The sequence below is a fragment of the Conger conger genome, chromosome 1 (genome assembly GCF_963514075.1).
Source record: "Conger conger chromosome 1, fConCon1.1, whole genome shotgun sequence".
NCBI lineage: Eukaryota > Metazoa > Chordata > Actinopteri > Anguilliformes > Congridae > Conger > Conger conger.
This window is the reverse complement of record NC_083760.1, coordinates 83166350-83308648: the sequence shown is the minus strand read 5'-3', so window position 1 is coordinate 83308648 and position 142299 is coordinate 83166350. Positions and strand designations below refer to the sequence as shown.

Below are 142299 nucleotides of genomic sequence, written 5' to 3'. Positions count from 1 at the left end.
TTCATATCAACCAATAGTGAACCAATATTGTACTAAACAAGAAACAAGAAAAAACAGAACAATAAGTATATGTATTTACTGTACATTCATATAATTTAAGGTAACATGGGTGTAAATATTGTATAATATAATAATTGTGGAAACTGCTCTATTATTTAAGTACTTAGCTGGGCAACTACATAATATGGGCAAGTTAACAACAACAACAACAACAACAACAACAACAATAATAATAATATATTAATGGAAAATAAAGGAACATATACCAAGATGTCTGAATGACAGTAAGTTAGGCCTATGTCAATAAACAATTGGCAATGAAATAAGAGCAACAATAATACATTTTATGTCTAAACCTTCACGAATCAAACGTGTATACGAATTGTCAATACTATTAATGACGGTGATATTTTAAAACCGTAATGTGATAGCATGTTAATGTAGCTGGCTACGACGTTGAGAAACAGACATGCAGAGACATTATCCCGTTTACCTGTAATTTTCCCACATAAAAAAACGAACAATTGGAACATTCAAAATAACAATAATACATCGGGAATACCTCAACAACATAAATATCATCCGAGGACCCGTTAATAGTGAAATAATTATCTAGATAGACTTACCAAAAGGAGCCCATGGAAATGATTCGCGCCAGGCGATTTCGAATAGTTAAGGAATCCGGGCTGTAAGGACGTCATTCGTTTATCTCGGAACAGCGCCGCGATATCAACGTGCGGCCAAGAATATATCGCATCCGAAGTGATAAGAACTTCCGTTGAAAATGAATGGGAAAAGTTAAGGAATCCGCGCTGTAAGGACGTCATTCGTTTATCTCGGAACAGCGCCGCGATATCAACGTGCGGCCAAGAATATATCGCATCCGAAGTGATAAGAACTTCCGTTGAGAATGAATGGGAAAAGTTAAGGAAAGTTAAGCTTAACTATCCGCGGCTTCCGCGCGGGGAGGTCCTGGGTTCGAATCCCCGTCGGCTGGGGCCTCTCTGTGCGGCGTTTGCATGTTCTCCCCGTGTCTGCGTGGGTTTCCTCCGGGTACTCCGGTTTCCTCCCACAGTCCAAAGACATGCAGGTTAGGCTGATTGGAGAGTCTAAATTGCCCAGAGGTATGAGTGTGTGAGTGAATGGTGTGTGTGCCCTGCGATGGACTGGCGACCTATCCAGGGTGTATTCCTGCCTTTTGCCCAATGTATGCTGGGATAGGCTCCAGCCCCCCTGCGACCCTGTTGAGGATAAGCAGGTTCAGATAATGGATGGATGGATGGATTTCATGGAATAAAGATAGTTAGCCTAAGCACTTCTAAGATAACCATATAGCTTGTGAACTGATGATTGCTGCTTTGATAGATAGCCATTACGATCGCAATGAGTCCTAAGTCCTTACCTAACTATTTCGTTCACGACGCGTCTTTCTTCCCGATTCGATCCTTGTAGGCTACTGAATTCCAGCAAAACCATCTAGAATCATAATTTCAAGATTCCAGAAGTCGGACGGCAGAAGAATTGTGGAAAGTTCTCCAATACGTTTGGTACCTAGCTGATTTTCTTACAAAACTACAGGACAGTATAGGCTAATTAAGATAATTGATGCCTTTTTAAAGGTGAAGGGTCATTTTTAACTAGGCATATTCACTGCTCTTTATACTAAATGTTTCGAAATGTACAAACTTCATTATTTTTGAAATAATTTTCGCTTAACAATTTTTTTTAACGTGCTTGAGACTTTGCCGACGTCTACAGTCAACGCAATAAAGCGTGTATTTAACCTACCAGATTTAGGATAAGTGACTGCAAAGATATCATCATCTTGAACTTCAAATGACATACTGAACTGGATACTCTCTTCAGAATGTGCCACTTTTGGTAACAGTAATCCATGATGACAAAAGTACTTTTTGCGATGGTCAGTAGTCGCCATTGTAAGCTTTTCTCCGGAATTCCCACTGCGCAATTTTTCCTGGATGTGTGGTCGTCCTGAATCTGCTTACAGCTGAGACGTGCTTTTTGTTTTAGAGGTGTAGCCGACAGAAAGAACCGTGATGCAGGAACATGGAAGGAGAGGCAATTTGATGATTGTGCGTACCGATTAGGCTGGCGGCCCGCTGGCCTATGGTAGAAGAGCTTTTTGTGTACAGAGTACAGATGAGGACACTGCTTCATCACTGATAAAATGTTCAATAGATTATCACTGCCTCATCACTGATAAAATGTTCAATAGATTATCACTGCCTCATCACTGATAAAATGTTCAATAGATTATCACTGCTTCATCACTGATAACATGTTTAATAGATTATCACTGCTTCATCACTTATAAACTGTTCAATAGATTTGCTATGATCCTGATTTCTGACTGTTAGTTTATTCTGTGTTTTGGTAAATTTATTATTTTTCATATTCATGTCTGGATTTCTGTTTACATTCATTAGTCTTTGCACTCGTCTTCCCCTGTGATGTCCGTGTCTTTATGTTGTTCTGAGCCCGAGTCACTTCCCTGTCTTCGTGATTCACTATTTGGGTGTTTTCTGGTTTCTGGTTTCCCACGATTCCTTCTCAGTCTTGCTTTTTCTTATCCTGCTTTTCGAGTCCTGAGCCTTTATATTCCTTTACCCCAGTTCTAGCTTCCTTGCTCCCGAGCCCTTGCCCTTGTGACATTCTGTCCTGTTTGTTTTTGTTTTCTGGATTCTCATTTTTGACACCTGCTTGCTTCTCTTGTTTTGTGGATCTCTGTACTGCATTTGGATTAACCTCCCAGTTTTTGAACTCTGGCTGTTTTTTATTGCGCTTTGTCTGCACCTTATCCTCCTGCTATTAAACCTGCCACTTTTCAACATCCCAGTGTCTGCTATAGGTTCCTCTGTCTCCCCCGGTGTGATACGGTTATCACTGCTTCATCACTGATAAACTGTTCAATAGATTATCACTGCTTCCTCACTTATAAACTGTTCAATAGATTATCACTGCTGCATCACTGATAAACTATGGGAGTTATCTTTGTGAGTACCTGCATATGTTTCACTATAGTGTTGTTTATTCTTTGCTGAACTACAGGTTTTTATTTTTGTTACATGGGGATGTGGGAAACAGACTTGAGGTTAGACTTCACAACAGATATCCCACCAATGTTCAAGTCATTTCCGGGAGATCACCTACAAGATGGGAATAATACATTTCATAAGACACATTTACAATTCTTGATTTTGGGCTACAAACTGTGACATAACCATGACCTTTTTTGACCCAGTGTGTCAGTCAGCCTACAAGAGGGCAATTGATTTTGGATCGGTTGTAGGTCATGATTCAGACAGAATTAGCAGGATAGAGGTAATGGAACCACTCGGGACAAGTAACCATTCCACAATACGTTTTGATGTATTTTGTATGCCATCAAATTTTTTTTTTTAAAGATATTTTTTAGGCCTTTTTCAGCTTTATTGGACAGTATATAGTATAGAGAGACAGGAAGAATGGGAGCGAGAGAGAGGGGAAGACATGGGACAAATGTCGTACGGTCAGATTCAAACCGCAGACGTCGCGGCTCGCAATGAGCATGCGGTCAGCGCTCTACAGGCTGCGCCACCGAGACACCCTAAGGTGCCATCAAATTTAAGTAATTTAGACTGTGTACAAATTATTGATTGCAGGACTGTGAATGAAAAGTGGAGCAGGTTCAACAGGGTTATGCTTGATGCACAGTGTAAATTCATTCCTAAGGAGCAGAAAAGTGAGTTGAAAAATCTCCACAGTGGATGAATACAGCTATACATAAGAGTTTGTGAAAAAGTAATAAACTGTTTAAGATATATAAAAAGGACAGCACTGAGAGTAATAAAGATGAATATTGTAATATGCATGCTAAGGTTAAAAAAGAACTAAGGTTAGCCAAAAGGCTATTTGAAAAGCAAATTTTAGATTATGCAAAAGAGATAGGGGATAAAGAGTTACTGGATTAATTAATACGTAAACTAAAGACAAATAAGGCAGCAGGCCCCGGTGGCATATTGCCAAGGCTACTCAGGATAATTTTTAAACCACTAGCAAGTATATTTAGACAGCAGTGCAATGCATGCAATCATGTAGATACAGGTCAGGAGCTTCAATTCAGTCAGGACCACTCTCATCTGGTACAGTCAGTGTTGTGCTGATAGGTGACCTGTTACCCCAGTCTGAGGTTGCGTGCACTCTGGAGCAAAGGCCTCTCAGTATTTGGCTGCATTCATTTTTCCCTCTTATGTAAATGAGAGATTTCAGTTTTTGATTTTTAATACATTTACATTTAATCAAATGCATTTAATTTGCACATTAGCAATGTTGTATAAAATCACCATTACATCCTCTCAAGAACATTGTCTACTTGTTACTTTTAGAATGGTTTTAAATGTCCTCCTCAAAGGATCTAAGGGAGCAGAATCTGATGCAAGTCTAAAAAAGAAACATACTTTATTGAAAAACGACTATAATGTATGAACTATTCAACGAAATAACTTGTGGCAGGCTAATTAATTCGGTATTGGTGTAATTGTCTGATATGCCAAGAGTGCTGCTGGGAAATATGTTTTCTGTTTTCCAATGTGAACTCAATTGCACAAAAGTGGGTCGCAGAAAAGAAAGGATAAAAAAGGACCAGGAGGAAAATGTAGCAAAACTACCTAACTGGACGGCTTTTTGGGAAAACAATCGCTGAACTGCTACCCTGTTCCCAGTAGCAGTTTCCCATCGCAATCATTGAACCCGACGGCGGCGAGAAGACAACATATTGATAAATGTTAGTGGCCAGCTTCATGTCTCTTTGTTTTGGTAAAGCCCCCCCCCCCCTTCTGGAAAAGTGTGCATAAGAGTCTTACTATGTCTGAAATCAGAAAGCCGGAAAGCTTTCTCTCTTTCTGTTATTTCTTTGCAAATAAATACGAAAGTTAAACTCACGTATAGCTATCGTTGTTTTTACTGGGAAGTTTCATCAGACGATGCTCACCTGTGAAATGTTAAAAATGGCATTTTTCCCTAACAGTGGCAAAACAAGCGTGGGGGGATTTCACCTTCTCTGCATTTTGTAAATACACATACTACAAGAAATGAGGTAACGTCAGAGTACTTTTCATGTCAAGGGTCCAGTGAACGAAATGCCTAATGGTTTGTAATAACGTGATAACTCTGAGAAACATCGATAGAATATCCATTGTTTACTTAGAATTTCTCTGGAGGAATTATTTTTGTGCTGTAGCATACTTCTACAAAAGTAGTGGTGTAATCGCTGTTTTGTATCGGCTCTCTGGAATACAGTGTGCTCACATACAAGGTTATCTGACCAGTAACCGTAATGCAGTTCCCAAGTATAGGTGTACCCGCCATTCCTGATCAAAAGACTAAGGAATAAGTTCTGTCACCATGCAGCCGGCTAGGTTTATGGTATATTGAGCTGATGACTGAGACACCTTGAGCTAATGACATTATGTTTCCAACGGTGTAGTTTGTTAGGGGTTAAAAAAAAAACATGAATAGGAACAAGCAAGAATAAAGAGCAAGCTTGCTTTTGAATAATATATAGTATGTGAAATTGTGGAATGTGTTTGAATTATTGATGGGGGTTGGGCCTTTTGAAGTCTCCAAATGTCCTTTTTGGAAAGCTGTCTAGGCATAGCTTAGAGACAACAATGTATAATGCTTATTTTTTGGTCCATAGTTTGAAAGGGGATTTGAAAGGGGATTTTTTTCCAGTGTTGTGACTTGGCTCCATTGTGTTTCTAAGCACACCAAACCTGTAGTCAAAAGGGTTCAATAATAGTAACCATTTGTCATTTTAAAGTTTGTGTTAAGAAATGGGGTAATACTTAAGGGGTTAAGTGACTATTGGACTTTAATTTTTCCTTCCATTCTTCCACAAATTTTAAATCACAGTGACCGCTGAGTTTGTGGATTGTATATTCCACTAATTCACACTTTTTTCAAGAACCTTAGAACATTTCTCAGGGTCCCGAGTTTTATGATGAATGAGGATGTCACACCAGAATGAAGATCGTTCACTATTGAACTGCAGGCTTTATTTCTGGTACAGTGAGGGAAATATAAAACACTTTAAAAGTTTGTAAGGAATTAAACAGCTAAGAAAATCAGCCGCAGCTCAGGACAGTTTTAACTGTGGTGCCATGACAAGTGTCTGACAGACCTCAGCAGCAGCCAGGCCAGAGGGCTTAAAATGAGAGTTCAATAGAACTGAATGAGTAATTTGCAATATGCAACTGTGGATATAATTATAGTGATTTCTACATGTACCTTTGATTGTGGGAGTGAAAACATATGAATCAACATTTGAACTAGGAAACCTAGAGAACTAAAATTCTTTTTTTTTTTTTTTTTCATTACCAAACACAAGGCGAATGATTGCCATATACTTCATTCGCGAGCACTGGTGTTTTAATAATGTTTTCTAACTTCTTTGTTTCCAAAATCTCAGCTGTGTGAGATGAGGAGCTCCTAAAGTTTTATTATACTCTGTCACTCGTCATCCCATGGAAATGTAAAACTGGTTCCTTCCATCTCTTTTTTTATAACAGCAGAGAACCTGGCTTCCTGTTCAGCATTGAAATGGTTTCTCCAGTCTCCTGTGGTTCCTGCAAGACCAACAAAAGAGAAACACTAACACTGGTATATGGGGAAAGACAAGTGGCATGTTATTTTATTCAGTTTGTAATTATGACTCTGTTTGTGTCAGTCATATGGCTCTGTGTGAGCTGATGGTCTGTGTCCACCTCCCTTTTATAAATGTAAAACCCAACGCTAACCCAACGACGGAATTTAGTGAGGGCTGAAGGTATCAGCCTGCTCGTCCTTCTGGTGTTGCTGAAAGAATACTAATAGGGTTAAAAATTACTGGCCCCTATGCAGACAGTCTAGATCAGCCAATAAACAAACCACGATACAAAGGCAGTAGTACCACTCTGCCTTCCGCTCTTTACTGGTCCGGGCTGACCCAGAATCTCCACAATAGGGCCAATAGATTCACCTTCGTTTATCTGACTCCATTTTAGAATAATAATTTAGATTAGTTATCCACATTTAGTGGATGTCGTATTCATAATTTTGACTTGATCGCTATAGGAATCCTGTACTGAGAAGAACTCGCTGAACAATCCTCTGCTGGTACCACCGCATGTCACATCGCGCGTTACGTGTACGTCTCACGAACTGACTAGCTATCTGTAGTCATTACAGAGGTCGCAGGAATAGCTACTCTCGGGTATATCTGTTTACAGCCTAGGGACCCAAGCAGACCAACATAGCTACGGCTGTGCTCGACATGAATGAACTACCATGCGGAGGCGAGGGATTTACCAACATAGGTCTACGGGTGCTATACGCCGTGATACAGTAAGTGGAAATAATCATCCTCCCTAGACCAGTTTGAGGGGGCAAACCACGCATTCCCTGTGTAACATTAAGTGTCAGTAAGGAAAACCAAACAGATCAGGTTTTAACAATTTTATTTTACCAGGCAGGTTACATACGTAATTACACACTAGTTTCGAATAAAAAAACATTACAATGGAAACCAAATTACGGAGTCTTAAAAGTCATACCTGGTAATAAAAGCTACATACGGGAGTCTGGCTACAGACACCCTGTACGTAGAAATGACGTGCACAGAGTGCACGGGAGGCTGATTGCATTCTCCCAGATTGCTTAGTTTGCTGTCCTTAAATCCAAAATCTGGCCTTTGATGTTAACCCTAAAAATGGGTCACCCATCTGTAATTTGGAGCCACGCCTCCCCAGGAAGCGCAGGGGGGTTGAGGCACATGGCTTTCACTGGGGCAGAGCTCCACACAACTTCTCCTGGTTGGTTATGATGTACAGGGTTTGCTGTTGCAGAAATAAAACCATTGCACCAGTCACACTGAAACAATCAGAATAATACCAAACATGAATATTATCTAAACTGACTTTGTCATGAAACATCCAATGCTGTACACATCATTTAGTGACTGAGTAAAAGAGGGAGAGAGCAATAAAGGGGGGTTCAGGAGAAGGTCAGGGCCTAACAGGCCGTGCCCTCTGAAACCTTCCCGTGCTGTAAAGGATGTTGCCCCGTCGTAACGAGTTTTACGGCTGGAGGCCTGAGTCTTCCCCCACAGGCTCCTGCCCGTATGGGTGTGGAGATAGTGGGGGTTAATGATGCATGCTCCTAAATTACTTTACAGCCACATATTCCACAATACCAGAGGAAGCCAGCAAGCTGACCAGCCCTGAGTGATAATGCCAGATTTCCAGCCTTACATAAAACTAATACTAAGCTCTCCCTCAGTTCCCATGTCTGTCTTCCATACATCCGATGCCTTTCACAATTTGCGTACCAACCCTGTCTCTCATACCATCTACAGCTGAACAAGCCTTACATGCACAGCTTATACATCATGACTATACCTGGTCCCTCTATTGGCCCTCTGTCCATTACTGCTTGTCTGTACCTTTCCGCAAGAACGGAGACTTGCTGCTGTCCATGATGTCCTGTGGCACCAGGGAGTAGTTGGACATTATGTTGGTCTTCATGTTGTTAAACTGGCAGTGATTGGCCACCTTCTCCAGGACGTCAGGACTCAGCTCTCGGCCCAGGAACTGAGCCATCCTAAGCACGGCTGCCCTCAGGTCCTGGAGGAAAAGTGCTGTGGTCAGTCCTGGTCGAGCAGTCATAGTTCCTAAGTTGATTAATAATATTTACAGTACTGTGCAAAAGTCTTAGGCACCTGTATAACATTCTGTACAGACAAGATTCTTCCAAAAATAATTCAATGAAAGGTCCTCAATAAATGTACTATACATTTTACATTACACTTTAGTAATGGCTCCTTGCTTCTGATCTCAGACAGCCTTGATCAAGTTTTTACGTAAAATGTAGTAAAAATGTTACTTTTTTTAATTAAATACAAAAATGTCTCTGTAAAATTAAATCTTTTGGAAAATGAATATTTAAAAAAAATATTCTAGTTTACATATAGTAATATTAATAATCACGTACTAAATATTTTTCTGTTACAATGTTTTTCTGAAAATATTGATTTCAACAGTAGACTGTTGCTTCTCTCTGCACTCACTAACCTGCCGCTGATCTGAGCTGTAGAGTGATAGCAAGTGCAGGGAAGACTGCAGACCCACTGAGCAGTGTTGGTGACTTTCCCAAGGAAGCTGATGTCTGCTCATAAGTTGGTAAGTTTGTCCCAAGGCTCCTTTTTGAAATAAAATCACTAAAGGGGGCCTGAAAACTCTCTGAATCCAGCAACAATGGGTGCGTCACAATGCTCTGAAAAATGTCTCCTCCTTTCCTCCACTCATCTTCTTCCCCCATCTCGAAGTTTGGGACACACCCAAATTCTCCAATATGGCAACAATGCACAAAAAAGACAGCTGATGTTGCCAAGAGGGTGTAGCTCACCTGCACCATTTCTTCATAGGTCATATAGAGGATTCTGCCTTCAATATCTGTGTTTCTCCAGCTTTTCACATGATCTGTCCACTTGCCAAACATTACTGCACAAACACAAACAGAGGAACCTTACTATGTTAACCAGAAGAATAGCAAGCATCACCACAAATCTATGCATCCACCTGCCAACACCTATTCTCTGCCCACCACGGGTCCCTTCCCTCACCCTGTCCGGAGAGAAATTTGTCCAGGAACTGGTCAAAGGTTCCAGGATCATCAAGGAAGCTGGCCATCCCGTGGAAATGAAAGGATGAAACGGCAACGTCTTTGGGGTTCCGGGTGACGTAGATCACCTAGAGAGTGTAACAGAAAAATCAGATGATGAGTGAGCTACAATCATTAAACCACATGTAGCAGTCGCGTGTCTCGGTGGCGCAGCCTGCAGAGCACTGACCGCATGCTCATTGTGAGCCACGACGTCAACGGTTTGAATCTGACCGTCTGACAATTTGTCACATGTCTTTCCCTCTCTCTCGCCCCCATTCTTCCTGTCTCTATATACTGTCCAATAAAGCTGAAAAAGGCCTAAAAAATATCTTTAAAATAAATAAAAAAACACATGTAGCAACAATCCCCCCCCCCCCGCCGGGATTTTGGGGCCCATAAAAATGTCTCACATTACCCCCCCCCCAACCGTAGGTCACACCATTATTACGCAATTATTGAGTTTTGAGGGCTTCTATGACACAGGGCCCTTAATTTTCCAGCAAGGCTATCACACTTCACATCCAGGCATGCTGAGGCGGATTAGATCAACCAAACTTCCTTCCACCTAACAGAATGACACAAACTAAATAGTAATAGCAAAGAGGTCCTACCTTGGCCTTGGAGGTATAGAAAGAGGGGGGCATGAGGTGGTAGGGCCAGTGGGAGACCATAGCCCGAGGAGGGGGGCGGTCGCCCAGAACCAGGGCAGCGCGAGTCTCCTCCAGCCAGGGAACTCGATCCCAGTTTGGGATGGTCTGTACTGGTGTCAGGTCCCCGCCATTTAGAATCAGGGGCAGAATCTCTTGCATCCATGTTGTGCCTGAGCAGGGAGACAGTTGTGATTATGGCTCATTGCCATGGAGCTCTCATTATATCATGCTAGCAAGCATTTTGTAATATCATGTTTACTTTTTCAAAACTCTTCACACAGTTAGCACAACAGCAGTCTCTGTGTACTAAACTGTGGATCCTTTTTTCATTGATTTAACACAAAATGCATTCAATAATTCAAAATACATTAATTATTTTCTCACTCAAAGACAACCACCAGCAAAATGTACAACACTTTTTGTACATCTTAAAATACTGTTACATACTGTTACAAAACATAGCATGCTTTGTAACCTCCTCGGACCATTAGAGTGCAGCACAAAAGGATATTACTCTGTATTAGTCCTAGTAGACTATGTGACCTGGTATCTGGAGGTGGTCCCCCTCCACAATATATCTGCCAAGACTATTATTTTCCTCATGGAGCTGGACGATATATGACCACGGTCCACACGGCCCCCCTGAATGCAATGAATGCTGCATGCCAGGACATATCTGTGGAAGATCGTCTGGGATCAGGCATTCAAAGAGGTTTTTTCCCAGGTGGATGGCAAGAGAGGAGATAAGATGTGACATAGATGAGAACTTGGCCAAAATGTGGTTTACTAGCATTTATCAATGTGTACATATTCTACACATATATACAGTATGTGTGTGCTTTTTCCTACTATGGTATTAGAATTGCTAATAGTTATATTTCATTTTGTGTATTTTGTTTTTCCATTTTGTGTTGGCATTTTGGAATTAGACTACTACTGGATATGCAAACATGGTAAAAATAAAGCATATTGAGGAATTGCTGCATTATTCATTCATTCCTTTAAAGTATAATTTATTACATTCCATACAAAGTACCGTTCTTATTTTGTATTGGAATCTTGGGTGTAAAAAAAAAAGATGCATCTCGGAATGTCATTTCTTTTTAGTGTTTTTGGGTCATTCTGTTATGAATGACAAAGTGATCTTGTTGGGCGACACCTTAAGCCAATGTTATGGTAGAATTGAGACTGATTTTGTATAAAGTGCATTCATGTCGCGAGAATTTTATTTTGTGGAAAAAAACGGCCAAACGTCGGAAATCCGCCACTGTGCCTGAGAACTTTAAGCTCTAGGCTACAGTGTAATCACGTGGATACGTGCTTTTCATTCATCTTTGAAATGATTTTCTTCAAGATGGACCCAGGAAGAAATACAAAAGTGGGTGAAAGAAGAAGACAAATGGCTGGATGATGGAGGGGGAGAGGGAGATGAGTATGAATGTTTGGTGCCATTCAACATGTCGTCTGGTGTAACGTAAACTAGCAAGATAGCTAACGTTAATGCAGTCGGGATACATTTTTGCAATAGCGTTGCTTAGCTAAGGTTAGTGGAGCGGGGATACATTATTGCTAGCAAACGTTCACAATACCGTTGCTTAGCAACCAATAAACTACTGTTCAGCGGAAGAATATATCTACATAGTTCCATTAAAAATACATTAATTTAAAATTGGCCTTGTCTTTCTTTAAATGTGGAATTTTGAAAGATAAATGTGGTAGCCGTTGTTTAAAAGCGTTATGGAACTCGAACCTGTGGAAAATCGTGGATATTGGCAGAGCTAGGGGGTGTAACGACTTCGCGTCGTGCCTAACCACCCCGCTAGCTTTGCCAATATCCACCACATACCACGGGTTCTCGTTCTATGACGCTTAAGCAAACCAGCTGACGGTTGCCTGGGATGTATAAGGCTCAGACGTTATTTCCCCAGTGTCTACCCAGAGAGGACAAATGGAGTGATGTTGACAAGAACATGTGGCCAAATAAATTAGACCAAGGAGACAAAAACCAGCATTACTGTACCTGTGACTTCCAACATTGTTTTTCTTAACAAAATGTTTTAAGCTGACGCCTACAGTCAGCGCAATAAAGCGTATATTTAACCTAACAGATTTAGGATAAGTCGCTGCGAAGAAATCCTCATCTTGAACTTCAAACGCCATACTGAAGTTGATCTTCAGAATGTGACACTTTTGGGAGCATTAATCAATGACGACGAAAGCACTTGTCAGTAGTCGCCATCGTAAGCCTTGCTTTCTTTATGTGTGGCCAGGAAACTTGCGCAAAGAAGGCGCAGATCAGTAGGCTACGTCAGTATTGCCCACGATTTCCACCAAAGTTTTAATAAAGAATAAAGATAGTTAGCCCAAGCACTTCTAAGCTAACTATATAGCTTGTGAACTGATGATTGCAGCTTTGATAGATAGCCATTACGATCGTAATGAGTCCTTACCTAACTATTTCGTTTACGGTGCGTCTTTCCTCCCGATGCAATCCTTGTAGGCTACTGAATTCTTGCAAAACCGCCTAGAATCATAATTTCACTTGTTGACGTTGCGTCGTCCGGACGGGATTAGTGACTGAAGAGCTTTCCGTTACTGTCGTTGGCTACTGTTACTACAACAGTTTGCTGACCAAGCCCGATCTCGGGTTCACAAAATGCAATGCATGTATTTTACCCAAATATGATGTCCCAGTGTGTGATCGTTCGTGGTCGGAAGAAATGAAAGCCTGAGCCAATACGTCAGATGTCAATCAACAAGTATGCGATTAAGCGGCGAGGTTTCATGCGTCAGAAGATAGACGCATTCAAATAACAGGTAGTCAAGAAGAGTATTCTGTTAAATAAAGTAATAAGTAGTAGGCCACCCCCTCCCCCCCAAAAAAAGATCGATGCTGTCTGGGATTACCTGGAGAGCCAGAAGCAAGATTCCAGAAGTCTGACTGCAGAAGAATTGCAGCAAGTTCTCCAATACGTTTGGGACAACCCAACTGCTTATTTTCTTATAAAACTACAGGACAGTGTAGGCTACCTAAGCGAATTGATGCCGTTTTAAAATTGATTTTTTTTTTAACATATGCTTAAAACTTCTGCACAGTAGCTTACGTCAAAAGTCAGCGCAATAAAGCGTGTAGTTCACCTACCAGACTTAGGATAAGTGACTGCAAAGATATCCTCATCTTGAACTTCAAATGCCATACTGAACTGGATACTCTCTTCAGAATGTGCCACTTTTGGTAACAGTAATCCATGATGACAAAAGTAATTTTTGCTATGGTCAGTAGTCGCCATTGTAAGCTTTTCTCCGGAATGCCCACAGCGCAATTTTCCTGGATGTGTGGCCGTCCTGAATCTGCTTACAGCTGAGACGTGCTTTTTGTTTTAGAGGTGTAGCCGACAGAGAGAACCGTGATGCAGGAACATGGGAGGAGAGGCAATTTGATGATTGTGCGTGCCGATTTGGCTGGCCTATGGTAGAAGAGCTTTTTCTGTTTTGATTGCCAACAATAGGGTAATTGTACCATAAACCACATGGGGGAGAAGTAAATCTTCGCGCTGCATGTGAGGATTTAGTGGGGTGGCTTAATTCAAAGATGGGAGGCGTGACAATGAGGCAGGTCTACTGTGCGCACTCTATAGGGGAAACTGATACCTGTGAGAGGAAGGCAAAATGAACAAATTCATTCAGGATTCCCTGCTTTCCAACCCACATTAAGCAGACATCTCTGTGGTGTTTTTGTTCTTCGCACCATTCTCTGCAAACCCTAGAGACTGTTGTGCGTGAAAAACCCAGGAGATCAGTAGTTTCCGAGATACTCAAACCACCCTGAGTCACATGACATGAGCATGCGCACACAACAACTGAGTCATATCAGGCTATAAAGGGAGATGCTGGCCATAAGGCATTTTAGGGCCATGTGTCAGAAGGCTTAAGCAGAACACAATGGCACACATGAGGAGGTACTCCACTACACTTGCAGTAGGCAATACCAAAACATATGCATGAAGGAGCTGACAGACCCCTGAGGACACAACTCACAGATCGGACAATGAGCAAGCTTTATCATGTGACATGTTCTAAGTGTTATGTATGTTCTCTGAAGATCAGCCACCATAGATATGATGTGCTCTCATGATTTCAGCATTCCTGTCAGCATTCCTGAGAGGGAAACCTTTAGTTGGCTGTCGTGAGGAAACGAATTGATTCAAATCCTTCAACAATCTTTGGTATGTTAACAATGCGAGGGTTGCATCGGCTGTTACAGTGAAAGCAACAGGGACGTGGGAAACATGCTTGACTGCCAGAGCCTATTCTGCTAATTCACACTTTTTAAAATACCATTCCACAAACCCACATTTCACTACACCTGACAGCTGGCGTCTGACAGTTTAATAGCCAAATGGTCAGGACTGGGGCAGCCTGTAACATAGTGGTTAAGGTAAATCACTGGGACACCCAAGGTTGGTGGTTCTAATCCCGGTGTAGCCACAATAAGATCCGCACAGCCATTGGGCCCTTGAGCAAGGCCCTTAACCCTGCATTGCTCCAGGGGAGGATTGTCTCCTGCTTAGTCAACTGTATGTTGCTCTGGATCAGAGCGTCTGCCAAATGCCAATAATGCAATGTACTTCATCCTTGTCCTGGGAACCAACTACACTTGCAACCAACTCTTCACCAGGTAATTTCAAAAGAACAGATTTAAAATTCAAATATGGTGAATAATAATACTTTCATAGGATACATTTGCAATTCTTGATTCTGGGCTAGAAACTATCACATACGCCATATACTACTTGTATCAATATCATGCATTTATGATAATTATTATGTATTTATATGTTCATGTATTGTTAATCTTTTCATCATATCATTTTGAAAGGCTGAGTTTAGTTGAGTTAAATAGCATTATTTATCTTGCTCCATTGCTGGTACAATATAAGAATCACAAAGGCACACTTGTTATTCGCTTATTTTCAGGCTGACACCACAGATGCTGTGGCAGAGAGCCAGATTACTTAATGCCGATGAAACAATTGACAGTGGGAGACAGAGCAGAAGTGAACTATTCTTGTGGGTTATGGTAATAACACAGGACGGTAACTACAGTTTGATTGCAGGCTCATTCATAGTATTCCTCCTGCAGGACATTGCCCGCTAATGACATAATGTTATGCATTAAAAAAATCTGATTGTCCCCACACTCTCTTTTTGTTGGGAAAAGTGATTATTTGTTGGGGAGGTTTTACACTTCTCACCTATGATAGGACGTTCCATACATTCCATTCCTCTATTGAGACAAGGGGAATAACTTTTTTTTTCTCACAGTACAGATGAGGACACTGCTTCATTACTGATAAAATGTTCAATAGATTATCACTGCTTCATCACTGATAAAGTGTTCAATAGATTATCACTGCTTCATCACTGATAAACTGTTCAATAGATCATCATTGCTTCATCACTGATAAAATGTTCAATAGATTATCACTGCTTCATCACTGATAAACTGTTCAATAGATTATCACTTCTGTATCACTGATACACTATGGGAGTTATATTTGTACCTGCATATGTTTCACTATAGTGTTGTTTATTCATTGCTGAACTACAGGTTTTTATTTTTGTTACATGGGGATGTGGGAAACAGACTTGAGTGCTGGTTTGAGGTTAGACTTCACAACAGATACCCCACCCATGCTCAAGTCATTTCCGGGAGATCAACTACAAGATGGGAATAATACATTTCATAAGACACATTTACAATTCTTGATTCTGGGCTACAAACAGGAGACAAGAATTGATGCCATGGGTTTTTAATCACTGCAGTGAATTTGGTTAATCTTTTAAAGATGTGGGACTTGCTGGGACAGTTTGATGTTCTAAAAACCGCTATGTGTGCCTGCCTCATTGCATCTGATAGCTGGTACTGTAAACCAATGGCCATTCCTCCATGCTGGTTTGTCTGTAGCTTTCCTGAAGAAGGGAGTAGCTGGACATGATGTTCATGGTGCAAAAATGATATTTCCATGACTTTTTAACTATCATAGTTTGTGAAAAAACGTCCTTGAGATTAACTGCTAGCCCTGCTCAGAGAGTTGTGGATTCCTGTAATTACCTCCGAATCACCAAATTCTGTAATATCTCCATGTGAAAGGGGATAAGCTTGTGAACCTGAACTCAGCTGAATTGTGTTGGCTCTTAATAGACTAAAAACTAAAGCTAGCTGTTGACAGCACTCCCATGTGTAAATATGCCTGCATTTTATGCAAAGGGAAGTGTAACTGTAAAAGTTCAGGAGGACTAGCATGATCTGGTATAGTGTTTTGATCCTTTGACCCTAACAATAAAAGTATTGAATATAGAGTCTACTTTGCACTACTCCTATTTTGATAAAGACCATTACGGGGTGTATTAATGATGGGATGGCCCTACACATTTTTAGGGGCCAGAGTCTATATACAATTAACAGCTCTTGAATCCACCACCATGAAAAATATGTTCTGCTTTGAGAGCTGGGGCGAGAGCGGAAACTAATATAATTCCAAGCAGTTCCCTTCTGCTCAGGAGGGCGTGGTGAAAAACAACATTATTACATCTGAGGTTGCACAATATCCTGTTGCCAAGTGAATGTGTTTACATTCCCAACGGTATACTGGGGCGCCCCGGCACACTGCTGATGCGGTGTTGGGATAACAGCAAATGGGGAGTTTCTGATGTCTTGCTTTTGGTGCACTGCTCTGACAATGTGACCTGCACCTTCTTCAAGAAAACAGGACATTTCATTTTCAAAATCTATGTGTATTCAGCTTTTCACACAATCTGTACACTTTCCAAAATCTCCCTCCCTCTCTCTTTCACTGTGAGAAGCTTTCAAGGTCATCCAGGAAGCTGGTCATTCCAAATGCAACATCAAATACTAGTGTTTTATCATGCCTGTTTTCCCACATTTAATAAAAAAAATGTACCTTGATTTATGATCTTTAAAGTGACAGGTGTAAATGTTAAACACTAACTGATAAATCATTGGTCGCTAACTCTTAGGACTGTGTGGACTAAGTAAGGCACAGTGGTTGTGCCTGTACAATCCTGAGCCTGGAGTTACAGTGGATGAATGACTGATTCCTTTCAGAGGCCATTGTCCCTTCTGTGCCCGAGCAAGACAGAGAAATGTGACGCAATACCCAGTTATGCCCAACTAGCACAACAAGAAGGCAGGAGCACGCAATCTCGATAAGCACACGGGAACATGCAATTCTCAGAGGATGGTATTAGATTACATTTAGCTGATGCTATTATGCACAGCGACTTGCGATCCACCCTTTGTATTAATCCTCAGGGTAACTCGATGTGATCCTGTTTAACCAGAAGCTGCAGAAAGGTGGAATGAGCAGAAGAGGTAGTGCAGTAAGGCGGTTAAATCTTGCAACCAATGCAAAAAGTACAACAATTAAATTACATTTGTACATTTCACAAAGGAAAAATTCCCTGATAGTAGATAGGAAGAAACATTGCCACCCTTGATAAAAAATTTAAAAAAGGCAATGAACTATAAGAAACTAATAAGTAATAATCTATACACTCACTGAGCACTTTATTAGGTAACCTGTACACCAGATTGTTAATGCAAATATTTAATCAGCCAATCATGTAGCAGCAACTAAAGTCATAAAAGTATGCAGATGTGGTCAAGAGGTTCAGCTGTTTTTCAGACCAAATGTCAGAATGGGGAAGAAATGTGTTCTAAGTTACTTTGACTGTGGAATTTTGTGCAAAATTGTTTGTGCTAGACAGGGTGGTTTGAGTATCTCAGAAACTGCTGATCTCCTGGGAGTTTCACACACAACCGTCTTTAGAGTTTGGTACAACGAACAAAAAACAACCAGTGAGCAGCAGTTCTGCGGGAAGAAATGCATTGTTAATGAGAGATGTTAGAGGAGAAGGGCTAGACTGGTCGAAATTGGTCGATAGTGTCGGGCATTTTATATAAGTGTGGCTCTCTTTAGACCCCCAAAAGGAAACAGACTGTGTTTACCATATTGACACAGGGTCAGCAAGTCTTGATGAAAAGACAGTGCTCTTCAATACAGGACTATTACTGCCATCATTGTGCTGCCTCTGCACAATTCTGCCACCTCAGTGGAATACTCCCAGAACTGTTGAGGTGAAATAGTACTGTAGAGATCATGGGTTTTCTACATACAGTGTTTAGTGTCTTTAGATAGCTTGTGTTGTGGGAAATAGTTTGGTGTCATTGGTGTGGTACACTGGTTGCTGAATAAAGATCTTAGGTAATACAAGTTACCTGTGTGTCAGCATCCTTGTGCTACAAGGGTTAACCAGATTTGTTAGACATACAGAGATAACATCAGCAGGGCCATTGTTGTTACCGCCGTCTTGTGACTCTTTATTTGATGATTTGTCGTTTTTCCTGAAAACCGTGGGTATATAGAGAGAAACGTTTGAGCAGTCTCGATAATACGACCTCCTGCGCACCATTTGCATATAGCCATTCATATTGCACCTTTCCATGTAATTATATTTCTGCATTGCACATTGTTGAATAAATTGTATTAATATGAACCTGCATCCTCTTGACTTGCACCACCGCACACTTAGCAGTTTAGAGTCCTAACAGACATAGACAACCTAGGATACCTGCACCCCGTCGTCACTCACCTATACACCAGTGCCGTCACAAGATACATACTAAGTGTATCATTGCAGGCTATACAGGCCACAGGCACTTCCGCGTCTATACAAATAGATAACGATCATACACACAATTAGGGGACATTTGCAGTTCCTTTTGTTGAACTGTTAGAACAGAGGAGCAGTTGAACTTATCTTTTGGAGTCAGATAAACGAGAACAACATTAAATTAACCCTGTTCCAGTAGCATTGGTCAGACTACACACGTTTCCTTCACCTCTCGGATACTTCCGCCTTTTGGTGTATTTGGGGGGTTTCTTACAATAGTAATGCAAATAACCACGCAGTACAACCGCGGTACTGTATGCAGAACATCTCTGAACACACAACGCATCATAACTCTAAATGGATAGGATACAGCAGCGGAAGACTTAATAAGTCTAAAAAATAGGTCCAATAAATACTTAATAAAGTGCTCACTGAGTGTATGTTATGTTCAAACATATAGGAAAACTATACATTGGCTTCAGAATGCCATTTCTGCCCATCAACACTCAACAACACATAATAACAAAGTGAAAACATGTTTTTAGAAAGTTTTTCAAATGTGTTAAAAATCAAGTCAGATTTCAGTACAGTTCTAACTGGATTTTACATGCTTATGCGATTTCTACATGCTTATATGCACTTGTGTTTATGGGAGCAACATGTGGGTGAACTTGGACTAAACAGTGAGAAAATCGACGAAAGTAAAAATGATAGAAAAAAGGCTGTGGATGAGATTCTTGAAAAGTTGAGACGAAGTATCACCCAAACTACTGTAAAAAGGAGAAATAGAAGGAAGAGGAAGCCTTTATTATATTTGCATACTGCATAGGAATATTGTGTAAGGCGGAAATGATTAACATCTGGCATTGTCACTCAGGGCACTGGTCAGCTTGCTGGCTTCCTCTGGTATTGTGGCCATATTGTGGCCATAGCTAGGTTGGTCTGCTTGGGTCCCTAGGCTGTAAACAGATATACCCAAGAGTAGCTATTCCTGCGACCTCTGGGATGACTATAGATATCTAGTCAGTTCGTGAGACGTGCACATAACGTTCGATGTGACATGCGGCGGTACCAGCAGAGGATTGTTCAGATGAGTAAATCTCAGTACAGGATTCCTATAGCGATCAGGTCAAAATTATCAATAATAAATCTACCTAATGTGGATAACTAATCTAAATTATTATTCTAAAAGTGTCTGACAGACCTCAGCAGCAGCCAGGCCAGAGGGCTTAAAATGAGAGTTCAATAGAACTGAATGAGTAATTTCCAATATGCAACTGTGGATATAATTATAGTGATTTCTACATGTACCTTTGATTGTGGGAGTGAAAACATATGAATCAACATTTGAACTAGGAAACCTAGAGAACTAAAATTCTTATTTATTTATTTTTTTTTCATTACCAAACACAAGGCGAATGATTGCCATATACTTCATTCGCGAGCACTGGTGTTTTAATAATGTTTTCTAACTTCTTTGTTTCCAAAATCTCAGCTGTGTGAGATGAGGAGCTCCTAAAGTTTTATTATACTCTGTCACTCGTCATCCCATGGAAATGCGAAACTGGTTCCTTCCATCTCTTTTTTTATAATGGCAGAGAACCTGGCTTCCTGTTCAGCATTGAAATGGTTTCTCCAGTCTCCTGTGGTTCCTGCAAGACCAACAAAAGAGAAACACTAACACTGGTATATGGGGAAAGACAAGTGGCATGTTATTTTATTCAGTTTGTAATTATGACTGTGTTTGTGTCAGTCATATGGCTCTGTGTGAGCGGATGGTCTGTGCCTGCCTCCCTTTAATAAAACTAATACTAAGCTCTCCCTCAGTTCCCATGTCTGTCTTCCATACATCCGATGCCTTTCACAATTTGCGTAAAAACCCTGTCTCTCATACCATCTACAGCTGAACAAGCCTTACATGCACAGCTTATACATCATGACTATACCTGGTCCCTCTATTGGCCCTCTGTCCATTATTGCTTGTCTGTACCTTTCCGCAAGAACGGAGACTTGCTGCTGTCCATGATGTCCTGTGGCACCAGGGAGTAGTTGGACATGATGTTGGTCTTCATGTTGTTAAACTGGCAGTGATTGGCCACCTTCTCCAGGACGTCAGGACTCAGCTCTTGGCCCAGGAACTGAGCCATCCTAAGCACGGCTGCCCTCAGGTCCTGGAGGAAAAGTGCTGTGGTCAGTCCTGATCGAGCAGTCATAGTTCCTAAGTTAATTAATAATATATACAGTACTGTGCAAAAGTCTTCGGCACCTGTATAACATTCTGTACAGACAAGATTCTTCCAAAAATAATTCAATGAAAGGTCCTCAATAAATAAATTAGTAATTTGGCAGAATAGTTAAAAACTGTTTTTTGTGACTGCATCAGTTTCAATCAGCAGGGAAGTTGTTCCAAGCATGTTGGAGAACTTGCCGCAGTTCTTCTGCAGACGTTGGTTGGCTCCTTGCTTCTGATCTGAGACAGCCTTGATCAAGTTTTTATGTAAAATGTAGTAAATTGCTGGCAGTAATATGTTACTTTTTTTAATTAAATACAAAAATGTCTCTGTAAAATTAAATCTTTTGGAAAATGAATATAAAAAAAAATATTCTAGTTTACATATAGTAATATTAATAATCACATACTAAATATTTTTCTGTTACAATGTTTTTCTGAAAATATTGATTTCACTGGTGGACAGTAGACTGTTGCTTCTCTCTGCACTCACTAACCTGCCGCTGATCTGAGCTGTAGAGTGATAGCAGGTGCAGGGAAGACTGCAGACCCACTGAGCAGTGTTGGTGACTTTCCCAAGGAAGCTGATGTCTGCTCAAAAGTTGGTAAGTTTGTCCCAAGGCTCCTTTTTCAAATAAAATCACTAAAGGGGGCCTGAAAACTCTCTGAATCCAGCAACAATGGGTGCGTCACAATGCTCTGAAAAATGTCTCCTCCTTTCCTCCACTCATCTTCTTCCCCTATCTCAAAGTTTGGGACACACCCAAATTCTCCAATATGGCAACAATGCACTAAAAAGACAGCTGATGTTGCCAAGAGGGTGTAGCTCACCTGCACCATTTCTTCATAGGTCATATAGAGGATTCTGCCTTCAATATCTGTGTTTCTCCAGCTTTTCACATGATCTGTCCACTTGCCAAACATTACTGCACAAACACAAACAGAGGAACCTTACTATGTTAACCAGAAGAATAGCAAGCATCACCATAAATCTATGCATCCACCTGCCAACACCTATTCTCTGCCCACCACGGGTCCCTTCCCTCACCCTGTCCGGAGAGAAATTTGTCCAGGAACTGGTCAAAGGTTCCAGGATCATCAAGGAAGCTGGCCATCCCGTGGTAATGAAAGGATGAAACGGCAACGTCTTTAGGGTTCCGGGTGACGTAGATCACCTAGAGAGTGTAACAGAAAAATCAGATGATGAGTGAGCGACAATCATTAAACCACATGTAGCAACAACACCTTTGTTGCACAATTATTGAGTTTTGAGTGCTTCTATGACACAGGGCCCTTCATTTTCCTGCGAGGCTATCACACTTCAAATCAACATCCAGGCATGCTGAGGCGGATTAGATCAACCAAACTTCCTATCACCCAACAGAATGACACAAACTAAATAGTAATAGCAAAGAGGTCCTACCTTGGCCTTGGAGGTATAGAAAGAGGGGGGCATGAGGTGGTAGGGCCAGTGGGAAACCATAGCCCGAGGAGGGGGGCGGTCGCCCAGAACCAGGGCAGCGCGGGTCTCCTCCAGCCAGGGAACTCGATCCCAGTTTGGGATGGTCTGTACTGGTGTCAGGTCCCCGCCATTTAGAATCAGGGGCAGAATCTCTTGCATCCATGTTGTGCCTGAGCAGAGAGACAGTTGTGATTATGGCTCATTGCCATGGCGCTCTCATTACATCATGCTAGCAAGCATTTTGTAATATCATGTTCACTTTTTCAAAACTCTTTACACAGTTAGCACTGTCGTGTCTAGGAAACGACAGAGTCCAAATCTTCAATTTGTCGAAAAACATCTTCGCGAGGGAAAAGACGACACCAGGCAGCAAGATCTTCAGGAAAATCAGACTTTATTAGCACACGTGCATAAAGCCGGATCAGCTCTCCAGAACTGAACCCCGACTGGCATTTGTACACCCATTTTATACACAGTTACTCCACCTACAACTCCTCCTCAAACCTCATTCTGGCAAATCACCCACACTTTTCTTATCTTAACTCCTCCCAACGCTCCTCCCACAACGTCATTGTGGCAAATTGCCAACGGTCCTTATGCTCTGCCAACTCTGTACAAAGTTCAGGGCATTCTGCCAACTACGTGTCCTCACTTCACCCCGCACCTGCTCTTGGCAAACTACCAGACCTCAGAAAGTTCTGGATGCCCTCCCTCTAACACGTCATCCATACACGTCACTCTGTATCTTTCGCTTTTATAAGACAAACTAAGCAGCAGTAATCATTGAAAATATACAGACAAACTAAACATTTCATTAATATTCACTTCTAATATACTTTTCTAATATACAGACATACTAAACATTTGATTAATTATTCTCTTCTAAGGGAATAAATGTAAGTAGCATTCTTTGCTCTCATTTCGACAGTTTTCACTGTGGTTTCTTGCGTTTTCATAAGCTCAGCTATAATTAATGTTCTAGGTCAAATAGATACACTCCTGGCATAAAACATCGAGAGTCCCGGAGAAATCAGCTGTATAGTCATATCTCACTCTGCCCGTGTCCTTGACAGTTTGGTCTACACAGTTCAAGACGGGCCCCCCCCCCTGCCAGCTGGCTGGGCTCACTGTGTAATCCTAGCACAATTTAGCAGTTAATCAGTTTGAAACTATACAGGGTACATATCATACTTTAATACAGATATATTGATAAACTTTTAGCACACATCGTCGAGAGTTTTGGAGGAACCAGCCTGCTCACTAAGGTGGAGTCTGATTTTGACTTGTGATTGGTTATCATGCTTTTAGGAGGGAGATCTTTCGTTCTGTGAATTTTCCCCTACAGCACAACAGCAGTCTCTGTGTACTAAACTGTGGATCCTTTTTTCATTGATTTAACACAAAATGCATTCAATAATTCAAAATACATTAATTATTTTCTCACTCAAAGACAACCACCAGCAAAATGTACAACACTTTTTGTACATCTTAAAATACTGTTTTCAAAACATAGCAAAATTGAATTAGACAGCAATTTCATACATTTCCGCTGGCAAAGAATTGGCATGGACCTCCTCGGACCATTAGAGTGCAGCACAAAAGGATATTACTCTGTATTAGTCATAGTAGACTATGTGACCTGGTATCTGGAGGCGGTCCCCCTCCACAATATATCTGCCAAGACTATTATTTTCCTCATGGAGCTGGACGATATTTTACCACGGTCCACACGGCCCCCCTGAATGCAATGCATGCTGCATGCCAGGACATATCTGTGGAAGATTGCCTGGGATCAGGCATTCAAAGAGGTTTTTTCCCAGGTGGATGGCAAGAGAGGAGATAAGATGTGACATAGATGAGAACTTGGCCAAAATGTGGTTTACTAGCATTTATCAATGTGTATATATTCTACACGTATATACAGTATGTGTGTACTATGGTATTAGAATTGCTAATTGTTATGTTTCATTTTGTGTATTTTGCGTTTCCATTTTGTGTTGGCATTTTGGAATTAGAGTACTACTGGATATGCAAACATGGTAAAAATAAAGCATATTGAGGAATATTGCTGCATTATTCATTCATTCCTTTAAAGTATAATTTATTACATTGCATAGAAAGTACCATTCTTATTTTTTATTGGAATTTTGGGTGTAAGAAAATGATGCATCTTGTAACGTCACTTCTTTTTAGTGTTATGAGTTACAAAGTGATCTTGTTGGGCGAGAATTGAATGTTATGGTAGAATTGAGACTGCTTTTGTATGAAGTGCATTCATGTTGCGAGAATGTTATTTTGTGGAAAAATGGCCAAACGTCGGAAATCCGGCACCGTGCCTGAGAACTCTAAGCCCAAGGCTACAGTGTAATCACGTGGATACATGCTTTTCATTCCTGACACATGTACCAGCAGACAACTGAGGAGTTTACATTTTCAGAACAAATCACAAATTAAAAGATTTCTCAGTCAGGATCAACCATCAATGGTATTCTCCAGCTCAATTTGCAAATGTTTGCACACACAATTAACTAATACACTCAAGTTCAAAACCTATAGGCTAAAATTCAAGTGGATAGCTATTTTTTAAGATACAAATATGATATCGAAATCCATTCAAAACCATAAAAAAGTTTTCATAATAGTTAAAGTGCTGATAGAAGTTGCTGCAGATTGTGCTTCTGCTTGTGAATTGGTTATTGAATAGAGCAATCACACCTGATTCAGTTACAGACCTACCCAGCTATTGAGGGAATTCAAATTTCATCTTTGGAATGATTTTCTTCAAGATGGACCCAGGACAAAATACAAAAGTGGGTAAAAGAGGAAGACAAATGGCTGGATGATGGAGGGGGAGAGGAATATGAGTATGAATGTTTGGTGCCATTCAACATAGAGGGCGGATGCTGGATGTCATATACAACGGTTATACAACGGATCCATTGTATCAATTTGTCAGTTTGCGTTCCAGCCGTCCCAATATCAAGGAAAATATGGAAAGTAAAATGAGTGAGTTTAAAGTGTCCTTTGATATGGAAAGGAGCAGGAACGAAAACATTTTAGGCAACATCCTCGGTTCGAAATACCAGCAAGCCCCGGCGAAGCAAATTATGACTCATAAGGACACAGAGTTATTTCAATACCTGCACGTTATCTGCAGGTATTGAAGCTAGCTAACGTTAATGCAGTCGGGATGCATTATTGGAATTGCGTTGCTTAGCTAAGGTTAGTGCAATGGGGATACATAATTCCTACTAACGTTAGTATCGTTGCTTCGATAGTGGAATGGGGATACATTATTGCTAGCAAACGTTCACAATACCGTTGCTTAGCAACCAATAAACTACTGTTCAGCGGAATAATATATTTACATAGTTCCATTAAAAGTACATTAATTTAAAGTTTGTCTAGTCTTTCTTTAGTGGAATTTTGAAAGATAAATGTGGTAACCGTTGTATAAAAGCGTCATGGAACTCGAACTTCTGGAAAATCGTGGATATTGGCAGAGCTAGGGGGTGTAACGGCTTCGCGTCGTGCCTAACCACCCCGCTAGCTGTGCCAATATCCACGATATACCACGGGTTCTCCTTCCATAACGCTTAAGCAAACCAGCTGATGGTTGCCTGGGATGTATAAGGTATGCACAGACGTTCTTTCCCCAGTGTATAGCCAGAGAGGACATATGGTGTGATGTTGACAAGAACATGTGGCCAAATAAATTAGACCAAGGAGACAAAAACCAGAATTACTGTACCTGTGACTTCCAACATTTTTTTTTCACTGTAAGGTATATTCATGTTTGCCCATAATACCTATACTGCAGCATTTAAATGACTTGTCACACATGTTTTTACTGTGGTACATTCCATACAGTAATCCAGGGGCGTCATCAGGGTTTGAATACATTTGGGGCTGAGCCAATGTTATTTGGGGCTGAGCTGGGAAGGGGCACTCCATGCATTTGATCTTTACAGGTGAAACTGCTGTAATGTTTATCAGTATGTATGTATAAATATAATAAACAAAGAGCCTGATGACAGTAGATTGGATTGAAACAACCTTATAAATTGTGTTGTTTGAATTTAAGGAATGTTTCTAAATTAATGAATGACAGCTTTGTTTTTGCCAGATGAAGATTTTAAGGAGGAAAAATACTTTGGGAAGTCCGCATAATGCAATGGGTGCATACACAGCCACATGGTGGGTGAACAAAAAACTATATAAGATTTATTTACTACATTGTTTTTCTTAACAGAATATTTTAAGCTGACGCCTACAAGAAATCCTCATCTTGAACTTCAAACGCCATACTGGAGTTGATACTTTTCCTGGATGTGTGGCCAAGAAAACAAGGCGAGACGCAGATCAGTGACTCATAGTAGGCTAGGTCAGTATTGCCAACGATTTCCACAAACGTTTTAATCAAGAATAAAGATACTTAGCCTCGTGAACTGATGATTGCAGCTTTAATAGATAGCCATTATGATCGTAATGAGTCCTTACCTAACTATTTCGTTTACGGTGCGTCTTTCCTCCCGATGCAATCCTTGTAGGCTACTGAATTCTTGCAAAACCGCCTAGAATCATGATTTCACTGGTTGACGTTGCCTCGTCTGGAAGGGTGGAAGGGATTAGTGACTGAAGAGCTTTCCGTTACTGTTGTTGGCAACTGTTACTACAACAGTTTGCTGACCAAGCCCGATCTCGGGTTCACAAAATGCAATGCATGTATTGTACCCAAATATGATGTCCCAGTGTGTGATCGTTCGTGGTCGGAAGAAATGAAAGCCTTAGCCAATACGTCAGATGTCACTCAACAAGTATGCGATTAGGCGGCGAGGTTTCATGCGTTAGAAAATAGACGTATTCAAATAACAGGTAGTCAAGAAAAGTATTCTGTTAAATAAAGTAATATATTAAGTAGTAGGCCACTTCCCCCCCAAAAAAAATGCTGTCTGGGATTACCTGGAGAGCCAGAAGCAATATTCCAGAAGTCTGACTGCAGAAGAATTGCAGCAAGTTCTCCAATACGTTTGGTACAACCCAACTGCTTATTTTCGTATAAAGCTACAGGACAGTGTAGGCTACCTAAGCGAATTGATGCCGTTTTAAAATTGATTTTTTTTTTTACATGTGCTTAAAACCTTTGCACAGTAGCTTACGTCTACAGTCAGCGCAATAAAGCGCGTAGTTAACCTACCAGACTTAGGATAAGTGACTGCAAAGATATCCTCATCTTGAACTTCAAACGCCATACTGAACTGGATACTCTCTTCAGAATGTGCCAATTTTGGTAACAGTAATTACATTACATTACATTATTGGCATTTGGCAGACGCTCTTATCCAGAGCGACGTACAACAAAGTGCATACCCATAACCAGGGATAAGTTCGCTGAAAGACCCTAGAGGTAAGTACAATTTCAACTGCTACCTGTACAACAAAGATAAGGACAAGGGCCATTTTTTTTTTTTTTTTTTTTTTTTGGAACAAACAAACAGAGCAAAAGTCACCAAAGTTAACTATCCAAACACTGCTTACCTAGCCAACTAAAATACTGATACACAAGTCACAGAGACAACAATTAAGGTTCACAGGGAGGTAGGGAGGGATGGGGAGAGGTGCTGTTTGAAGAGGTGTGTCTTCAGCTTGCGCTTGAAGGTGGGGAGGGATTCTATAGTTCTGACCTCAACGGGGAGTTCGTTCCACCACCGTGGAGCCAGAACAGACAGTAGTCGTGAGCGTGAGGTGGAGGTTCTGAGAGGGGGAGGTGCCAAGCGGCCTGTGGAGGCTGAACGAAGAGGTCTGGCAGGGGTGTAGGGTCTGATGATTTTTTGCAGATAAGCTGGGGAAGACCCTTTAACTGCTTGGAAGGCTAGCACCAATGTTTTGAATTTGATGCGAGCCATGACAGGCAGCCAGTGGAGGGAAGTAAGCAGGGGGGTGACGTGTGAGTATTTGGGAAGGTTGAAGACCAGACGAGCTGCTGCATTCTGGATGAGTTGGAGGGGTCTGATGGCAGACGCTGGGAGGCCAGCCAAGAGGGAATTGCAGTAGTCCAGGCGGGACAGAACCATCGCTTGGACCAGGAGCTGGGTTGAGTAGGGGGTGAGAAAGGGGCGGATTCTCCGTATGTTGTATAGGAAGAACCTGCAAGACCGGGTCACCGCCGCAATGTTCTCGGAAAGGGACAGTCTGCTGTCCATCACCACGCCGAGGTTCCTTGCACTGGGTGACGGCGTGAGTGTGGTATCCCTGAGGGAAATGGAGAGATCCAGATGGGGAGAGGTATTAGCAGGGATGAATATCATTTCAGTTTTACCTGGGTTGAGCTTTAGATGGTGGTTGTCCATCCAGCTCTGGATGTCCCTCAGGCAAGCAGAGATACGGGCTGAAACCTGCGTATCAGACGGCGGGAACGAGACGAAGAGTTGGGTATCGTCCGCATAGCAGTGGTAGGATAGCCCATGTGCAGTGATCACAGGGCCAAGGGAGCGAGTGTAGAGAGAAAAAAGAAGCGGGCCAAGGACTGAGCCCTGGGGAACTCCTGTGGCGAGGGGCCGAGGTGTCGATACCGAACCAGCCCAGGCAACCTGGAAGGAGCGACCAGAGAGGTAGGACTCAATCCAGTCCAGGGCTGTGCCACAGATGCCCGTTGCTGACAGGGCAGACAGGAGGATGGAGTGATCCACAGTGTCGAAGGCAGCAGAGAGATCTAGAAGAATGAGGACAGAGGAGAGGGAGGCTGCTCGTGCGGCATGAAGTGACTCACTGACGGAGAGGAGCGCAGTCTCTGTCGAGTGGCCCGATCTGAAGCCAGACTGATGGGGGTCTAGCAGGTTGTTGTTAGAAAAGAAGGAAGAAAGTTGAGTAGAAGCGGCTCGTTCTATAGTTTTAGAAAGGAAAGGAAGAAGAGATACCGGGCGGTAGTTCTGGATGATGGAGGGATCCAGGGTAGGCTTTTTTAGCAGCGGAGTGATGTGGGCCCTCTTGGAGGATGCCGGAAAACAGCCGGAAGACAGGGAGGAGTTGACAAGGGAGGTGACAAATGGGAGAATGTCAGGTGTGATAGTTTGGAGAAGAGAAGAGGGGATAGGGTCAAGGGCACAGGTTGTAGGGCGGTGGCAGAGCAGGAGTTGAGAAACATCAGAGTCTGTAAGGGGGGAGAAAGTGGAAAAGGAAGGGATGGGCCTAGAGGGGGGGAAGGGCACAGTGAGGGGGGCGGCGGTTGTAAAGGATCTGCGGATGACTGCGACCTTCTCATCGAAGAAATCAGCAAAGTCATCAGCAGCGAAGGAGGACTGAGGAGGAGGAGGCGGTGCGTTGAGGAGAGAGGAGAAAATGGAGAAAAGTTTCCGGGGGTTAGAAGCAGAGTTCTGAATTTGCGTTTGATAGTATTTTGCTTTGGCGGCAGTGACATCGGAAGAGAATGCCGCCAGGAGAGACCGTAATCCATGATGACAAAAGTAATTTGTGCTATGGTCAGTAGTCGCCATAGTAAGCTTTTCTCCGGAATGCCCACAGCGCAATTTTTCCCGGATGTGTGGCCGTCCTGAGTCTGCTTACAGCTGAGACGTGCTTTTTGCTTTAGAGGTGTAGCCGACAGAGAGAACCGTGATGCAGAAACATGGAAGGAGAGGCAATTTGATGATTGTGCGTGCCGATTAGGCTGGCCTATGGTAGAAGAGCTTTTTCTGTTTCGATTGCCAACAATAGCCATAAACCGCATGGGGGAGAAGTAAATCTTCGCGCTGCATGTGAGGATTTAGTGGGGAAGAAAACAGGAAATTCCATTTTCAAAATCTGTACACTTTCCAAAATCTTGAGTCTCCCTCTGTCGAGGACCCGGCCCTAGGCCCCCCTGATGAGAGATTGACGGGGGATGGGTTAGGAAGGAAAGCATTGTTAACCCCTCGCACAGGCCATCGAGGTGGTAGTAAGAACGCCCGTAAGAAGAAAAATATGTGGTTCAGAGATAATGAGCAGCCATACTTGTCAGTAGAGGAGTCTGAAGTTGGGGGACTTGGGGTTTTAAGGAGCAAGGTTAAAGTTCTGACTGAGAATACCCCAACCCTACAGGGGAGGGGCACAGTGCCTGGCTAAAGAAAAAAAAAAAAGGAAAACGGAAGGTCAATACCGAAAGAAGATTAAGAGGCTTCAAGGGCTAGTGTTTTTCCACTCGTATATTAAGATGGTGGAAATTCCCAACCGGAGGGGCACATGAGATACAGTATTGGGGAAATTTCTTTTGAGGTATGAGAAAATGACAGTGGGAAAAACAGAAATAATGAATATGGTCATTAAAAAACAAGTTACATAAGAGATAAATGTCTTCCCGCTTGAAATATTGGGGACATTTCTTATCAAAAAGGTACACTTTTGTATGCAAAACAGATATATAAGGAATAAGCTTTTAGACCTTAGGATGGGATCTTAGAATTTTGCTTCAGAAGATATCTATGTGCTGTTGAAGAGAGAGCAACGCAAGACAGCTGTAGTCAAGCTGGAGTGGCACGCTCCCTCTGTGCGCCACTCCAGGATCTGGATATGGAGAGAGGAGTGACGTACGCGGTGCGGACTCAGCCCAAGAGTTGTGGCAGCGGGACTGATGTCAAAGAGGTGTTCACGCGCATCCCTCATCATACAGAAAGAGTTAAAGGGCTTTTACGACATGCTTGGAGCCGTGAACTGCACCTGGAGGCCAACAGACGGGACGCGGGGTTCCTCCACGCTACAGAACACCTTCCTGCTGGACCCACACAAGAACCTGAAGCCTCCCCCCCTAACTTCAGTGTCAGTGAGGAGAGGCACATGCTGCGGCTGCACTGCAAAACCCCCGACGTGTTCGAAGACATACCAGTGCACATCCCATACAACAGGCAGGAGAAGTAGGAAGTGCAAAGTCACGTCTTTCGAAAGTCTGGGTCCTGATCCTGCCCCAGATTCCCAAACCAATGCAGCTGTTCAAAGAGCTCATCAACAGCAAGGAGGAGGGATCAAATCTCGCAGAAAACGAGATGGCTATATTTAGGGCATGAGTGGTAATTATAATCTATATTACTTGTAAAAGTAGGAAAAGTAGTACATAGAAGTAATACATTTTAAGTTCCCTTTCATTTTTATGTCTTTTATTTTTTAGTAAGATACTATATATGATATAAATAAGTAGTAGACTTTAGGGGTGTTCGTACCCATTGTATTAATGGAAGTTCAGTAGCTTTTATCTCCGTGAAGGGGGAGCCATAAGATAAGGTAAAGGCCAAAGAGGAGGATGGGTATACCTTGGGGTGTACCTTGACTTTTAAACATCATGGTGGAAAGGTAAATTAGAAAGAGCTAAAGGGGTATATGTAACTTGCATGTGATCAGCAAACTGAAAAAGATGATATGTACACTGTAATCTGTATAACTCTATTCTTTTGATTGATTATAATAAAGTATATCTTACTATAATCATAGGTGATAAAGATTCTTTAGAGGAATACATTGAATACAGGACATCGAATACCAGATTTGCATCACACCCTTCACTTCGAGACTGGGCTGGAAGTTCAGTAGAACTTACCAGGGCTCCAGGACGTTCGGAGTACTTGAGTTCGTCCCCGAGACACCTCATGGTGAGGTACTGCTCGTGGGAACGTGAGGTCTGAGCTTGGCAAGGGGTCCGTGGCTCACGACACCTCCCTCTCTCTTTCACTTTGAGAAGCTTTCAAGGTAATCCAGGATGCCGGTCATGTATGGGGTACCAAATGCAACATCAAATACTACTGTTTTACCATGCATGTTTTCCCACATTTAACAAAATTATCTTTTGTAAATTCGAGATTTCAGTTTTTGATTTTTTATATTTACATGTAATGAAATGTTTTTGCACATTAGCATTGTTGTATAAAATCAGCATTATATCATCTTAAGAACATTTTGGAATGGTTTTTAGTGTCCCCCACCTGCTGCCTGGATTCGCAACTCACTAAATTCTTTAAAACAGTATTTAGCTCCCTTGCACCTGATTTACTGCAAATAGTAAATAGTTCCCTTCAATCAGGCATTTTTCCAAAAGCCCTAAAAACTGCTGTGGTCATACCGCTACTAAAAAAGAGCAGCCTAGATTCCTCTGAAAAGAAGCTACAGGCCCATTTCTAACCTGCCACTTATAGGTTAAATAATTGAGAAAACGGTCAATAAACAACTTAATGAATTCTTGACATCATCTAGCATTTTTGATCATTTTCAATCTGGATTTTGGCCTAATCACAGCACAGAGACGGCTCTTATTAAGTTATTAAACTACATTTACCTAAACACTGATGCAAATCTCCGTCCTAGTGCTACTGGACCTTAGTGCAGAATTTGACACCATTGACCATGGAATACTTCTGGACAGACTTGAAAACTGGGTAGGCTTATCTCACAAAGTTTTAAAATGGTTCAGGTCCTACCTACAGGATAGGGACTACTTTGTCTCACTCTATAATTTTACAGCTGATCGTACAAACATGACATGTGGAGTTCCTCAAGGGTGCATTTTGGGGCCAGTTTTATTTACCATAAATCCTCAAATTGTGGCCGGGGTCTTTTATTTACTTAGGCTGCACAAAGCACAGGCCTTTATTTGGGGCAGGCTTGTATTTGAGGCAGGCCTTTATTTCTTATTAGGCTTCTGTTGCAGAATTTTATTCTTAAAAATAAAGTAAAAGGCTACACTTAAAGTGGGCCACACTTCCTGTAACCGTTCAGAAATCAATTCGTGTAGGCTAATCAGGAACACCGTTTGGTAAGTCATAGTGTCAGTCTTAACAGACTTAGTTTATTGCAAATATTCTCAAACACAATAAATCACATGCAAGTCCAGAATCCATAAAATAACAACTTGCCAGACACACCTTCATGAACAATAACAAATTAGCCTAGATAACAGCAAGTTAAGGATCTTTTTTTCCGAAAGTCCGTTTTATTGTAAGACATGCGTTTCGTTTGGAGCAGCATACCGGTAGGCTATCAAAAGATTTTCGCTTTGGTTTGGAATTTAATTTACTTTTGGACTGGTTGATTCTATTGCTAAATGTTGGGACTGATGGGCACTGAAATCTGGGGGGTATTTGATGGTTCACTGTTAAGTTGTATGTAGTTGAAAGAGTGTCGGGATTTCCACCCGTCTGTATATTGCGAGCCAAGGCAGCCGCTTTCATTCATTCATTGAACGTGCCCTGTGCTGTAAATACATGGAAACCTTATTGCGTAGCCAAGTAGCCTAAATTGAGTTAATTTTTAATTTTGCCTGATTTACTTTTTATTAAATTCGTAGGCTGGAATGCCTCGCGGCAACAATTGTGTTTAAATGTATACTGCTTCAGCCTTTGGCAAGCTACTCAGAAGGGGGCGGCAAGCGACTGGTAGCTTGAGAGCAACATGTTGGAGACCCATGGTGTAGGACAACGACTTTTCATAGGCAACAGTATTAAACCAACCAACAATATGAAATATTAAAAAGGGCTCTTTTATTTCATTGAGTTAAATCGAAACAATGTCTTCTGATAGCCATACTGGTAGGCAATATTATCCCGGCTTGTATTATCATCTCAAAAATATAGTCAGATTTAAGGGTTACATGTCCAAGCACGATCTTGAGAAACTTATCCATGTCTTTATATCTTGAAGACTAGTCTACTGCAACAGCCTTTTTTGCTGCTGCTCGAGTCTTGATTAATACCAGAAAGGCGGATCACATTACTCCCATTCTTAAACCACTACACTGGCTGCCTGTATCCTACAGAATAGACTTTGAAATCCTGCTCCTTGTCTACAAATCACTCAATGGCTTGGGACCAAAATACATCTCGGATATGTTGGCACCACATGAACCCACTAGATCGCTAAGGTCATCTGAGGGCGGCCTTTCAATTGTTCAAAGAGTTAGGACTAAACATGGCGAGGCAGCATTTGCCCACTATGCAACTAAAAATGTGAATAAACTACCAGATGATCTTAAATTGGCTCCATCCATAGCAGTTTTTAAGAGTAGGCTCAAGACCTTTCTGTTCTGTTTGGCTTTTTAAAGTGCTGCACGGCATTTTTATCTGCACTTATCTTTTTTTTTCTACAGTTTTTAGTTCTTAAATGGTAGTTTTCTTAGTGTTCCGCGAGCATGGAATTTGATATTTTTCAGGCAGTGTTGTTGTTTTAAGTACTTTTCTTAAATTGCACTTTTAATTTTATCTGATTCTTATCTTTTTAAGTCTTTCAGTTTTGAAATTGTACTTTTCTTAAATTGCACTTTTACTGTTCTTTCGTTTATACATATTATATAACATATATTGTCAATTCGATCTTTTTAGGATTATTACGTAAAGCACTGTGAATCGCATTCAGTTGTATGAATGAGCTATATAAATAAACTTGACTTGACTTTAAGCTGTAGAACTTAAAGCTCTTTGCAGAGCTGAGCCCTGGGGCCCTCTGATAGAAAGCTTCTACTAATTCCCACTAACAGAACAAAAACTTTTGGTGAGGCAGCTTTTAGCCACGATGGATTAAAATATAGTAACCATCCAATGGATTCAAGGGAGCAGAATCTGATTAAAGTTTCAAAAAGAAACTTAAAACATACATTAACATTGCTTTTACCTAATGTATTAATAAATGTAACTCGACTTCCTGAACGTCACTTGAGCCGTTCAGTCGAGGAAGAGAAATGCTATACATACAGTGCATCTTTGTCGTTTTCCCTCAATACTCCCGCAAACAAACTGTTGAAAATAAATTATCAGTACGGGGTTAATTCGTTTTTTTTTTTTTACATCCATATTGGGTGAACTGTGTAGGTATTACAGCCCTGGTGTAGCCATATTCTTCATTCTTTACATATCTTCAATTGCAGCGAGCATATTTCCACACTTTGGGCAACTACGCTGATGATTTCATAACTTGCCTTAATTTCCATGTTCCTCGCCAACCGCACAAGTGCTGGTTACCATCTGCTGGCCAACTACTTAATTACATGGTGAGTATGAATGTGCAGTACAACTGGAATCAATGAGGTGCAGTCTTGTAGCTCAGGTGCCCTAAGGGTGAAGACTACATGGTGTTTTCTGTGTGTGTATATACACTCAGTGAGCACTTTAATACACTTATTTTTTTAGACTTATTGATCATCTCCTGCTGTAGCCTATCCACTTAGAGGTTTGACATGTTGTGTTTTCATAGGTACTCTTCTGCATACTACTGTTGTAATGTGTTTCTGCCCACAGAACTGCTGCTCACTGGAGGTTTTTGGTTTTTCGTACCATTCTGAAAAGACTAGTGTGCGTGAAAATCCCAGGAGATCAGCAGTTTCTGAGATACTCAAACCAATTATCATTGCACATTTCTTCTCCATTCTGACATTTCAGTACAGTTCTAACTGGTTTTTACATGCTTATGCGATTTCTACTTGCTTATATGCACTTGTGTTTATGGGAGCAACATGTGGGTGAACTTGGACTAAACAGTGAGAAAATCGACGAAAGTAAAAATGATAGAAAAAAGGCTGTGGATGAGATTCTTGAAAAGTTGAGATGATGTATCATCCAAACTACTGTAAAAAGGAGAAACAGAAGGAAGAGGAAGCCTTTATTATATTTGCATACTGCATAGGAATATTGTGTAAGGCGGAAATGATTAACATCTGGCATTGTCACTCAGGGCACTGGTCAGCTTGCTGGCTTCCTCTGGTATTGTGGCCATATTGTGCCCATAGCTAGGTTGGTCTGCTTGGGTCCCTAGGCTAGCCAGATATACCCAAGAGTAGCTATTACTGCGACCTCTGGGATGACTATAGATATCTAGTCAGTTCTTGAGACATAACGCACGATGTGACATGCGGTGGTACCAGCAGAGGATTGTTCAGATGAGTAAATATCAGTACAGGATTGCTATAGCGATCAAGTCAAAATTATCAATAATAAATCTACCTAATGTGGATAACTAATCTAAATTATTATTCTAAAATGGAGTCAGATAAACAAAGGTGAATGTATTGGCCCTATTGTGGAGATTCTTGGTCAGCCCGGACCAGTAAAGAGCGGAAGGCAGAGTGGTACTCCTGTCTTTGTATCATGGTTTATTTATTGGCTGATCTAGACTGTCCGCATAGGGGCCACTAATTTTTAACCCTATTAGTATTCTTTCAGCAACACCAGAAGGACAAGCACGCTGATACCTTCAACCCTCGCTAAATTCCATCGTTGGGTTAGCGTGGGGTTTTACAATTGTAACAACAGGAAGCAAGAATTGATGCCATGGGTCTTTAATCATCGTAGTGAATTTGGCTTCCTTTCCTGCGCTGAGGGGGTCTCCCCCCCCCCCCCAAAAAAAAAAAAAAATAATAAGCTTTCTCACTTTCTGTTATTTCTTTGCAAATAAATACGGAAGTTAAACTGAAGTATAGCTATCGTTGTTTTTACTGGGAAGTTTCATCAGACGATGCTCACCTGTGAAATGTTAAAAAGGGCATTTTTCCCCTAACAGTGGCAAAACAAGCGTGGGGGGATTTCACCTTCTCTGCATTTTGTAAATACACATACTACAAGAAATTAGGTAACGTCAGGGTACTTTTCATGGCAAGGGTCCAGTGAACGAAATGCCCAATGGTTTGTAATAACGTGATAACTCTGAGAAACATCGATAGAATATCCATTGTTTACTTAGAATTTCTCTGGAGGAATTATTTTTGTGCTGTGGCATACTTCTACAAAAGTAGTGGCGTAATCGCTGTTTTGTATCGGCTCTCTGGAATACGGTGTCCTCACATACAAGGTTATCTGACCAGTAACCGTAATGCAGTTGCCAAGTGATCAAAAAACTAATGAATAAGTTCTATCACCATGCAGCCGGCTAGGTTTATGGTATATTGAGCTGATGACTGAGACACCTTTGAGGTAATTACATTATTATGTTTCCAAAGTTGTATAGTTTGTTAGGGGTTAAAAAACAAAACATGAATAGGAACAAGCAAAAATAAAAGCTTGCTTTTGAATAATATATAGTATGTGAAATTGTGGAATGTGTTTGAATTATTGATGGGGGTTGGGTATTTTTACAAAACCTTCAATAAATGGACCTCAATACAACATGGTATTATTTTACTTTTTAATTTTTATTTATTTACAATATTCTTGACCTGAGAGAACAAGGAGACAGAGGTTAAGAGTGAGCTGTAGGGGGATGGTGAGAAGGGGGAGGTGGTCCTTTTGAAGTCTCCAAATGTCCTTTTTGGAAAGCTGTCTAGACATAGCTTGGAAAAAACAATGTATAATGCTTATTTTTTGGTGACATTGTCATCAACTTTGAATGTATTTTTTTTGCTTCATTACGAAACACAAGGCGAATGATTGCCATATACATCATTTGCGAGCACTGGTGTTTTACTAATGTTTTCTAACTTCTTTGTTTCTGAAATCTCAGCTGTGTGAGATGAGGAGCTCCTAAAGTTTTATTATACTCTGTCACTCGTCATCCCATGGAAATGGAAAACTGGTTCCTTCCATCTCTTTTTTTATAATGGCAGAGAACCTGGCTTCCTGTTCAGCATTGAAATGGTTTCTCCAGTCTCCTGTGGTTCCTGCAAGACCAACAAAAGAGAAACACTAGCACTGGTATATGGGGAAAGACAAGTGGCATGTTATTTTATTCAGTTTGTAATTATGACTGTGTTTATGTCAGTAATATGGCTCTGTGTGAGCTGATGGTCTGTGCCCACCTCCCTTTGTTATGTACGCCACTGAGGACCCAGACGCAGACCAGGGGATAATCCAAAAACGTTGTTATAAGCCAAGAGATCAATGCCAAAAACCGAAAGCAAAAGAATAGTCGAGTAAACAGGCAAAAAGGTGAAAAATCCATTAAAGCAGGAAAGCAGATGGGCAAACAAAACAAGAGGGCAAGGCAAGCTGAAAAATCAAAGTCAAAGGGGTGTCTTCAGGAATCTCAATATATAGGCGTACAAAGAATTTGGCTCTATAAATGATCAACTTTCTGACAATGGGTGAAACGGAGACTGAGGTTTAAATACATGAGGGAAGGTGACAATCGACGAAAACTGGATGCACACCAAACATGTCAAACATACGGCTCCGGATTAGCGAGTAGACATTTGCATAGATTGAAGACGTAGTGATAGTCAGAGACAGGTGCGAACACTTCGCTGAAACTAAACGAGTAATCAGGGATAGCATAGGGAGACGGAGTTATAGAACGGTGCAGAAAAACACTAAGAGATTGCGTTAGTGAATTAGTTATGTGAATATTTCTAACTACCCAATACAAGTGACAGTTAGTTAGTTAGACAGACAGTAAGTGTATTAATCGGATTAGTACTGTACAATATTTAGATTAGTAGTAGTTAGTAAGAATAGTGCTTTACAACATTTAACTACCAAGAGAAGCAGGAAGTAAGAACTGCGAGATTGGAAGGAATGTTGAAAACCCTCTGTCCATTATTGCTTGTCTGTACCTTTCCGCAAGAACGGAGACTTGCTGCTGTCCATGATGTCCTGTGGCACCAGGGAGTAGTTGGACATGATGTTGGTCTTCATGTTGTTAAAATGGCAGTGATTGGCCACCTTCTCCAGGACGTCAGGACTCAGCTCTCGGCCCAGGAACTGAGCCATCCTAAGCACGGCTGCCCTCAGGTCCTGGAGGAAAACAGCTGTGGTCAGTCCTGGTCGAGCAGTTCCTAAGTTGATTAATAATATATACAGTACTGTGCAAAAGTCTTAGGCACCTGTATAACATTCTGTACAGATAAGATTCTTCCAAAAATAATTCAATAAATGTACTATACATTTTACATTAGACTTTAGTAATTTGGCAGAATAGTTAAAAACTCAAACCAATATTTTTTGTGACCACCCTTCGGTGTTAAAACTGCATCACTTTCAATCAGCAGGGAGGTTGTTCCAAGCATGTTCGAGAACTTGCCACAGTTCTTCTGCAGACTGTGGTTGGCTCCTTGCTTCTGATCTCAGACAGCCTTGATCAAGTTTTTAGGTAAAATGTAGTAAATTGCTCACAGTAATATGTTACTTTCATAAATTAAATCCAAAAATGTCTCTGTAAAATTAAATCTTTTGGAAAATGAATATTTAAAAAAAAAGAAAAAAATGCTGCTCTCATTTTTACATTTTTATTTTGAAGTCAGTAAATGATGTCATATTCTAGTTTACATATACTAATATTAATAATCACATTCTAAATATTTTTATGTTACAATTTTTTCCTGAAAATATTGATTTCACTGGTGGACAGTAGACTGTTGCTTCTCTCTGCACTCACTAACCTGCTGCTGATCTGAGCTGTAGAATGATAGCAGGTGCAGGGAAGACTGCAGACCCACTGAGCAGTGTTGGTGACTTTCCCAAGGAAGTTGATTGGTAAGTCTGCTCAAAAGGTGGTAAGTTTGTCCCAAGGCAAATAAACAACAATGGGTGCGTCACAATGCTCTGAAAAATGTCTCCTCCTTTCCTCCACTCATCTTCTTCCCCTATCTCGAAATATGGGACACACCCAAAGTCTCCAATATGGCAACAATGCACAAAAAAGACAGCTGATGTTGCCAAGAGGGTGTAGCTCACCTGCACCATTTCTTCATAGGTCAGATAGAGGATTCTGCCTTCAATATCTGTGTTTCTCCAGCTTTTCACATGATCTGTCCACTTGCCAAACACTACTGCACAAACACAAACAGAGGAACTTTACTATGTTAACCAGAAGAATAGCAAGCATCACCACAAATCTATGCATCCACCTGCCAACACCTATTCTCTGCCCACCACGGGTCCCTTCCCTCACCCTGTCCGGAGAGAAATTTGTCCAGGAACTGGTCAAAGGTTCCAGGATCATCAAGGAAGCTGGCCATCCCGTGGAAATGAAAGGATGAAACGGCAGTGTCTTTGGGGTTCCGGGTGACGTAGATCACCTAAAGAATGTAAAAGAAAAATAGGATGAGGAGTGAACCACATGTAGCAATCCCCCCCCCGGGATTTTGGGGCCCATGAAAATGTCTCACATTATCCCAACCGCAAGTCACACCATTATTGCACAATTACAGCACAATTATTGAGTATTGAGGGCTTCTATGACACAGGGCCCTCCATTTTCCAGCAAGGCTATCATAGTTCAAATCAACATCCAGGCATGCTGAGGCGGATTAGATCAACCAATCAACCAAACTTCCTTCCACCTAACAGAATGACACAAACTAAATAGTAATAGCAAGGAGGTCCTACCTTGGCCTTGGAGGTATAGAAAGAGCGGGGCATGCAGTGGTAGGGCATGTGGGAGACCATAGCCCGAGGAGGGGGGCGGTCGCCCAGAACCAGGGCAGTGCGGGTCGGCCCCAGCCAGGGAACTCGATCCCAGCTTGGGATGGTCTGTACTGGTGTCACGTCCCCGCCATTTAGAATCAGGGGCAGAATCTCTTGAATCCAAGTTGTGCCTGAGCAGAGAGACATTGCGATTCGTCATTGACTTGAACCCCCCATTAAAATTTTTCATCTTCATCAAATGTTCTAAATAATTGTTAGTATTATGACAATAATATAAGATAATTTGAAGTGTGATAATAATAATAATAATTATCAGACATTTTTTGTGGATCTTGAAAGGAAGCTACAAGCTGCCAGAAATTATGATATTATTCTAGGGGGGGGATATTAATCTATTAATGGATACCGCTGTGAGGAGGGTACCCAACGCCTTCCTGACACTGCAGAGGGTCAGCAAGTCTCTGGGATTAGAGGACATTTGGAGAATTCTGAACCCTTCTGGGAGAGATTATACCTTCTTTGCATCAGTGCATAAAGTTTATTCAAGGATATATATTTTTTCTTATTCCTAAATCAATTATTTCCTCCGCTGTGGGCTGTGCAATAGGTAATATCATAGTTTCCGATCGCGCCCAAGTGTGCTTAGATCTGTTACCTTACTGTGAAAGAAGGCATTCTTACGGATTGGGTCTTAATTCATTCCTTTTACTGGAACCAACAAAAACAGAGTGGTTAAGGACAGAGCTGAAAGCTTATTTAGAGACTAATTGGTCCTCTGTTTCTTCTACTGATGTAGCATGGGAGGCCCTTAAGGCTGGAATTAGGGGTTGTATTATTCAACTTACTTCATTTTGTGCTATATGCAGACAATATATTATTATTTGTCTCCGACCCTGGAAGATCAGTACCTAGCCTTCTTAGGATCATTGATTCATTTTCAAAAGTTTCAGGTTGTAGGGTGAACTGGTCCAAATCAGAAGCACTCCCATTAACAGCATACAGCCCTTCCACAGCCTTCCAACCTGGAGCATTTCAATGGCCCAAGCAATGTATTAGATACTTGGGTACCCTATTCCCACCCCAGTTGAAAGACCTGGTAAAGTCCATGGCTGGGAAGGTGTTGACAGATATTGAAGGCAGAATCCTCTATATGACCTATGAAGAAATGGTGCAGGTGAGCTACACCCTCTTGGCAACATCAGCTGTCTTTTTTGTGCATTGTTGCCATATTGGAGACTTTGGGTGTGTCCCATACTTCGAGATAGAAGGAAAGGAGGAGACATTGGGACAAACTTACCACCTTTTGAGCAGACATCAGCTTCGTTGGGAAAGTCACCAACACCGCTCAGTGGGTCTGCAGTCTTCCCTGCACCTGCTATCATTCTACAGCTCAGATCAGCGGCAGGTTAGTGAGTGCAGAGAGTGTGTTTTTGCCCCCATTGCACTCAGTAGGACTGCTACTTTTTTTACCTTCAGTCTGAAGGAATGTCGTTTGCCACACAGTATTGCTCCAGCCTTTCAACGTATGTTTCCCAATCTTCTGTTGAGCTATCAAAACTGTCCAATTTTCCAATTGCCCCTGCCATAATTCGTTTGTTTTCTGTTTCGTTTTGGCTTTCGTCAGTCATTTATTTGCGTTTGCAATCAGCTAGCTTCCTCCAAGTTAGCAATCCGCTTAGCGTGCCCAACGAAACACTCACGACTCTCGTTGAAGTAGGTGCTTCTTCTCCCTCGCGAAGTTTCTCTCCTCCGGCTCCACGCACGAAATGGCAAGCTTTGCCGAGTGTTCGTTGACTCAAATCCTCGTCGCCAATTGTTGGGTACGGCACTATTACACACACATTCAACCTTAACTGTAATAATGGACACCAAGATATTGCTTGTTGACTTGAGTTGCAGCTCTCTTTACTGAACTCATCAAGGCACGTCACTGTTATTACATATCAAAGCGCATGTCTTACATTAACCAATAATATGGATGCGGCGCCACCATACAGTGGTGGTATGACTGAACACAAAAACTAGTACATGAAATCACATACATAACAGAAGGTCAGTATGATCAAAATGAATTGTGTGCCCAAACTCAATTACCTCATTCAATCCCTTCCACTGGAGGTTCCCCTTACGTATTTCAAATGGTTTTATAGGATAACAAAGACATTTATTTGGAATGGTATATGACCCTGGTTGCACCTGAATAAACTATGTTAGGGAAAATGCCCTTTTTAACATTTTAAAGGTGAGCATCGTCTGATGAAACAGATCCCAGTAAAAACAATGATAGCTATACTTGATGTAGCCCTATGGGAATTTTGGGTATTTCCTAAACTCATTGTATTATTATTTTGTTTATTTACTTTTAAAACGTGTTTTTAATCATCTAAAAAATGTTTAAACACTGTTTACATGCGTTAAAAAATGTGTTAGTTAAAATTAACTTCCTTGGAGTGAGGCCGTCGGGTGAGAGTTCAGGGGGGAAGCAGGAAGAGCGAGTAGAGCGAGAAGAGACAAGTCGGGAGAGCTAGCACTGGTGAACTGCTATTCATAAGTTTATAGTTTGTATAACACCAATGTACTGAAAAGCAAGCCATTCATTTGTGTGCATCTGTTATATTTCCATGTGTATATTTGTATATAACATATTTTTCAAGTAAATAGTTTAAACTTGATTCTCTTGGATATTTGCCTGTCTGTGGTTAGCTTATTTGATACTGAGAGTAAGCTAATAGTGAAAAGGTTTACAGTAGCCTACATTTAGTGAATTATTTCATCTAGCAGTCACTTGATTGGAACTTTGCATTAAGTTACAAGCCTATGGTAGGTATTCTTAGTGTAATGTGAATAGGTGTAAAGGTCAATAAGTAAATAATAATTATGTAATTTCATTAGAGCATTGATTAACACTAGAGAGAGATCTCTCGCTATATAGGAATTCGGGGAGCGCACTCCACACTAATAGACGGACACGCTAGGGGGCGCTACATTGAGTTCAACGGGCGATCGAACCGGCAACCCTCAGTCTGCCAGAGGACTGCTCTTACTGCCTGAGCCATGTCACTCATTTGTCTTCATGTTAACACGCATTGTCAATAAAGAATCAATGAAGAAAATTACCCTTACAACTACAAAAACCAGGTGAGAAATGAGGCCTTGGACTACCTAGGATGTTTTTTTTATTGTTATGCTTTCAATCTAAGACACCTGGTTCACTGGTCACTTCCTCCTGAGAGGGCCTTGCCCTGGTATAATATTGAACAATCTGTTATTGCCCCAATATCTCTGTTGCAGTGTTTGTCTATCAAACTGGCTGGAGTTGCAAAATTACATCCAATAATTGCTTAGTCTAATCAACTGTACGTTGTTCTGGATAAGAGTGTCAGCCGAATGCCAAAAATGTAATGGTTCTGCTGTTTTTTAGATTTTTTGTTTTTTTGGCCTCTGCCTGGTTTTGACTCTGTGTTTTTGGATTTCGATTTTGTACGTTCGCTTGTCTTGTAGGGTAAATTCACTTTCCGAGCAACGACAGTCTGTCGTCTTGGTTTTTGAACTCTGCCTGTTTTTTGACAACTCTTCTGATCACCCCTGTGTCTGTCTGCCTTGACGATGACCATTGCCTGTCCCTGTATTACGTTTTGGATCTGCCTCTTGTTTATATAAAAAAAAAACCCTGCCATTTTTCACGTAATCCCTGAGTCTGCTTTGGTTCTCTCTGCCCGATTCCTGACAAGCAGCTTGCAGAGTACTTTTATTAGGGATCAATGTTCCCAATCCCAGCTCTTGTATTTCAGTTAGTGCCTGTAACCTGCACAATTAAGGAGGGATCTCAGCACCTGAAGACACTGGCTGGATCTGGACAGAGCTTCAGAGGATACTACATGGTCCAATACATTGGCTAATTCAACATATTTAGGTCATACGCAGCACAGGGAATTGGCACATGAAAACCTCACTCCATACTCACCAAAAATGACTAAATCAAGTATGATTTTCAAAGCACAAAGCTTACAAATCTAGCCTCGAAAATATTTTGCATAGACCCGCATCTCACTATTTAGTCTAACCTTCATGAGTCTTGTGTCCAGATTGTAAACCTAGCTATGTCAAGGTCATATTTATCTAGCTGTTAATTTGTCAGTAGTTAACAAGTTTACTTACCGGACTTTGGGTAAGTAACGGCAAAAATGTCATCGTCGTGAACCTGAAATTCTACAGCATACTTCAGACTCTCAGCAGAATGGGTCATTTTCGGAACAAAAAATCCACCGAAGAGTAAATTTCTTTCACCCATGCCGAATGGTAGTGTTGCGTTAAGGATGGCAGCTTCTTCTGCGTTGCACTAGGAGGGAAAACACTTGACGGAGACGGTGAACTGTTTAGCCCGTGGCTGTATTTATTGTCTTAACACCTGCACGTCATGTAGACATACACTTCTTCACTAACTGGGGAGTGGAGAGAACATCATCTACCCATACGAAGAAGAAGTGATGACACAAGCATGCATCCTTACTTAGCGCTTCAGCGCCTCACAGTGGCATAAGAATAATACTGCACCCCCAGTGAAATTACATACAAAACAGTACAGCCTGACACAATCCTTCTGTAACAACTGAGGACACATGTGAACACTTGTACTCAGGTTGCAGTACTTCAAAGATTAAACAAAAAAAAATGTGGACCTCTTCACACATTTTAAACTCCAAAAATGATTCCTGAAAACTTCTTCAGTTTCAACTTAGTTACAGGTTTAGTCATTATATCTGCCACCATCTCTTCAGTAGAGCAATACACCAGAGTTACTTTCCCCTCATTCACATTAGATCTTATGAAATGGTACTTTATGTCCACGTGCTTACACCGCTCTCTACTTACAGGGTTTTTGGCTAGGGCGATTGTTCCCTGATTGTCCTCATACACTATTGTTTGTGTGTATTTGTAATCATCGATACCTTCCAGTAGCTGCTCTAGATATATACACTCTTGTATGGTTGAGGCCAGAGCCATGTATTCTGCCTCACAAGTGGAGAGCGCTACTGTAGGCTGTTTCCTAGTCTTCCATGAGACTAAAGAGCTGTTCTTACTGAGGCTTACACAGTATCCTGTGGTACTACGCCTGTCAGTGGTATCAGCTGCCCAGTCGGCATCACTGTAGGCTAGTAGACCTAGCTTCTCACTGTCGTTTCTTCTGAAACACAACTCTCTTTCTGTAGTGCCTCTGAGGTACCTTAGTACGTGTTTCACAGTGATCCACTGCTCCTCTGTAGGCTCAGCAAAATATTGTGATAGTTTGCTTATCACAAAGCTCAAATCTGGCCTTGTACATGTGGTCAGGTATATAAGGCTGCCTACCGCCTCTCTGTACATCCTGACATCATCCATTTTTACTGCATTCTCTGTGTAGTCTAGTTTCTGATCACAGGGTGTTTCTCTGGGTCTACAGTTTTGCATATTAAACCGCTCCAGTATCTTGTTAACATACTTTTCCTGTGACATCTTTACACATCCATCAGACTGATTGAAATCGATACCCAGAAAGTGTTTTAGCCTGCCTAAATCTTTCATTTTAAATTTGTACTTGTCTGTTCCTTCGATATCACTTTTGATAGAGTAAACCCATTTACCCCCCACTGTCTTCTTGCCTTTTGGCAGATTTGTCAGGGTAAACGTGTTGTTTTCGTTTAACGACTGGATTTCTTCATCCATGGCTTTTACCGACTCTTTGGAGTCAGCTGACGTCATAGCCTCCTTAAATGTCTGTGGGACGCCACATACTGCTCTATAGCAGTAGTCTATGGTAGTATGAATCCCATCACTATCACTGTCATCAGTTACGAAGTCCTGTAAGTGACTCGGTTTCCTCCTGTCTCTAGTCGGGTACCTCCCCCTCTCAGGTTCACCATTAGTCACATTTGGTTGTGTTTGGTTTCTGTTGTCAGTCATAGTTACTGGACTATCACTTTGTGCACTTTGACTTCGTACACTTGGCTCTTGAGCATTCTTTGTCCTCTCATTAACCTCCTGTGTGATCCTGCTAGCCCTAGGCTGCATCACACTGTCATAGTGATCATTTTGGTCTGGCTCAAGTGTCTGTGTCTGTTTCTCCACAGTTACCTTGCTCACAAACTAAACTAGCCTGTGCTTTTGTACTTTATCAGTATCTGGGTGATAGACCAAATACGCGGGGCTGTTTTTGTCATAACCCACAAAACGTCCCTGGTCACATCTTGAATCCAGTTTTCCCTTGTCTTGTTTGTATGTGTAACATACAGACCCAACCTTCTGCATTGTAGATAAGTTAGGCTTTTTATCAGTCAGCATTAGGTAAGGGGTTTGCCCCGTACGCCTATTAAAGCATCTGTTACGTACTATGGCCGCCGTTTGGACTGCGTAATTCCATAGCTGTTTTGGTAGCTGACTTTCAACTAGCATACACCTACCCATCTCAAAAAGAGTACGCCAGGCCCTCTCAGCGGTACCGTTCTGGTGGGGTGAATACGGGGATGATGTCTCATGTCTAATCCCGTTTTTCCTTAACAGCGTTTGGAAATCCCTGCTTGTGAACTCTGTGCCGTTGTCAGACCTGATACAGCCCCATACGGGGAAGTGAAATGTATCTGCTAAGAATTTTTCCGTTGCCTGTACTGTGTCACTTTTTGTTTTTAGAAAATATACAAACACTGCGCTTGAGCAGTCATCAGTGAATGACTGCACATATTTATAACCTTCTATTGATTCTGTAGCTACCGGACCGGCTAGGTCCGTGTGTACCATTTGTAAGGGAGCCTTTGCTCTTCTATCAGGGTTTCTATTTCTGGTTTGGGCAAATTTACCCTGAATACATACCTCACATTCTTGGTCGGGTCTATCTGTCTTGCCCTTAATTTGTATACCTTCAACCACATTTTGCAACTTTAAGACATCTTCATAGTTACAGTGGCCTAATATCTCATGCCACGTCTGTATATCATGACAAGTGTTGCACTTGTCCCTATTCTCACCTTCAGTGTGCAAATAATACAACCTGTTATGCACATGAATGTTGAATCTGGTACCGTCTTTGTGTATCAAAACGTCTTTTCCCTGTTTGAAGACGACCGTGGCTCCGCTGGTGGTCGCTGCCTTCACTGAGAAGATGTCCTGGGGGTAGGACGGTATAAACAACGCCTTTCTCAGCGTTGTGGTATGTCTCGTCCTCCACTGTCAACCAGGCAAACTTCTGCATCTCCCTTGCGTTGAGCGACGCCGTTCTCGCTCTGTGGCCTTTTGTGCCACACTTAAAACACACCATATCTGCGTCTTCATTGTTCCTGTCATCTGCACTTTGCTTGGCGGGCCGCCGTCCGTATCTAGCTGCAGTCTTCATCACATTATCACTTGACTCTGCCGTGCTTAATTTTTCAGTGTCTTCGAAACTTCGTAGTTTTGTTTTGAACTCTGCAAACGTTATCTTATCATCATTATGTGCCACGTGTATTGCAAATGGTCTAAACCCCTCAGGCAGCCCTTTTAAGACCATAGCTACCAGTAGGCCATCGCTTAAAGTTTCACCTGCGTTCCGTAGCGCTGTGATGGCGGTTTCTGCCCTTATGATATAGTCCGTGACACTTTCTCTGCTTGTCTTCTGAAGCGATGTCAACATGGTGTACAAGTTGATTGTCCGAGGTTTTCCCTTCCCGTCATAATACCCCCTTAATATCTTAAGGGCTTCTCTTGCATTGTCGGGCGCATCCCTCATAATTAGCGAGAGGCTTTTATCGTCTAAAAGTTATCGTCTCAGCATACGCATCAGCATTTTTCTTGGCGTCGGCCGCTACCTCAGCCTCACCGCTGGGTTCGTTCAGAATCGTATTCTTTAACCCTAATAGGTGAAGGTGTCCCAACACTTTGGTCTCCCACAGTTCATACTTAGTCTCATCTCCGTCGAACATAAGTCGAGGCACCCTGCTTGTTCCTCGATGGTCCATGGTGTTAGCTTGTCTTGCTATCCCGTTAGCACGCGGTTCGTTGCGACTTTCTGACGGCGATAAACATCAAAACGTTCCTCCCGAATGACTCCTGGGCCCATAACCTGTTGCGTTAAGGATGGCAGCTTCTTCTGCGTTGCACTCGGAGGGAAAACACTTGACGGAGACCGTGAACTGTTTAGCCCGTGGCTGTATTTATTGTCTTAACACCTGCACGTCATGTAGACATACACTTCTTCACTAACTGTGATAACGCATGACTGGGGGAGTGGAGAGAACATCATCTACCCATACGAAGAAGTGATGACGCAAGCATGCATCCTTACTTAGCGCTTCAGCGCCTCACAGTGGCATAAGAATAATACTGCACCCCCAGTGAAATTACATACAAAGCAGTACAGCCTGACACAATCCTTCTGTAACAACTGAGGACACATGTGAACACTTACTCTTAACAGGTAGCCTAGTAATGAATCAAAGAGAGTTCAATTTGGCAGACTAAGGGGCAGGTTAGGTCAAGAGACGCCTGAGTGAAAAACTACTGTCGCTACAACAAACCGCTTGTCATGTAAATTGTTGGATTAAAACATGGCTCTCATGGCACAGTTAGGTCCAGTGCCACATTCAATGTGGAGAGGGGGGCGGATGCGCACGCTGCGACCAGCAGAGAGAGTTTGGCGTTTTCCGTGTGGTGTTTTACACTTGTTTTATGTGTTTAAAAACTTTATAAGTGACCGTGTGAAGTGCTCATAGTTCTAAGCCGAAAATGGATTTGTTTTATTCAGCCGCTTTGTGGATTTTGTTCCACTTGCTACGGTTCGCCTGCGATGTTAACGCAGCTGTCTACAGCGGTGAGAGGACACAATACACCAGGGATATGTTGCTCCAATCGAACTGTGCGAGTTTAGCTCGCGTGACAGACAACACGCTGCAGCTACCGGACTTTATTTTGAGAAAACCCGCAAGGTATGGTACTGGTCTTGGAGCAACAAAGAGGAGGAAGCGGGGAAAGCGAGGAGTCAGACTACGCCTGAGGAAACAGAGGCTCGCCCGGATTCCCCTGCCCTCGGTGATCCTGGGAAATGTCCAGTCAAAGGGAACAAAGTGGACGAACTACAGGGAAATGTCCGTTTCCAGAAGGACTATAAAAACTGCTGCATCATGGCATTCAGTGAGACATGGCTCACTGAGCTCGACCTGGACGCTGACTTGTCCATTGACGGTTTTAGAGCGCCGTTTCGTCTGGACCGACAGGCAGAGGTGACGAGGAAGACTCAAGGAGGCGGAGTATGTATATATATCAACAAACGATACTGTAACGCTTGTTCTGTGACTGTCAGAGAGCGTATCTGTACGCCAGACGTCGAACTTTTATCAGTATCATTGCGTCCTTTCTATCTGCCCCGTGAGTTTCCACAGCTTTTCATGACAATTGTGTACATCCATCCTAAAGCAAATGTCACCTCTGCCTCTAGCACTATCTTTGACATAGTGCAAAAGTTGCAGTCAATTTCACCCGAGGCACCAAACTTCATAATGGGCGATTTTAATCATGTCTCCCTTAAAAAGACACTAAGGAACTTTTATCAATATGTCTCCTGTTCAACCAGGCGGGATAAGACATTAGATCTCTGTTATGGGTCAGTAAAAGATGCCTACAAATCATTCCCACTTCCTCAACTGGGATTGTCTGACCACAACTGCGTGCATCTACTGCCCACATATCAACTGTTTTAAAAAGGGAGAAAGTGCAAACAAAGGAGATAAAGGTTTGGACTGATGAAGCTGTCCTCCGCCTGCAGGAATGCTATGAGTGCACTGACGAGGACTTGTTTAAGGAGTCATGTGATGACTTAGATGAGTTTGTGGATGTAACATGCTCATATGCTGCCTTCTGTAGGGATATGATTATTCCCTGTAAACGAGTCAAGATTTACCCCAATAACAAACCTTGGGTGACCAAATCAAGACTTGCTTTTAAACAGGGAGTAGCCGCTGACCTGCACATAGCTACCAAGGAACTGAAATTGGACATTTTAAGAGCGAAACAAAATTATAAATCTGAACTAGAAAATAAGATGGCCGCAAATAACCTTGGTTCAGCTTGGTCAAGCATGAAAAGCATAGCAGGCCTTAGAGATTCAAAGAGCGGCCGTCAGGCCACACTAGACGGTTTCAGTTCTGATATTGAATTTGCTAATGCTCTTAACTGTTTTTATAATTGTTTTGATACTTTTGATTTTAGCAGGGAAATTCAAGAACTGAGTCACAAACTGGAGGAGAACCAGCACTTTGCCATAGACCTAAATGATGTACAACAGGCCTTCCTCTCTGTAAGAATAAACAAGAGCCATGGACCTGACAATATCTGTGGTCGTCTAGTTAAATCTTGTGCGAGACAACTGAGCCCTGTATTCCATTATATTTTTAACAGGTCATTACAGGAGCAGCATGTCCCTAAGATTTGGAAGGATGCGGTGGTAGTCCCTGTTCCCAAAACTTGTAGCCCCAAAATTCTTAATGATTTTAGACCAGTCGCCCTCACATCCATCGTAATGAAAGTCTTTGAAAAACTGGTCAAGTCAGAAGTTTTAAAGGAAACTGAGCACGCACTTGACTCCATGCAGTTTGCATATAGGCCACACAGAGGAGTAGAGGATGCCACAGTGACCTTGCTTAACTTGCTGGTTAAACACTTGGAAGGGAATGGGTCTCATGCTAGACTTTTATTTGTGGATTTTTCTAGTGCTTTTAATACCATTCAACCTCACATTTTAATCAGTAGAATTTTAGAACAGTTCAACTTAAGCAACAATCTGGTGGGCTGGATCCTTGATCCAGGACACAGAGAGTGAGGGTAAATGAAACCCTATCAGACCAAGTCTGCTTATCCACTGGCTCCCCACAAGGGTGCGTGCTTTCACCACTTTTATTAATTCTCTACACAAATATGTGTCAGAGCACATATGACAACAGGACCAACAGGACGCTATAGAAATAGCTTTGTTCCAGCAGCCATTATTGAGTGGAACAAGTCAGAGCGCTGATAAGCTTTCCGCTGTCTGATGCCTCTATTCTGCGTTGTATTTACCGATTCACTGGAGGATTGGAACCCCTGAGCACTTTTTGCACCCTGCACTTTATACGCTTGTTGTATTTCATGTGTTTTTAAGTATTGTGTGACTCTCTCTGCAAACAAATTTACCTACGGGTACAAATAAAGTAACTTGAACTTGAACTTAAAAGACGGCATGTAAATGGACTTTGAGGTCTAGAGCAGGGGTGTGAAACTCCAGTCCTGGTGGGCCGCAGTGTTTGCTGATATTTGTGGTTTCCTTTCAATTGCGTTCGATTGAGCAATCCTTTTAGGAGAGCTTTTTAAAAACATACTCTAATATTTGTGAATAAAGCATACATGAAGGTTAATCTTCTTTACATTTTGTATGAAAAAATCAGTTTTGTAATAGAGACATAAGCTTTTCTGATCATTCATGTGTTTGAATAAAAATATATGCAGTTGTTTTGTATTTGGATAGATTTGGGTGCACTTGCAGACATCTGGGTGCAGTTTTGGGAAAACTGATGTGGAATTTGAATGCCTGTCGAGATCTTTCCCATATTTTGTACACAAGCTGGCAAGGAATTGGCATGGACCTCCTCGGACCATTAGAGTGCAGCACAAAAGGATATTATTTTGTATTAGTCATAGTAGACGATGTGACCCGGTATCCGGAGGCGGTCCCCCTCCACGATATATTTGCCAAGACTATTGCAGAGGCGTGGTTTTATTTTTTCTCCCGAAAAATCCAGAGATTCTCACCGATCAAGGCACCTCATTTATGTCACGGACACTGAAGGAGGTTTACTAATTGTTGGACATCAAGTCTATTACTACCACCGTCAAACAGACGGGCTGGTTGAGCGGTTCAATAAGACTGAAGACAATGATTTGTAAGTTTGTTTCCACTGATATCTGATATGAGGATAAATGACTTGACCCCCTGTTATTTGATGCAGCTACAAGAGATTCCCCAAGCTTCCACTGGGTTTTCCCCCTTTGAGTTACTGTATGGCCAAAAGCCCCAGGGCATTGTGGACCTGTTAACGGACACTTGGGAAGAGAGTCCAAGCCAAACTAAAAATGAAATTCAGTATGTATTGGACCTGTGAGCACCGCTGCACTCACTCGGTCAAATTGCACGCATTATTTTTGAAATAATTTTCGCTTCACTATTTTTTTTACACGTGCTTAAGACTTTGCCGACGTCTACAGTCAACGCAATAAAGCGTGTATTTAACCTACCAGATTTAGGATACGTGACTGCAAAGATATCCTCATCTTGAACTTCAAACGCCATACTGAACTGGATACTCTCTTCAGAATATGTCGCTTTTGGTATCAGTAATCCATGATGACAAAGGTACTTTTTGCGATGGTCAGTATTCGCCATAGTAAGCTTTGCTCCGGAATTCCCACTGCGCAATTTTTCCTGGATGTGTGGTCGTCCTGAATCTGCTTACAGCTGAGACGTGCTTTTTGTTTTAGAGGTGTAGCTGACAGAGAGAACCGTGATGCAGGAACATGGAAGGAGAGGCAATTTGATGATTGTGCGTACCGATTAGGCTGGCGGCCCGCTGGCCTATGGTAGAAGAGCTTTTTGTTTACAGAGTACAGATGAGGACACTGCTTCATCACTGATAAAATGTTCAATAGATTATCACTGCCTCATCACTGATAAAATGTTCAATAGATTATCACCGCTTCATCACTGATAACATGTTTAATAGATTATCACTGCTTCATCACTTATAAACTGTTCAATAGATTTGTTATGATCCTGATTTCTGACTGTTAGTTTATTCTGTGTTTTGGTAAATTTATTATTTTTCATATTCATGTCTGGTTTTCTGTTTACATTCATTAGTCTTTGCACTCGTCTTCCCCTGTGATGTCCGTGTCTTTATGTTGTTCTGAGCCCGAGTCACTTCCCTGTCTTCGTGATTCACTATTTGGGTGTTTTCTGGTTTCTGGTTTCCCACGATTCCTTCTCAGTCTTGCTTTTTCTTATCCTGCTTTTCGAGTCCTGAGCCTTTATATTCCTTTACCCCAGTTCTAGCTTCCTTGCTCCCGAGCCCTTGCCCTTGTGACATTCTGTCCTGTTTGTTTTTGTTTTCTGGATTCTCATTTTTGACACCTGCTTGCTTCTCTTGTTTTGTGGATCTCTGTACTGCATTTGGATTAACCTCCCAGTTTTTTAACTCTGGCTGTTTTTTATTGCGCTTTGTCTGCACCTTATCCTCCTGCTATTAAACCTGCCACTTTTCCACATCCCAGTGTCTGCTATAGGTTCCTCTGTCTCCCCCGGTGTGATACGGTTATCACTGCTTCATCACTGATAAACTGTTCAATAGATTATCACTGCTTCCTCACTTATAAACTGTTCAATAGATTATCACTGCTTCCTCACTTATAAACTGTTCAATAGATTATCACTGCTGCATCACTGATAAACTATGGGAGTTATCTTTGTGAGTACCTGCATATGTTTCACTATAGTGTTGTTTATTCTTTGCTGAACTACAGGTTTTTATTTTTGTTACATGGGGATGTGGGAAACAGACTTGAGGTTAGACTTCACAACAGATATCCCACCCATGCTCAAGTCATTTCCGGGAGATCACCTACAAGATGGGAATAATACATTTCATAAGACACATTTACAATTCTTGATTTTGGGCTACAAACTATGACATAACCCTTTTTTTTCAATATTATGCATTTATGAGAACTGCAGGGTGGAGCAATAAATATATCAATTTGATCTGGAGGGCCAGCTTGTTGGCCGATTGCATAGCTCAGAACTGGAAGAGTTCCAGGAACACCACAGTATGTCCTTTAGGGAGCTAGTATGCATGCCACAGCCAGGAGAGGGCAGACTTCAGTCTAGGCAGGAGGGATGTTATAAATGACCTTTTTTAACCCAGTGTGTCAGTCAGCCTACAAGAGGGTAATTGATTTTGGATCTGGTTGTAGGGTATGATTCAGACAGAATTAGCAGGATAGAGGTAATGGAACCACTTGGGACAAGTAAACATTCCACAATACGTTTTGATGTATTTGTACTTTAAAAAGATGCGATCAAATTTAAGTAATCTAGACTGAGTACAAATTATTGATTGCAGGACTGTGAATGAAAAGTGGAGCAGGTTCAAAAGGGTTATACTTGACGCACAGTGTAAATTCATTCCTAAGGAGCAGAAAAGTGAGTTGGAAAAATCTCCACAGTGGATGAATACAGCTATACATAAGAGTTTGTGAAAAAATAATAAACTGTATAAGATATATAAAAAGGACAGCACTGAGAGTAATAAAGATGAATATTGTAATATGCGTGCTAAGGTTAAAAAAAGGTTAGCCAAAAGGCTATTTGAAAAGCAAATTTCAGATAATGCAAAAGAGATAAGGGATAATGAGTTACTGGATAAATTACGTAAACTAAAGACAAATAAGGCAGCAGGCCCTGGTGGCATATTGCCAAGGGTACTCAGGATAATTTTTAAACCACTAGCAAGTATATTTAGACAGCAGTGCAATGCATACCCACGAACAGGCCAGCAGCAGACATTACATTTTTTTACAGCAATAACACGGCAGCAAATTAGATATGAAATACATGTAGATGTAAGCAAAACATAAGACACATTAAATACATACAGTAGTGTGAAAAAGTGTTCCTTCCTGATTTCTTATTTTTTTGCATGTTTGTCACACTTAAATGTTTCAGATCAAACAAATTTAAATATTAGTCAAAGACCACACAAGTAAACACAAAATGCAGTTTTTAAATGAAGGTTTTTATTATTAAGGGAGAAAAAAAAATCCAAACCTACATGGCCCTGTGTGAAAAAGTGATTGCCCCCTAAACCTAATAACTGGTTGGGCCACCCTTAGCAGCAACAACTGCAATCAAGCGTTTGCGATAACTTGCAATGAGTCTCTTACAGCACTGTGGAGGAATTTTGGCCCACTCATCTTTGCAGAATTGTTGTAATTCAGCCACATTGGAGGGTTTTCGAGCATGAACCGCCTTTTTAAGGTCATGCCACAGCATCTCAATAGGATTCAGGTCAGGACTTTGACTAGGTCACTCCAAAGTCTTCATTTTGTTTTTCTTCAGCCATTCAGAGGTGGACTTGCTGGTGTGTTTTGGATCATTGACCTGCTGCCGAACCCAATTTCGTTTCAGCTTGAGGTCACGAACAGATGGCTGGACATTCCTCTTTCAGGATTTTTTGGTAGACAGCAGAATTCATGGTTCCATTTATCACAGCAAGTTTTCCAGGTCCTGAAGCAGCAAAACAGCCCCAGACCATCACACTACCACCACCATATTTTACTGTTGGTATGATGTTCTTTTTCTGAAATGCGGGGTTACTTTTACGCCAGATGTAATGGGACACACACCTTCCAAAAAGTTCAACTTTTGTCTCGTCAGACCACAGAGTATTTTCCCAAAAGTCTTGGGGAACATCAAGATGTTTTCTGGCAAAATTGAGACAAGCCTTAATGTTCTTTTTGCTCAGCAGTGGTTTTCGTCTTGGAACTCTGCCATGCAGGCCATTTTTGCCCAGTCTCTTTCTTATGGTGGAGTCATGAACACTGACCTTATCTGAGGCAAGTGAGGCCTGCAGTTCTTTGGATGTTGTTGTGGGGTCTTTTGTGACCTCTTGGATGAGTCGTCGCTGCGCTCTTGGGGGTAATTTTGGTCGGCCGGCCACTCCTGGGAAGGTTCACCACTGTTCCATGTTTTCGCCATTTGTGGATAATGGCCCTCACTGTGGTTCGCTGGAGTCCCAAGGCTTTAGAAATGGCTTTATAACCTTTTCCAGACTGATAGATCTCAATTACTTTCTTTCTCATTTGTTCCTGAATTTCTTTAGATCTCAGCATGATGTCTAGCTTTTGAGGATCATTTGGTCTACTTCACTTGATTGAGAACAGGTGTGGCAGTAATCAGGCCTGGGTGTGGCTAGAGAAATTGAACTCAGGTTTGATAAACCACAGTTAAGTTATGTTTTAACGGGGGGGTGGGGGGCAATCAGGAAGGGGGCAAACACTTTTTCACACCACTGTATACGATAATATGTACAGGTAATGCACTTGGAAAACGAAATATGGACGAAAAGGTTTAAACAACCATAACTATTTGCTTATTTGCCTCAGTGAAAAGATATAACAGAAAAGAAAGAAGAGAAAATGAAAAGAAAAGCTAGAGCTGGGGAGATGGTGGGTCTTCTAAAGTGAACTCAGCAGCGAAAGGCAATGGCAGATGAACTGCTTATATTCACTTGTGTTTATGGGAGCAACATGTGGGTGAACTTGGACTGAAAATCGGCTAAAGTAAAAATGATAGAAAAAAGGCTGTGGATGAGATTCTTGAAAAGTTGAGACGATGTATCATCCAAACTACTGTAAAAAGGAGAAATAGAAGGAAGAGAAAAATATCTCGAGGAGGCCTTTATTATATTTGCATATTGCATAGGAATATTGTAACAACAGGAAGCAAGAATTGATGCCATGGGTCTTTAATCACCGCAGTGAATTTGTCTTCCTTTTCTGCGCTGTGAGGGTCCTCCGGTCACCCCAAAAAAAAAATACCAAAAGAAATTGACTGAATTTGTATGCTTTGGTGACCTGTTATCTGAGGTTGCGTACACTCTGGAGCAAAGGCCTCTCAGTATTTGGCTGCATTCATTTTTCCCTCTTATGTAAATGAGAGATTTCAGTTTTTGATTTTTAATACATTAATCAAATAAATTTAATTTGCACATTAGCAATGTTGTATAAAATCAGCATTACATCCTCTTAAGAACATTGTCTACTTGTTACTTTTAGAATGGTTTTAAATGTCCTCCTCAAAGTATCTAAGGGAGCAGAATCTGATGCAAGTCTCAAAAAGAAACGTAAAACATACTTTAACATTGCTTTTACCTAATGTATTAACACGTAACCTGAACACCACTTGAGCCAATCAGTTGAGGAATGGGAATATACAGACATCATTTTAACTATATTCTCCATTCTTCACATATTTAAAATTGCAGTGAGCACATTTGACCGTGACCATACTTGTGCAATACGCCGGGAATTTCACAACTTAATTTGCATGTTCCTCGCCAACTGCTCGAGTGCTGGTTTGCATATTTCCTTTGGAATTCGGTGACCGCTGCTGGCCAACTACTTAATTACAGGGTGAGTATGAACGTGCAGTACAACTGGAACCAATAATTTGGTAAATGTTTCAAGTGTCAGAACAGGTACATTTTTTACTGTATATCCCAGTGGCCTTTATTGAAAAAAGAATATCATGCATTAACTATTCAATGAAATAACTTGTGGCAGGCTAATTCATTCGGTGTTATTTCCTGATATGCCAAGAGTGCTGCTGGGAAATATGTTTCCTGTTTTCCAATGTGAACTCTCTTGCAAAAAAGTGGGTCGCAGAAAAGAAAGGATAAAAAAGGACCAGGAGGAAAAGGTAGCAAAACTACCTAAACTGGACGGCTTTCTGTGAAAATACTCGCTGAACTGCTACCCTGTTTCCAGTAGCGAGAAGACAAAATATTGATAAATGTTAGTGGCCAGCTTCATGTCTTTTTTGTTTTGGTAAAGCCCCCCCCCCCTTCTGGAAAAGTGTGCATAAGAGTCTTACTATGTCTTATTCAAAAGCCGGTAAGCTTTCTCACTGAGTGTTATTTCTTTGCAAATAAATACGAAAGTTAAACTCGAAGTATAGCTATCGTTTTTTTACTGGGAAGTTTCATCAGACGATGCTCACCTGTGAAATGTTAAAAAGGGCATTTTTCCCTAACAGTGGCAAAACAGGAGTGGGGGGATTTCACCTTATTTGCCTTTTGTAAATACACATACTACAAGAAATTAGGTAACGTCAGAGTACTTTTCATGGCAAGGGTCCAGTGAACGAAATGCCTAATGGTTTGTAATAACGTGATAACTCTGAGAAACATCGATAGAATGTCGATGTGGAATTGTTTACTTGGAATTTCTCTGGAGGAATTATTTTTGTGCTGTGGCATACTTCCACAAAAGTAGTGGTGTAATCGCTGTTTTGTATCGGCTCTCTGGAATACGGTGTGCTCACATACAAGGCTATCTGACCAGTAACCGTAATACAGTTGCCAAGTATAGGTGTACCCACCATTCCTGATCAAAAGACGAAGGAATAAGTTCTGTCACCATGCAGCCGGCTAGGTTTATGGTATGTTGAACTGATGACTAAGACACACTTGAGCTAATGACATTATCTTTCCAACGGTGTATAGTTTGTTAGGGGTTAAAAAAAACAAAACATGAATAGGAACAAGCAAGAATAAAGAGCAAGCTTGCTTTTGAATAATATATAGTATGTGAAATTGTGGAATGTGTTTGAATTATTGATGGGGGTTGGGTATTTTTACAAAACCTTCAATAAATGGACCTCAATACAACATGGTGTTATTGTGATTATTGTACTTTTTAATAAGGGGGGGTCCTTTTGAAGTTTCCAAATATCCTTTTTGGAAAGCTGTCTAGACATAGCTTAGAGAAAACAATGATTAATGCTTATTTTTTGGTCCATTGTTTGAAATGGGATTTGAAAGGGGATTTTTTTTCCAGTGTTGTGACTTGGCTCCATTGTGTTTCTAAGCACACCAAACCTGTAGTCAAAAGGGTTCAATAATAGTAACCATTTGTCATTTTCAAGTTTGTGTTAAGAAATGGGGTAATACTTAAGGGGTTAAGTGACTATTGGACTATTGGAATTTTTCCTTCCATTCTTCCACAAATTTTAAATCGCAGTGACCGCTGAGTTTGTGGATTGTATATTCCACTAATTCACACTTTTTTCAAGAACCTTAGAACATTTCTCAGGGTCCCAAGTTTTATGATGAATGAGGATGTCACACCAGAATGAAGATTGGTCACTATTGAACTGCTTGGTACAGTGAGAGAAATATAAAACTCTTTACAAGTTCTCTCGACTGTCTACCGATGATGCGGCTACAACTCTCATGTCCTCCCTCTCATCTTCCTTTGACTCTCTGTGTCCCCTCACCACCAAACTAGCTCGGGCCTCCCCCCCCAGTCCCTGGCTTTCTGATGCTCTACGAGCTGTCCGAACCGAACTGCGGGCGGCGGAGAGAAAATGGAAAAGGTCCTGTCTCCCCAGTGATATGGCTTCCTTCCATGCCCTCTTATCATCTTTCCATTCCTCTGTCTCTCTAGCTAAATCTTCCTTCTTTCACTCGAAAATTAACGCGGCCGCCTCTAATCCCCGCAAACTGTTTTCAACTTTCTCCTCTCTTCTGGCCCCCCCTCCCCCCCCACCCCCCTCATCACTCACACCTGATGACTTTGTCTCCTTCTTTGAAAAGAAGGTCGATGCTATTCGCAATTCCTTCTCCCAACCCTCCACCCCTGCTGACCCTCCTACCCTCCCCAACTCCCTAACCTCCTTTTCTCCCCTCTCTGACGCCGACACGCTGAAACTCCTTACTTCCCACCGCCCGACCACCTGTCCTCTTGACCCCATCCCCTCTCCCCTCCTACAATCTATATCTGAGGACATTCTCCCTTTTCTCTCCTCTCTAATCAACACCTCCTTCTCTTCCGGCACCATGCCCTCTTCCCTGAAGAGGGCCAGAGTCACTCCCCTCCTCAAAAAACCTACTCTCGATCCCTCTGCCCTGAACAACTACCGGCCTGTCTCTCTTCTTCCCTTTCTTGCTAAAACCCTGGAACGGGCGGTCTGCTCCCAACTGTCCACTTATCTTCTCCACAACAATCTCCATGACCCCAACCAGTCTGGCTTCAAGAGTGGCCACTCCACTGAAACCGCCCTGCTCGCGGTCACTGAGGCACTCCACTCTGCTAAAGCAAAATCCCTCTCCTCTGTCCTCATCTTCCTCGACCTGTCGGCCGCCTTCGATACAGTCAACCATGAGATTCTGCTCTCATCGCTGTCTGGGATGGGTGTCACAGGTTCTGCACTCGCTTGGTTTTCCTCCTACCTCTCTGGTCGCTCCTACCAGGTGACTTGGAGGGGCGCACTCTCCGACCCTCAACCCCTACGAACTGGAGTCCCGCAGGGCTCGGTTCTTGGCCCTCTCCTCTTCTCGCTATACACCATGTCTCTTGGTTCTGTTATCTCTTCCCACGGCTTCTCTTATCACTCCTACGCTGATGACACCCAACTCTTCATTTCCTTCCCCCCTGACACCCAAATCACCACACAGATCTCTGCCTGCTTGGCTGATATCTCTGCATGGATGACTTCCCATCACCTGAAGCTCAACCTTGCCAAAACTGAGCTTCTCTACATCCCTGCTAAGTCCTCTCCGTCAATCGACCTCTCACTGACTGTGGAGGACTTTGTAGTTTCCTCCTCCCGTACGGCAAAGAATCTTGGGGTGACTCTTGATAACTGCCTCTCCCTGGCTCCACAAGTATCCTCCACTGCCAGAACCTGCAGGTTCTTTCTGTTTAATATACGCCGCATCCGTCATCTCCTGACGGAGAAAGCCACCCAGCTCCTAGTCCAGGCGCTCGTCATTTCCCGCCTGGACTACTGCAACTCCCTCCTAGCCGGTCTCCCAGCGTGCGCCATCAAGCCCCTCCAGCTGGTCCAGAATGCTGCAGCCCGCTTGATCACCAGTCAGCCCAGGTCGGCTCATGTCACCCCGCTTCTCATTGGCCTCCACTGGCTTCCTATTGCCGCACGCATCCGATTCAAGGCCCTAGTGTTGGCATTTCAGGCTGCTAAGGGGACTGCCCCACATTACATACAATCCCTGATCACTCCCTACTCCCCAGCTAGACCACTCCGGTCTGCCAGCTCTGGTCGCCTTACGATTCCCTCTCTACGGGCACCTGGCGGTCGAGCTGCACGTTCACGCCTGTTTTCCGTTCTGGTTCCTCAGTGGTGGAATGACTTGCCTACCACTGTCAGGACAGCAGAATCCCTCCCCCTATTTCGACGCAGACTCAAAACACACCTCTTCAAACTCTACCTTGGTCCCCCCTCCTGATTTACCCCGCCCCCCCCTTCTGATACCCCTATCCCTGTCTAACCCCCCCCCCCCAAAAAAAAAAAAAAAAAAAAAAAAAATTGCACTTATGATGACGACTATATGTTTAGAACAGCAGTCCAGGTGTATTTCTCTAGTTCTGGATGTGATGCTTTGACTTGTGGTAGAACCTATGCACTTGTAAGTCGCTTTGGATTAAAAGCGTCTGCCAAATGACTAAAATGTAAATGTAAATGTAAGGAATTAAACAGCTAAGAAAATCAGCCGCAGCTCAGGACAGAACTGTGGTGCCATGACAAGTGTCTGACAGACCTCAGCAGCAGCCAGGCCAGAGGGCTTAAAATGAGAGTTCAATAGAACTGAATGAGTAATTTGCAATATGCAACTGTGGATATAATTATAGTGATTTCTACATGTACCTTTGATTGTGGGAGAGAAAACATATGAATCAACATTTGAACTAGGAAACCTAGAGAACTAAAAATTATTATTATTATTTTTTTCATTACCAAATACAAGGCGAATGATTGCCATATACTTCATTCGCGAGCACTGGTGTTTTAATAATGTTTTCTAACTTCTTTGTTTCCAAAATCTCAGCTGTGTGAGATGAGGAGCTCCTAAAGTTTTATTATACTCTGTCACTCGTCATCCCATGGAAATGTAAAACTGGTTCCTTCCATCTCTTTTTTTATAATGGCAGAGAACCTGGCTTCCTGTTCAGCATTGAAATGGTTTCTCCAGTCTCCTGTGGTTCCTGCAAGACCAACAAAAGAGAAACACTAGCACTGGTATATGGGGAAAGACAAGTGGCATGTTATTTTATTCAGTTTGTAATTATGACTGTGTTTGTCAGTCATATGGCTCTGTGTGAGCTGATGGTCTGTGCCCACCTCCCTTTAATAAAACTAATACTAAGCTCTCCCTCAGTTCCCATGTCTGTCTTCTATACATCCGATGCCTTTCACAATTTGCGTACCAACCCTGTCTCTCATACCATCTACAGCTGAACAAGCCTTACATGCACAGCTTATACATCATGACTATACCTGGAACCTCTATTAGCCCTCTGTCCATTATTGCTTGTCTGTACCTTTCCGCAAGAACGGAGACTTGCTGCTGTCCATGATGTCCTGTGGCACCAGGGAGTAGTTGGACATGATGTTGGTCTTCATGTTGTTAAACTGGCAGTGATTGGCCACCTTCTCCAGGACGTCAGGACTCAGCTCTCGGCCCAGGAACTGAGCCATCCTAAGCACGGCTGCCCTCAGGTCCTGGAGGAAAAGTACTGTGGTCAGTCCTGGTCGAGCAGTCATAGTTCAAGTCAAGTTGATTAATAATATATACAGTACTGTGCAAAAGTCTTCGGCACCTGTATAACATTCTGTACAGACAAGATTCTTCCAAAAATAATTCAATGAAAGGTCCTCAATAAATGTACATTACACTTTAGTAATTTGGCAGAATAGTTAAAAACTGTTTTTTGTGACTGCATCAGTTTCAATAAGCAGGGAAGTTGTTCCAAGCATGTTGGAGAACGCAGTTCTTCTGCAGACGTTGGTTGGCTCCTTGCTTCTGATCTCAGACAGCCTTGATCAAGTTTTTATGTAAAATGCAGGAAATTGCTGGCAGTAATTTGTTACTTTTTTAAATTAAATACAAAAATGTCTCTGTAAAATTTAATCTTTTGGAAAATGAATATTTAAAAAAAAATATTCTAGTTTACATATAGTAATATTAATAATCACATACTAAATATTTTTCTGTTACAATGTTTTTCTGAAAATATTGATTTCACTGGTGGACAGTAGACTGTTGCTTCTCTCTGCACTCACTAACCTGCCACTGATCTGAGCTGTAGAATGATAGCAAGTTGTAGGGACTACAACTTCCACATTCCCACAGGAGAATTCTGCGACGTCCACCACGAATGACGTCTAACTTGGTTCAGCCAATCCCGTAATGGCGGGAGCAATAAACGGTCCCGTATAAGAGCAAGACACATTCTTGGGATCTCTCTTCTGGCTCTTCTGCTTCTTCTTCTGCTTCTTCTCTTCGACGCACCCTTTTTGGCCAGTCGCTTCAGCTCATCTGCTCCGAGACTCGGACAGAGGCTGAATGCTGCACAGCGCACTACCAGGCCTACGGACACACCCAGTTACCTCGCGGTAACTACGTGGCCTATAGTGAGTGGAAATTGTTGTACGCGGAACGCTACATCAGTTTACCCCAATAAAGCTCAACAACGAAACAGCAACGAACTTTTACACCTGGAAAAGGACCAGCGGATCAGACGACAACGCGCTGCTAAGACGGGAACACCCCAGCCTGCGCATCTCTCCCGGACACCATTCACAGCACCATCGCCGCTTCTACAAGGACAGCATGTCTTTTGGATCCAGCAATGCGTATGGACTCAGTAAGAAAACAAACATTCAGGCATAGCCAGTGTTTAGTTTAGTCTTAACTGTTTTTGTGAATCTGTGTTTCAATATTTACCATCCAACCATTGTAATGTGTTTGGTTGGCTACATATATATGTACGTGAATTGATTCGCCGTCTTTTGCGCATATATAGAGTAAAACTACGCAAGTAGTCCCTTCTCACAGCTAACTCTAACTCATTACCACACCCAGAACTCTAGCGACACGCGCGCTTGCGCGCGCCACACACACGCACACACACGCACACACACATACCAAACTAAATTTCCTTACTAACTTCCCGTTAGTTTATCTGTTATGTGTTTGTATGTTTGTTTAATAAATATATTTTATTAAACCCCGGTGTCCGTTTTGGAATCGCATAGACATGAGAGCCGAGTTAAAGCAGTCTTTCGAAGAACTTCCAACCTTCAGGTTATCGGTATGTTTAATCATTAGTATTGGTTATTTTAATTATTAATTAAAATACTAAATTTGTGGTTAGATATTCCTGATAATAGTAATTTTATGAGACTGATTACTTTTTGCAGTTATACTGCTACACAACGTTTAACTGGCGCCCCGGTTTCGTAGAGAGTAAAATCCCTGCGTTATTTGGCGGCCCGTGCGAGGACCCTACATAATTTGGAGTCCCGTGCGAGGACCCCTACATATTTTGGTGCCCCGTGTGAGGCAGACTAGCTTTGGCTCAAATTTCATGTCTTGTGACTTCATAACGAATTCCCCTTCCTAATTTGGAGCTCTGCGTGAGAAAGACGAGCTTTGGCTCATGTCACGTGACTCCAGAACGAATTCTCGACATTCTTTCTCAGCTAAATTGCCACCAGTGCATTTTTTTGAAAATACCGCTAGATGTCACCCTTGTACCATTTTTGAAAGCCTGCATGAGCCGCTTTCTCAATATACTGCCCCCTCGTGTAACATTGTGGCATTACATTCGTAATCTTACACGGTAGTTTGTTGATTGGCATTTACCTTCCGGTATAATACGTATTATCAATAATAGTATTATTAACCGCACTGTATTATTAATTATAATTACTTTGTCAAAGTAATTTTAATAATTAATTGAATTTTACATTTAAATCCAAATTTAATTGTAATTTCAACCAATCACATTCTGGTATTTAGGATTAATGTGATCAGCATCACAGTTCCTATTTTACGGTCTGAATATCCGCCATATGTTCGGTCATTTTGCTGTTGTTGCATTGCAGTACCGCTAGTGCAACTCGAGTCCCTGTGTGATGCTATAGCTACCTTGTACTATAGTTAGAGAATATTCAAAGAGCGTTTTAAATTCTTTATCCTTCATCACAACTTGTATGTTGGATTGTGATTTTGGTGAACAATTCATTGCCAACTTTTAGGAGCTCAAGGCCCTTGTGAAATAGTTAACTTCAAGAGTACCCTCTTAAGTTACTGATTCAGCTTTTAGCTTTATTTGGCGTGAGATATGCAACCCATATCTATTGATGAGTACCTTTCCTTTTTAGCCCAAGGTTTAGCACCTGGCTACGTAGCTTTCCTGAATCAGATGAACCTCACTGATTGTAGGAAAGAAATGTTCTCCTTAATCAACGAGAAAGGTCACTCCCCCACCCAGTCAAAAGACCCAATTCTAAGTTGTCTGGTCTTGAATTTTGCCAGACAGATTAGTCTTGCTCTTCAGAGCAACAAAAACTTAGAATCAGAGATGGCATACCTCAAAGGACAACACACCAGTGTTTTACTTGAGCTTCAAACTGTTGGCAAGAAAGCAGTACAATACTTGCGTGATCTGCATTCAGCCGAATCAGATCTTTGTTCCTACAGAGAGGAATTATTTCAGTTGAAGAGTGGATGCCACAAGCTACCACATCCACTCTCTTCTGTAAGCCTGCTTTCTCAGGCTTGCCCAACTCCAACTTCTCCTGCTTCCTCCTTACACCACAAGGCAGGGGAAGGGGGGTCACAAATTGATTCGGGTTTGTCAGATCCCGGTTCCACAGCTTGCTCTGATGGAGACTCGTCAGTCTCCTCAGATTGCAGTGCTGTTGACCACCCATGCAATGGTTTGCCCACCTCTTCCCTGGAGAGGGAAAGGGGGGACTCCGTCCCAACGGTGGTCCATCTCCGCAAGGGAGAAACAGTCAGGCAAGTACAGGACTGCACCTTCCATGCCCACCCCTCTCATGAGGAGGTCAGGGAACCCTCCCGTGGACACGGTAGAGGAGATCTAACGTTATTAATTGGGCACACAAAAAGCAACGCTAATCCCGCTAGCTTTCCCTTTATAACTGAGAGGATAGGTGACAGCTCTGTACAGTACACTGACAGCGACAATTCATCTTCTGCCAACCATTGTGAGAATGACAGTTTTGTAGCTCCACCCCCTAAACCAAACCGAGGACGTCGAGCTCTGCATGAAACGCATTCACATTCAAATGTGATTTCAGTCTCTCCTTCTCCAAACAGGCAGACTAGTGCAACTTCACATGGTCTTCGCTTTGAGGAGCTAGAGGCCATGGCGAAGTATGTCCACACATTTGACCCGAAGGACTCCGAATTTAACATTCAGAGTTACTTGAGGGAAGTTGACTACTGTCTCTCGGATCTGCCCAGGGCAACCGATCGAGAAAAGGTACGACTTGTATGGAAAACCTCAACCAGAGAGATCCATACATTTATGGAACAACTTCCACCACAGGTTCGTTCCAGCTATCCCAAGGTTTGTGAAGCGTTGGTAGCTGAGTACCTGCCACGGTTTGATCAGGCCACAGCCATGATCAAATCTGTGGAGGTTAAACACAGCCGTACAGAAAGACCAAAAGACTTTTACCAACGTCTTAAACATGCTTTTTTCCAGGGCAGAAACGGACCAGGCTTAGATGAAGATCAAGCCTTCAAATCCCTTTTTGTGCACAACCTGCACCCCTGTGTCCGAACTCATGTTTCACTGTTTTCAAGGGGCCAGCACTCAGCCCTTGAATTAAGAAATGAAGCCCAAATGGTCTGGGACACTTTAAGGATTGTGCCCAGGAACGAGGTATTGGAAACAGCTGAGCACGTTGTTCCAACCAAGCCCGCCGGCACTTCCCAAGTTGCCCCATTAAAATCTAATGGCTCAAAACAACGGCATGTGAGTAAGTTCCCGGTTAAGAGCCACCGTGGTCGCTTCTCACACTCTGATTCCAGCCGGAATTGGAGAGAAGACCGACCCGGTAGGCCCAAGCCTCAGAGTCACCAGCATGACTCTGATAGGGAAGATACCTTGTCTGAAGAGAGCTTCTTCAGTTCCTCTGAGGACAACTAAAGCCTCTAACCTTTGTTCAGTAGTGTGTATGCCTTGAGTAACCACTCCAAAGAGCTATCTGGTCTTGTTCAACCTCCATCAAAAGACGTTGAATAAGACTGATCTATAGCCGTGGTCTCCTCACAGGCAGACTCCCAGCTGAAGCTTTGACCACTTTCTTTTGCACACCTTTCCTACCAAAGGGGGGTGGCAAAATAAACTGGTAGTTTATAGCAGCCACTTAGATTTGCATGTAGCAGCAGCAAACGCAGATCGTAAGTAGGTACTGTAGAGTTAAATCCGACACCTGCTATAACTCATAAACGTTCATTGCTTCTTTCTACACCTACTGAACCATCGTAAAGTATTGCATGTAGAAACTACAGTGTAATCTTTACAAGTATATCGCCACACCCCAGTGTGCCTTACTCCACCTCTTCCCCAAGCAAGACAAGACCACTTGTGAGCTTACCACATCATTTAGAAATGAGACCACCTCTCCATTTCCTTCCTGATGACACAGCCATAAGGTTAAGCTTGGATACAGAAAGCTGCCCTAATTTGAAAATGCCCCCACATATTTCAGATGACAACCCTCATCAGCAACCTGACTGTAGGGACTAGAACAATTGGTCAGTCTGAACAAGACTTCCAAAAAGGCTACAGCCTCTCCATCCTAGACCCCTACATCATCTGAACATTTTCATGGCTGGGTCATTCCTGTTGGTGCTCCACCTTCTGGACACCATCCAATAACTAACAAAACACCTGAACTAACAAAACGACTAACCCTTTCACCAAGGTTTCTCATGTTTTGTGACAATGTATTCACTGTTCGACCTTAGTGTTTCACATTGTTTGTATCATGTGTTTTAGACCAGTTTAGTTAATTGTTGATAAATGCCTGGATGTTTGTCAGTCAATTGTGAACTGTGTTACCGACCCAATGTACTTGACCTGTGGACTGTGAACTGACTTTTGTGCTCTCGAGGAACACTGGCTTCAGCCGCATCCTGAGACCACAGGGGGGATGTAGGGACTACAACTTCCACATTCCCACAGGAGAATTCTGCGACGTCCACCACGAATGACGTCTAACTTGGTTCAGCCAATCCCGTAATGGCGGGAGCAATAAACGGTCCCGTATAAGAGCAAGACACATTCTTGGGATCTCTCTTCTGGCTCTTCTGCTTCTTCTTCTGCTTCTTCTCTTCGACGCACCCTTTTTGGCCAGTCGCTTCAGCTCATCTGCTCCGAGACTCGGACAGAGGCTGAATGCTGCACAGCGCACTACCAGGCCTACGGACACACCCAGTTACCTCGCGGTAACTACGTGGCCTATAGTGAGTGGAAATTGTTGTATGCGGAACGCTACATCAGTTTACCCCAATAAAGCTCAACAACGAAACAGCAACGAACTTTTACACCTGGAAAAGGACCAGCGGATCAGACGACAACGCGCTGCTAAGACGGGAACACCCCAGCCTGCGCATCTCTCCCGGACACCATTCACAGCACCATCGCCGCTTCTACAAGGACAGCATGTCTTTTGGATCCAGCAATGCGTATGGACTCAGTAAGAAAACAAACATTCAGGCATAGCCAGTGTTTAGTTTAGTCTTAACTGTTTTTGTGAATCTGTGTTTCAATATTTACCATCCAACCATTGTAATGTGTTTGGTTAGCTACATATATATGTACGTGAATTGATTCGCCGTCTTTTGCGCATATATAGAGTAAAACTACGCAAGTAGTCCCTTCTCACAGCTAACTCTAACTCATTACCACACCCAGAACTCTAGCGACACGCGCGCTTGCGCGCGCCACACACACGCACACACACGCACACACACATACCAAACTAAATTTCCTTACTAACTTCCCGTTAGTTTATCTGTTATGTGTTTGTATGTTTGTTTAATAAATATATTTTATTAAACCCCGGTGTCCGTTTTGGAATCGCATAGACATGAGAGCCGAGTTAAAGCAGTCTTTCGAAGAACTTCCAACCTTCAGGTTATCGGTATGTTTAATCATTAGTATTGGTTATTTTAATTATTAATTAAAATACTAAATTTGTGGTTAGATATTCCTGATAATAGTAATTTTATGAGACTGATTACTTTTTGCAGTTATACTGCTACACAACGTTTAACTGGCGCCCCGGTTTCGTAGAGAGTAAAATCCCTGCGTTATTTGGCGGCCCGTGCGAGGACCCTACATAATTTGGAGTCCCGTGCGAGGACCCCTACAAAGTGCAGGGAAGACTGCAGACCCACTGAGCAGTGTTGGTGACTTTCCCAAGGAAGCTGATGTCTGCTCAAAAGTTGGTAAGTTTGTCCCAAGGCTCCTTTTTGAAATAAAATCACTAAAGGGGGCCTGAAAACACTCTGAATCACAATGCGTCACAATGCTCTGAAAAATGTCTCCTCCTTTCCTCCACTCATCTTCTTCCCCTTTCTCGAAATTCTCCAATATGGCAACAATGCACAAAAAAGACAGCTGATGTTGCCAAGAGGGTGTAGCTCAACTGCACCATTTCTTCATAGGTCATATAGAGGATTCTGCCTTCAATATCTGTGTTTCTCCAGCTTTTCACATGATCTGTCCACTTGCCAAACATTACTGCACAAACACAAACAGAGGAACCTTACTATGTTAACCAGAAGAATAGCAAGCATCACCACAAATCTATGCATCCACCTGCCAACACCTATTCTCTGCCCACCACGGGTCCCTTCCCTCACCCTGTCCGGAGAGAAATTTGTCCAGGAACTGGTCAAAGGTTCCAGGATCATCAAGGAAGCTGGCCATCCCGTGGTAATGAAAGGATGAAACGGCAACGTCTTTAGGGTTCCGGGTGACGTAGATCACCTAGAGAGTGTAACAGAAAAATCAGATGAGTGAGCTACAATGATTAAACCGCTTGTAGCAACTATCCCCCCCCCACCCGCCCGCCCCCCCAACCGTAGGTCACACCTTTATTGCACAATTACTGAGTTTTGAGGGCTTCTATGACACAGGGCCCTTCATTTTCCAGCGAGGCTATCACACTTCAAATCAACATCCAGGCCTGCTGAGGCGGATTAGATCAACCAAACTTCCTTCCACCCAACAGAATGACACAAACTAAATAGTAATAGCAAAGAGGTCCTACCTTGGCCTTGGAGGTATAGAAAGAGGGGGGCATGAGGTGGTAGGGCCAGTGGGATACCATAGCCCGAGGAGGGGGGCTGTCGCCCAGAACCAGGGCAGCGCGGGTCTCCTCCAGCCAGGGAACTCGATCCCAGTTTGGCATGGTCTGTACTGGTGTCAGGTCCCCGCCATTTAGAATCAGGGGCAGAATCTCTTGCATCCATGTTGTGCCTGAGCAGAGACAGTTGTGATTATGGCTCATTGCCATGGAGCTCTCATTACATCATGCTAGCAAGCATTTTGTAACATCATCTTTACTTTTTCAAAACTCTTCACACAGTTAGCACAGCAGCAGTCTCTGTGTACTAAACTGTGGATCCTTTTTTCATTGATTTAACACAAAATGTGAGACGGGTGCGTGGGGGTTGGACCCAAAATGCACGACTCAGAAACAATAATGGAATAAAGTCCCGTCAGGGCTTTATTTGGGACGAATCCCAGGAGCGTAGTCACAACAAGCAAAGTCCATACACGTAGATCCAGCCAAACAAACGATAAACAAACAAAAAGCACGGTGCCGAGGGAAGAGGCAAACTCGTAGTCGGTAAACGTGCAGGGAGGTCCGGTAGCAGGAGAGCTGTCAGCGGGGCAGATGTACAGGCGGACGGCAGGCAGAGTCGTAGTCGAGGGCGATGCGGAAGTCGAAACCATAAAACAATCAGCGAGGAAAAAGTACAAAGACGGTAGGCGAGGACGTGGTCAAAAACAAACATGGTGTGAAAATGGTCAACGAAACAGAAATCAATAACGATGGTCGGTAAACCAGGCTTGGAGCTTAACGTGAATCAATCAGAAACTACTGCTCAAGAGTTGCGTAGTAAAACTAGAGGCAGACAATTTCGCAGTGAACAGTAGCGCGACTGGGATATAAATGCAGGTGTAGACAATTAGTTAGAGCGTAGCAAGGAAATGGAAAACAGGTGCGATGGATGACAAGTTTAACAAGGTGATTAGTAATCGTTAGTAATAAACCTATCCTGCCCTAGCATTAGTAAATTAGTAAATGACATGCACGAGAAACGTAAGGTAACGTGAACACATGATTAGTTTGTTAGTTTCTACCCAACCCTGATCTAGCGTTAGTAGTTTTAGTAAATAGACAAATGGAAACAATTAGGGAGTGAATGACAGAGAGAGAGAGAGAGAGAAAAGGCGGAACGCAAGGTTTGCGGAAAGACATGTAAAAGTGTATGTTTAAACAGTAACCAGTCTACGTAACAATAAACATAAATCAAAACATAACACAAAACGAAACTAAGACGATAACCATTCAACATAACAAGGTAATATAATCGTAACGAAACATAACTAGACATGACGAGACAATAAATCGTAACAAGAAATAAACTAAACAACATGACGAACCTAGACTAACATAATACACGATACGACAATACAAGACTAAGACAAAATGAATAAACATAAAACATGGTGAGACAGACCTGAAACGTGACAAAATGCATTCAATAATTCAAAATACATTCATTATTTTCTCACTCAAAGACAACCACCAGCAAAATGTACAACACTTTTTGTACATCTTAAAATACTGTTTTCAAAACATAGCAAAATTGAATTAGAAAGCAATTTCATACATTTCCGCTGGCAAGGAATTGGCATGGACCTCCTCGGACCATTAGAGTGCAGCACAAAAGGATATTACTCTGTATTGGTCATAGTAGACTATGTGACCTGGTATCTGGAGGCGGTCCCCCTCCACAATATATCTGCCAAGACTATTATTTTCCTCATGGAGCTGGACGATATATGACCATGGTCCACACGGCCCCCCTGAATGCAATGAATGCTGCATGCCAGGACATATCTGTGGAAGATCGCCTGGGATCAGGCATTCAAAGAGGTTTTTTCCCAGGTGGATGGCAAGAGAGGAGATAAGATGTGACATAGATGAGAACTTGGCCAAAATGTGGTTTACTAGCATTTATCAATGTGTACATATTCTACACGTATATACAGTATGTGTGTGCTTTTTCCTACTATGGTATTAGAATTGCTGTTTCATGTTATGTTTCATTTTGTGTATTTTGCGTTTCCATTTTGTGTTGGCATTTTGGAATTAGAGTACTACTGGATATGCAAACATGGTAAAAATAAAGCATATTGAGGAATATTGCTGCATTATTCATTCATTCCTTTAAAGTATAATTTATTACATTGCATAGAAAGTACCATTCTTATTTTTTATTGGGATTTTGGGTGTAAGAAAATGATGCATCTTGTAATGTCACTTCTTTTTAGTGTTTTTGGGTCATTCTGTTGTGAGTTACAAAGTGATCTTGTTGGGCGAGAATTGTAAAAAAAGTAATATATTAAGTAGTAGGCCACTCCCCCCCCCCCCCAAAAAAAATGCTGTCTGGGATTACCTGGAGAGCCAGAAGCAATATTCCAGAAGTCTGACTACAGAAGAATTGCAGCAAGTTCTCCAATACGTTTGGTACAACCCAACTGCTTACAGTTACAGGACAGTGTAGGCTACCTAAGCGAATTGATGCCGTTTTAAAATTGATTTTTTTTTTTTACATGTGCTTAAAACCTTTGCACAGTAACTTACGTCTACAGTCAGCGCAATAAAGCGTGTAGTTAACCTACCAGACTTAGGATAAGTGACTGAACTGTGATCTTGAACTTCAAACGCCATACTGAACTGGATACTCTCTTCAGAATGTGCCACTTTTGGTAACAGTAATCCATGATGACATAAGTAATTTGTGCTATGGTCAGTAGTCGCCATAGTAAGCTTTTCTCCGGAATGCCCACAGCGCAATTTTTCCCGGATGTGTGGCCATCCTGATTCTGCTTACAGCTGAGACGTGCTTTTTGTTTTAGAGGTGTAGCCGACAGAGAGAACCGTGATGCAGGAACATGGAAGGAGAGGCAATTTGATGATTGTGCGTGACGATTAGGCTGGCCTATGGTAGAAGAGCTTTATCTGTTTCGATTGCCAACAATAGCCATAAACCGCATGGGGGAGAAGTAAATCTTCGCGCTGCATGTGAGGATTTAGTGGGGTGGCTTAATTCAAAGATTGGAGCGGTGATAAAGAGACAGGTCTACTGTGAGCACTCTATAGGGGAAACTGATACCTGTGAGAGGAAGGCAAAATGAACAAATTCATTCAGGATTCCCTGCGTTCCAACCCACATTAAGCAGACATCTCTGTGGTGTTTTTGTTCTTCGCACCATTCTCTGCAAACCCTAGAAACTGCTGTGCGTGAAAAACCCAGGAGATCAGTAGTTTCTGAGAGACTCAAACCACCCTGTCTGGCACCAACAATCATTCCAGGGTGAAAGTCACTTAGATCACGTTGATGTGAACATTAACTGAAGCTCCTGACCCATATCTGCATGGCTTTATGCATTGCACTACTGTTACATGAGTATGTTAGTAGTTGTCCAGAGTCACATGACATGAGCACGCGCACACAACAACTAAGTCATATCAGGCTATAAAGGGAGATGCTGGCCATAAGGCATTTTAGGGCCATGTGTCAGAAGGCTTAAGCAGAACACAATGGCACTCATGAGGAGGTACTCCACTACACTTGCAGTAGGCAATACCAAAACATATGCATGAAGGAGCTGACAGACCCCTGAGGACACAACTCACAGATCGGACAATGAGCGAGCTGCATCATGTGACATGTTCTAAGTGTTATGTATGTTCTCTGAAGATCAGCCACCATAGATATGATGAGCTCTCATGATTTCAGCATTCCTGTCAGCATTTTTGTCTGGCAAAGTGATTATTTGTCTGGCAGACACACTTGTGATTGGGCGTTCCATGAATTCCATTCCTCCATTGAGATAAGTGGACATAAAAAAAATATAAAAAAATTCTCAGAGTACAGATGAGGACACTGCTTCATCACCGCTACATATGCCTCATGATAAAATGTTCAATAGGTTATCACTGCTTCAACACTGATGACCAATAGTTCAACAGTTTTGAGAGTGATTTTTAAGGACAGATAAAGAGGGGGGGTTGAGCCTAAATGGGAGTTATCTTTGTGAGTACCTGCATATGTTTCTCTATAGTGACGTTTATTAATTGTTGAACTACAGGTTGTAGCGTAGTGGTTAATGTACATGACTGGGACCCGCAAGGTCGCCGGTTCGATCCCGGGTGTAGCCACAATAAGATCCGCACAGCTGTCGGGCCCTTGAGCAAGGCCTTAAACCTGCATTGCTCCAGGGGAGGATTGTCTCCTTCTTAGTCTTGCTCTGGATCAGAGCATCTGCCAAATGCCAATAATGTAATGTAATGTATGTTCTCTGAAGATCAGCCACCATAGATATGATGAGTGCTCATGATTTCACCAGCCAGAGAGGGAAACCTTTAGTTGGCTGTCGTGAGAAAGCGAACTGATTCAAATCCTTCAACAATCTTTGGTACGTTAACAATGTGAAGGTTGCATCGGCTGTAACAGTGAAAGCAACAGGGACGTGGTAAACATGCATGACTGCCAGAGCCTATTCCGCTAATTCACACTTTTTACCATACCACAAACCCACATTTCACTACACCTGACAGCTGGCGTCTGACCGTTTAATAGCCAAATGGACAGAACTGGGGCAGCCTGTAACATAGTGGTTAAGGTAAATCACTGGGACACCCAAGGTTGGTGGTTCTAATCCTGGTGTAGCCACAATAAGATCCGCACAGCCATTGGGCCCTTGAGCAAGGCCCTTAACCCTGCATTGCTCCAGGGGAGGATTGTCTCCTGCTTAGTCTAATCAACTGTATGTTGCTCTGGATAAGAGCATCTGCCAAATGCCAATAATGCAATGTACTTCATCCTTGTCCTGGGAACCAACTACACTTGCAACCAACTCTTCACCAGGTAATTTCAAAAGAACAGATTTAAAATTCAAATGTGGTGAATAATAATACTTTCATAGGACACATTGCAGGCTCATTCATAGTATTCCTCCTGCAGGACATTGCCTGCTAATGACATAATGTTAAAAAAAATCTGATTGTCCCCACACTCTCTTTTTGTTGGGAAAAGTGATTATTTGTTGGGGAGGTTTCACACTTCTCACCTATGATAGGACGTTCCATACATTCCATTCCTCTATTGAGACAAGGGGAATAACTTTTTTTTTTCTCACAGTACAGATGAGGACACTGCTTCATTACTGATAAACTGTTCAATAGATTATCACTGCTTCATCACTGATAAACTGTTCAATAGATCATCACTGATAAAATGTTCAATAGATCATCACTGCTTCACCACTGATAAAATGTTCAATAGATTATCACTGCTTCATCACTGATAAACTGTTCAATAGAATATCACTTCTGCATCACTGATTCACTATGTGAGCACCTGCATATGTTTCACTATAGTGTTGTTTATTCATTGCTGAACTACAGGTTTTTATTTTTGTTACATGGGGATGTGGGAAACAGACTTGAGTGCTGGTTTGAGGTTAGACTTCACAACAGATATCCCACCCATGCTCAAGTCATTTCCGGGAGATCAACTACAAGATGGGAATAATACATTTCACAAGACACATTTACAATTCTTGATTCTGGGCTACAAACAGGAGACAAGTACTGATGCCATGGGTTTTTAATCACCGCAGTGAATTTGGTTAATCTTTTAAAGACGTGGGACTTGCTGTGATAGTTTGATGTTCTAAAAACCGCTATGTGTGCCTGCCTTATTGCATCTGATAGCTGGTACTGTAAACCAATGGCCATTCCTCCATGCTGGTTTGTCTGTGGCTTTACTGAAGAAGGGAATAGCTGGACATGATGTTCATGATGCAAAACTGACAGAGATTTCCATGACCTTTGAACTGTCATAGTTTGTAACTGCCATATTCAAAAAAGGTCCTTGAGATTAACAGCAAGCCCTGCTCAGAGAGTTGCGGATTCCTGTAATTACCTCAGATTCACCAAATTCTGTAATATCTCCATGTGAAAGGGGATAAGCTAAAAACTAAAGCTAGCTGTCGACAGCACTCCCTACATGTTTGCTGCCTTCATGCATGTAAATGCAAATGCCTGCATTTTATGCAAAAGGGAAGTGTAACTGTAAAGTTCAGGAGGACTAGCATGATCTGGTATGGTGTTTTGATCATTCCAAGCAGTTCCCCTCTGCTCAGGAGGGCATAGTGGCAAATGCATTATATCCTACAAGTGAATGTGTTGTGGAAATGCCTTCACGTTCCATAAGGTATACTGCCCAGTTCACTGCTGATGTGGTGTTGAGATAACAGCAGATGGGGAGTGTCTGATGTCTTGCTTTTAGTGCACTGCTCCGACAATGCACCCTCCTCATGAAAACAGGAAATTCCATTTTCAAAATCTGTACACTTTCCAAAATCTTGAGTCTCCCTCCCTCTCTCTTTCACTTTGAGAAGCTTTCATGGTAATCCATGCATATTTTCCCACATTTAACCAAATTATCTTTTGTAAATTTGAGATTTCAGTTTTTGATTTTTAAGATTTACATGTAATGCAATGTTTTTGCACATTAGCATTGTTGTATAAAATCAACTTCATATCATCTTAAGAACATCATCATATCATCTTTTCGGAATGATTTTTAATGTCCCCCCTTTTTACAAGTCTGTTCATAGCCTTGCACCACAATATCTTAAGGATCTGTTTTTAAATGGTTTTAAAATGTCACAGTTTAAAACCATTGATCTCAAGGCACTTGAAGAAACGGTGTGTAACCTTAAAAACTCCACCTGCTGCCTGGATTCGCTACTCACTAAATTCTTTAAAACAGTATTTAGCTCCCTTGCACCTGATTTACTGCAAATAGTAAATAGTTCCCTTCAATCAGGCATTGCAGGAAACTGCTGTGGTCATACCGCTACTAAAAAAGAGCAGCCTAGATTCCTCTGAAAAGAAGCTACAGGCCCATTTCTAACCTGCCACTTATAGGTTAAATAATTGAGAAAACGGTCTATAAACAACTTAATGAATTCTTGACGTCATGTAGTCTTTTCGATCATTTTCAATCTAAATCACAGGCCTATTCACAGCACAGAGACGGCTCTTATTAAGTTTTTAAACTACATTTACCTAAACACTGATGCAAATCTCCGTCCTAGTGCTACTGGACCTTAGTGCAGAATTTGACACCATTGAATATGGAATACTTCTGGACACACTGGGTAGGCTTATCTGACACAGTTTTAAAATGGTTCAGGTCCTACCTACAGGATAGGGACTACTTTGTCTCACTCTATAATTTTACATCTGATCGTACAAACATGACATGTGGAGTTCCTCAAGGGTCCATTTTGGGGCCAGTTTTATTTAACTTATACATCCTCCCACTTGGCAAAATTCTGCAGAATAACAACATTGCCTATCATACTTATGCCGATGACACACAAATTGATAGCCCTTTCCCAAGATGACTTTGCACCAGTAGACTCCCTACTGGACTGCACTGAACAAATCAATAACTGCCTGTGTCAGAATTTCTTACAATTAAATAAAGACAAAACTGAAACTATTGCTTTTGGAGCCAAGGTAAAAATGAATGCTTACCTATAATCTCATTCCTTAAAATGTAAAGAACGTGTCAGAAGTCTCGGTGTCATTCTTAACTTAGATTTAAACTTCAACTTCCAAATCAAGTTAATAACTAAAGCAGCTTATTATCATCTCAAAAATATAGTCAGATTTAAGGGTTACATGTCCAAGCACGATCTTGAGAAACTTATCCATGTCTTTATATCTAGAAGACTAGACTACTGCAACAGCCTTTTTTTGTGGCTCTCCAAACAAGCACTTAGACAGCTTCAACTTATTAAAAATGCTGCTGCTCGAGTCTTGATTAATACCAGAAAGGCGGATCACATTACTCCCATTCTTAAACCACTACACTGGCTGCCTGTATCCTACAGAATAGACTTTGAAATCCTGCTCCTTGTCTACAAATCACTCAATGGCTTGGGACCAAAATACATCTCGGATATGTTGGCACCACATGAACCCACTAGATCGCTAAGGTCATCTGAGGGCGGCCTTTTAATTATTCAAAGAGTTAGGACTAAACATGACGAGGCAGCATTTGCCCACTATGCAACTAAAAATGGGAATAAACTACCAGATGATCTTAAATTATAAGTAGGCTTAAGTAGGCTCAAGACCTTTCTGTTCTGTTTGGCTTTGTAAAGCGCTGCACGGCACTTTTATCTGCACTTTTTTTCTAGTTTTTAGTCCTTAAATGGTGCTTTTCTTAGTGTTCCACTATCATGGAATTTGATATTTTTCAGGCAGTGTCGTTGTTTTAAGTACTTTTTTTAAATTGCACTTTTACTGTTCTTTCTTTTATACATATGTATTGCCAATTCAATCTTTTTATTATTATTACGTGAAGCACTGTGAATCGCATTCAGTGGTATGAATGAGCTATATAAATAAACTTGACTTGACTTTAAGCTGTAGAACTTAAAGCTCTTTGCAGAGCTGAGCCCTGGGGCCCTCTGATAGAAAGCTTCTACTAATTCCCACTAACAGAACAAAAACTTTTGGTGAGGCAGCTTTTAGCCACGATGGATTAAAATATAGTAACCATCCAATGGATTCAAGGGAGCAGAATCTGATTAAAGTTTCAAAAAGAAACTTAAAACATACATTAACATTGCTTTTACCTAATGTATTAATAAATGTAACTCGACTTCCTGAACGTCACTTGAGCCGATCAATCGAGGAAGGGAAATGCTATACATACAGTGCATCTTTGTCGTTTTCCCTCAATACTCCCGCAAACAAACTGTTGAAAATAAACTATCAGTACGGGGTTAATTAGTTTTTATTTTTTACATCCATATTGGGTGAACCGTGTAGGTATTACAGCCCTGGTGTAGCCATATTCTTCATTCTTTACATATCTTCAATTGCAGCGAGCATATTTCCACACTTTGGGCAACTACGCTGATGATTTCATAACTTGCCTTAATTTCCATGTTCCTCGCCAACCGCACAAGTGCTGGTTACCATCTGCTGGCCAACTACTTAATTACATGGTGAGTATGAATGTGCAGTACAACTGGAATCAATGAGGTGCAGTCTTGTAGCTCAGGTGCCCTAAGGGTGAAGACTACATGGTGTTTTCTGTGTGTGTATATACCCTCAGTGAGCACTTTAATACACTTATTTTTTTAGACTTATTGATCATCTCCTGCTGTAGCCTATCCACTTAGAGGTTTGACATGTTGTGTTCTCATAGGTACTCTTCTGCATACTACTGTTGTAATGTGTTTCTGCCCACTGAACTGCTGCGCACTGGAGGTTTTTGGTTTTTCGTACCATTCTGAAAAGACTGAAAATCCCAGGAGATCAGCAGTTTCTGAGATACTCAAACCAATTATCATTGCACATTTATCATTGCACATTGTCACTCAGGGCACTGGTCAGCTTGCTGGCTTCCTCTGGTATTGTGGCCATAGCTAGGTTGGTCTGCTTGGGTCCCTAGGCTGTAAACAGATATACCCAAGAGTAGCTATTCCTGCGACCTCTGGGATGACTATAGATATCTAGTCAGTTCGTGAGACGTGCACATAACGTTCGATGTGACATGCGGCGGTACCAGCAGAGGATTGTTCAGATGAGTAAATCTCAGTCCAGGATTCCTATAGCGATCAGGTCAAAATTATCAATAATAAATCTACCTAATGTGGATAACTAATCTAAATTATTATTCTAAAAGTGTCTGACAGACCTCAGCAGCAGCCAGGCAAGAGGGCTTAAAATGAGAGTTCAATAGAACTGAATGAGTAATTTGCAATATGCAACTGTGGATATAATTATAGTGATTTCTACATGTACCTTTGATTGTGGGAGTGCAAACATATGAATCAACATTTGAACTAAAACTAAAATTCTTATTATTTATTTATTTTTTCATTACCAAACACAAGGCGAATGATTGCCATATACTTCATTCGCAAGCACTGGTGTTTTAATAATGTTTTCTAACTTCTTTGTTTCCAAAATCTCAGCTGTGTGAGATGAGGAGCTCCTAAAGTTTTATTATACTCTGTCACTCGTCATCCCATGGAAATTTAAAACTGGTTCCTTCCATCTCTTTTTTTATAATGGCAGAGAACCTGGCTTCCTGTTCAGCATTGAAATGGTTTCTCCAGTCTCCTGTGGTTCCTGCAAGACCAACAAAAGAGAAACACTAACACTGGTATATGGGGAAAGACAAGTGGCATGTTATTTTATTCAGTTTGTAATTATGACTGTGTTTGTGTCAGTAATATGGCTCTGTGTGAGCGGATGGTCTGTGCCCGCCTCCCTTTAATAAAACTAATACTAATACTAAGCTCTCCCTCAGTTCCCATGTCTGTCTTCCATACATCCGATGCCTTTCACAATTTGCGTAAAAACCCTGTCTCTCATACCATCTACAGCTGAACAAGCCTTATACATCATGACTATACCTGGTCCCTCTATTGGCCCTCTGTCCATTATTGTTTGTCTGTACCTTTCCGCAAGAACGGAGACTTGCTGCTGTCCAGGACGTCCTGTGGCACCAGGGAGTAGTTGGACATGATGTTGGTCTTCATGTTGTTAAACTGGCAGTGATTGGCCACCTTCTCCAGGACGTCAGGACTCAGCTCTTGGCCCAGGAACTGAGCCATCCTAAGCACGGCTGCCCTCAGGTCCTGGAGGAAAAGTGCTGTGGTCAGTCCTGATCGAGCAGTCATAGTTCCTAAGTTGATTAATAATATATACAGTACTGTGCAAAAGTATTCGGCACCTGTATAACATTCTGTACAGACAAGATTCTTCCAAAAATAATTCAATGAAAGGTCCTCAATAAATAAATTAGTAATTTGGCAGAATAGTTAAAAACTGTTTTTTGTGACTGCATCAGTTTCAATCAGCAGGGAAGTTGTTCCAAGCATGTTGGAGATCTTGCCGCAGTTCTTCTGCAGACTTTGGTTGGCTCCTTGCTTCTGATCTCAGACAGCCTTGATCAAGTTTTTATGTAAAATGTAGTAAATTGCTGGCAGTAATATGTTACTTTTTTTAATTAAATACAAAAATGTCTCTGTAAAATTAAATCTTTTGGAAAATGAATATTAAAAAAAAAAATTCTAGTTTACATATAGTAATATTAATAATCACATACTAAATATTTTTCTGTTACAATGTTTTTCTAAAAATATTGATTTCACTGGTGGACAGTAGACTGTTGCTTCTCTCTGCACTCACTAACCTGCTGCTGATCTGAGCTGTAGAATGATAGCAGGTGCAGGGAAGACTGCAGACCCACTGAGCAGTGTTGGTGACTTTCCCAAGGAAGCTGATGTCTGCTCAAAAGTTGGTAAGTTTGTCCCAAGGCTCCTTTTTGAAATAAAATCACTAAAGGGGGCCTGAAAACTCTCTGAATCCAGCAACAATGGGTGCGTCACAATGCTCTGAAAAATGTCTCCTCCTTTCCTCCACTCATCTTCTTCCCCTATCTCAAAGTTTGGGACACACCCAAATTCTCCAATATGGCAACAATGCACTAAAAAGACAGCTGATGTTGCCAAGAGGGTGTAGCTCACCTGCACCATTTCTTCATAGGTCATATAGAGGATTCTGCCTTCAATATCTGTGTTTCTCCAGTTTTTCACATGATCTGTCCACTTGCCAAACATTACTGCACAAACACAAACAGAGGAACCTTACTATGTTAACCAGAAGAATAGCAAGCATCACCACAAATCTATGCATCCACCTGCCAACACCTATTCTCTGCCCACCACGGGTCCCTTCCCTCACCCTGTCCGGAGAGAAATTTGTCCAGGAACTGGTCAAAGGTTCCAGGATCATCAAGGAAGCTGGCCATCCCGTGGAAATAAAAGGATGAAACGGCAATGTCTTTGGGGTTCCGGGTGACGTAGATCACCTAGAGAGTGTAACAGAAAAATCAGATGATGAGTGAGCTACAATCATTAAACCACATGTAGCAACAATCCCCCCCCCGCCGGGATTTTGGGGCCCATAAAAATGTCTCACATTCCCCCCCCCCCCCAACCGTAGGTCACACCTTTGTTGCACAATTATTGAGTTTTGAGGGCTTCTATGACACAGGGCCCTTCATTTTCCTGCGAGGCTATCACACTTCAAATCAACATCCAGGCATGCTGAGGCGGATTAGATCAACCAAACTTCCTATCACCCAACAGAATGACACAAACTAAATAGTAATAGCAAAGAGGTCCTACCTTGGCCTTGGAGGTATAGAAAGAGGGGGGCATGAGGTGGTAGGGCCAGTGGGAAACCATAGCCCGAGGAGGGGGGCGGTCGCCCAGAACCAGGGCAGCGCGGGTCTCCTCCAGCCAGGGAACTCGATCCCAGTTTGGGATGGTCTGTACTGGTGTCAGGTCCCCGCCATTTAGAATCAGGGGCAGAATCTCTTGCATCCATGTTGTGCCTGAGCAGAGAGACAGTTGTGATTATGGCTCATTGCCATGGCGCTCTCATTACATCAGCAAGCATTTTGTAACATCATGTTTACTTTTTCAAAACTCTTCACACAGTTAGCACAACAGCAGTCTCTGTGTACTAAACTGTGGATCCTTTTTTCATTGATTTAACACAAAATGCATTCAATAATTCAAAATACATTAATTATTTTCTCACTCAAAGACAACCACCAGCAAAATGTACAACACTTTTTGTACATCTTAAAATACTGTTTTCAAAACATAGCAAAATTGAATTAGCAATTTCATACATTTCCGCTGGCAAGGAATTGGCATGGACCTCCTCGGACCATTAGAGTGCAGCACAAAAGGATATTACTCTGTATTAGTCCTAGTAGACTATGTGACCTGGTATCTGGAGGTGGTCCCCCTCCACAATATATCTGCCAAGACTATTATTTTCCTCATGGAGCTGGACGATATATGACCACGGTCCACACGGCCCCCCTGAATGCAATGAATGCTGCATGCCAGGACATATCTGTGGAAGATCGTCTGGGATCAGGCATTCAAAGAGGTTTTTTCCCAGGTGGATGGCAAGAGAGGAGATAAGATGTGACAAAAATGAGAACTTGGCCAAAATGTGGTTTACTAGCATTTATCAATGTGTACATATTCTACACGTATATACAGTATGTGTGTGCTTTTTCCTACTATGGTATTAGAATTGCTAATTGTTATGTTTCATTTTGTGTATTTTGCGTTTCCATTTTGTGTTGGCATTTTTGAATTAGAGTACTACTGGATATGCAAACATGGTAAAAATAAAGCATATTGAGGAATATTGCTGCATTATTCATTCATTCCTTTAAAGTATAATTTATTACATTGTATAGAAAGTACCATTCTTATTTTTTATTGGAATTTTGGGTGTAAGAAAATGATGCACCTTGTAATGTCACTTCTTTTTAGTGTTTTTGGGTCATTCTGTTATGAGTTACAAAGTGATCTTGTTGGTAGAATTGAGACTGCTTTTGTACGAAGTGCATTCATGTTGCGAGAATATTATTTTGTGGAAAAATGGCCAAACGTCGGAAATCCGGCACCGTGCCTGAGAACTCTAAGCCCAAGGCTACAGTGTAATCACGTGGATACATGCTTTTCATTCCTGACACATGTACCAGCAGACAACTGAGGAGTTTACATTTTCAGAACAAATCACAAATTAAAAGATTTCTCAGTCAGGATCAACCATCAATGGTATTCTCCAGCTCAATTTGCAAATGTTTGCACACACGATTTCAAAACTGATACACTCAAGTTCAAAACCTATCGGCTAAAATTCAAGCGGATAGCTATTTTTTAAGATACAAATACCATATCGAAATCCATTCAAAACCATAAAAAAGTTTTCATAATAGTTAAAGTGCTGATAGAAGTTGCTGCAGATTGTGCTTCTGCTTGTGAATTGGTTATTGAATAGAGCAATCACACCTGATTCAGTTACAGACCTACCCAGCTATTGAGGGAATTCAAATTTCATCTTTGGAATGATTTTCTTCAAGATGGACCCAGGACAAAATACAAAAGTGGGTAAAAGAGGAAGACAAATGGCTGGATGATGGAGGGGGAGAGGGATATGAGTATGAATGTTTGGTGCCATTGTCATGTGATCCAAGATGGCCGCCAGCTCAGTCTGTTTGTTTGTTGCTTGTTAGTGTGCTTTGAATTGATCTATTTTTGTATGTTGGAGTATGTCTTTTTTTTTTACTAAATAGTCTGCCAAGGAAGGTTTGACTTTACACCCTTCCAGTAAGTGCATAACTGGCTTTTAAAATCTACCAACAAGTGAGATTCTCTGCTGCTGAATTCTAAATCTACTCCAGGCGTTAGCCTGCTAACTTTAGCCTGGCCTACACCTGCTATAGCCTGGACCTCAGTTACCTTCAATCTGGGCCTATATCTGCCACAGCCTGGACCTCAATTAACCTCAGCCTGGCCTACACCTGCTACACCCTGGACCTCAGGTGATATCAGCCTGGGCCTACACCTGCTACAGTGTGGACCTTGGATAATGTCAGCCTGGGCCTACACTTGCAGTGTGGACCTTTTATAATATCAGCCTGCTACAGCCTAGATCTCTATTAGCTTCAGCCTGGGCCTGCACCTGCTACAGCCTGGAACTCAGGGTAGCCAACTTCGACTCACCACTTGGATTTAACATTTTTATCTGGATTCAACTTTATGATGGCTGAACACACACCTGTCTCAGTGTTTGTCCTCTCTGTTTGTTAAGTGAAAAAGTGATTTTAATGTGCAGGCTGTGCGTTTTTCTTTGCATATAGAATCTCTTAAATTGTTACTTATTTTTTTTAACCTCTGATGTTTTAAAAATTTTTATTTTTATAAAACATTTTACTTCGAAACCCTATGATGTGGTTACCTCCCCTGCTATTCTACCTGGTTGGCTACCTGGCGCTGGGGATCCCCGGGACCGGTATCTCTCCCAATGCTGAAAATGCGCAAGATACATCTGCGCTTGGTCTATGGCTTACCCCAGGCACCATGGCTTTCCCGGAATCAGCATGGCCATGGGCATTTGTGGATCACGCATTGTTACTGCAGAGGCTTGGCTGCATAGGCCTTGGTGAAACGGCTCTGAGCTGGTTTAAAAACTACCTATCTGAAAGAACTCAGTGTGTTTCAGTAAATGACTACACCTCAGCTGCTCTTACTATAAACACAGGTGTTCCTCAAGGTTCTATTTTGGCCCCTGTCTTATTCTCCATCTTTATAAATGATCTAGGTAAAGATTGAAGTCCTGCCCGCTTTCATTTATACGCCGATGACACAGTCATCTACACGGTGGCACCCACTTTAAATCAAGCCATAGAGCTCCTGCAGGATGCCTTTCATACTTTGCAGCACTCTCTGCTACGGTTAAGACTGGTCCTAAATGCAAAGAAGACCAAGTACATGACCTTCACTCGTTCTCGAGCCACTACAGCTGTCCCTACAATCCTGACACTGGAAGGGACATGCCTTGAAAAAGTAGCCTCCTACAAATATTTGGGCATATGGCTTGATGAAAAGATGGCATTTGATGTGCACATTGGGAACCTGCTGAAAAAGCTTAGGCCCAAATTGGGCTTTTTCTTTCGTTTAAGAAAATGTTTTCCCTTTGAAGCCAGAACGAGAATTGTTCAGAGCTCTTTTCTGTCTGTGTTCGACTATGGTGACGTGATCTATATGCATGCTCCATCCTCCCTGCTTAAAAAGCTGGATTCTGCTTATCACGCTGCTATATGTTTTGTAACAGATGCAGGCTCACGTACTCACCACTGCACTCTGTATCAATCTTTAGGATGGTCCTCTCTGTATCAAAGGAGACAGTCGCACATGCTGATTTTTATTTTGAAGTCTCTGCTAGGCAAACTACCTTTATACATTTCCAGACTTCTGTCCTTTTATACCTGTACTTTTAACACCAGGCGAGCAGCTAATAAGATGCTTTTGGATGTTCCCTTGGTGCAGTCAGAGTTTGGCAAGACTGCATTCTCTTACTACGCCCCTTCCTTGTGGAATAAGCTGCAACAACAAATTAGTCTAGAGGCACTCCCTACTATTAGTGCCTTTAAGGTTATGCTACAGAGAGCCCTACAGGAAACATGTAATTACTTTACCTGATGCTGACTCGATTATGCTTTTTTAAAATGCACTTGTAGCCTACTGCGTCTTTGTTTGACTTATGTTTTTTTTTTTTTTTTGTCATGTATATTGTATATGGGCGGCACGGATGGTGCAGTGGGTAGCACTGCCGCCTCACAGCAAGGAGGTCCTGGGTTCGAATCCCCGTCGGCTGGGGCCTCTCTGTGCGGAGTTTGCATGTTCTCCCCGTGTCTGCGTGGGTTTCCTCCGGGTACTCCGGTTTCCTCCCACAGTCCAAAGACATGCATGTTAGGCTGATTGGAGAGTCTAAATTGCCCGTAGGTATGAGTGTGTGAGTGAATGGTGTGTGTGCCCTGCGATGGACTGGCGACCTGTCCAGGGTGTATTCCTGCCTTTCGCCCAATGTATGCTGGGATAGGCTCCAGCCCCCCTGCGACCCTGTTCAGGATAAGCGGGTTCAGATAATGGATGGATGGATGGATATTGTATATGCCTTATTGTTTCTCATGTTGTAACTTTATGTGTGCCGTCTTGGCCAGGACTCCCTGGAAGAAGAGATCTTGTATCTCAATGGTGACATTTCCTGGTTAAATAAAGGACAAATAAAATAAAAAATTCAACATAGAGGGCGGATGCTGGATGTCATATACAACGGTTATACAACGGATCCATTGTCTCAATTGGTCAGTTTGCGTTCCAGCCGTCCAAATATCAAGGAAAATATGGAAAGTAAAATGAGTGAGTTTAAAGTGTCCTTTGATATGGAAAGGAGCAGGAACGAAAACATTTTAGGCAACATTAGCTAACGTTAATGCAGTCGGGATGCATTATTGGAATTGCGTTGCTTAGCTAAGGTTAGTGCAATGGGGATACATAATTCCTACTAACGTTAGTATCGTTGCTTCGATAGTGGAATGGGGATACATTATTGCTAGCAAACGTTCACAATACCGTTGCTTAGCAACCAATAAACTACTGTTCAGCGGAATAATATATTTACATAGTTCCATTAAAAGTACATTAATTTAAAGTTTGTCTAGTCTTTCTTTAGTGGAATTTTGAAAGATAAATGTGGTAACGTGGATCTTGGCAGAGCTAGGGGGTGTAACGGCTTCGCGTCGTGCCTAACCACCCAGCTAGCTGTGCCAATATCCACGATATACCACGGGTTCTCCTTCCATAACGCTTAAGCAAACCAGCTGATGGTTGCCTGGGATGTATAAGGCATGCTCAGACGTTATTTCCCCAGTGTATAGCCAGAGAGGACATATGGTGTGATGTTGACAAGAACATGTGGCCAAATAAATTAGACCAAGGAGACAAGAACCAGCATTACTGTACCTGTGACTTCCAACATTTTTTTTTCACTGTAAGGTATATTCATGTTTGCCCATAATACCTATACTGCAGCATTTAAATGACTTGTCACACATGTTTTTACTGTGGTACATTCCATACAGTAATCCAGGGGCGTCATCAGGGTTAGAATACATTTGGGGCTGAGCCAATGTTATTTGGGGCTGAGCTGGGAAGGGGCACTCCATGTATTTGATCTTTACAGGCAAAATGTTGTAATGTTTATCAGTATGTATGTATAAATATAATAAACAAAGAGCCTGATGACAGTAGATTGGATTGAAACAACCTTATAAATTGTGTTGTTTGAATTTAAGGAATGTTTCTAAATTAATGAATGACAGCTTTGTTTTTGCCAGATGAAGATTTTAAGGAGGAAAAATACTTTGGGAAGTCCGCATAATGCAATGGGTGCATACACAGCCACATGGTGGGTGAACAAAAAACTATATAAGATATATTTACTACAATGTTTTTCTTAACAGAATGTTTTAAGCTGACGCCTACAGTCAGCGCAATAAAGCGTATATTTAACCTAACAGATTTAGGATAAGTCGCTGCGAAGAAATCCTCATCTTGAACTTCAAACGCCATACTGGAGTTGATACTTTTCCAGGATGTGTGGCCAAGAAAACAAGGCGAGACGCAGATCAGTGACTCATAGCTGGGTAGGTCAGTATTGCCAACGATTTCCACAAACGTTTTAATCAAGAATAAAGATAGTTAGCCTCGTGAACTGATGATTGCAGCTTTAATAGATAGCCATTATGATCGTAATGAGTCCTTACCTAACTATTTCGTTTACGGTGCGTCTTTCCTCCCGATGCAATCCTTGTAGGCTACTGAATTCTTGCAAAACCGCCAAAACGAATCATAATTTCACTGGTTGACGTTGCCTCGTCCGGAAGGGATTAGTGACTGAAGAGCTTTCCGTTACTGTTGTTGGCAACTGTTACTAAAACAGTTTGCTGACCAAGCCCGATCTCGGGTTCACAAAATGCAATGCATGTATTGTACCCAAATATGATGTCCCAGTGTGTGATCGTTCGTGGTCGGAAGAAATGAAAGCCTGGGCCAATACGTCAGATGTCACTCATCAAGTATGCGATTAAGCGGCGAGGTTTCATGCGTTAGAAAATAGACGTATTCAAATAACAGGTAGTCAAGAAAAGTATTCTGTTAAATAAAGTAATATATTAAGTAGTAGGCCACTTCCCCCCAAAAAAAAATGCTGTCTGGGATTACCTGGAGAGCCAGAAGCAATATTCCAGAAGTCTGACTGCAGAAGAATTTCAGCAAGTTCTCCAATACGTTTGGTACAACCCAACTGCTTATTTTCTTATAAAGCTACAGGACAGTGTAGGCTACCTAAGCGAATTGATGCCGTTTTAAAATTGATTTTTTTTTTTTTACATGTGCTTAAAACCTTTGCACAGTAACTTACGTCTACAGTCAGCGCAATAAAGCGTGTAGTTAACCTACCAGACTTAGGATAAGTGACTGCAAAGATATCCTCATCTTGAACTTCAAACGCCATACTGAACTGGATACTCTCTTCAGAATGTGCCAATTTTGGTAACAGTAATCCATGATGACATAAGTAATTTGTGCTATGGTCAGTAGTCGCCATAGTAAGCTTTTCTCCGGAATGCCCACAGCGCAATTTTTCCCGGATGTGTGGCCGTCCTGAGTCTGCTTACAGCTGAGACGTGCTTTTTGTTTTAGAGGTGTAGCCGACAGAGAGAACCGTGTTGCAGGAACATGGAAGGAGAGGCAATTTGATGATTGTGCGTGCCGATTAGGCTGGCCTATGGTAGAAGAGCTTTTTCTGTTTCGATTGCCAACAATAGCCATGGGGGAGAAGTAAATCTTCGCGCTGCATGTGAGGATTTAGTGGGGAAGAAAACAGGAAATTCCATTTTCAAAATCTGTACACTTTCCAAAATCTTGAGTCTCCCTCTGTCGAGGACCCGGCCCTAGGCCCCCCTGATGAGAGATTGACGGGGGATGGGTTAGGAAGGAATGCATTGTTAACCCCTCGCACACGCCATCGAGGTGGTAGTAAGAAGAAAAATATGTGGTTCAGAGATAATGAGCAGCCATACTTGTCAGTAGAGGAGTCTGAAGTCGGGGGACTTAGATTTAGGGTTTTAAGGAGCAAGGTTAAAGTTCTGACTGAGAATACCCCAACCCTACAGGGGAGGGGCACAATGCCTGGCTAAAGAGAGAAAAAAAAAAGGAAAACGGAAGGGATGTCAATACCGAAAGAATATTAAGAGGCTTCAAGGGCCTTCCTGATTATAGCACAAATAATTTATCGGATAGATTCAAAGAACAGTGGAGGAGTTAAATGATGATTTACACTCAGCTATTGGCTGGATGTCCTTTGTAGATCCCTTAAGGTGCCACTGAGAGGGGCACCTGAAGAGTGTGTTGAGATGGTGGAGGGCACTAACTTCTGGCTTGTATGAAGTCAAAGTTTGGAGAGAGTCCAAGGAGAGATTATGACAGGGAGACAAATACCAGTGATGAATAGGTTCCTTAAAAAAATAACAAAAAAGCTAGTGTTTTTCCACTCGTATATTAAGATGGTGGAAATTCCCAACCGGAGGGGCACATCAGATAAAGTATTGGGGAAATTTCTTTTGAGGTATGAGAAAATGACAGTGGGAAAAACAGAAATAATGAATATGGTCATTAAAAAACAAGTTTCATAAGAGATAAATGTCTTCCCGCTTGAAATATTGGGGACATTTCTTATCAAAAAGGTACACTTTTGTATGCAAAAAAGATATATAAGGAATAAGCTTTTAGACCTTAGGATGGGATCTTAGAATTTTGCTTCAGAAGATATCTATGTGCTGTTGAAGAGAGAGCAACGCAGGACAGCTGTAGTCAAGCTGGAGTGGCGCGCTCCCTCTGTGCGCCACTCCAGGATCTGGATATGGAGAGAGGAGTGACGTACGCGGTGCGGACTCAGCCCAAGAGTTGTGGCAGCGGGACTGATGTCAAAGAGGTGTTCACGCGCATCCCTCATCATACAGAAAAGCTGGTGAAAGAGTTAAAGGGCTTTTACGACATGCTTGGAGCCGTGAACTGCACCTGGAGGCCAACAGACGGGACGCGGGGTTCCTCCACGCTACAGAACACCTTCCTGCCTGACCCACACAAGAACCTGAAGCCTCCCCCCCTAACCTCAGTGTCAGTGAGGAGAGGCACATGCTGCGGCTGCACTGCAAAACCCCCGACGTGTTCGAAGACATACCAGTGCACATCCCTTACAACAGGCAGGAGAAGTAGGAAGTGCAAAGTCACGTCTTTCGAAAGTCTGGGTCCTGATCCTGCCCCAGATTCCCAAACCAATGCAGCTGTTCAAAGAGCTCATCAACAGCAAGGAGGAGGGATCAAATCCCGCAGAAAACGAGATGGCTATATTTAGGGCATGAGTGGTAATTATAATCTATATTACTTGTAAAAGTAGGAAAAGTAGTACATAGAAGTAATACATTTTAAGTTTCCTTTCATTTTTATGTCTTTTATTTTTTAGTAAGATACTATATACGATATAAATAAGTAGTAGACTTTAGGGGTGTTCGTACCCATTGTATTAATGGAAGTTCAGTAGCTTTTATCTCCGTGAAGGGGGAGCCATAAGATAAGGTAAAGGCCAAAGAGGAGGATGGGTATTTGAGGGGTGTACCTTGACTTTTAAACATCATGGTGGAAAGGTAAATTAGAAAGAGCTAAAGGGGTATATGTAACTTGCATGTGATCAGCAAACTGAAAAAGATGATATGTACACTGTAATCTGTATAACTCTATTCTTTTGATTGATTATAATAAAGTATATCTTACTATAATCATAGGTGATAAAGATTCTTTAGAGGAATACATTGAATACAGGACATCGAATACCAGATTTGCATCACACCCTTCACTTCGAGACTGGGCTGGAAGTTCCGTAGAACTTACCAGGGCTCCAGGACGTTCGGAGTACTTGAGTTCGTCCCCGAGACACCTCATGGTGAGGTACTGCTCGTGGGAACGTGAAGTCTGAGCTCGGCAAGAGGTCCGTGGCTCACGACACCTCCCTCTCTCTTTCACTTTGAGAAGCTTTCAAGGTAATCCAGGATGCCGGTCATGTATGGGGTACCAAATGCAACATCAAATACTACTGTTTTACCATGCATGTTTTCCCACATTTAACCAAATTATCTTTTGTAAATTCGAGATTTCAGTTTTTGATTTTTAATATTTACATGTAATGAAATGTTTTTGCACATTAGCATTGTTGTATAAAATCAGCATTATATCATCTTAAGAACATTTTGGAATGGTTTTTAGTGTCCCCCACCTGCTGCCTGGATTCGCTACTCACTAAATTCTTTAAAACAGTATTTAGCTCCCTTGCACCTGATTTACTGCAAATAGTAAATAGTTCCCTTCAATCAGGCATTTTTCCAAAAGCCCTAAAAACTGCTGTGGTCATACCGCTACTAAAAAAGAGCAGCCTAGATTCCTCTGAAAAGAAGCTACAGGCCCATTTCTAACCTGCCACTTATAGGTTAAATAATTGAGAAAACGGTCTATAAACAACTTAATGAATTCTTGACGTCATGTAGCATTTTTGATCATTTTCAATCTGGATTTTGGCCTAATCACAGCACAGAGACGGCTCTTATTAAGTTATTAAACTACATTTACCTAAACACTGATGCAAATCTCCGTCCTAGTGCTACTGGACCTTGGTGCAGAATTTGACACCATTGACCATGGAATACTTCTGGACAGACTTGAAAACTGGGTAGGCTTATCTCACAAAGTTTTAAAATGGTTCAGGTCCTACCTACAGGATAGGGACTATTTTGTCTCACTCTATAATTTTACATCTGATCGTACAAACATGACATGTGGAGTTCCTCAAGGGTGCATTTTGGGGCCAGTTTTATTTACCATAAATCCTCAAATTGTGGCCGGGGTCTTTTATTTACTTAGGCTGCACAAAGCACAGGCCTTTATTTGGGGCAGGCTTGTATTTGAGGCAGGCCTTTATTTCTTATTAGGCTTCTGTTGCAGAATTTTATTCTTAGAAATAAAGTAAAAGGCTACACTTAAAGTGGGCCACACTTCCTGTAACCGTTCAGAAATCAATTAGTGTAGGCTAATCAGGAACACCGTTTGGTAAGTCATAGTGTCAGTCTTAACAGACTTAGTTTATTGCAAATATTCTCAAACACAATAAATCACATGCAAGTCCAGAATCCATAAAATAACAACTTGCCAGACACACCTTCATGAACAATAACAAATTAGCCTAGATAACAGCAAGTTAAGGATCTTTTTTTCCTAAAGTGCGTTTTATTGTGAGACATGCGTTTCGTTTGGAGCAGCATACCGGTAGGCTATCAAAAGATTTTCGCTTTGGTTTGGAATTTAATTTACTTTTGGACTGTTTGATTCTATTGCTAAATGTTGGGACTGATGGGTACTGAAATCTGGGGGGTATTTGATGGTTCACTGTTAAGTTGTATGTAGTTGAAAGAGTGTCGGGATTTCCACCCGTCTGTATATTGTGAGCCAAGGCAGCCGCTTTCATTCATTCATTGAACGTGCCCTGTGCTGTAAATACATGGAAACCTTATTGCGTAGCCAAGTAGCCTAAATTGAGTTAATTTTTCATTTTGCCTGATTTACTTTTTATTAAATTCGTAGGCTGGAATGCCTCGCGGCAACAATTGTGTTTAAATGTATACTGCTTCAGCCTTTGGCAAGCTACTCAGAAGGGGGCGGCAAGCGACTGGTAGCTTGAGAGCAACATGTTGGAGACCCATGGTGTAGGACAACGACTTTTCATAGGCAACAGTATTAAACCAACCAACAATATGAAATATTAAAAAGGTTAAATCGAAACAATGTCTTCTGATAGCCATACTGGTAGGCAATATTATCCCGGCTTGTATTTGGGGGCTGGCCTTTATTTGTCCGAATCGACCACGCCCCCAGCTATTATCCGAGGCCCGGCTTCAAATAGAATCCCGGACACAATCTGAGGATTTACTGTAACTTATACATGCTCCCACTTGGCAAAATTCTGCAGAATAACAACATTGCCTGTCATACTTTTGCCGATGACACACAAATTGATGTAGCCCTTTCCCAAGATGACTTTGCACCAGTAGACTCCCTACTGGACTGCACTGAACAAATCAATAACTGCCTGTGTCAGAATTTCTTACAATTAAATAAAGACAAAACTGAAACTATTGCTTTTGGAGCCAAGGTAAAAATTTATGTTTACCTACAATCTCATTCCTTAAAATGTAAAGAACGTGTCAGAAGTCTCGGTGTCATTCTTAACTCAGATTTAAACTTCAACTTCCACATCAAGTTAATAACTAAAGCAGCTTATTATCATCTCAAAAATATAGTCAGATTTAAGGGTTACATGTCCAAGCACGATCTTGAGAAACTTATCCATGTCTTTATATCTTGAAGACTAGTCTACTGCAACAGCCTTTTTTGCTGCTGCTTGAGTCTTGATTAATACCAGAAAGGCGGATCACATTACTCCCATTCTTAAACCACTACACTGGCTGCCTGTATCCTACAGAATAGACTTTGAAATCCTGCTCCTTGTCTACAAATCACTCAATGGCTTGGGACCAAAATACATCTCGGATATGTTGGCACCACATGAACCCACTAGATCGCTAAGGTCATCTGAGGGCGGCCTTTCAATTGTTCAAAGAGTTAGGACTAAACATGGCGAGGCAGCATTTGCCCACTATGCAACTAAAAATGGGAATAAACTACCAGATGATCTTAAATTGGCTCCATCCATAGCAGTTTTTAAGAGTAGGCTCAAGACCTTTCTGTTCTGTTTGGCTTTTTAAAGTGCTGCACCGCACTTTTATCTGCACTTATCTTTTTTTTCTACAGTTTTTAGTTCTTAAATGGTAGTTTTCTTAGTGTTCCGCGAGCATGGAATTTGATATTTTTCAGGCAGTGTTGTTGTTTTAAGTACTTTTCTTAAATTGCACTTTTAATTTTATCTGATTCTTATCTTTTTAAGTCTTTCAGTTTTGAAATTGTACTTTTCTTAAATTGCACTTTTACGGTTCTTTCGTTTATACATATTATATAACATATATTGTCAATTCGATCTTTTTATGATTATTACGTAAGGCACTGTGAATTGCATTCAGTTGTATGAATGAGCTATATAAATAAACTTGACTTGACTTTAAGCTGTAGAACTTAAAGCTCTTTGCAGAGCTGGGCCCTGGGGCCCTCTGATAGAAAGCTTCTACTAATTCCCACTAACAGAACAAAAACCTTTGGTGAGGCAGCTTTTAGCCACGATGGATTAAAATATAGTAACCATCCAATGGATTCAAGGGAGCAGAATCTGATTAAAGTTTCAAAAAGAAACTTAAAACATACATTAACATTGCTTTTACCTAATGTATTTTTACATCCATATTGGGTGAACCGTGTAGGTATTAAAGCCCTGGTGTAGCCATATTCTTCATTATTTAGATATCTTCAATTGCAGCGAGCATATTTCCACACTTTGGGCAACTACGCTGACGATTTCATAACTTGCTTTAATTTCCATGTTCCTCGCCAACCGCACAAGTGCTGGTTATCATAGTTCCTTTGGTATTCGGCGACATCTGCTGGCCAAATCCTTAATTACAGGGTGAGTATGAACGTGCACTACAACAGGAATCAATGAGGTGCAGTCGAGTACCTCAGATGCAAATTAATAAAATAAACTCAGAATCGGAGTATGCGTTTTTCTTTTTTTTCTTTCATGAATAATGATTCCTTATGATTATTTCTATGGGGTCTGGTCTATGTTATAAAAAGTGCATGTTTACAATGGTGTGTGAGTGTGCGTATATATACACTATGTGCTATATATATATATATATATATATAGCACTTTAATACACTTATTTTTTTTAGACTTATTGATCATCTGCTGCTGGAGCCTATCCACAAGTTTGAAATGTTGTGTTCTCATAGGTACTCTTCTGCATACGACTGTTGTAATGTGTGATTATTTGCAATACTGTCACCTTTGACCAGTCAGGCCATTCTCCTCTGACCTCTCTCATAAACAATGCGTTTCTGCACACAGAACTGCAGCTCACAGGAGGTTTTTGGTTTTTCGTACCATTCTGAAAAGACGTGAAAATCCCAAGAGATCAGCAGTTTCTGAGATACTCAAACCGCCCTGTCTGGCACCAATTATCATTGCACATTTCTTCTCCATTCTGACATTTGGTCTGAAAGAAAGCTGAACCTCTTGACCATGTCTGCATGCTTCTATTCTAGTTGTTGCCAAATTATTGGATGAATAAATATTTGCATTAACAAGCTAGTGTACAGGCCACCTAATAAAGTGCTCAGTGACAGTATATAAAAAGACAAAAAACCCACACAGAGACACAAACAATATCAAACAAAACAATCAGCATAAGACATTTTACTATGGTAAATTTATACAATAAAAAAGGATCTGAAAACATGAATGACCATGCTTTGGCAGAACGACCATAATTTGGTCAATGTTTCAAGTGTCAGAAAATTTTAAGTTTAAGTTTAAGTTTTTTTTTTTACAGTATATCGCAATGGCCTTTGCTCCGTCGTTCAGTTGCTGTGCACGAGTGTGATGAAGAGGAAGAGGGAACAGAGGGAAATGGCGCCCGTCAGGACTGCTTTCACCAGGAGGGCCGTCCAGCTGCCCAGCATAAACACATGCACAAACAGCCTGGACCACAGACGCACAGACAGAGACAGAAGAGCACAATTAAAACCATCGCCATTATCAGTACGCCTCGGCACAGTAAAAACAGTACCACGTCATGTGCTCAGTGCCACGATGCCAGAATGACGCAGAACTTTTGGAAAATCTTTTTGGATTTCTGTTTGCGGGCTAACCTCTACTCAAATAAAACATTCACTCAGACATCATAATGATCTATGATGACATCATACACATGGACGGGTAACGTGCCGGCAGAGCAGTACTCACTCCATTAGGAAGGCCTTGTAGACACACAGCCCCAGGAGCACTGCCACGGGCAGGCGGAAGCTCTTCGGCAGGTCGTAGCGGGTGAACATCCACACCACAGCGGCCATGGCGATGTAGTGCACCTTCGGGGGGGACAAGCGCGACTTTTCAGGCGCTGCGAATACCGCCAAATCCTGACACATTCACATGCTATAACCGGAAATAAATGGTTCACACACAACAAGGCTACAGAAAGTCACATATCTATTCAATACAGCAGCAGTCTGAAACTGCCACGGAGGGCCGTGCGTATGCGTCTAATTCCAGCCTCAGATCTTGATTGAGTATACAAAGTGTTTTTTGTTGTTGCTTTTAGGCATAATGCATATGAAGTGCAATGTATAATTTGTGTTGTATTGTCTTTGTGTTGTCTAAATACCTTGCTTATATTAAGTGCTCGGCAGTTAAACATCCACATGGCTGAATAAGTAATTGGAATCAACTAAGGCAGCATTAATTGGCTGGAATGAAAACCTGCTTTCACAGGGCTCTCTGTGGCAATTCGTTTTAGACCACTGATTCATCGCAGTCAAAAGTGACTTTTTGTAGCCTATTTGTTGTGTGCTAAACATTTCTTTGGGATTCTAGCAAAAACCCGTAATTGACAGTATTTATTCTGCTCACACTGGCAGTGAGCATTAAAAAACGGCTTCTACATTCTTCCTGGTATGAAATGTGAGCGCTACAGGGAAAGGTAGGATGCTTCTTGACAGGCAATAGATGGAAGATGGGTCAAGTAACTTTTCATCTAGGACAATACAGAGGAAAAAAAAAAAAACTATTGTCACTATGTGGTTTACAATGCATTTCTGACTTCATTCACAGAGGCGGTGTGTGAGCCAGCAATCCCTGCGGTTACAACAGCAGTTCCCTCCCTAGCCATTACATCACACTGCCTGCCACACTTCCTGCCCCTTCTCCAGGAAGACATGTCGGTCGGTCAGCTAACCAGGCTGATGTTGGAGTCGAAGCTCATCTGGATGTACTTCCAGTCAAACTCGATTCCCCGCGCCCCGACCCACAGCGGGATACACCTGTCAATCAGAGCAGAGAACATGGCTGCCATTGGGTGATTCCCAAAATTATGTTCACAGTGCCTTCCTAAAATCTGTGATGAAAGGGTTCCGTTGGTTCCCGCCTTACATGGCTCTTTGGCAGAGATTGTCCTTAAAAGATTGTGTCCGATTTCATTTCAAGGCCCCTAAGGGTCCACCTTCCCCGTCCCCTCCCCCAAATCTCACGCACACTCTCTCACTCTCACTCTCACACACACACTCTCCTCACTCCTCTGTTCAGTGGCTATTTTAGCACATCAGTACATGGACGACTGATGCTACGGACCTTAAGAGATACATTTTATAAAACATACGCAATACATCACAATAACCATAATGGTGCCATTGACCTATAACAAGGTTAATAAGGTCTATTTTATCTGAAAGGCATGCATTATTTTTTAATTCCGCCGATACCAGCGAGACAAGGCGTTGGCACCTTGACATGACCAGCTCCGCAGTGGCCCAGCCCATGGCTGCCACCATGATCTTGTATTCCCCCTTCCCAGCGTTCCGGGACATGACCAGGTGAAGGCCCAGCAGGTCCGCCAGGTCGACTGTGGCCTTCATGAACTCCTGTGGAAATCACAGACTCATCGTTTCACAATGTTGCAGCATTTCAAACAATGTCGCTCCAGTTAAATATCCAGTAATTAAAACGTATGTGCACTTACACAAGGTAGGCTACGCATTTATTTTATATGTAAAGTATAGGTACAATAATGTATTTTTATTGGTAATGCAGTGAGCTGCTCACCCCGATGAAGTCATACACACCAGCACCGCCTTCCCAGGTGGGGAAAAAAGTGGCGAGGAACAGCATCTGAAATGGGGAGCAAAGAGAACACAGAGAATAGAGCAAACACTGCTGCATTCTCAGTTTACATTTAACAAGGCAGAAAAGGGCAATAGGAGATAAAGTAAAACGACAATTATCCTGATTTAGCCTGTGCTAAAGAAGTACCAGCTACCTGCTTAGCAATGCATTTAACCAGGGTTATATGTCAAGTGGTTACAACAGATAGGCATGAATGTAATCTAAAGAACGAGAAAGAATGGCACAGTATACCTCCTAACCTTGAATATGAATGGTTTACTTGATCCTATCATTTATTTAGACAGACATATCCTTCTCGAAGGCCTTTAAAGTACACAAACACACACACACAAGAAAATGCAGGTGGGGTACTGTACCTTACAGAGCTGTACAAAAAGATATGTAGCCCCAGCTTGTACACATCTCCAAAAAGCATTGTACTCTGATCTACCAAGAAAACGATACAGAGAAAATGACACCACATCACACATGGTGAAGAACAACTTCATAGACATCAATTACTACAACATAGGTTCTGACTAAACAAATGCGGCCATGTAATCCCTGTGTCCGGTCAATGTTACTTGTCTTTTTAAAGCAATGTGGACGAGATATAAAATCTAAAAATAACGTTACACACTGTGAATAGTTCTTAAACCTTTTCCCACTTGTTGGGATCTTGCTAGCTTTTTACACACAAGGTAATCTAGACAGCTGCCTAAAATGTAGCTATAACCCAACAGCTGGCATAACCAATAGATCCTGTAAGAGGATTTAGAATTGACCCATTCAGACCGACACATGTCTGACAACTAACAAACTTAATTAACTATAATTGACTTGCTATACCTTCCTGTTACACAAAGTCAGTCTTTATTTAAAATAAGAAAACATGTTGGTTTAATATAGCTGGTTAGAAAGACAGGTTGCCAATGAACGACTGCTCAGCGAGCTGTTCTGTTCACGTTGACTCTGTACTCACAATCCACTGCACTTGTAGGTGATGAAGTAAGGGAAATATGCCAAAGCGAAGCAGTTTCCGAAATGAAAAAGCGTCATTTTCTTCAGTTACCCAGGAACAAATACACCCACGATCCTGATGAATAAGAATAATAAACCAAACGTGTTAAGTTAGCTAGCTAGCTATCTGTCATAAAACCACGGCTAACCAAAAAAACAGACCATGCCATTAACTAGCTAGCGACTATATCTATCTATCGTGTATTAATACTCAATGTGACAAAATCATCCCATGTAAAGACACAACTTAATAACAAGCTAGCTATATAGTTGTTAATTAATGTTAATTAAGTCACGCAACGTTGGATTGTAACAGTGGCTAGCTAGCTGCTAGCTTCACAGAGGGGCATGGAAATGTAAAGCACAGCTAGCTAGCTAGCCAAGTTAGCCACCACTCGTGGTGTTACAAAGTGTCAAAAGATATTTTCTTTTTACTCATATATTCACATGTATCATCGTGTTTTCATTGCAGTTTTCAAATATCACCGTATTATCGTAAAACACAATACAATTTACCAACGAATTGGGAAACTTACCTTCTAAATCCCCGTTTAATTTGTTCCTGGGAGAAGGACCTGCTGAGTCCCACGTTCTATTCCGTCCGATCAACGGAGGTAATACAACGAAAGTTCCGACATTAGTGGGTAAAACTCAAGGTCGCAGTCAGATAGCCTGCGTTCCTAACGTGTGTGATTTGTAATTAATTTAAGGTACTTGTCCTTTATTGGAATTGTTGTGTAGAATTGATAGTCATCAATGACTCAACATACTCTATCTTTGTTAGTGTTGGTGTATCAGATTTTGGATAGTATATATTTTGAGAAAGATTACACAAAATCACATGGCAGCTAACTGGTAAAAAGGCCTCTGACAATAATTAGCCTACTTGAAAAGCACCAATTAGGCACCAATGCATCCTATTGTTTTTCTAAGATTCTTTTTTTTGTTGTGTGGGCAACATTAGCTCAGGAGGTAAGAGCAGTCGTCTGGCATTTGGAGGGCTGTGGTAAGAGCTGTGGACTGGCATTTGGAGGGTTGCTGGTTTGATCCCCTGCATTGGGTGTATCCCTGAGCAAGACACCTAACCCCCAGCTGGTGGGTGCCTTGCATGGCAGCCTATTGCCGCTGATGTGTGTGTGAATGGGTGAATGAATGAATGCAGTTATTGTAAAGCACTTTGGATAAAAGCGCTGTATAAATGCAGTCCATTTACCATTTTCTTCTTCATCCTAAAATTTCACCTCTTTCCCACGCTCAAAAACCACACAATTCGGCAGGTATGTTAGGTATTGTTACGTTCCACGTATGTATGTCTGTCTGTTTCCCCCTTAATGCCACACAATCAACTGACATTCTAGGTGGCACTGATTTACAGCAAGAAGATGTGTTAAATAAAGAAAAATGTGATGCAACAAAAGATACACAGGACTGTAATTTACATTTAGGAAGAATAGCTGATCATGCCAAAAGCATGTGTATGCCCACAAACTGACTGCAATGGTACTTCACGGGATGATGGTCATATTGTGGATTTGTGGACGAGCATGCACTGGCTTGCAAATCTGACAGCATGTGCAGGCTTGAACTTTGACAGTAACCCTCAGACAGCTTCACTGAAATGTCCTCAGCAGCACGCCCACCTCTGTTGCCCGGCACATCTCCTTTAAATCCAGCCTCTAGTCAAATTTCTGAAATTGTCCAATTGAAGAGGGACCCATGTAGGCCCTGAGTATCAAATTCTGTGCCATTTTCACCATATGTGGTGCTACAATACCAATTCAAAATGGTAATTTTGGGCAGCCTGTAGCGTAGTGGTTAAGGTGAATGACTGGGATACGCAAGGTAGGTGGTTCTAATCCCAGTGTAGCCACAATCAGATCCGCACAGCCATTAGGCCCTTGAGCAAGGCCCTTAACCCTGCATTGCTCCAGGGGAGGACTGTCTCCTGCTTAGTCTAATCAACTATATGTTGCTCTGGATAAGAGCATCTGCCAAATGCCTATAATATAATATAATGTAATGTAATTTTCATATAATAATTACAAATGTGCAAATGTGGGGATCCAATACCCAAAAAGTTGGTATGGTTGACATTTGGATTAGGTTTGCAGTCCATAACAAAGCACACCCAATATGCTACGGATCATCCTTGGTGCTTGGCCCCAGGCATCACTGTTTGCAGCTATAGTACATGTTTTGTTGATAGTGTTACCCTTGCGAAACATTTTTTAACTTGAAAGTGCTTATTGCAAAAAAATTGTCACCAGTGATTTTTGGTAGAGCTTAATCTAAATAGCATGTAGATGGTCAGTTTACAAACATTTCAAGACCTGATGGTAAATTATATGAAAGTAATGAGTTGGTAGGGAATTAGGTGTGTTGTGGCCACGCTAAAATAAAAATTTGAGTTTAGATTTTGGACATGAAATTGGAACGTGAAATTATATTTGGCATCTGATAACGCTGTGACTGTCCAGAATGAAAGCCTTTTAAAGGATCTTCAATGACCATGGAATCTTGTGTTTGAAGATACATTCCGTGAAATTACAGGGAAAAAAGTAATCGGATGTACCAACATTATTTGCTTCCTGTTTAGTAATTCTGTTGAGGTCACAGTTGTACCGCATAAACACTGGAGGATGGAAATTGAGTTTGCATTCAACTTTTGTTTGAATGTTTGTCACCCATAGAGATGAAATTAACAAAATAAAATGAGCTTCATTCTAATGTAGAGCAGGATTTTCCTTCCACTATTCATTAGCTCCTTAGTGGTTCTTTATCATCGCTGCTAGGTCCATTTTCTTACTTTCATTTTTTCAATCTCTGGTGTTTGGCCCATGAATTCCGTTTGGAGGGATGATTGATCGTTGCTTCTGCATGTGTTAGTCTTAACTCAAAGCCTAATGTCAGCCTTTGCTCTATGAACATTTTCAAACAAAATGTATACTTAAAACTGGTATGATATGCAAGCTACTTATGTAGTATTGCTGAATTTTAAAAACAGCTGGTTGAACAGTTTAGACCATCTCCATACACAACATGGTTTGACCATCTTAAGCTAGGTTTTGAAAGAGCTGGTAGCTGGTAATTTCAAGCTGGTAATCGCTGAATTTAACACCAGGCACCAGGGATATGTTCATCTATGGACCTTGTTCAGTCACAGCCGCTGCATTTGGTAAGCTGTGAAGGTGAAATGCTGTAATTGAACATTGTGAAGGATTTCTCTGCACACAGGGGTAACATGGCTTGCACTAGCATTTGCACTAGCATTTAGCTTACATTGCTGCAACTCTTAGTGCAGATTTTTAGCACATTATTAATGACTTATTCATCATTATCTGGAAATGCTATGCACACAAACACATACAAATACAACAAGAACCATTGAAACACCTTTTCTGTTAAGACTTAAAATTTATTACCTTGAAGCTCAGTTACACTCGCTTTTCTTGCTTATTTTAAACTTTAGTTTAACATCGATAATAACATGGTTACACCCAGTATGGAAACATCTACAACAGTGCTTTTGGGGCAACAAAGACAAATACCGTCAAGCCAAATATCGCCTCCAAGTCTTTCGTAACGGAAAAACAAAACACTCGTACACACAGACTACTACAGAGACTAGTGTCGTCTTGTAGAGGGGGGTCGCTAAGGAGTGACTATGGCTTGGCTATGGAGGGTGTGAGTGCATGTGAAGGGGGCAGGGAGCTTCTTCTGAGCCTCTGGGTTTTACTCCTGGGACCACATGTGCAGCATGAGATCAACCACACGGTTGCTGTAGCCGTACTCATTGTCATACCTGAGAAAGAGAGGCAAAGGGTTAACTGGGCAAGCTGTGAAATGGTATCTTACATTGCAACAGAAGATTTAGATATCTATTACATACAAAAATGTGGGTGTGACTGAAAGGGTACGGTGGGAGAGGGGGTGGGGAAAGGCACTGGATAAGGGGAGTTGCCTGAAGGCTTACCAGGAAATCAGTTTGACAAAGTTGTCGTTGAGGGAGATGCCAGCGCCAGCATCAAAGATGGAGGAGTGGATGTCTCCAATGAAGTCTGAGGAGACGACCTGGAAGAACACAAGCAGAGACGGTCACATCTCTGACCTCCGACTGGGGCTGACCAAACATTATAACACTGAGTGGAAATTACAGCCGTAGACTATATTTATATGTACAGGTGTACAAATATGTATCACACAATAAGGTTTCAAAGATGGACTCAACTTGACAAAAGTTTAACTTTTGAGCACACTGTGCTGGGAAACTCAGCTTTAAAAAATACAAAAAATAACAAGACACTGTGAAAAAAGGTTGCCTACTCTTATGTATACACACATACATAATGCACAGTTCCGTAGTGCTGCAATCGATGTGTCATGTCTGCCAGTCAGATGCATTCAGGGATACATTTGTGTGCCTTTGTTGTTCAGATAAGTAAACCGGCTCAGTTCACCTGAAACGCTCTCTGTGCGTCGCTAATTTTCCAAATGTAACACCTTTCATTCAGAAAAGTCTCTATGGCCACAGGCACACTGTGGGGCAACATTGGCCCTGAGCAGGACACCTAACCCCCAAATGCTCCTGACGAGCTGGTTGGTGCCTTGCACGGCAGCCGATCGCTGTTGGTGTGTGAGTGTGTGTGCGTGTGTGAATAAGAAATGAACTGTACAGTGCTTTGGATAAAGGCGCTATATAAGTGCCAACCATTTACACTGGCAGCCCCCCCCCCCCCACTCACGCTGTCCTCCGTGTATCCCAGCACATTCTTCATGGGTCCCTCGGACGCGGCCTTCACCACGGACTTGATGGCGTCGTAGGAGGCGGGCTTCTTCAGGCGGCAGGTGAGGTCCACCACGGACACGTCGGCCACGGGCACACGGAACGCCATTCCCGTCAGCTTCCTGCGGGAGGGGAGCGGTCGGTCACAGGTGAGCGGGCCGGAATTAGCCCTAACATTTACGCCAGCAGACATTTTAGCCACATGTCTTGACAGGCGCAGGAATGAAAGCCGTGTCCCCATGCCGGCTCAGACACTGGTCAGAGGGCGGAAGCGTGACGCGCTCAACGCAAGTCTACTCTTGCTGTACAGCCAATTCGCCTGTGCTTGTTTGAGCTGATTTGAATCTCATCCTTCACTGCCGCCCCGCCTCTCTCGCTGAGTGATAATCCCGGCAAGCGGGCACGGCTGCTGCAGTGCGGTCACCATGCCAACGGCGGACAGGCGTGCGCGTACTGACCCATTAAGCTCAGGGATGACCTTGCCCACGGCCTTGGCGGCCCCGGTGGATGCTGGGATGATGTTCTGGTGAGCGCCACGCCCGTCGCGCCACGCCTTGGCGGAGGGTCCATCCACTGTCTTCTGGGTAGCCGTGTAGGCGTGAACGGTGGTCTGCGGAAGGGGGGAGGAAGCGTGAGACACCGCTCCTCTGCTTTTATAAACTGCCCTTTAAAGGGCCCGCTCAGTCATTTCCACAGAACATTTGGTTGCCTTTCCATGAAAATTACGTGGATGGCAACGACTGTAAGTACCTCAAGGGATCATGGTAATCGTAGTCTTGAGCAGGTGTCTCGCTAACCTGGGCCACAGCTTTGCTTAGCCCACTGAACTCTAGGATACTGAGCTCACATTGCCCTGCTGTGGCAATGTCAAGTACATCTGAGGAAGTTAGGCATTGTTGATTTTACAAAACTATTCTTTCAATGCCCTGCCTGATGAGTGAGTGATCAGTTCTTCCAAACCAATGAAATGCAGGAGATGGAAGATAAATGAGGAAGTAGTGTCAGTCCCACACTTATTTTAAGACTTATTTTTCCTTTCTAAGTGATATTTGGAGGATCGTTACCGCTATTTTCATTAAAAGAATGAGCACTATGTGTGAGCATCTAATTGGCCTTTCATTGTCTGTGTTACATCTTGTACTGTCATTCAAACTTATTAACTTTAATAGCTTTCAAATCGATTTTTCTCCCTCTCCATTTGCGACTTCGTGCCATGTACATCGTTGTAACATATTGTCTGTAAATGCCTGTAAAGCACTTTGTGCTCCTGAAAGGACTGAATATGGTTATGTTCTTACTCTGTAGGTGGCGGGTTGTTGCTCCTACAAGAATAAAGGGGCATAAGTATGCCCCAAAACTCACCATGAGGGCCTCCTCGATGACAAAGTGGTCATTAATGACCTTGGCCAGGGGAGCCAGGCAGTTAGTGGTGCAGGATGCATTGCTGGGAAGGTGAAAATAATATATTCATTATATACATCCAACGCTGACTGAAGGCATTTCAGTTCATTCGCAGAATTTCATTCTATTTCTGAAACTTGTTGAATGGAATGGATCAAAACCGTTCCACCTGAGCATTAAATCAGATCAAGTCAACCATTTTATAAAGATATTAAATAAAATAGCAATTAAATAGAAAAACCTCGTCAGCAGGGGTGTTAGAATCCAGTCATGTGTATTGGCTTTTAGTGCATTTAGCCCCACTGACTAATTTAACTTATGAATTGGCTCAATACCATGCCATGTCTCAAGGGTACGGAGCCCCCCTTGTCACCCTATGTGAAAAAAATGGTGAAAATCCGTATTCTCGGTTGTGCAATCTGTACCCTCAGTTTAGAAATCTGTGCATTTGGTTTGCCCTTGCAAAACTGAGGGTACGGACTGGCAAACCAAGGGCATGGTTTACTAAACTGAGGATACAGATTGACTGATTAAAAAACCGAGTGTATGGATGTTTAAATATTGTTTTACGTAGGGTGACTATTGCTCCGTACATGGCCTGATCTGTCTGCTGATTGTGAAAAGAATGTTGGAAGAAGCTGAGTGGAAAGCAGCATTGATAATTTCAGAAAGAGGGGTGTTTCACCAAGCAGGATGAGTTTACGCACCGCAGTTATCCAGCTAACTCCTGCTTTGTTAAACAGAGCCCAGAGGATTATCTAGTTTTATCACTATTTTTGTCAGAGCGTGTCGTCCACACCGCAATATTATTTGGTTCTGGCACCGGGTTTGTCACACTCAAAGATTAAATGGGTGTTCCATTACACCCTGCTCAAAAATATGAGTCGTTTTATAGGAGTTGAAGAATCGATTCCATCGATTCGCTACACTGCAGACGAGTCGCCCATGGTGTGTGACGGATCCACGGAGCTGGCCTCACCTGACGATCGTCATGCTGTTGTTGTACTTTTCATGGTTCACGCCCATGACGAACATGGGGGCGTCGGGGGAGGGGGCAGACACCACCACACGCTTGGCTCCGCCCTGGATGTGGGCCTGGGAAACGGAGTACGGGAGGAGTACAGTGAAACTGGAGGCCAGTGTTGCTGATTAACTATCACTTCAGCTCTGACTCTCACACAACATGGCGGCACATTCGTGCTCCCGTGTGGCGAACACCTGAACTGCCTTTAATTAGTGCACTTGTTAAACTTCATCACCCGATTTGAGGCACATTTGTTCGGCCACCTTATCAGGTGTAGTACAGCACAGTGTGACACAAAACGCTTAAATACAACTTAGCACAGCTGTGCCTTAATTAAGAACAGAGCCACAAATAAACAGGTAAATGAAAAATGCTAAATGTTCCCATTGCATGCAACATCAGTTGTGATGTCTACCCAGCTAACGCAAAATGTTCTGACAATGTTACTGGAATGTTATGTCAGTGTTATAACATTGGGTAATTGTATTGAATTCTGTACATTATCTCAGGCCTAAAGGAGCTCAGTGCTTGCGCGTTCCTTCCAGTGTCAGCATCTAAGAACGCTTAATGAGCCAGAGGGTCGGACCCTCAGTACAGGACTGCCAGACTCACAGTGGCTTTGTCTACGGTGAGGAAGACTCCGGTGGACTCCACCACATAGGCAGCGCCAACGTCTCCCCAGGGAATCTCTGAGGGCTTCATGCTGAGATAGGGCAAGGGATAGAGATAGAGAGGGAGAGAGGGAGAGAGAGAGAGGGATAGGGAAAGGGAAAGGGAGGGAGTGAGGGGGGAAGTGGGAGAAAGAGGGGGATGGGCGCAGAGAGAAGAGAGAAAAGGGAAGAGACAGTCGGAATGAAAAGTAAATGCAGAGAGAGAGATAGAGAGAGGGGAGACAAGTGTTACACATCTAAGTCGAACTCTAGGCTGCCTCCTGCAGTGTGCTAACAGGGAAGAGGAACTAGTGACCCAATGGCAACCCAGCAGTGGGCCACAGGAGGAGCGCAACTGCACTCCAGGATAGCCTGAGGCTAATGCGCCCTCGCAGTCCCACTGACCCTCCACAGTGCTGTTTCTGGCACCTTGGCCTGCCACAAAGTACTAACAACATGGCAGCCCTACTCTGACCCTCTCTCCTTTACCATAAGCTAACATTAAATGTACAATAGGTCAGATTTTTCTGTTAAAACATTGTTACAAGACCATTGTGAATCCCTTTCCAGTCATTGAAAAAGGCTCACTGACATTCTGGTTTCAAAATATACAGCAGACGGACTGACACTCTGTACCAAAACCTTGTAGAGCTGTACAATAACTCAAGCTCAATTGTTCTAATTGCTACAGCCAATGGCGTAGGGGAGGGTGGGGGGTTCAACCTCAGCGCGTTCACAGAGAAGTGGGAGGGATAAACAGAGTTGTGGTTTTAAGGTCTTTGTTGCTGCAATTCCTCACTTGACCGTTCAAAGTCTGAAATTACCCATTCTACCTTTAAACCCAAGAACAGAGTGCAGGGAATGACACTATCCCAGATTTACTGCATGTCATATTAAGTCCCCCTGGCCTGTGCTTGGCCAAGCAAGGGTGACAACAACAAGCTAACTCATTAGTGCACACAAGCTATTTCTCATAAAAGAGTAAGGTATGAGTAAGGTATGAGTAAGTGCCCAATGTTCACAAGCACGTGTGAGACTGCTTTCCTGTCCAACTCACCACTGGAACACGGAGATCTCATGGCCGTCAATAACCAGCTTTCCATCAGAATACTCGACCGTCCCAGGGTAACGTCCATGTGTGCTGTCATACCTGAACATGTAACTCTGGGAGTAAGAGAAAAAGGAAAGACTTTCGAGTGAATATTCAACAGAGAAGCAAACTTTTTCATGCTCATTGATAAATAGACAGTGCAGTCTGTTGTGAATCTAGCACTGCATTCATGAAAAGGAACCATGAAATGAAATAGATTACATTACATATACACCCAGTGAGCACCTTATTAGGTATTTATTAGACTTGGATTTTTTTTACTGTAGCTTTACCACTTAAGAGTTAAGATGTGTTGTGTTCAGAGATGCTCTTCTGCATACCACTGTTGTAATGTGTGGTTATTTGCATTACTGTCACCTTCCTGTCAGCTTTTAGCTGTCTGGCCATTCTCCTCTGACGTCTCTCATTAACAAGCCATTTCTGTCTGCAGAACTGCTGCTCACTGGATTTTATTTGTTTGCACCATTCTTTGCAAACTCTACAGACCAGTGTGCATGAGAATTCCAAGAGATCAGCGATTTCTGAGATTTCTCAAACCACCCTGTCTGCCACCAACAATCATTCCACACTTAAAGTCACTTAGATCACACTTTTGATGGTTTATGTGAACATTAACTCAAGGTCCTGACCTGTATCTACACGAATGTATGAAATGCACTGCTGCCACACAATTGGCTGATTAGACAATCGCAAGACTAAGTAGGTGTAATAAAGTGCTTGGTGAGTGTATAATCTCAGCCGCACACACACACACACACACACACACACACACACACACACGTGCGCACACAGCATAGTCATATATCAATAATATCCAATGTATCTTCAGCTGTATATTACAAACAGTCCAGGCCTAAAATGGCTGCTTTCCCAGCACAACACAGCTGCAGTTGTTCAGTTCAGCGCTGAACAGGCTAATGCTAACAGCGGATGCTAGCGGCCGGGAACTCTCACCATGTACTGCAGGTCAATGAAAGGGTCGTTGATGGCTACTACTTTGATGCCCCTCTGGAGGCAGGCCCTCAGGACCAGGCGGCCAATACGGCCGAATCTGGGCGGGAGGAGGAGAAAGAAACGTTACACAAAACCTAAAACTGTAAGTTCACTGTACATTTTGGCATTCAGCAGACATTTATTCTTGTCCGGAAAAAATAACAGAATTTACACACACACACACACACACACACACACATCCGGTCCCCAAACAGCAGGGATGATGATGTCACAGCTGACAGCAGCAGTGAGAAAATAAAGCGCGTGTGACACAAGGGCTCAGCCAGTCCGCTGTAATCCTCCTCGTCTATAGTAATTACACACAGCTCCCATCACACGACGACTTCGCTGTCAAATCCCATTTGGACAGCAGGGCACCATAGAAACTAGCACACTGACCTCCCGTCTCATATGGACCGCAGTGAACAGTAAACCTGTGCTTTTGGAATGACTTGCTGATTTCCCACCAGATCCACATACTGAGGCCTTGTTGGGTAGCTGGATTTCTCCAGGAGCAGCTGAGTGACAGTGATTTGATCGATGCAAGATGGCAACCTCTCAGCAGGAAGTTGACTCATTAGGTTTCATTAGGTTCAGGTTCTAACCATTGAGCGACATGGAAGGGGCTGTCCCCATGGAAACGGTTGCCTACTTACCCATTGATTCCAACACTTAGCTTCTCCGACATAGTTGCGATTGAGTAGGGTGTGGTAGTGAGCCTGCACGGAGGAAGAGAAGAGTGTGAGAGGTTGCCTGTACAGAAACTTTCTCATGCTTGCATTCTAACATAACCTTTCTTTCTGCCACCTATGCCTTTTCTGTATACATGCAGATGCAGAGGCACCATTCTGAAATGCACTTTTAGGCACCAAAACAAAGGCCTGAAGCTCTTTAAAATTTTGCTGCACATGGCAAATTGAAACCTAAATTTTGGCCAAGCCACAGTTCACCACTGAGCCACACCGATTTTCTCAAATGGGTCAAAAACAGTGTGACTGGACACGATGCATCACATTCATTGAGACCTGAGTACTGTGGCCTTTTTTTACTCCAGCAGTTGGCTTGTCCCAGAAGATCTAGAACCGGAGAAGGGCTCCGGAAGCTTCCATTGTCTCCAGTCGCATTTAACATTCTACACAGGCAGTTAGAAACCCTCCCAAACCCCGGTCCAAGGTTGCCAGAATAGAGGTTGTAAAAGAACATCCCCATTTAGTCAAGCCTTAGCCAAATGTTGAGGTAAGGTCACACATCACAGAGAAATAAACTCACAGCGCAAACAAGAGATAAGTGATCAACTTATTTGAAGTGGTCAATATTATTTTATGTCTGCAACGTCTGTTAACAAAACTCACTGATGCTTAAAACAGTTAATATTTTCCATATCATGTTTGTGTCTTGAAATATTCATCTCTGAATATCGATGTTTTAAATGGCAAAGTATGACTTTACGTTTCTTGAAACGTGTCCTCAAGTCTTCAGAATATTGCCCAATTGCTTTGGATGTGTTGTTGTTACATAAGTAATGAAATATATATTCTGTCGTCCATCTTAGGCCTGGCAGCGGAACACAAAAGCGTACGGAAACAGCACTGCTCACACTGGAGTCACCCTCTTTCAGGGTCAAAGACTCTCTAAAGCGGGGTGTTTGGAACAGGCCGATGAAAATGCTTTGGTTTCCACAATGCAAACTATGTGACGGGCAGCCTATCACTGATCCCACATTCAAATACACAATCCCGCCAGCTCTGATTATTTTTTGTAGAAGAATTTGGTTGTTAGATTATTATTTTTTAATTGTTAGAAACCACAAGGATCAATAATTACCCAAATCATTTCCTACATATAGATGCAACATAATCCCCACAAATTGGGGGGTTATGCCCCAATATGGCAACACTGCCCAGATAATGAATTCCATGGCTGGGTGCCACCATTTTGTAGCCTCCAAGGGAAGGAATGTGAAACAAAGACTGGCTCCCTCACCGTGTTCTGCCTGAACTTGCAAAACATAAATCTCACACTCTCCCAACGCAGTACAGAGTCAGAACTGAGCAACCAGGTTACTCACTTCTCATTTTATAATGTACTTATCGTATCGTACAGAGGAATGAGAGAGTACAGCAAGCCAGTGCTTGTATCGAATACATTTCATTACAGCCGTCTTTACTGAGAATAAACATGTCCAGAAGGAAAAACTCAAATAGACCAAAAAACGGAATGGGGAGAGTCAGCCTGTTGGATCAGACCTTATAAGGCCTTACATTAAGTGTGTGGAGCTCTGGGGGGGTCAAACCAGAAGACAGGAAGTTGGAGCGCTGTGTGCGTGACTGTTGGGAGATATAGTGCAAGAAGACTTCCTGCATCTCATGGTGCTACAAGTTCACAAACTGTCAACTGCACTGAAACCGACTGAGATGAAACCGACTGAGATGAGGGAATCGTCTCCGTTCTTTTGAGAGTGGCTTGTGTTAAAGCCAGATGAAAAAAAAAAAAAATGGGAATAAGGGCATTTACAGTAATGCACGCTCAAGGCAGAATGGCAATGGTACTTCTGAAATGCTGGTATTTCATTAAGCACCATTTCATTACCTTAAAGCTTTCATAATTGTACGGCTGATACATACGCAAAAGGAGTTTGATTCAGGATCTTTCAAAAGACCATTTTGCCAACGGACACTTTAGAGTTTAGACAATGTACTGCAAATGTAGCAATGGAATTGCTTAAAGTGCAGAAAGCTCTTAAGCAACGTCTGAAGTGATGCAATGTTTCCGGTCACCCTTTATCTAGCAGTGTAACTACACCGGAGGCCGAGAGAGTGTCCCAACCATTCAATCAGTTTGTAACTTTGGGCGGCCTGTAGCGTAGTGGTTAAGGTACATGACTAGGACCCGCATGGTCGGCGGTTCAATCCCTGGTGTAGCCACAATCAGATCTGCACAGCAGTTGGGCCCTTGAGCAAGGCCCTGAACCCTGCATTGGTCCAGGGGAGGATTGTCTCCTGCTTAGTCTAATCAACTGTCACTTTGGATAAAAGCATCAGCCAAATGAAATTAAATGTATCTTGTTGCTGAAACAACCAGAAAATTAACCTTTAGAGGCTGGGGTGGTGAGAGCTGGGTACGTGGTGACATTTCACAGTACAAACTGTGAATGTCAACACGTCAAACTCTCCTAACTGTGAAAGGACACGGAGTACAGTGTGGACGCACTGAGACCCAGGCAATTTAAGCAGAAAATTCTGGGGACTGATGATTTTCGATATGGACAAGGATCTGGATAGCACTGGGTCTGGAGAGCATCGCCCTGAGAAAGATTAGTTTGTGAGCTTAAAATGGCGGGTTATGTTCAAACGCTGCAGTTCAAGTTTAGGCAAGGCCAAATTGCCTCAAGGTCAAAATTCAAAATGGTGATGCAGAACCACAACCAATATGTGACAGTGATTCCAGCTTTTGCCCACTTTAAATCCCACGAGTTTTTGATAAATATCTTAAGAAGTCCTCAAAACGGAGTCCTTGTGGAGGTCGATGTTACAGGGCGATAAATATACGGATATGCACACACACAAACAAGATGTCATCTACAGATACATCTGAGGTGAACAGATACAACTGAATGTCTGCATTTTGTCTACTTATGAGTAATCACAAACACAAAGATCAAAAACAGGATAAACGAATAGGAAGTTTATTCCTAAGGTGCATGTTAAAAAACGTTATTTATTAGTTGGATGGAAAAACCTAAATGGCTTATTAGCAATTTTTTTTTACTGAAAATTGTGCAGCCTTTAAGACCTGCATTCAAAGTGAAGTCACCCACACATTCTATTTTGTGCCAACTAAAATGGTTCACTCAAAATGGCCTGAAGTGGTACAGCCCAGCACTCGGAGCCACAGTAACAGAAACACGCTGACCAATCAAACCCAAAATTGACGTAAACAGCTCTTCTGACCGGCTGGCACAGCTGTGACCTCCCAGGGGAACTGTCTGGGTTTCAGGAAGGGCAGTTCTGGCCCTGAGCAAGCACACTGATGTCCGGCAGGGAATGACGGGGGCTAGACATAAAGGCGCTCAATGTCACTTCCACACAACGTTCAGTAGCTTTGCGACTAAGATTATGTGGATGGCAACTATCTATTTCACCATAGCTTTGACTTTTTGCTCATTGTAAGCCATTAGCATAAAATTAGCCACTAAAATTACATAGTGGACCTTTGAGGTCAATATAAGTGATGACCATTCCATTCTTAGTGCCCTGACTAATTGTGAATATATTCCAGAACATTCCCCCTTTCCGAAGCAGGAATCTGACTGAGAGTGAGTAATGCAAAATTGTCAGTTCCTCCAGTGAGGGCCTGACTCATAGTGAAAAAGTGAATGACCTGACACATTCTAACTATTAGTGACTTTACTCCTGGTGACCGCCACTTCCTACAATCAGGAACTCTGGGAATCCAGTGGGACTCGTTGTGATGCCTGACTCTCCACCCAAAGTTCAGTAGAGCACCCCTACCACCAGGGGGCCTTCAGTACACCATGGCCTGTCCACAAGCACATGTGTGTACAGGCGGACGTCCGGTCTCGGAGGGCACACGGGATTGTCCTCGCATCTGGCTGAGCAGAACAGAAGACCTGATAATCTCCTAATCTGTGTGTGTGCCTGCGTGTGTATGTGTGCCTGTGTGTGTGCACATGAGCGTGCCTGTATCCATGTGGTGTGTGTGCCTGCATGTGTATGAGTGTACATGTGCACACCTGTGTCCATGTGGTATGTTTACCTGTGTGTGTGTGTGTGTGGTGTGTGTGTGTGGTGTGTATAAGGTGTGTGTAAGGTATACAGCTCCACTGGATTAACATAATCTCCCCCTGCGGGCTCTTTACAGGTCTCCCAGAATGCAAAGCATCAGGATTACTACCACAGGCTCATGGGCTCAACCTTATTGGATGAGAGCAGTGCGCAGTGGAACTGAAGTGGATGAAGAGGCCGATTGCATTGATCTGTTGCCCATACCCGTGAATGTGCCTTGCTACACTTCTAGGTTTATATTATATGCCATGAAAGAAACTGATTAAAAATGATAGGCAATTACAAGGGAGTAACCGACCAAACAACATGAGCACTGAGCCACTGAAGATAGCTGTCGAGCCAGGAAGGAAAGTCCTGATGACACCAAAGTATGGAAACCCCAAATCCCCCCAAAAAAGCTCCTCTACGCTGATGACAAAACTCACAATTTACAAGGTGACCCAGATGCCTAGGCTACTACTCCACAGTGTTGGCATGCATTTTTTTGAAAGTTTCCTCTGGACCTCCTGTTCTCGGCTCTCTCTCAGTCTTGAGCCCACTCTGCAGGAAGAGTCCTGTGTTCGCCCCGCCCCATTTCCCCTTTGCCGTTCCTCCTCCTGCTGATGGCAAAACAACCCGTCTGCACAGACCTGCAGCTGTGTTTGACCTGACAGTCTCCCGCATCACACATGCCTGTGTGTGTGTGGGTCTGTGTTGATGAATGTCAGGCTTTCTCCACTTACTGCCCTGTAGAGAGTGTGTGTGTGTGTGTGTCTGTGTGTGTGTGTGTGTGTGTGTGTCCGAGCGCGTGTGTGATGAATGTCAGGCTTTCTCCACTTACGGCCCTGTCGAGAGTGTGTGTGTGTGTGTGTGTGTGTGTGTGTGTGTGACGAATGTCAGGATTTCTCCACTTACTGCCCTGTAGAGAGAGCGTGTTTTGTGTGTATGTGCGATGAATGCCATGCTTTCTTCACTTAGTATGCTGTATAGTGTGTGTGTGTGCGTATATGTGTGTTAATGCTACGCTCTCTCCACATAATATCCTGTACAGTGTGAGTGTGTCGATGTGTGTGTTGATGAATGTTAAGTCCCATCAACTTACTACACTGTACAGTGTGTGCGTGTGTGTGTGTGTGCGCGCAGAGACCTGGGATTGGCCACTGGAATGCTTTGTTCAACAACCCATCAATACTCGTCTTGTTTTCTGTCTGCTAATCTCTCCATTATGAACTCACAAGGTCGGGCTAACGGAGTGACCCCACAAACTGGCCATTCTGGCTCCTGTTAGGTAGAGCCTCAGTAAGCCACCCCCAGTCATCCTACCACTCCAGGTCAGACTGACCAGCTAGCTTAACAGGGTGGCACATGGTTCGCACAGTCCTTTAGACTGATTACTGATCACATTATCTCAGAGTGGTCTCTTACTCAGAAATCAATTACTATCAATTACTGAAAACGTTTTCCAAAAAAATGCAGTCTGTAAGCATTACCTTACACACAGCACCCCCCCCCCCCCCCCAATGTACTGTATTATGTGTACACCTCAATAAATGTTAACTTAGATTGACTAGTGACTGAGCACACATGCTCACATACTGCAACGCCCTGTTAACACTCCCCCCCCCCCCCATCACAGACATGAAAACTCCCTACAGAACGACAGAAATGCCCACCCACTGGACGTATGGAGCAGCCTTTCCTGGCAATAGTACAGCACCTCCTTCCAATGAATGGACAGACACCAGCCCACTGCAGTGGCGACCTATTTAGTCTCCTTTTTCTTTCGCCTCTGCAAACCGATTCGATTTTTAAAAAAAGCAAAGCTAGGAAGAAGTAGGCCAGACCAGTTTCCCGGGAGGCAGAGAGACACCCACTGATGCAGAAAATGTCCATAACAATAGCGCAGAAATAGCATGGACAACATACAGACGGCCCCTTTCTGAGACAGGATTATCAAGTTACAATGGTCGATTATATAAAAGAAATAAAACTGGAAGCCACTGCCTTACATTGAGGACAGGAGCTGATCCTGTACATTTGGGGTGTGCCTCAGAAGAGCCAGGGGGCATTATTATAAAGGGAACAGGCACGCAGGATAGCAGGGAGCAGCACAAAGAAACGATTTGGGCGCATACACACCGCTCAAGTTCAGCTGCACAGAGCCTGAAGGATATTGTACACGGTAACAGAGAGGCGAGTAGCCATTTTGTTTGAAGACTTGCTGTGTCATTCTGCTGCCATTTAAGCAAGCAGAAGTGGAGGAGACACAGGCTGGGGGGGGGGGGGTTTCTTTTGATCCATTACATGTCCCCCCACCTCTGTTTTGACGCAACCTGCCCCCCACCCCCCGTCATGTCCTCTCCCCTGTACCCTGGCACTGCGGTAAAAGACGCACCGGCCACGCAGAGGACATGCTGACACAAGAACACGCCGTGCAGCACAGCCATGACACCCGCCGGGAAAAAGCCACATCCGGGCATGGAGTAGCTAGTTTTTTCACTTACATTTCATTCTACAGCACAGATATCACCACATTTGCCGAGCACCATTTAAAATATTTTAACTGCCCTCCCCCCCGCCAAAGGAGTACAGTACACATGAAGTGAAACTTATGGAGGGAGAATATAGAGTTGAGAGAGAGAGAGGTGGAGGGAGATGAATAGAGAGAGAGGGAGAGAGGGAGATAAAGAGATAGATACAAATATAGAGAGAGAAACAGAGATAGGTACAGATAGAGAGGAAGAAAGAGAAAGGGAGATAGAGATAGAGACAGATAGAGAGTGGGAGATAGAGCCAGAGAGAGCAAGAGAGAGAAAGAGAGAGAGAGAGAGAGAGAGAGAGAGAGAGCAAATATGCAGTGTGACACACCCACAGGCTGGCTCACCAGTACTTCCTAAATTCTCAAGCCTCATTCACTCAGTACTTTTCCACTCAAGAGAGAGGGAGCCATGAACAACCGAGTCATCGATTGCTTCTCCTGAGTGAGTGCTGAATACAGAGGCACACAGTGCGTCTCGTGTCGGATTCCCACACACAGCCAGCTCCTGCCAGCTTCAACAAGGCCTCGGAAAAACGACATCACACACAGACTCTGAGCGCACTGAGACGCCGTCTGGCCTCTCTTTTTCACGTCCAGGGTTGCGGTCGTCAATTATGTGTCCCTGGTGACAAGAAGGGACACATCTGACACATTGTCAGAGCTCTGGCCAAGCTGAAATAAACTAATGTGCACAATTTTTCCCGGTCCACACACACACTACCGTTACATGAGATTACAAGTGGCACGTTTATATCATAATTTAGCGTGGTTAAGTAATGCATGCCTCGGGTTTGACATCAGATTATGAAATATCAATCATAAATCTCCCAGATTCCTCTGCCAAGGGCTCTGAGAACGGGAGAAACGAGTTAATCAATACGATCAATTCAACAGGAATCGGCGATCGGCAAACCCATGACTACTGAGCTACAGCAGTTCAGTTGTCAGGATAACTTTGTGCGCAACAGATTCGTTCTGGATAGCAGGCTAACCCGATGAGTCACTCACTGGGGGAGGGGGGGGCAGTTTTCATAAGCACAGGAAATAAGTCTTTCCACTTCCTGCAGATGGCTCCTGGGGGGTAGGTAACATGGCGTAGTCTGAGGCAGGTTGTCTTAGTTGTCCTTGGTTCTGACAGTACTGACTGGGCGGTCCTGATACCGTCGCTGAGAGAGGCCTGTGGTCCACGGCAGCCACTGCGGCTCGGCTTTCCAGCACGTACCATGAATAAATAAACTGCTGCAGACCGACGGAGGGAGAGCGTCCGCGCGCGACGCCAGATACCCAGCAGGTGCACTGGGGGTACCCGGTGGAAAGGCACTGGGGGTACCATGAGGAAAGGATATGCCTACTGTGTTTTTTTAAGGGTGGGTGTTGCAGTTTTGAGAGAGAAGGAACAAGATGTCCACACACTTTTTGTTTTTGCTCCAATAGGTTTATGCTTGCAAATTTTTGACCGGCATGGTCTTCCTCAGGCACAAACACCCCTTTTGTCCTCCACCTGTATCCTACTCGGGTTGGATATGTACAATGGCCTTTTTTTCTTTGCATTGCAGTTTTTATATAAGGTTGCAGTGGGCTCATAAAAATAAGAGCAGAGAATAGGAAGAAATAAAGATAATAGATTTTAAAAAATGTTTATTATCGATTATTGTTCAACTATTGTTTAAAAACAGGTGCCCGACTTTTACGTGTATGGAAAAAATCGAGCACTGGCTTGATGACGGTTGTTGTAGGACACTCTCCTGCACTCCTCTTCACTGACGTAGAAGGATTCAGCCGCTTAATCACACAAGCTTTATCAGGGCCCGTAAGCCCTGCCGCCGACCAACCCGGGGATGACGACGATGTAAAAATGACATAGTTTCAACGAATTAAACAGACCGATCAATAATCAATCATATGATTAGTCCATGCTCAGCAAATACTAATCCTACTATATGTTTGCATAGCCCACACATGTATGGAAAATGTGTAGTAAATTGGATAACCACTTTATTCCGCCGTTACAGGGCCAGTCCCGCATTTGAAAACGTGCAGTCCTGCACACAATAATGGCTGCTGTCGAAACGACGGATGTAGTGACACAGAACAAGATTATGGGGTTTTCATCTAGTCAGAAAGGGAATGATTCAACTAACGGCCCACGCGAAAAGGAAATGCATAGCCTATATATTCAGTCAGAACCATACCCAGTACTTAATCACTACATCGCACCGCTTAATCATTCGGACATGCGATGGAGTTTCCACACGTACGCAGATGCAGAAGACTGGAAGGGAATTCACTCGCCGGCAGTCAGTATTTTATTTTTTACATTCTTGCATTACCCACTTATCAATAAGTTATCCAGGGGGACGGAGACCAATCGTTCATTATAAGAAACATTATCATCCATACAGACTATCGAGTTACAAAAAGCCTAGCTCATTCATTAGTAGCCTACTTAATATGCAGAACAACCATTTGGATGTCACTGCGATTTCAGGTTTTTGGCAATGGGACAGTTCAAAGCCTACTTGCTGGCTACCGCAACATATTTTCTAAATAGCCCGAAGGCATCACACCTGACCTTGTCTTCTAATATGACCTTCAACGACGATAAAGCGAAACGGACTATCTGGAAAAAATAGACAGGTACCCCGGCGAGCTAGATAATCAGATAGAACCTAGATGAAGATAGTACGCCTGCTCATTTGCACAATTGGGAGGTCCAATATCAATAAGATTACAATAGGCCCTACTGCAATAGTTTATGAAACAACGTTACGTCACGCCCCCATACTGGAATCGTTAATACAGTGATGTCTATCCAGCTATAAACGACTATATTACACACAATATGCCTTTAAACATCGGCATTGCCATAAATAAAAAAGGTCATGAATATGATAAAACAGTTAAAATAGCTAGCTATTAAGATATCCATCCATCAATTTAGCCATGCTAGCTGAAATAATCAGGATACATTTAATTTCCTAACATTCCAAGCTGCACAGTACATTCTAGAATGATGTGACGCAACTCGATAATTCGTCGTGAGGAGCCCACGAGGCACGTACATTTGTGGGATTTCCTGTACAGTCGGTATTTTTTCCACTCAAAAATATAGCATGCTAGCTCGCAACATGGCATGCTCGTTCGCGAATTACACGGGCAGAAATTTTTATCATGATGCCCCTTACTTGCATTCGTCTTGCACTGAAGAATTCGACTCGGTGGCATGGTGGAGGATTTTACATTTCTTATTAGCTAGACGAGTTTCTTCCGCAAAATTACTAGCAAACTAGCCACTCGACGGCTATCATATCTTGTTACTTTAGCACGGGAGATTATTCATCCCACTGAATGAATGAATAATACGCGTATAAACCTGAGCCACCTTAAGTTTAGCCTATTTGATGCTACAGGTATTTGCAATGCATATGTGTAACATTTCAGATTTTTTACAGGTCGCCTGAACAACGTTATGCAACCGCTTCCCCATTGTAAGGGAACATTCCTTCTTTTTCGCAGCCAGCTAGCTAGCTAGTCCCACTCGTACAGTTCTCCTCCCTCCCACCATTTCACTGACACGAGCCAATTGTCTCTGTAGGATAGTTTGGCATTATAAGTAAATTGTAAGCTACAATAAAATTGCATAGTGTACATATATATACACTGAAACCTACACAACTAACAGACGCAATCTGACTAAAATATTAATTAAGTAATAGCCTATTAATTTCTCTCTGCCTTATTTCCGTCTTCTGCATTTCCCTTACCTTCTCGTGAGATGCTGCAGTGCCAGTACAGGTTCCGCCTCTTGCCTCCCGAATTTATACCAGACACGTGCACCACCAGTCGCCCTGGAAACCTGACGTCATGTCTTCTTCATCTGGGGGAGCCATTTGGAGCGGCGACTGAGAAACGAGAGAACGGTCACGGCTACCATGGAAACATCGGCCCAGAGAGAGCCAAGGGCGATTGGTCTTGAAGGATGCGCAAATTGCGCTGCTTAAGTAATGGCAGGTTTCATGCAATTCAACATGAGGATTTTCCCTAGGGCGAAATGCATTTAAACATAATTTCCTTACTTGAATTGTGCAAAATAAATAGCCTACCCTGTTATTAAGCGTTTCTTTTTTCCAGGTTATTTTTCTGATTTCTTAAAGCCACATCTATAATAGCATTTAGAGGACTAAGTTACAATGTCACGTGCTGCCGTGTTGTAATTGCGGTAATACGGGCAGTTCAATTCATGAGGTACCAAAATGTAGACGTAGCCTATTTTGGGATATATGCCACAATCTATTACACCTTTGGGTTCGCTGCAAGTAGTAATGCATAACGAACCCATACATAGGCCTACAAGGTAGCTATCACAATATATCCTACGCAGTATAGGCTAATTAAGCTGTGTGGGTTAACTGACCAGGAGTCTTGTCCGCTGAGAAAAGTATATAGCTAACATGTAGGCTATGTGCTATCACCGGGAAAATAACCGTTCTGGGTTTGGGATATGCTAAACTGTATTTCATCTCACGCATCCAACTGCCGCATACTTGAAGAGATGAAGAGAACTTCATTGTAGCAGATGAGAATCTATTGAATTAATGCAGATATTCACGTGCACACGATATCAGTCGATGTGCACGTGAATACCAAGTGCGTTGTTAGCATAAACGACTTGCTTCGAGTTGCCAACTCCCACTCATTATAATGTATTAATGTAATAAACCCAAACACAATGCATCCGTGCATAGGATACATGTTGCACTCCATCAAAGCGGCCATTAACGCAGAGGAGAGTTTTCACGTACACTTCGTGCAACACTCACGGGGGCGTGCCATATTTCAGTTCAATGGGGCGTGCTCATTGTGAGGGTGGCTTGCTTGCAACGTAAAAAACGTAGGCTAACCGCAACTCAGCTTTCAGTTCAAACCGTAAAATAACAGCATCCCAACAAACACGTTTTCAACGTAAAAAAACGTTATTAATAATATGTGCAGTGATAATATGTTTCACAGAATCTAAACAGGTAGTATTAGAAGGCAATTATTATGTTCCTTGCATTCTATCATGTCGCTTGACCATGCATTGGCATCTTGCCATCTCAAGAGAATATCGATGATGGTGATGATAATAATAATAATAATAATAATAATAATAATAATAATAATAATAATAAGAAGAAGAAGAAGAAGAACAAGAAGAAGAACAAGAAGACTAAGAAGAATAAGAATGAGAATAATTCAATTTATTTATATATAACAACTTTCATACAAGCAGCAGCCCAAAATACTTCTCAGTAAGGAACAACAGACAAGTAATAAATGGGCAAAATAAAACGGCTAAAACTAATTGTGGTAAAACAAGAAAAGGAAATAAAAAAATAAAAATTAAATAAAACAAGCTAATAAAAATACAATAAAGCACAATAAAATACAAAGCAATATATTTTACGTGTTTTAAAACAATTAAACAAGACACTACATGTGGAATATTCACATGTCCGTATAAAGGGTAAATGTTTCCTTTTGGGGCAATGAAACAACTTCATATGAATTTGGTGTTTCCTTACTGGAACTAACTGTTTTACTTTAAATGTGTGGCTTGCCTGAATAAGTGGGCTTGTGAAATGTTTTCTATAGATTTGCAAGTATGATTACAGATTCATTCCTCAATTTCAGGCACACACTGCTTCTATTGAATAAAAATTGAATTGTAGAGAAATTATAGTAAATATCAGTTCCAGAGATAAACTTGGTTGTTTACTGAAGGCTTTGGGTATGAGCAGAATGGGGGAATGTGAGCAGATATATAGACCTTTATTTACCTAGGATGGTGAGTTAGAACAGGCTGGACAAAGAAGGAAGCCACACCTTTATATGTGATTCCACATGGTTATGAAATCGTGACTCTAAAATAGCTTTGCAGCAACCACGGATTTGATTTTGATATCTTTTGTGAATTGCTTAATGTCTCATGGGTGAACATAGCAATCTAACTGTTTTCAGTGGGCTTGGCCTGTATGCTAGCTAGGCACATGCTCTGTAATAATTTGCAGAAAAATAATATTTCAGCAACTCAGCATGAGAAAGCAGGAGTAGATTCTGAGCCTGCCTAGAGACATGAATCACAAAGAAACAATTAAAAAGAAACAATTATGAGCAAAGATTAGATGTTGAGGTGACATTCTTTCAATGCACAGTCTGCTTATGCAGTTCCCTCCTTGGATAATGTGTTCTGTCATTGTTATGGGCTGAGCTGCATCTGAGCTCCCTCTGCTGGAGCAAGGGGCAGGATATCCAATGCTTCACTCAAAGTAAAGCAATCCAGGCCAAGGCGTTTATATATACAAACCCAGGCCCAAGTAATCAGACACCCGCCACCCGTAAAGTTTGATTTGTAATTGCTATTTTGAACAGCAGAGGTTAGGGCTTGAGCTAGCTTGTTTCTATTGTTGTGTTCATGTAATTAATGTTATCTTTCTGCCTGCCTGCCTGCCTTCATCCTTACATCTTTATTTACCTCCAGCCAGCAGAATAAGGACATTTTTACCTCCCTCTGCTGTTCTGTCTCTCTTTCTAACAGTCTGACATGTGTCCAGTCAGCTCGTCAGTTGCGCAGTTCGTCAGTAACTTTCGACATGTCTGTCCTGAGTAAGTCAAAACAGCCCTTCAAACATGTTTGCCATGATTTGCTTGCACATCCTCATTCATTTACATGCTGTTAACGTCTAGAGCAGCTGGTGTAAACATCAGTTTATTCTTATTCTTGTTCTTCTTTATTATTATTATTATTATTATTATTATTATTATTATTATTATTATTATTATTATATTCCAAATGGTTAAGAAGGTCTGTATTAATACATTTTCCAGCAACTCCCCTACAAAAACCCTATTCATTAGTTTTTTTTTACCAGTAAATCTAAATCAACACAATTTGGCTTTCTATTGATTTAATTCATAACTGCTTATGAATAAAATAAAAGAAAACAGTTCAGTTGCAGAACTGTCAAAGAAAAATTTTGATTCTGGTTAGATTTAATTATCTTCCTCTCAATCAAACCCGCATTCACGGTTTTCAGGCATACATTCTGTCTAGTCATTCAGTCTGGGAGAGTGTCTAGCCTAGCCAATAGCATCCGAGGATAGAGTCCCGTGTGATCTCTTGACCAATCGGAACAAGCCCTCATTGTCTCTAAGGGTACAATGTCAGGAAGCCGGTGTACACAAAGGAGCAGTGAGGCACAGGAGAGGTAGTGGAGCAGAAAAAATAATAACTGGACGAAGTGCCATCATGAAAACTTGCTGCCATTTTGCTGCCGGAGTTGGACAGAAGAAGTGTACTTAAATTCAGAATCAGATTAGCTGATTTTTGATAACTAGACAAGGTATAAGATATCTTAAATCATGTAAAGGGATACATAATAAAAAAGTATACAGTAAACAGTAAAATATGCCTTGCTTCTTAGCTGTGGGTCAAATGGCATTTCATACTCTATGTTTCATACACAGTAAATAACACTTCCCAAAGGATTATTTTACATTATGTTATGCTTATGTTAAATCTCCCTAATACAATGACAAAACAGGAAATGTATTCATCAAACACACTTTATTTGTAAAAACACTGTGCAAACAAATGATGCTTAGGTGTAGAACGTTTGATGGCCTTTTACATTCTTACATTACAGCCAAGTAGCTTTTGCTTCATGGTCAAACTTAACATAAATACAGAATAAACCTAGGAAAAGAAGAATTCCACATAGACACACCAACAAATCACCTGAAAGAGGTTAAATGTAGCTAAAGGGTGAAATATAGACTGATTTATCATGCACAGAAACAGCACAAAAAGGCAAAATGAAATGTAATCAGTTTGAAAAAAGTTTAGGAATAGTAACTAAGCGTGCTGTGGTTCTCATCAAATTTGAAATCATTCCATGTCCCGATATTTGTGGATTTAATACCTCTTAAGAGAGCATTAAATCATTGCACAATTGCATCGCAGAACATGCAATAATTAACATTTGTGTTTGACCATTAAAGCAGTTTGTTTGGGAAATCCTGTACAATCTAAGCATCATAAACATGTGGATTTAACCTTCCCTGGAATTATGTCTTCCCAATACGACCATGAACTTGTTATGGGCTATCCATCTCTCCATTTCTTTAAATGTCAGCCATTTTGGTTTTCTATCAGACTAAAACTACAGGGCCCAATATCATATTAAATCTATAACCTAAACTAATAATGTGATAACAGCTATTATAAAATGTGCCCACCTCTTAAGTTTTAATTTGTTTTCAGCAAAATAATAAATGGAATGGAACTGTAATGGAACTGTATTTCTGATTCTTATTTTTAACTTTAAAGTAAATTTTATGTATACTTGAGGGACATTGGACGGTTGTCACACAGCTAAGATACTGTGTGTGAACTAAGATGGCTGGTACTGTAGGTGTGGATTGCAGTTAAATGGCTCCATTAGAGGACTCAGGTGGATTTCAATGAATAATAAAGAAATGTGTAATTAATTTAGAATTAATTCATGGGAATATATCTTTCTTCTTTGGGGCCACCCTCTTCTCTCAGTAATACAACTCCTGGTCCCACCAGCCTGTAAAAAAAGAATGGAAGTTATTCTTAGATAATTTGAACTTAATAACTGCAGGCATAATGAAGAAGAAAGGGGAAACAGAGATGGAGAGAGAAAGAGAGCAAGATAGTGAGAGATAGAGAGAGCAAATGTATAAACCTAAGATACTCACTCCCAGGGTATCTTCTGACTCCCAGTTTCCTGATTTCATCATAGACGAAGATTAGAATTCCATAAGGCACTGGGATGAACCACCATTGCACTCTGTAAAGGACAAAAAAGTTAAGTATGTGACATTTTCTCTAAATAAAATCCCCACATTCATATTCTCATTTCAGGGGTTTGGCTGAGTGTATTCTCGAGCATCGGTAGACGACCGATATAGTCCGATAAATATCATGAGCAGCTTGGCTCTAAAAACGAGGCACAGTTTCGCTGTTTTCCTTCAACAAACAATGACACGTGAGCAAGGCCATGCAAGGGCGGAACATCTTGTGACACTTATGCGGTGCGGTTGGAAAATGGTATGGAGGATATATTTGCATATATACTAAAACGTTGTGCATACAAACTAATCAGATCAGCCTCTGAACAGCGATGTTCCCTCCTCCCTGTCCTTTGTGCTCAAAGCAGGGGACTTACCGGATGGGCATGAAGTTGAAGATGTTGGGCATTCCTGGGCAGTAGCATAGCAGGTTACCCAAGCAGAGCTGGAAGACAATGGCCGACACCAGGACCTTGTTCCTGTTCGATGAGGGTGGAGGGGTACATTCAAACAGACCCAGAGTGCATCGCAATCTCTCTCACTCTATCACACAGCCAATCATTTTACCATAATAAAAAACTCATTTTGGTTTTGCCAGCTGAGCAAGTTCAGGTAGAGTTAAAAATGAATGTTTGCGGTGCTAGTAATATGACATCATAGAATGGAATAATACAATTTTAAAAGCTGGGTGCACAGGCAAATTAAAAAGAATAATTTTTACGTTGTATTGGTCATTCTCAGAATGCCAACGGACAGCTTGACTTGACCGGCACAGCCCTGAGAAGGAGTTTGGGGCCTCTGCAGTAACATTATATGACCTGCTCTGGCATTATATAAACTGATAAAAGACAATATTTTCTATTCTATGTTTCCATATTGCTGCTTATTTGGTGATTTTATGTCATAGATAATGTGAACATTACTGCTGCTTAACTGTAGAATGAATGGCACTTGTTTGGCATAGTTTTTTCATGTATTTGCTTGTGTGAATCTAGCCTTGTATTCCCTATATTGCGGGTCTCTCTAGATCAGAGCACATTGCATTGTGATGATGCACTGAGAGTTGACAAAGATACTTGTGTAAAGGGATTTTCCTCTGACCTGAAGAAGCCCTGCTGGAACACAGACAGACGGCGAGTCTTTCTGATCAGGACGTCAGAGATCTGGCAGATCTCGATACTGACGAAGAAGACGGTGTAGCAGGTGTACTCCTGGTACAGGCGCTGGCTGAATGTCTGGGGGGTAAGAGAGACCGAAAAACTCTCAGTACATTCAAACAGAATTCCCACCCCCACAAAGATAATCAGTACAATTTTCAATGTACGCTAACAATGCATACTACAGTATGGTGGGCCCTACACACTGTATAAAACAGTGCACTCTACAGTATGTTGGGCCTTACACACTGTATAAAATTGTACACTACCAATGGACCCTACAGTGTGGTGGGCCCTGCACACTGTATAAAACAGTACACTACCAATGGACCCTTCAGTAAGGCGGGCCCCACGCACTGTATAAAACAGTGTACTCTACAGTATGGTGGGCCCTGCACACTGTATAAAATAGTGTACTCTACAGTATGGTGGGCCCTGCACACTGTATAAAACAGTGCACCCTACAGTATGGTGGGCCCTGCACACTGTATAAAACAGTGTACTCTACAGTATGGTTGGCCCTGCACACTGTATAAAACAGTGCACCCTACAGTATGGTGGGCCCTGCACACTGTATAAAACAGCGCACTCTACAGTATGGTGGGCCCTGCACACTGTATAAAACAGTGTACTCTACAGTATGGTGAGCCTTGCACACTCACCCACTCCTGCCCATAGCTGTCCTGCAGGTCCTGCAGGTGAGTGTTCTCCCAATGGGACCTGAGCCCCACACACAGAAGGGGGTACCAGCCCTCCTGGGCCATAGCTGTGAAGTAATCTGTGAAGCCTGCGAAGGACTGGATCGCACCTGGGTGTGGGGGGGTTGAGACAGCATTGTCAGGCCAGGTGCCTTTAGTGGCTGGAAAGTGGTGATCATTCTTGTATGTGATGTTATACTATGCTATGCTATGCTATGCTATGTTACATATATGCAGGCAGACTGACCGATCTGGAAGTAGGAGTACACGGCCAGGGCCTCGTTCACCAGCCTGTGTTTGCGTGGGTTCCTGGGCTTCAGGTGCATGATGTCACTTTCTGCCTTCTCATAGGCCAGAGACACAGAGGGGAACTGTGGGACAGAGACGATAACGTATGGGGGAGTGTCAAAAGGAGGTAGCTTTCTTTCACATCAGGTAGCATAGTTATCTGCATAGCAAGCACCCTTATCCACTACAACGTGCACAGCTTACATTTCACCTTAAACGTTATCTACAGATACTCCACTGGCTAAATGCAGCTTGCAGTACATTGCGCAAGGGTACAACTGCTGGTTTTGAACACTGAATGACCATGTCGGTCAGTGTTCGACCACTGCCTGAGCCAGTTCACTTTGGGAATTTGTCCTTGCCAACTTCATTCTAGACTTGCTTTCATGGGACTGGGAGATCCAAGAGTTTGTCATGGACTGTAGTGTATCAATGATTTTGCGTGATGCCCTACATAATAATCCAGAGTGATGTACAACGAAGTGCAGATCAAACACAAGTACAAGTGTGAAGAGGACCTGAGAGGACAGTACGGTTCCGAGTCCTAGTGTGACCATACAGATACAATCAGAACCCTTGAAAAATACACACACCTTGAAGAATAATCACAGTGGGTCGGATTTCAATTCAAAATGCAGTACCCTGCGTTATATTTGAACCAGAAATCTAGTCCCATATCGATTATTATCATACTCGCCAGCCATTTCCAAAACCAAAGAGTTTCTCATACTTTGTCTCCTTCATTCTGGTGATTTTTTAAGGTTGAAAACAAAATAACCACACTGAAACTGCTGCCGATTAACATCATTATGGCCCCCATGCTCCATGGATAAATAGACAAGTATTTATTCATTTATAACTCTCCATTTCTGTCAGGTTCGTCACTCAGGACAGCAGTCCTTTTCACGTGTTTCACATGTATTGTCTCCATGGTTACATGATATGCGGCCTGTAGTGTAATGGTTAAGGTACATGACTCGGACCCACAAGGTCAGTGTAGCCACAAGAAGATCTGCATGGCCGTTGGGTCCTTGAGCTAGCCCCTTAAACCAGTATTGCTCCAGGGGAGAATTGTCTCCTGCTTAGTCTAATCAACTGTATGTGAATCTGGATAAGAGCGTCTACCAAATGCCATTAATGTAATAATGAAGTGTAGCTGTACTGTAGTCTGGGTGCAAACAGTAGACTAGCCATAGGACCCACACATGCCACTGACAGTTTGTGATAACAAAAAAACCGAAAAGGACTCACAATGTCGGTGGCCAGCTCGATGAAGAGGATGGTGATGCAGCCCAGAGGAAGGGGCACACTGACGGTGATGTAAATGAGGTAGGGAGTAAGCTCTGGGATGTTCTTGGTCAGTGTGTACGCGATGGACTTCTTCAAGTTGTCAAAGATCAGACGGCCTATGAGAGAACAGGAGAGGTATTTGTAAATGCATACAGTGCCGTCTGTAAGTATTTGGACAGTGGCATGGATTTGACTTTTGAAATTTTGATTTGAAAACAATGAATATGAGGTTATAGTAGAGACTGTCAGCTTTAATTTGAAGGTATTACATCCAATTCCATATGTATTGTGTGAACCATGCAGGAATTGCAGCCATCTTTATATCACTGTATAACTGTCCAAATACTTACAGACTGCACTGTATACGATATAACATCCTCATGCATCTTTACCTTATATATAGCTACATGTTATTTGATATCGATATCTGATTAACCTCTTGATCCGAGTACAATGGACATATTTAACCCTTGTGTTGTCTTAAGGGTAAAAAATGACCCCACACTATGTTTGTCAGCAGAGAAAACCCCCTAAATTATCTTTTTTCAACTTGAAATTTGATGACAAAGTTTGTGATGAGTAAAAGGTTTCTTAATGCAAAATAGATTTATAAAATTGAAAATTCAATTAAGCTGCTTTTTTCAGGGGTTTAGTGAAGGCGGGTCATTTTTGAACCATAGGACAAGGGGAGTATATGGAATGTTACAAAAGGGTTAAATCCATCCCCTCCCTGTTTTTTTACCCAGAAGACACTTGGAACTACCATGCATTTGAGAGGGAGTCTATCTCTCCTCTCCCCTCTCTCACCCTGCTCCACGCCGGTCACGATGGAGGCGAAGTTGTCGTCCAGCAGGATCATGTCGGCGGCGTTCTTGGCAGCGTCTGAGCCTGCGATGCCCATGGCGATGCCGATGTCCGCCTTCTTCAGAGCAGGCGAGTCGTTCACGCCATCGCCCGTCACCGCCACGATGGACCCCTGAGACAGAGGGATGGAGAGTGAGAGGGAGCAGCTGGCACAGAGAGACAGACAGAGATCGCCCGTCACCCACACGATGGACCCCTGAGACAGAGGGATGGAGAGTGAGAGGGAGCAGCTGGCACAGAGAGACAGACAGAGATCGCCCGTCACCCACACGATGGACCCCTGAGACAGAGGGATGGAGAGTGAGAGGGAGCAGCTGGCACAGAGAGACAGACAGAGATCGCCCGTCACCCACACGATGGACCCCTGAGACAGAGGGATGGAGAGTGAGAGGGAGCAGCTGGCACAGAGAGACAGACAGAGATCGCCTGTCACCCACACGATGGACCCCTGAGACAGAGGGATGGAGAGTGAGAAGGAGCAGCTGGCATAGAGAGAGAGAAACAGGAGATAGAGAGAGATGGATAGAGAATGAGAGACAGACAGTGAGAGAGAGGCAGAGAGAGAGATGGACAGAGGGAATGAGAGAGACAGACAATGAGAGAGGCCGATAGAGAGAGTTATATATACACAGATGGATATGGATAGAGAATGAGACAGGGACAGGCAGAGAGATGGATAGAGAATGAGAGAGGCAGAGAGAGAGATGGATAGAGAAGGAGAGAGATTGAGAGAGCAGGCATGAGGGAGAGGGAGAGCTGGAAAAGAAGAGAGGGAGGGAGAGCAAAAAAGCAAAAGATAGAGAGAAAGGATGTGGGGCATATGGTGAGAAAGAGTAAGGTTAAAAAGGAGCGGGGGACAAGAGAAATCATGGGAAGGAGGGAGAGAGGGAAGGAGGAGGGAGAAAGAAGATACTGTATGTGGGAGTATGAAAACTAAGCAAATAATTTGAAAGGAATCCAAAGCTTGTTCACATTCCTAACATCTATCAACTGTAACAGAAACATTTCTGTTCATGTTTACATCCCTAGTATGACAATATTTCAGAAAGGTTAATGTTGGAAAATATTTACGAGATTGATTCATAAATCACACAAGTTTAAGCAATGTGCTGACTATAGCAGTATCCTTTGCTTGGGAACTCCATTCATGGACCATGAGTTTTGCATCCTAAGCGCTTTTATATGCCTGTGTGTTATGCTATCAGTTATACCATATAAACTTCATTTCCCCAAAAGTGGCATTGGATAACCATAGGTTGTATGCCATGCACATGACCTGGAATAAGGACATCTGATAAACAAATATCAATCACTTCTGCTTTTTTTCTTCTTCTTTCTTTTTCAACTTCTGCTTCTTTAAGGCCTTTAGGGCTATTCTCAGAGAACTGTATCAGTTGGTCAGTGTGATAATTTCATGTTAAATTGATGCACCAAAAGTAATTTGTTAAGATCATATTAACATTACAGTATCTGACAATTAGAGAAGAATCACACTCCTTCCTTAGAGAATACTTTGGCGCTTAGCATGCTTAGCAGACACAAAGTCAATGGCTCACCTTATGTGCATACACTGTCCTACGAATATTAGAACAGTGTTATTATAGGACGTGTTATGGACATGAACTCTGGCAATTAGTATGGGACAATTTTGTGAGATATTATTGCTGATTTTGGCATGCGTGTATAATGGCAGAATTGTATTTGTTCCATTACCTGTACTCAGTCTGTAAATCCCGATGTTGGTATACAGTGTATACAGAGAATATAGTATATAGAGTCGGTACTGACGTTGGGACAGTGTTATAATAATAATAATAATAATAATAATAATAATAATAAACTTTATTTATAAAGCACATTTAAAACAACCATGGTTGACCAAAGTGCTGTACAAAACCAGGCAATAAAATTAAAGATAAAATGAAATAAAATGAAATAAAATGAAATAAAATGAAATACATGTTGATTTCCCATTTATGTCTGACATAAAGGCCTCACTAAAAAGGTGGGTTTTTAACAAGGATTTAAAAACATCTATGTTTTGGGCAGATTTAATATGTGGCGGTAGGCTGTTCCACAACTTGGGGCCAGCTACCTCAAAGGCCCGGTCACCCCTCCTAGCTCTCCTCGACAAAGGGACATCCAAAAGTTGCTGAAGTAGATCTAAGTGATCTAGCTGGGGTATAAATATTGAGGAGTTCAGACAAGTACGTAGGTGCTAGACCATTCATTGCCTTAAAAACAAATAATAAAATTTAAAAATTTATCTTGTAACGGACAGGAAGCCAATGTAGGGATGACAGTGCTGGTGTAATATGCTCCCGTTTCTTTTTGCCAGTCAGAAGGCGGGCAGCAGCGTTCTGCACTGGTCTGCGCTCGTCTAAGCCTATATATAGAGAATTGCAGTAGTCCAGCCGAGATGTTATAAAAGCATGGACCACTCTTTCCAAATCCTTTTGAGAAAGATAGGCCTTGACCTTGGCTATTTGTCTTAACTGAAAAAAGGCAGCTTTGACAACAGCACTAATTTGCTTCTCAACCAAGGCTTTTCGCAGCAGGAACATTTTTGGGGGCCAGGGGGCCCAAAGCACCAACAATGTCCTCCAATTGAGCTGGATGTCCAAACATAATGACCTCTGTCTTATTTTCATTTAAATGCAGGAAGTTAGCATCCATCCAGTTTTTTAAGTCTTTAAGACATGCAAGTAAAGGCTGCAGTGACTTCTTGCATTGAGATTTTACAGGTAAGTAAATCTGTACATCATCAGCATAGCAATGGAAATAAAGGTTATGCTTCCTGAAAATTGACCCCAGGGGCAGCATATATAAAGAAAAGAAAATAGGACCTAGAATAGAGCCCTGGGGGACTCCACAAGTGAGTGGGGCTGTATCTGAGGAGTAATCTCACACAGAGAAACTCCTGTCCAATAGGTACGACCGAAACCACTCCAAGGCAGCCCCCTTTAATACCCAATGTTCAAGGCGAGATAAAAGAATCTCATGATTCACTGTGTCAAATGCCACTGTCAAGTCTAAGAGTACCAGGATAGCAGGCTCACCAGAGTCTATAGTTATTATCAGATCATTAAAAACTCGTAAAATGGCAGTTTCAGTACTGTGCCGAGGTTTAAAACCAGACTGAAACAAAGATGTCATTTTTATCTAAAAATGATTGTAACTGAATAAAAACTGCTTTCTCCAATACTTGAGAAAAAAAGGTGAAAAACTTGGAGATAGGCCTAAAGTTAGAGAGAACCGAGGGGTCAAGATTTTTCTTTTTGAGCAATGGTTGCACTACAGCATGTTTGAATGCAGCTGGGACACATCCTGAACTGAGACAGGTATTGATTAGCAATTATACGCTAGCACCAACTGAATCAAAAACTTCTTTGAGAAGACGAGAGGGGATGCTGTCTGAGGGGCAATATGTGGGCCGCAGATGCTTAATTATATCTGAGAGCGAAGGGAGGGATATAGGCTCAAACTGGTCAAAAATGGCAGAGCACAGAGATAGAGCAGGGTCAATGGTAACACTCAATGTGTTATGGAGTCAGTGCTGATGTTGAGACCGTGTTATGGATGTGAGTCAGTGCTGGTGTTGAGACCGTGTTATGGATGTGAGTCAGTGCTGGTGTTGAGACCGTGTTATGGATGTGAGTCAGTGCTGGTGTTGAGACCGTGTTATGGATGTGAGTCAGTGCTGGTGTTGAGACCGTGTTATGGATGTGAGTCACTGCTGGTGTTGTTCTGGACACGAGCGAGCAGTGGTTCGGGGGGTGAGTGCAGATAGGCCAGGCTCACCAGACGCTGACAGCTCTCCACGATGATGAGCTTCTGCTGGGGCGAGGTTCGGGCGAACACCATCTCCGGGTGGTTGAGGAGGCGCTCGTCCAGCTCCTCGCTGGTCATTTCTTTCAGCTGCCCCCCGTTGATCACACAGGCCTTCGCCTCCCTGCCGGGGTTTGGGGGGGAAAGATGTCACTGTCAGAAAACCAACTGGGCAATTCCATGGTAACTGACTTGACAACTGCTGGATATTTGGGTGGTAAAGCCAAATACAGGCACATAATACGGACTGATAAGAGTTACTGACACCTGAGGGTTATACAAGCATATGTCAGTCTCTTATGTATTTGTATTGGGCTTTACCACGCAAATATCCAGCAGTTGTAACATCAAGTTACCGTGGAACTGCCCAACTGGTCTACAGTGTAAAATGAAGGGTGCTCAGCCAACAGTGGGGTCCAGTTGTGGGAATGTCACAAAGACACTTTAACAGAGTAACAGAAGGTGTCTTAGGGTATTTGCCCTAAGCACCCAGATAGTAACCCTTAAACAGTGTCATAAAGCCTCCTACCATCCCCATGAAAGGCTCCCAACAGCGCCCCTATTCCTGCTGCTGAGGCTGCCTGAGGCCTGGACGCTTACCTCTTGTTGACCTGCTCCACTGGGATGCGTAGCCGGTTGGCGATGTCCTCCACCGTCTCGCTTCCCTCCGAGATGATGCCCACGTTTGCCGCAATAGCCTTCGCCGTGATCGGGTGGTCTCCTGTCACCATGACAACCTAAAGGCGTTCGGTTGAGAGTTCAAGTGCAACTGTTTTCAATCCGACGGCAAGAGAGGATTTCCTCTGAACTGTGTGATGATTACGATGAAAAATTCTGAACTATGAATTATGGGGACACGCACCCCCACACACACCCTGAAGCCAGCCCCCCCACACACACCCTGATCCCAGCCCCCCACCCCACACACACCCTGATCCCAGCCCCCCATACACACCTTGATCCCAGCCCCCCACACACACCCTGATCCCAACCCCCCACACACACCCTGATCCCAGCCCCCCACACACACCCTGATCCCAGCCCCCCACACACATCCTGATCCCAGCCCCCCACCCCACACACACCCTGATCCCAACCCCCCACCCCACACACACCCTGATCTGAGCCCCCCACCCCAACCCTGATCCCAACCCCCCACCCCACACACACCCTGATCCCAACCCCCCACCCCACACACCCTGATCCCATCCCCCCACACACACCCTGATCTGAGCCCCCCACACACACCCTGATCCCAACCCCCCACCCCACACACCCTGATCCCATCCCCCCACACACACCCTGATCCCTGCTGTGCGGCACTTCATGACGGCGTCGGGCACGGTGGCCCTTGGCGGGTCGATCATGGAGATGAGCCCGGCGAAGCACAGCCCAGACGTGGGGAAGTTCATCTCGTCGGTGTCGAAGCGGAAGTTCCGCGGGTACTCCTTCTCGTTCAGGTAGATGTGGCAGAAACCTGGGTGTGTGGGGAAATGTCATCGGATCGGATACTAATGACACGTCCTCTCCTTCCCTGCTGAAGAAAACTGCTCAAGCTAGGTTTTGAAACAGCTGGTAGCTGTTTGACCAGTTCAGGCCAGCTCCACACACAACATGGTTTGACCAGCTGAAGCTATGACCAGCTGGTAGGTGGTAATTTAAAGCCGGTGATCGCTGGATTTTACAATAGGGTTCAGTTATGACATTACCTACCATTACAATCACTGTGCTTCTCTGTCTATATTTATTTACTATGTTACACTTACTGCTGGACTTCAGCAGATGCTCCTATCCAGACCGGCATGTCAGGACTAAGCCCAAAGCACACAACACGTCATTGTGCAACAGTAAAAATAATTTTACTCCATTGTTTTATGAGGGAACATAAACAGCATATGACTGTCCTCATGTTGTGCCCTGACTAGACCGGGTCGTCTATATCATGAACAGCTAGTGTTCAGAGACGGTACAATGTGCACATTCAGAAGCAGTTAACTGTGTTAAGTAGCAGGTCAGTTGTTTCCATCATATACAAATAAATGAATTAATAAGTAAATAAGTAAATTACTGAATTTCTCTAAGTTGCATTCTCTCTCAGGCTGGGCTTTGATGACACCCCGTGTTCTCGTTCTCTCGACCCGCCATGGGCTAGGGGCACTCGTCCGTTTCAAAGCCCTCTGTGCAGCCACACCCTCCCCATGGCTCCATCCGCCCTTACATTGCGCCACGTCCAGTTGATTAGACTAAGCAGGGGCCTATCTGGGGTTAGGGGCCTTGCCCACAGCTGCATGGATCCTATTGTGGTTACACTGGGGTTTCAACCACCAGCCTCCTAGGTCCCAGTCGATAAACTCAGCCAGGAGGTGCGCCTTACCAAGCACCCTCTCTCCCAGGCCCCCCAGGTCCATGTAGGCCGTCTGGAAGGCCTCACTCCACTGCTCGTCCAGTGGCAGCTCCTGGCCCTTGATCAGGATGGTGGAGCACCTCTCCAGGATCCTCTCTGGCGCCCCCTTCATCACCAGCAGGTAGCGCAGGTCCAGAGGGTCCTCCAGCTCGTGCACTGACAGCTGCCCACCACCAGGGGAAGAGAGGGAGAGCATCAGCAGCAAATTTCCAACTTTTTTTCTCCAAAGTAAACCGACGCCTTTCTGGAGACCTTTTTTTCTTGGAACAGAAATACACACACAACACACACACGACTGAAATGAATGGCACTACCGGATCATGCAGGGGAATATTCAAGAGAAGACTGACAGTATTGAGATGTTCCAGCAGGGGGAGACAGCGAGCACTTCACCTGGAACTTGTTGGTGGAGTTGAAGGGGATCTCGCAGACCTTTTTGAAGCGCCCTCTGTAGTCACTGATGTTTCCGATGCTCAGCTCTGTGAATTTGAGCAGCGCTGTCTCTGAGGCATCCCCCACCACTATTCTCTGTTGCACACGACGGGGGGAAGGCCGGAAAAAACTGCAATGAAGTCACCGTCCTCCCTACGCCAAAGCCCCTCCTCACAGTGTATTTACATACATTTCAAATATATCGTGAAAATATCTATCAATTATTCAAATTTTGCCACTTGTTTGCCACATGTTTATACCATGCATTTACATATATTTAAGAATGTTTCTGTTTATATACAGTGTAATATATACATGTATTAAAAAATATATTCATATACATGTTTTTAATTACAATTATACATACAGTGTATTACACATTTTGAATTTCCCACTAAATATATATATATATATTTACACATAGGTTGGCACACAAAAATGAGCTGCCATTTATTTGTGAAGCTCAAAATGGAGGTTGAATGCGGATGAATGCAGGCATGCGTCTGCGGTTGCGCCTGTGTGTCCATGCTTCACCTCACCCCAGTCCTCACCCTCACCCTCACCCCGCTCCTCACCTCCCCCTCACCCCACTCCTCACCCTGCTCCTCACCTCACCCCACTCCTCACCCTCACCCCGCTCCTCACCCTCACCCTCACCCCACTCCTCACCCTCACCCTGCTCCTCACCCTCACCCCACTCCTCACCCTCACCCCACTCCTCACCCCACCCTGCTCCTCACCCCACCCCGCTCCTCTGCCTCACCCCGCTGCCTCACCTTGGGGATGGGCACCGTGTCCTGGCCCGGTTTGAAGATGGCTCTGTTGCACAGCCCCGCCACACGCCCCAGCGCTCGCCAAGTGTCTGAAGATTGGTCGAAACTCTGTCCTGCATGAGAACAAGTGAAAACACATTCATTCAGGCTCTGTAAAATTAAGCACAACTCAGAACAGAAGGGGAGTGATTAGGAGGTGAATTAGGTCTAGGGCCACCATAGAGTGTCCCTCAGAGCACCGTGAATTCTGGGACAGCACCGTGCCGGCTCACCGGACTGGTCCTCCGTGGTGTCGGCCGCGTGGATCATGTTGTCGAACCACAGGTGGGCCACGGTCATGCGGTTCTGGGTTAGGGTGCCTGTCTTGTCGGAGCAGATGGTGGAGGTGGAGCCCAGCGTCTCCACGGCCTCCAAGTTCTTCACCACGCAGTTCTTCCTGGCCAGACGCTTGGCCGTCAGAGACAGACACACCTGCGGGAGAGAGAGGGAGATGGTTACAGGTGTACAGGTGGACAGGGAGATGGTTACAGGTGTACAGGTGGAGTGGGAGATGGTTAAAGGTGGAGAGGGATATGGTTTAAGGTGTACAGGTGGTGAGGGAGATGGTTACAGGTGTACAGGTGGAGAGGGAGACGGTTAGAGGTGGAGAGGGAGATGGTTAGAGGTGTACAGGTGGAGAGGGAGATGGTTAAAGGTGGAGAGGGATATGGTTAGAGGTGTACAGGTGGTGAGGGATATGGTTAAAGGTGTACAGGTGGTGAGGGAGATGGTTACAGGTGTACAGGTGGTGAGGGAGATGGTTACAGGTGTAAGTACATTGCAAGAAAGTCTTAACAAGTGCTTTAGTCTCAATGAGATTTAAAATCTTATTATTTTATTCTCAAGTAGAAAATATTTTTTTTATTTTTAATACAACTAGTTGCACTTCATTGACAGTATTTTGGTCTTTTAGCAAAAAAACTAAATAAATACTAGAAATAAGACTTTAAGTCTAAATATAAGACTAAAATACTTGCTGAATGAGATTGACTTATTGACTTATTTTCAATCTCAGCAAGGTCTTTGCAGTGCATACAGGCATGGACGACCCCAAAAATACCAGGAAATGTATTTTGTTACAAAATGAAGAATACCTATCCATGAACTACTCTCACTCTGGTGCAGGAGCAGGCTTTGCGGGAGGCAAACAATAAGCCATACAAAAAGGAGGGGAATAACCTGTATTACATATCAAATGCACACATGCATTGCAAGTATATACAGCGCATGTATTTACCCACCCATGACAATTGGTAAAATATAGTATATTCATAGTATTTGTATTGATAACAATAGTATGTTTTGTCAGGACAGGCACTAAATATTATGGATCTAAATAAGATGGACATAGGACATACCGACGGTATTTATTAGTAACGGCAGTCCCAATATTGCTAAGGATGTGTAAATCAGGTAAGATTTGTTTTATCTGCCAATGAAAAAAAAAAGGTTTTTGAAATGAATGGAAATAAACATTTTTAGCAGGGTCATATTTTACTGAGGACCTTTGGGACTCTGACTGTTACTCCCATCTGCCACAAGAGGGTGCTAGTCGCCCCGTAGCCCATGTGATTTTTTTGTTTCGCTTCCAGATTATTGAGAGCCATTGTATGGAGCCTATTTAAGAAGCCCTTGTTAGCTACTTCTGTCTTTCTATTTTTCACCTGGACCATATTGCTCTGGCCATGATTCCAGTTCCACTTCCTTGTAGATTTTCATTTCAACCTGAATTTCGCACAAGGGATTCTATTAATGAGCACCTCAATAAGATTATAAATAAGGTGTGCTTCGTTAGGGTTGCAGTGAAAATCTACAGGAAGGTAAAAAGGCCTAAAATCTTTGCACCACAAGTAGTTTTGCTAATCACAAACTGACAGGATGGTTAAGGTTAGGATTAGGGATATAGTTAGCATTAATGTTAGGATTATGGTTATGGTTATCATTAGGGTTAGAGTTAGCATTAAGGTTAGCATTAGGGTGAGAGTTAGCATTAAGGTTAGCATTAGGGTTAGAGTTAGCATTAAGGTTAGCATTAGGGTGAGAGATAGCATTAAGGTTAGCATTAGTGTTAGGGTTAGCATTAAGGTTAGCATTAGGGTTAGAGTTAGCATTAAGGTTTGCATTAGTGTTAGGGTTAGCATTAAGGTTAGCATTAGGGTGAGCGATAGCATCAAGGTTAGCATTAGTGTTAGAGTTAGCATTAAGGTTAGCACTAGGGTTAGGGTTAACCATAATCGCAAACTCACTGTGACGGTTGCCAGCAACCCCTCGGGTACATAGGCCACCACGATGGCCATGAAGAAGATCATGGCCTCCAGGAAGGCGTAGCCAATGAACATGGCCACCACGAAGAAGGTGAAGCCGAAGAAGATGGCCAGCCCGGCGATGATGTCCACAAAGTGCTCGATCTCGATGGCGATGGGGGTCTTCTCGTTGCCCACCCCGGAGGCCAGGCTGGCGATGCGGCCGATGATGGTGCGGTCGCCGGTGTTGATGATGATGCCTGTGGCCACTCCTGGAGGAGCCGGGGGTGCAGAGTTACTTCACTGCAGAAACAGTGTGTGTGTGTGTGTGTGTGTGTGCATGTGTATGTGTGCGTGTTTATATGTGTGTGCATGCAAAATTACATGTGCATGTGTGTGTATGTATGTTTGTATGTATCAGTTAAGCAACTCCAGGAAATATGTTCCTGACACAAATCATTTAATTATTACAACTTTTAGATATTGCAAGATTGATATATTGTATGTATGTATATCCAGTGTGTAGAGGACAGTGGGGGAGACAGACCCTCCAGGCAGGTGGTGGAGAAGAAGGCGATGTTTCGGGTCTCCAGTGGGTTCTCGTGGGTGTACTCAGGAGTCCTGCTCTGCGGCTCTGACTCCCCTGTCAGGGAGGAGTTATCAACCTGAGAACACACAACGAGGGAGCAGCAGGTAAGGGCCCTACAGTCCCAGTGAGGCAGGAGATAAGGGCCCTACAGCCCCAGTGAAGCAGGAGATAAGGGCCCTACAGTCCCAGTGAGGCAGAAGATAAGGGCCCTACAGCCCCAGTGAGGCAGGAGATAAGGGCCCTACAGTCCCAGTGAGGCAGGAGATGAGGGCCCTACAGTCCCAGTGAGGCAGGAGATAAGGGCCCTACAGTCCCAGTGAGGCAGGAGATAAGGGCCCTACAGTCCCAGTGAAGGATGCCATCAAGTGCCCTACCACAGCACTAATAACAGAGGGATATTAAGTAATGTTGGAGAGAGCATTAAAATTCCCTACATCCAAAATGGAAGGGGATGTAAAGTGCCCACTGCACTGACAGAGGTGGGCTTTAAGTACCCTACAGCCACAGTGCAGTAGACAAGGACGCTTACAGTCCCCCCAGACTGAACAGTACAGTAATGAAATGAATGTTAAGCGAAGTAATTCAGGCTGAATGTTCTCAGAACAGCAGTTGCTCCCTCAAGCCTGGGTTTCGATATGGCAGCCGGCACTTCATTACGACATCATGGCTATGCTTGTCTGTTCTGTTATCTGATTGGCTGGCGACCAACCTTGCAGCCATGGGAGGTGATGATGCGGATGTCGGCCGGCACTCTGTCTCCGCCCTTGATCTCCACCAGGTCGCCCACCACCAGCATGTTGGCGTGGATCTGGTTCTTCACGCCATCTCTGATCACCAGGGCTTGCTGGGAGAGGAAACGGGAGAAGTGTGTGTGTGTTTGTGTGTGTGTGGTGTATGTACGTGTGCATGTGTGTTTATGTGTGTGTGTGCGTGTGTGTGTGTGTGTGGGGTGTGTGTGTACATTTGTGTGTCGGTGTATGTGCGTGTGTGTGTGTGTGTGTGGTGTGTGTACATTTGAGTGTGTATGTGTGCGTGTGTGTGCATAGTGTGTGTGTGTGTGTGTGGTGTGTGTACGTGTGCATGTGCGTGTGCATGTGTGGGTGTGTGTGTGAGGTGTGTGT

General features: G+C 42.6%; 8 protein-coding genes across 15 annotated transcripts in view; all 8 read right to left on the bottom strand.

Annotated features, from left to right (window-relative positions):
* Nucleotides 1-6025: 6025 nt before the first annotated feature.
* LOC133136255 (sulfotransferase 2B1-like) lies at nt 6026-13799 on the bottom strand. Of its 3 annotated transcripts, none has more exons than XM_061253587.1 (6): nt 13492-13798; nt 10311-10519; nt 9659-9785; nt 9442-9536; nt 8480-8660; nt 6026-6626 (listed from the first exon to the last, which is right to left on the bottom strand). In XM_061253587.1, exons 1-6 carry the CDS (start codon nt 13637-13639, stop codon nt 6511-6513), a joined length of 876 nt encoding a protein of 291 aa, XP_061109571.1. In that variant the 5' UTR covers nt 13640-13798; the 3' UTR covers nt 6026-6510. The 3 variants fall into 3 exon arrangements, with proteins under 3 accessions (XP_061109571.1, XP_061109564.1, XP_061109576.1); XM_061253580.1 differs by lacking the exon at nt 6026-6626 and adding an exon at nt 7480-7874 and having other exon boundaries at nt 13492-13799; XM_061253592.1 differs by lacking the exon at nt 6026-6626 and adding an exon at nt 7480-7908 and having other exon boundaries at nt 13492-13797.
* Nucleotides 13800-19895: 6096 nt separating this feature from the next.
* LOC133138497 (sulfotransferase 2B1-like) lies at nt 19896-30560 on the bottom strand. 4 transcript variants are annotated; one of them, XM_061257309.1, is made up of 7 exons: nt 30188-30556; nt 27936-28039; nt 22700-22908; nt 22325-22451; nt 22108-22202; nt 21037-21217; nt 19896-20698 (listed from the first exon to the last, which is right to left on the bottom strand). In XM_061257309.1, exons 1-7 carry the CDS (start codon nt 30229-30231, stop codon nt 20583-20585), a joined length of 876 nt encoding a protein of 291 aa, XP_061113293.1. In that variant the 5' UTR covers nt 30232-30556; the 3' UTR covers nt 19896-20582. The 4 variants fall into 4 exon arrangements, with proteins under 4 accessions (XP_061113293.1, XP_061113311.1, XP_061113319.1 ...); XM_061257327.1 differs by lacking the exon at nt 30188-30556 and adding an exon at nt 27239-27348 and having other exon boundaries at nt 27936-28004; XM_061257335.1 differs by lacking the exons at nt 27936-28039; nt 30188-30556 and adding exons at nt 27239-27348; nt 27701-27780.
* A 7340-nt stretch (nt 30561-37900) lies between these two features.
* LOC133137641 (sulfotransferase 2B1-like) lies at nt 37901-45423 on the bottom strand. 2 transcript variants are annotated; one of them, XM_061255989.1, is made up of 7 exons: nt 45196-45325; nt 42335-42865; nt 40999-41207; nt 40562-40688; nt 40345-40439; nt 39225-39405; nt 37901-38333 (listed from the first exon to the last, which is right to left on the bottom strand). In XM_061255989.1, the coding sequence occupies exons 2-7, from the start codon at nt 42417-42419 to the stop codon at nt 38218-38220; spliced, it is 813 nt and encodes a 270-aa protein (XP_061111973.1). In that variant the 5' UTR covers nt 42420-42865; nt 45196-45325; the 3' UTR covers nt 37901-38217. The 2 variants fall into 2 exon arrangements, with proteins under 2 accessions (XP_061111973.1, XP_061111967.1); XM_061255983.1 differs by lacking the exon at nt 42335-42865 and having other exon boundaries at nt 45196-45423.
* Nucleotides 45424-62525: 17102 nt separating this feature from the next.
* LOC133137655 (sulfotransferase 2B1-like) lies at nt 62526-74165 on the bottom strand. The gene is made up of 7 exons (XM_061255998.1): nt 73615-74165; nt 70967-71175; nt 70557-70683; nt 70341-70434; nt 70199; nt 63184-63364; nt 62526-62847 (listed from the first exon to the last, which is right to left on the bottom strand). The coding sequence occupies exons 1-7, from the start codon at nt 73754-73756 to the stop codon at nt 62732-62734; spliced, it is 870 nt and encodes a 289-aa protein (XP_061111982.1). The 5' UTR covers nt 73757-74165; the 3' UTR covers nt 62526-62731.
* A 6713-nt stretch (nt 74166-80878) lies between these two features.
* Nucleotides 80879-90363, bottom strand: LOC133139475 (sulfotransferase 2B1-like). Of its 2 annotated transcripts, none has more exons than XM_061259053.1 (6): nt 89941-90363; nt 83233-83441; nt 82787-82913; nt 82570-82664; nt 81498-81678; nt 80879-81166 (listed from the first exon to the last, which is right to left on the bottom strand). In XM_061259053.1, the coding sequence occupies exons 1-6, from the start codon at nt 90086-90088 to the stop codon at nt 81051-81053; spliced, it is 876 nt and encodes a 291-aa protein (XP_061115037.1). In that variant the 5' UTR covers nt 90089-90363; the 3' UTR covers nt 80879-81050. The 2 variants fall into 2 exon arrangements, with proteins under 2 accessions (XP_061115037.1, XP_061115046.1); XM_061259062.1 differs by lacking the exon at nt 89941-90363 and adding an exon at nt 89247-89363.
* A 6574-nt stretch (nt 90364-96937) lies between these two features.
* Nucleotides 96938-101105, bottom strand: tmem147 (transmembrane protein 147). The gene is made up of 8 exons (XM_061256658.1): nt 100969-101105; nt 100395-100508; nt 99790-99859; nt 99353-99418; nt 99035-99171; nt 98490-98574; nt 97502-97623; nt 96938-97237 (listed from the first exon to the last, which is right to left on the bottom strand). Exons 2-8 carry the CDS (start codon nt 100469-100471, stop codon nt 97117-97119), a joined length of 678 nt encoding a protein of 225 aa, XP_061112642.1. The 5' UTR covers nt 100472-100508; nt 100969-101105; the 3' UTR covers nt 96938-97116.
* Nucleotides 101106-103826: 2721 nt separating this feature from the next.
* On the bottom strand, nt 103827-121578 carry gapdhs (glyceraldehyde-3-phosphate dehydrogenase, spermatogenic). The gene is made up of 11 exons (XM_061239622.1): nt 121482-121578; nt 111051-111113; nt 110356-110452; nt 109348-109454; nt 108253-108343; nt 107596-107711; nt 106578-106659; nt 105674-105825; nt 105175-105337; nt 104406-104503; nt 103827-104234 (listed from the first exon to the last, which is right to left on the bottom strand). The coding sequence occupies exons 2-11, from the start codon at nt 111080-111082 to the stop codon at nt 104165-104167; spliced, it is 1008 nt and encodes a 335-aa protein (XP_061095606.1). The 5' UTR covers nt 111083-111113; nt 121482-121578; the 3' UTR covers nt 103827-104164.
* A 3849-nt stretch (nt 121579-125427) lies between these two features.
* The window catches only part of LOC133127017 (potassium-transporting ATPase alpha chain 1), a 19952-nt gene continuing 3080 nt past the window's right edge, over nt 125428-142299 (bottom strand). Inside the window, exons 5-22 of the mRNA XM_061239610.1 lie at nt 141888-142022; nt 141137-141254; nt 140593-140861; nt 138580-138778; nt 138311-138420; nt 137496-137630; nt 137073-137265; nt 136000-136175; nt 135299-135435; nt 134672-134822; nt 130814-130982; nt 129968-130122; nt 128676-128799; nt 128393-128538; nt 127675-127808; nt 126951-127052; nt 126481-126572; nt 125428-126329 (exon numbers count right to left, since the gene is read on the bottom strand). Of these exons, the coding sequence (XP_061095594.1) occupies nt 126301-126329; nt 126481-126572; nt 126951-127052; nt 127675-127808; nt 128393-128538; nt 128676-128799; nt 129968-130122; nt 130814-130982; nt 134672-134822; nt 135299-135435; nt 136000-136175; nt 137073-137265; nt 137496-137630; nt 138311-138420; nt 138580-138778; nt 140593-140861; nt 141137-141254; nt 141888-142022 (2574 nt within the window). The 3' untranslated portion in view covers nt 125428-126300. The remainder of the gene's footprint in view (nt 126330-126480; nt 126573-126950; nt 127053-127674; nt 127809-128392; nt 128539-128675; nt 128800-129967; nt 130123-130813; nt 130983-134671; nt 134823-135298; nt 135436-135999; nt 136176-137072; nt 137266-137495; nt 137631-138310; nt 138421-138579; nt 138779-140592; nt 140862-141136; nt 141255-141887; nt 142023-142299) is intronic.

What these genes read in the sequence shown, in the direction of transcription:
- tmem147 (XM_061256658.1), bottom strand. Translation starts at nt 100,471, where the DNA reads ATGACGCTTTTTCATTTCGGAAACTGCTTCGCTTTGGCATATTTCCCT. An exon ending in TTTTTGTACAGCTCTGTAAG is followed by an intron (nt 99,419 to 99,789) that starts GTACAGTACCCC and finishes TCCCCATTTCAG; the next exon opens with ATGCTGTTCCTCGCCACTTT. An exon ending in GCGGAGCTGGTCATGTCAAG is followed by an intron (nt 98,575 to 99,034) that starts GTGCCAACGCCT and finishes TCTGATTGACAG; the next exon opens with GTGTATCCCGCTGTGGGTCG.
- gapdhs (XM_061239622.1), bottom strand. Translation starts at nt 111,082, where the DNA reads ATGTCGGAGAAGCTAAGTGTTGGAATCAATGG. An exon ending in GAGATCTCCGTGTTCCAGTG is followed by an intron (nt 108,344 to 109,347) that starts GTGAGTTGGACA and finishes GCCCTATCTCAG; the next exon opens with CATGAAGCCCTCAGAGATTC. An exon ending in TCACCGTAGACAAAGCCACT is followed by an intron (nt 107,712 to 108,252) that starts GTGAGTCTGGCA and finishes TCCGTTTCCCAG; the next exon opens with GCCCACATCCAGGGCGGAGC.
- LOC133139475 (XM_061259053.1), bottom strand. Translation starts at nt 90,088, where the DNA reads ATGGCGACTACTGACCATAGCACAAATTACTTATGTCATCATGGATTA. An exon ending in AGTCACTTATCCTAAGTCTG is followed by an intron (nt 83,442 to 89,940) that starts GTAGGTTAACTA and finishes CTCTCTGCTCAG; the next exon opens with GCACAACATGGATGCAAGAG. An exon ending in CAAATTTCTCTCCGGACAGG is followed by an intron (nt 82,665 to 82,786) that starts GTGAGGGAAGGG and finishes GTGTTTGTGCAG; the next exon opens with TAATGTTTGGCAAGTGGACA.
- LOC133137641 (XM_061255983.1), bottom strand. Translation starts at nt 45,328, where the DNA reads ATGGGTGAAAGAAATTTACTCTTCGGTGGATTTTTTGTTCCGAAAATG. An exon ending in TCTATACCTCCAAGGCCAAG is followed by an intron (nt 40,689 to 40,998) that starts GTAGGACCTCCT and finishes TACATTCTTTAG; the next exon opens with GTGATCTACGTCACCCGGAA. An exon ending in CCTATGAAGAAATGGTGCAG is followed by an intron (nt 39,406 to 40,344) that starts GTGAGCTACACC and finishes GTTTTCCTCCAG; the next exon opens with GACCTGAGGGCAGCCGTGCT.
- LOC133137655 (XM_061255998.1), bottom strand. Translation starts at nt 73,756, where the DNA reads ATGGCGACTACTGACCATAGCACAAATTACTTATGTCATCATGGATTA. An exon ending in AGTCACTTATCCTAAGTCTG is followed by an intron (nt 71,176 to 73,614) that starts GTAGGTTAACTA and finishes GTCTCTGCTCAG; the next exon opens with GCACAACATGGATGCAAGAG. An exon ending in CAAATTTCTCTCCGGACAGG is followed by an intron (nt 70,435 to 70,556) that starts GTGAGGGAAGGG and finishes GTGTTTGTGCAG; the next exon opens with TAATGTTTGGCAAGTGGACA.
- LOC133138497 (XM_061257309.1), bottom strand. Translation starts at nt 30,231, where the DNA reads ATGGCGACTACTGACCATAGCACAAATTACTTTTGTCATCATGG. An exon ending in AATTACTTTTGTCATCATGG is followed by an intron (nt 28,040 to 30,187) that starts ATTACGGTCTCT and finishes TAATGTAATGTA; the next exon opens with ATTACTGTTACCAAAATTGG. An exon ending in GTCTCCGTTCTTGCGGAAAG is followed by an intron (nt 20,699 to 21,036) that starts GTACAGACAAGC and finishes TTGGTCTTGCAG; the next exon opens with GAACCACAGGAGACTGGAGA.
- LOC133136255 (XM_061253580.1), bottom strand. Translation starts at nt 13,639, where the DNA reads ATGGCGACTACTGACCATAGCAAAAATTACTTTTGTCATCATGGATTA. An exon ending in AGTCACTTATCCTAAGTCTG is followed by an intron (nt 10,520 to 13,491) that starts GTAGGTGAACTA and finishes CTCCCTGCTCAG; the next exon opens with GCACAACATGGATGCAAGAG. An exon ending in TCTATACCTCCAAGGCCAAG is followed by an intron (nt 9,786 to 10,310) that starts GTAGGACCTCTT and finishes TACACTCTCTAG; the next exon opens with GTGATCTACGTCACCCGGAA.